Source organism: Echiichthys vipera (assembly GCF_963691815.1).
Source record: "Echiichthys vipera genome assembly, chromosome: 10".
Classification (NCBI taxonomy): Eukaryota; Metazoa; Chordata; class Actinopteri; order Perciformes; family Trachinidae; genus Echiichthys; species Echiichthys vipera.
In genome coordinates, this window is record NC_139835.1 from 27531424 (window position 1) to 27653319 (window position 121896).

Here is a 121896-nt window from a genome sequence, read left to right on the forward strand (position 1 = left end):
CGCATCACACCAACGTGAACCTTTCACCGCCATTGTTGTTGTTGTTAAATGTCCGCGCATGGTCCCTCCTATTTTCTATGAACAGGCGCACATAAATGACGTCAGAACCACCGTAGGCCTCGTGCTCGACACGTGCAAACACGCTCTACAAAAGTCCACCTCTGGCTAGCTGGCCGTAGTTATGCGCGGAGCGGTTGCACTCACACTGGTCAAACGCACTAGGCTTGACCCGAAAAACCTGTTTTGGCCCGGTGCGGAAGGACAATGTGAGTGCGCCCTAAAGGTACAAAATAGAAGATACGGCCACATTTTTAGTTTAAACATCATCAGCACAGTTTTGACGTCATGGTCCGTACATTGTGTTTTAGCGATACTTACGGAAGTGAGCACACCGACCATCTTGCCACGACCCTTCCTGTCCTGTAATACCACTTGTGCATTGAGAGGGCGGAGGTGAGTCACTAAGTGCGTTTACATGGACATGAACATCCCCTTAAAGATCAGGAGAGTTGACCGACACAACAGTGGTGGAGGAATTTGCATCGAGGCGCAAAGAAAGACCTCCTATTTGGCAGTATTCTAGATTTAAACCCAACGCTAATAGGGAACCTGATGACGTTAATGAGGCAACCCGTACACTGTCGCGGTCACTGGGGAACAGGAGGATGGTTTAGCGTTGCAACAGTCTCTTAAACGCAGAATCCAAGATTTTTGAGGACATTTCAAGGGTCATGCATGTCTAAGGCGCACTCACACTGTCCTTCCGCACCGCGCCCCGGGCTTTAGGGTACTTGTCCCCCCTCCCTCTCCCCCTGCTGGCCAGCCCGTTTGTACTCACACTACCTGGGCCTCGCGCAAATGCTTCTTGCCTGTCCTTCACGTCACACAGGTGCACATAAATGACGTCAGAACCGCCGTAGGCCTCGTGCTCGTACACGTGCGCACGCTCGTGCTCGTACATGTGCAAACGCGCTCTACAAAAGCCCACCTCTCTCAGACGGGCCGTGGACGGCCAGCTGGCGCAGTTATGCGCGGAGCGGTTGCACTCACACTGGTCAAACTAACTAGGCTTGACCCGAAAAACCTGTTTTGGCGCGGTGCGGAAGGACAGTGTGAGTGCGCCATAAATGTGCACAGACTTGAACAGAGTCATTGTTCAATTAGTAAATCATGCAATACTTCCACAAGGTGAAATGCTGCACCTTATTTTTTTTTTTAAAGCACGTGAGCAGGAAATTCACGTCGCCCATTTAAGGTCATAACACAAAAAAACCCCGTTTGTAAAAGCTTGGATTTTATTCAGACCTTACGTGTCGAGTGTTTCTTTATTTTCACTTCTGCACAACGAGCGACTTCAATTTCGAAGGCATTTGTTTCTTTGGACGTTGACGATGGAACTACAAACTTCCCGCATCTGCGTCCACCCTTTCACGAAACCACCTGCGTAGGAAACCACCTGCACGAGAAGAGCGAACACGCAAACAAACATCAGAGGGGGCGAAGTGTGAAAGGCCCGAGCCCACGACTGAGGGGGGTGGAAAAGAAAGCAGAGGGAACGCAGAGAAAGGAAACATTCATGGCCTGTGCGTGTGCAGCTATGCAGTTCACTTAGTGGCCAGTCAGCTCTGTTGGCCGCCTCTGCATGCACCGTCACCTCATCACTCACCCGCCTGCCTGGACGCCCAGCAGCCACCGCCCACCCCCTCCCAACCTGCTGCTGCTGCTGCTGCTGCTGCCACATTACAACTGCGTCTCATCAGAACGACCCGCCACCTCATATCTCAGCGCAGGTATGGGCTCATTCATGAGTGCTGGACACAGATTTAACACGAGGCCCGTCGGTGGGATGAGTGGTGGCCTGGCAGGCTGACGGACGGCCCGCCCGCCCGCCCGCCTGTCGGTGGAGTCTGCTGTCTGACTGGATGCCGTCTGGACTGTGCTGAGGTCATCGTACGCAGACGAGGCAGAATGTGCTGCTGGGAAGTGTTCCCGGACTTTGGAGGCTGCTCTGACGAGCCAGTTGGCCGGTTTTCGATCGAATGTATTTTAATGGTTAGAAGAAACCGTGTTGTTGCTGCCACAAAGGAAGATTTAATATTTGAGATGAAATGAAAATAGGAAGATTAAATCACATCACGAGGTTTTCACACAGTCACAAAATGCCAACTGACGTCTTAGGGACGCAGCGTTCTGTGTTTTTTAGATAATCGGGCTGGTTTTGATTCTTTGATGTGAGGCAGCATCAGCCTGACTTTAACATGGCTCCCCTAACTTTGTAAAATGAAACATAACAAATAAATACAGAGATATGAATGCACTTAATTGTCATGTAATATTAAAATAATATATGGTGCACAAGAGAGTCAGTGAGAAAACTTCACAATTCAAGTGTAAACCTTTTAAATGAAGCAGCTAATTTAGGCGTGTCAAACTCAGGCCCGTGGGCCAAATCTGGCCCGCATTGTAATTATATGTGGCCCGCAAGATCATACCAAGGTTCTCTGAGATCTGGCCCGCGAGTATAAAGCACATACCCCTGCTTTATACGTTCAGGAGGTCAGATAATATTTGCTGTTGATTGTTAAAAACTATTTTTCATCACTTGTTTTAAGTGCCAACGCCCAGAAAGCTGCAAAAACCTGCAACATTTTACGGCAGAATTTGTAATAATTGCTTTGTTGTGAATTTTCCACGACTCAAACTTCAGCTTTTTATTCAAACCTCAACATTAAATAGATAAGATGATACTCTAAATGTATATTTCTTTATTTCTACCAAACAAATATTCTTTAAACAACATTAGAGTTGAGTTTTCTTTTTTTAAAAACACCTCGGTAACCACTGTAGTTTTTAGCAAATATTAATAAAACAAAAGGAAATAGTGTTAATGCAGATTAACCCATATTTAGTGCTTTAATGAGCATTTAGATTCCACAGCAAACTCATTAATCTTACTTATTCTTCTGATTCTGTAAAAGCAAACATCAAACATGAGTTGCTGTGGTGCTGCAGCACATTTTTACTGTAATATGATGATTTCTTAACTCATTTACATTCAGTTTTGTAGCATTTCACACCCTAAAAACACACAATCTGATCCCTGTTTCACTGGACGTGTTCCATATTTAACAGTATGAATTAATAATGAACACGCATCAGCTCTCTTCTCTTAAGGTTATTAAATCCGTCCAGTTCAGACAGACGGGTGGAGGAATAGTGCTGCTGTAACAGGAGGCCCCGTCTCCTCCACGTCCTCCATCTCGAGTACACATGTACACACACATTTATAGCTCGTATCACGTTCACCGGCCACCAAATCAAATCAGCAGCCACGACTTGATTGTATCCCGCCGCGTATAATGTCCCGCAGACCGTACGATGACAGATTATGGCAGCGTGGACCTCAAAGTAACACTATCTCCTGTCCGTCAAACTGTGACGTAAACACGGGCTGTAAAATAATACACATTGTAGTGTTTAGTGAGGGGGAACTGCTGCACACAGGGAGGGAGCGAGCAGATCATATATATGTGAGGAGTAATGGCTGGACATGAAGACGAGAGCACCACCTGCAAATTACCCAGTGACAGAAAATCTACCGTGACCGGCACACATGGCGTTCGCAGGATGGACCCCGGGCCCTTCCAGCGTTATGGGCTGAGCGCCGCAGCAGGTGGCGGGAGGCGTGGAGCAGGATGTGAGCCCAGATATATGTGAGGGGACCATCTGGATCCGGGTTAACGTAAGGCAAGACTGCCATCTAGTGACTGAAACTCAGACTGCTCCATGCTCCTTTTATTTCCCTGTTTTTAACTGTTTTTATAACATTTGTTTGTATTTTATTCCCATTTTCACTTGTTTTTTTGTAATTATTTAATTGTAGTCGTTGTTCCTGTGTCGACCATGTCAAAACACTTTGTAACTTTATTTTGAAAAGTGCCGTATAAATAAGATTAATCCTTATTCTTTTTATTATTTCCTGACGTAGTTGTCCTCACTTGTGGGTTTTGACTGTTGGAATAAGAGCAAAGCGAGTGTGACTGAGCTGAAGTTCTTATCTGAACGGCAACACACTGAAAACAATGCAATTTAATACATTTAATACCTTAATTTACAGATTTTCAGGGAAGTTCAGGTCAGTGGATGGGTCACTAAGTGATTATTATGAGATATCTCATCTCATCTCATCTCATCTTCAGCCTCTTATCCGGGGTCGGGTCTCGGGGGCAGCAGCTTTAGCAGGGGGCCCCAAACTTCCCTTTCCCGGGCCACATTAACCAGCTCTAACTGGGGGATCCTGAGGCGTTCCCAGGCCAGTGTGGAGATCTAATCTCTCCACCTGGTCCTGGGTCTTCCCCGAGGCCTCCTCCCAGCTGGACGTGCCTGGAACACCTCCCTAGGGAGGCGCCCAGGGTTCATCCTTACCAGATGATCCTGAACCACCTCAACTGGCTCCTTTCAACGCAAAGGAGCAGCGGCTCTACTCAGAGTTCCTCACGGATGCTGAACTTCTCACCCCCTCCTGAGAAAACACATTTCATACTAAGTGATTATTTTAAATTACTTTACATTATTCAGGATGCCTCATTATGACAGGATCCTTTTTTATTCACAGTTTTCACTTTACTTTTTTTTCTTTAGCTGGCACAAATGGGCTTCCATTCAAATCAGTTATTAAGGACGTCTGTGATATTTTAAATTTGAAGTAATTAGTCATAACTCAAGATGCTGCATACCAGACTATAAGTTATGAGGTTTATTAACCACATGATGGAATAACTTTATTGTTTATAGTGTTTATTTTCTACATGGTGGATTATAATGGATGGAATAATGCGTTGAAAGGAGCCAGTTGAGGTGGTTCAGGATCATCTGGTAAGGATGAACCCTGGGCGCCTCCCTAGGGAGGTGTTCCAGGCACGTCCAGCTGAGAGGAGGCCTCGGGGAAGACCCAGGACCAGGTGGAGAGATTAGATCTCCACACTGGCCTGGGAACGCCTCAGGATCCCCCAGTTAGAGCTGGTTAATGTGGCCCGGGAAAGGGAAGTTTGGGGGTCCCCTGCTAAAGCTGCTGCCCCCGAGACCCGACCCCGGATAAGAGGCTGAAGATGAGATGAGATGATGGAATAGCTTATGTGTTTATTTACTACATGATGGGATAAAACCATGACTGGTTAAAAGCTTGAGCACGAGGCTGAAAATGATCAAAGTCAAGTCTATATGATGATCTTCCCGCACTAGTGACCGAGACAAAGTCAGGACGGGTCAGTGACGCTGCGTGAGAACACACCCAGACACTGTTGCTGTTGGGATTTCTAACACTGAACTCTATCTCGTGTTGTAACCTCACTTCAAGTTCAATGAAATGTCACAATTATTTACACGTCTGGCACACGAGGCCTCCTCTCTTCCCCCGCTGCATTTCTCCCCCCTTAAACCCCAGTTTGCCATGATTAATCTAAACTGCTGTTGGGTGCTAATGCGGTGCAACTGCTGTGCGACTGTGTCAGAATGCGGTCTGGGATTTTTCCTCAAGAATTTTTAATTTCGGTAGGTGTGACATTTACGGCCCCGAGACCGAATCCAGCCCCGTAAAGAGCTGCTGGCCTCTTTTTTTTTTTTTTTTAACAACCCTGTAAATACAGAGTTAATTTGTTTTTTGTCCGCCGTGAGATTAAAACACGAACAGTGAGCGAGAGGTGTTTTAAAGGGTTCGTTTCATTATTCCACAGCGCCCCACGGTCAGGAAATAAACACACTTGTGGAAAATGAAGTGTCTGATGTGGGTGTGAAACTTTCCCAAAGGTCACGGGATTCAGAAGGCTGGGCAAAAACGCACACTGTTCACATTTTCTCCCCCTCCTCGCTATGAAATACGTTCACCACGTCTACGCGGCCTTGAGACTGTAAATCCAGGCAAAGTTACAAGAGCTGTAAAGTCGAGCTGCATCTCCCTGATTTCAGTCGTGGACGGCTGCAGCAGGGGGGGGGGGGGGGGGATGGGGTAGCAGATAGAGACGCTTGGGACGGCGTGGTCACACCGAGGTGGTCTGGAGCTCAGGTCGTCTGACAGGTTTCAAAACCCCCCGTCATGTCCAAACCATCTTTGGCCTGTTTTGGCTCCAGGCCCTGAATCGCTCCCTTGAGGGCAGCGGGACAGAAAGCAGCTTAAATCATCCCTGTCCTCCGTGTGTGGTGCTCACGAGCGAGCACTCGTACTGCTTTTAACATGAAATGTATCCAGTTAAGGCTTAACCGTATATATATACGTGTGTATTTTATAGAGACTGCTGAGTAGACACATTACACTACAGGATTTATATCTTTTAACCCCCCCCCCCATAAAAACCTGAAGTGCAGTGAGAAAAAGTTTATTTGGGAAACGAAGCGTGCCACTGAATAACAGTTACATCTCATCAGGATTTCATAACACACGAAAACAGCGTCGACCCTCTGGTCCACCCCTGGAATACAGTCAAACATGTCCATTATGATTAGTGATGGACCCAAACATCGGCCATATTTGCGGCTTTTTTTTAGGTCTATTGTATCGGCCGATGCGGGCTGCTGTGTTCCCTGGCCTTATTCGCAGACAGGCGCCCTCAGGCAGCTCCGAGTTGCTAGAGACGCCCCTTTTAAGCTCAATAAATGTGCCCCTCTTAGTCTCTGAGACTCGTAACATTTGTTATCATCATTGTGTTTCAACTGAGGGAGCAAAACAGGAATCGTCTCCGAATATCGACTCTAAAAAATCGGCAGTCCGTATCGGTCATCGGCTAAGACTGATGGGAAAAAAACAAAAATCAGTATTGTTAGCTTACTGTGTACTGTTGTAAGTTATTCAGTTAGACAAATATCAACCTGTATGGAAAAGATAATGTTTATTGTGAAGGGACCTTTATTGTGAAGGGCCCGGATGTGGGGTTAAAGAATGTTGTTGTTGTTGGTGACGGGCCAAGAGGGCGAATAAAGTTGGTGTTGCAGTAAAAGTCGCCATCTGCCCTAAAAAAATCCACATCAGTCCATCCCCGATTATGATTCAAGCGATGGTGAGGACGGCTCGCTCCCTCTTCCTCCTCTTCTTCTTCTTCTCCGCCAGTTGGCCGGTGGCATCGGCGAAGAACATCACGTCCTCCTTGCTCTCGATCTCCCGCTGGAGGAACTGGAGCCCGGCGCTGTTGAAGCCCATCACGTCCTGAGACGCCAGAGGAAAGAAGAAGAAGAAGAAGAAGAAGGAGGAGGAGGAGGAGGAGGAGGAGGAGAGGTGGTGGTGAGGAAGGCAAGAACCTGGAGACGATACAGCAGCGTTTCTCTTGCACTTCTCCAGACGTGACTTACTCTGATCCGGCGCACTTTGGCGACGGTGTTGGTCCGTAGCTCGTCGATGACCGACAGCATCATCTGGTTACTGGAGATTTGACCGAAATGGATCCTAGAAAGAAACGGACAACAACGTCAGCTCAGTACTGCGATTAAGCATTTACTCAGAAAGATCTGTTCTCCGCTTGTCCCTGTCGGGGTCGCGGGGGGCTGGAGCCGATCCCCGCTGACATCAGGCGTGAGGCGGGGTCCACCCTGGACAGGACGCCAGTCTATCACAGGGCACATAGAGACGAACAGAGACAGACAACCATTCACACCTACGGGCGGATTTAGAGTCATCAATGAACCGAACACCTGCACGTCTTTGGACTGTGGGAGGAAACCGGAGAACCCGGAGAAAACCCACGCAGACACGGGGAGAACATGCAAACTTAACACAGAAGGGCCCCAGCTGGGATTTGAACCTGAAACCTTCTCGCTGTGAGGCGACAGTGCTAACCACCACAATAAAGTGTTCTGAAAATTGTACTTTGAGTCAAACGCAATTCTCTCTCTCTCACACACACACACATATTTAGCTCCAAGATGCTTCTTCTTTTATTAATTTATTTGTTTTTAATGAACCTATTTTGCACGTTGAACATTTTCTCAGCTAATCCTGTTTCCTGCTGATCTCTGAACACTTGATTTAGGTATTTTCTTATTCAACAACCAGGTAGAGGACGTACTTGAGGAGGAAGAAAAGGCAGCGGCAGACGAGCTCCACCTCCAGGCCCTGCTGGATGTAGCCGTTGAACAGCGTCAGCAGCTCGGGGACGTAAGGAAACGGTAACACCAGCAGAGAGACCTCCAGCTCACTGGGGAACACAAGAACACATTTATTATGTTTACACACGTGATGATTGTCTTTATGGGTAAAGTCTGAGTGAAACATCCCGTGTGTGTGTGTGTGTGTGTGTGTGTGTGTGGTCACTTCTTACCTGGATCTGACCTTCTTGATGACGTCCAAAACGTAGCGAGACGGCTGAAAGAGAGACAAACGCCATCTTTGTTTTGCTACAACTGAAAACAACCGAAAATACGCCGCATTCAGCTTTAGTACTGATGTCAGTGTTCTGCTTCTGGAGACAGTAGCAGAGAACTGACTCGTTCTTCATAGTTTGCCTAGGCTACGCAGGCTGATAATGAAATCTGGACTAATTACAGGATCCATCCATCCATCCATCCATCTTCAACCTCTTGTCCCTATCGGGGTCGTGGGGGGGCTGGAGCCGATCCCAGCTGACATTGGGCTTGAGGCGGGGTACACCCTGGACAGGACGCCACATTCACACCTAATTTTTTTTGGCCATCAATGAACCTAACACCTGCACGTCTTTGGACTGTGGGGGGAAACCGGAGAACCCGGAGAAAACCCACGCAGAACTCCACACAGAAGGGCCCCAGCCAGGATTCGAACCCTCTTGCTGTGAGGCGACAGTGCTAACCACCACACCACCTATGTGCTTGTGGTATGACAGGATATGAGCCCAAAATGCAAAGATCAGGGGATGTTTTTCTACTTACGGACACATTTCCAAAGGCCACGAGGATAGGATTGGGTTTCGGGGGAGGAATCTGCGAAACAACATCAAGCTGTTTGTTCAATTTATCCGATAAATGCACAAAAAAATGCCATAAAGAAGCTAAAAAGAACACTTTGCATCCAAAAACAACACAACAACAGAAGGTTTTATACCCCATTCAGCAGCAGAGGGTATTCAAAGTGGGATTTACTGACTCTACCTTGTTGCCGGCTATCTGACAAGCTAATGTATACTCTTCCATCTTCCTGTTTTCCTCTCTGTAAAGCTCCAGAGCCTCCATGATTCGCTCGGCCTGAAAAAGAAAAAATCACACAAGGACATAAAAGCTTTGCTCGATCTCGCAGTCTGTGAAGACACGGGTCAAACTACATCTTTCACATCCAACAAGTGCTAATAAATAAGCGTGAGAAGGATATTCGTGCCACAACTCACAGCTTTGACTGTCTCCACGGTCTTCTTGGCGGCTGGTGCTGCCTCTCCTGGAGTCTCTCCAGGTACCTGAAGATAAAACGAGTTAATGCATCACTTAGTTCAGACAAATGTGTCCAAATGAGATTATTTTGCTCAGATCTGGAGTTTTTGAACAGCACAAATCACATGGAAACTGATATTTTTTTAAATATGCGGTCCTAAATCAGATACAGGTCTGATTCTTTGCGGTTTGAACGTCACTTTGGTTCGACATTTGTCATATTTCTGCGCTGGCGGGGGAGGCACAATCCCACCTCTGAATCTGACAGAAGAAACAACCTCTCTCTCTTTCTCCCGATCCTCGTTCGCCGGCTCCCACTGACTTCAACTTATAAATGAAACTGTAAAACCAGGTTTCAGTGGCCTCCGTGTTTACCTCCGTACGACAGCGTGCTGCGTGAGTCTTTTTTGTTATTGCTTAGTTTAGGACCGTGAGCAGTTCATGGTCCTTTCAACAGTACAACTGATTTTTTTATCTGATTTAAACAGACAGCCCAGTTAAAGCTTCAGTGGTATAATCACTTTTAATTTGCTTCAGTTCAGCTATTTCAGTATCTCTTCCAAAAATTTTTGAGGGCTGATAATGAAATCTGGACTAATTACAGGATCCATCCATCTTCAACCTCTTGTCCCTATCGGGGTCGCGGGGGGGGGGGGGGGGGGGCTGGAGCCGATCCCAGCTGACATCGGCGTGAGGCGGGGTCCACCTTGGACAGGACGCCACATTCACACCTACGGCCATTTTTTTAGAGTCACCAATGAACCTAACACGTGCACGTCTTTGGACTGTGGGAGGAAACCGGAGAACCCGGAGGAAACCCACGCAGACACGGGGAGAACATGCAAACTCACACAGAAGGGCCCCAGCCGGGATTCAAACCCTCTCGCTGTGAGGCGACAGTGCTAACCACCACCACACCAACTATGTGCCTGTGGTATGACCGGATATGACCGGATATGACCCCAAAATGCAAAGTTCAGGGGATGTTTTTTTGTGAAATGTTCTTTATAAATGATGCTGAACAAAAAGTAAGTTTGGAGTGACGCAGCATTGGTTATTGGATGTAAGAACAGGCAGGTTGGGCTGTTTCTGCCCGTGTCTCTTTCAGCTATGGTTAATGTCTGGAGTACAAACTGAGTGCTCACCACGGGCGCATCTCCTTTGGCCATGCTCTCCTCAAACTCTGCTTCCCGCTCCTGCGAATAAAAAAAACAGGGTCAATCAGAAACGAGAAGAAGCAGCAGCTGTGTGTTCATGTGTCCGCCCTGTCCCTCCACCTCACCATCTCTCGCTCCTCCTCCAGGATGATGGGCTCCCTGGTCCTCTCCCACAGACGCAGGGACTTGTCATGAGATGCCGACACAATGTGGTCGCCGTTGGGGCTGATGGTCAGACACCAGACCTCCCGGTGATGGCCCTGAAGGGAAGAGAGAAAAGGTCTCAGTCCGGCGGGGTTTAGACCTCGTCACGGAGGCAAAGTGTGTGAAGTCACGACTGGGCGGGAGGAAACATATCAACTACCAGGTAAGTCAAGTGAAAGGATGACAATATTCTTCAAAGTACCAAAAGTAAAAGTCCTCAAATTCCAAAATGTCCCATTTCAGTGAATAACATATTATTGAGTTATTATTATAATTACTGATACATAAAGGAGGGGCTGATTTGAATCACTTCATCTATAATAATACAGATTTATTTACATTTTGTTAATAATCTGAATCAGTTAAGAGCATTGTGTAGGATTCAGGGGGACAGAGATGGGAATTTATATGATTTTAATCCCAGGTTCGATTCCTGATCCATTTTTCCGTGTGGAAAAGAAGGAGACAGGTTTCCAGCGTCTGGAGCTGTTTTATTATCTGAGTCTGAACAGACTCCATGAAACAAGAGACTGTTTTTGCAGCTTGCTCTTTTATTTAAGTTTTCAGGTTTTTAATTCCAATGTTATTTTTATCAGGTCTTGTTTTTATGTCTTTTAGAGCTTTGCACGTTTTACTGTGTCTGTCTAAGTGTGTGTTAAGCGCTGGATGCCAAGGCAAATTCCAGTTTGTCCATTGATGCATTTGGCAAATAACAGTGATTCTGATCCTGACAGAATCTGCTAAACCTGCCTGCACGGTGCTAATGTAATTATATATTGTTATTATAATATCACGCCTTGGATCAGTTCTTCCTCTCCGCCATGACTCCTTCTTGTTGCAAGTTTCCAGCAGCGCAGACGCAGGAGTTTATCAGAAAAACATTTCAGCATCAACAAAAGGAATCAGAGGATACGATTCGGGTTACGCTTCTTGATTCCCTGCAGGAGGATCTATTGGCAGACGTTTTATAGAACATCAATAACTATGTTTTCTTTAGTATAACCACCTGAAACTTAGCATCGTCATCTTTTCGTTACCGTAGAACAGGGATGCTACCGTTGCATTGTGGGTAATGTAGTTTTGATGCGTGAAAAACACCAGCAGGCGGCTGCGGCTGCAAGCTGCGGGCCGGTTCTAATACTAATCAATTATCATCCCGGGGGCCAAGATCATTCATTCAAGGTCAAGGCCTTGACTTTGACACCCATGCCTTAGAATGAGCCCTCTGCCACGGAGCCCGCCATGTTCCTACAGTAGCCCAGAACGGACAAACCAAGCAGTGGCTCTAGAGAGGGCCTTTCACCTGTTCATGTTACCTGAGATTAAGTTTCTCCTACACCAGGGGTGTCCAGTCCTGCTTTTGGAGGGCCACCGTCCTGCATGTTTTAGGTTCTCCCTGCTCAAACACCTGAGTCTAATGCTCTGCTCCTGATCAAGCAGCTGAAACTAGTCACAGGTTTAATAGATGTTAGATTTAGGTGTGTTAGAGCAGGGAGAAACCTCACACATGCAGGACAGCGGCCCTCCAGGACCAGGATTGGACACCCCTGTCCTACACGCTTGGAAAGTGATGTTCAGTTGGTTGCAATCTGAAGCCTCACCACTAGATGCCACTAAATCCTTCACACCGCTCCTTTATTTAACCAGTTATCAAATAATAAGTAATTAAGTCAAAAGTACAAGATTTACTCTCAAAATGTAGTGGAGTGGAAGTATAAGTGCCTCAACATGGTACAGTACTTGAGTAAATAGACTCTAGTCTCTCTGACAAATGTGGTTTACAGCAACAATGAGGTGTGGTCAGTGTTTCAGCATGTGAAGGCAGCCTGCCAGAGGACCCTTGATCTAAACCACCGGACCCCGAATATCAAGGGATCGGAGCGTCACCTCAAGCGTCTGGATGAGCTCAAACTTGTCGGCGTCCCACTGTTTGATCTTCTTGTCCTTCCCCGCTGTGAAGAACAGATGAGTCTTGGGGACAAACTGGAGGAACATGACGCTGCGGAGGAGAAACACAGTGAGGGAAGAGAGAGACAGCAGAGTTAATTGGTAGAAATCTGCAGGAAATAATCAGAAAACACAAAGGAAGAAAGTAAAAAAACAACAACTAAGTGAGCACAGGAAAGCTTGAAATAAAGCCCAAAGAAAATTAATGAAATGAGAAATGCCAAGGACAAAAAGAGCGAGATGGTCCATGAGAAACCAGATGAGCTGTGAGATGAAAGAGCAGCTGGTGTGAAGTCACAGGGCAGTCCGGTTTAACAGCACATGGATCACAGCCTCTGACCACAACACATGAAGTCACAGCTGGAAACTCGACAGCCTCCAAAATCATTTCAACGCCACAAAAAAGATGTTTTCCTTCCAAAGAACACGTGACAAACATTTGGTTTGGGTGTGTGTGTGTGCGTGTGTGTGTGTTGTTGGGCGTTACCTGTCGTCATGAGCAAACATGGAGCGGTGACAGTCCCCGAAGTCCAAACCCCAGATCTTGACGTTTCTGTCCGCGGAGCCGGTGGCGATGAGTGTATTATCCTGGTTAACAGAAACACGAGGTCAGAGTCGAGGCGACATCGGTCGATTCCGCAAAACTGCCGCGACGACGGCGGAAACGATCGACAGAGGGCTGCACGAATGTGAGAGTACTCACGTGTGAGATGTCCAGACAGAGTACAGGCAGCTTGTGTCCATACAGAGACAAGAAGAACTGAAGCAGCAAGAGAGAGAACAGTTAGAACAGAATCTGTGATGCGATTGATGAAGAAAACACACACTAAATACATGAATATTACTGTGCTGAATAACGTCGGATGGCGTGTACCTTCAGTGAGTCTGTGTAGAAGACCTTGACGGTGCAGTCTAACAGAGAGACGGCCAGCAGTCTGTGGTCGGGAGACAACTTCACGCACAAGACGTCCTCCTCCAGCTGCAGAGTGCGTGTGTGCTTTACGGTCAGCCTCCTTTAACACACACAATATTCAACACGAGTCATGTCTCTCAGTCTTGTTACTGAGCATTTTTGTGCTTTACGGAGCGGAGAGTGAGTAAAAAGCCAAATGCAGTCATAGATAATCTACAATAGAGACTTATGAGTAGTCTGACGTGACTTTAGACCAGCTACTTCTTGAACTAAACCTTTTTCCCCTTCTTAGTTGAGTTCTTCAGTCAAGGTATAAGAAAATATGAATTCATCCCAAATGAGCCATGAAGATAATTTGGACATTGAACAAAGGGGTGACTAACTTCTGTCCAGTGTCTTGGTCCTTTATCAGCTCAAACTCCCAGAACTTCACCGTCTTATCTGCACTTCCTGTGACAATCCCCCTCTGCAGGAATGACACACACACACACACACACACACACACACAGCGAATGAGAAAGCACAGCTATTTTTCTGATGAATGTAAAAGGAATAACAGATGAATGTTTGGGGAGAGACAGACAGGAGTGCTGCAGGTAGTCGGCCTTACCTGGTCTGGGGCCAGGCACAGGGACCACAGAGCTCCATTATGGGCATCCACAGTCTCCAGGAGGCTTCCTGAGGCCAACTCGAAGATCTGCAGCTTCCCGCTCTGACAGGAAAAAACAGCACAAAACATGAACTGCTTGTTTAAATTTAAACTTTTTCGATCATTGTTAAGCTTAAAAAACTAACAGACTTCTACCAGAGACCATTTTGCTGAATGTCTGCACGAGTCGGTGTGTGTGTCTAAATCAAGCAGCGACCGCCGGGGCTGAAAACTGAAATCAACATAGAAGTGCCAAAAACTGCAGTTCCTCAAATGACCACTTGAGGCTGGCTCCAAATGTGAGTCATTCCCCGTAGATCCCCCACGTTAAAATGGCCAACTTTACAGCAGAAAGCAGAAGTGCGCTCACACTGTCCATTTGTATCGTGCCCAAGCACACTTCACGGCTAAAGTCTAGTTCGTTTGACCAGTGTGAGTACAACTGTAAGCGTGTCCACAATGAGAGAGGTGGACTTTTGAAAAGCAGGGATGCACGTGTATGAGCACGAGCGAGAGCATTGACAGCGGCCCTGACATCTTTTTATATACGACTGTTGACTGTGACGGATATTTAAAGAGATGCAGCTGAACGGTTTGCGGTGGTTTGATGCGTAGTAGAGTGTTTACTGCAGTTATTGTCAGATGATAAGTTCAAAAACAGTTGGACAAAACTCAATCTCGGGAGAATGATGACGCATAAGCAAGACGCATTCGAGCCGAGGCGGATCATTTCAAGTAATATTAGAACAAGTGGGTCTGGGCCCTGAAGGAAGTGTGCCCTAAAAGCTAATTGTCCCGTACAGGGGGTGAAGTTTAAAATAACTCACCTGTTTAAATTATATTAAAGCTTAAAGTTCTGCATAATTAAGGGCATGGCCACTTTGAGTGACAGGTGGCGAGCATAGACTGCAGAGAATACCAACACATTTTAAACAGTCCGGTCCAAATACCTTAGTTCCCAGGATGATCTGTCGGTCTCCAGGCACAAAGAGGGAGCAGAGGGCGTAATCACAGGCCATGGTGCGAATCACCTGCAGGGTTGACCTGTAACGGCGGGGCGGGACATCCTGTTAGACCACCACTCACCCACACACACTGAATGTGACAAAACCTGCAAAGGCTCTCCACCTGTTCCAGACTTTGACTGTGTCCCCAGAGGCGGAGAGGACGGCGAGGTTGTCCGAGCTGAAGGCCAGCGTGCGGACGTCGGTGCGGTGGCCACCGAGCGTGAGGCGGGCCGTCTTGTTGGCTGCGGGGGTCTTATCCGATGTCTTCAGGCTGTAGGTCTCGACGGTGTTGTTCTGCAGCAGCAGCGCCACCTTCAGCTCGCCGCCTGCACACGACAGACAGTCCGCCCATCTGAGAGGGGGGGGGGGGGGGGGGGACACGTGTGAGGAATCTATCCGCCCGTAGGTCACAAGCTCACCTCTGAGCCGCTTCTATGTCTGGCTCCACACTCACCTGATCTTGGCGGAGGCCTTGATGTTGGTGAGTCTGAGGATCTCGTCCTTGAGCGTCCTCTCCACCACCGGCTCCGCTGCTTCCTCGCCTGCATCTTCCTGAGCTCTACAGCGGGGGACAGCCACACGACAAGCTTCAGCATGCAGGTGAGTAGCTACTGCACACACACACACACACTACAGTGCAGCAGCTTCACAGGTGGTAGATAAAATACTGAAAACACAAGAATAAGTCAAACAGAAATAACAGTGTTTACTTTGCTGCCTTCTTTTTGGCTTTCTTCAGCTTCTTTGTCAGTTTCTTCTGCACCTCCTCCTCTGACAGCACCGTGAAGAGCTCCAGCACTGAGTCATTGCCCTGATGAACAAAAGAGATATGTTTATCATTTAATGCCTACAAACTCTCAATATCCCTAATTCTAAAAAACATAAAACTACTAAACAATGTAAAAATGCAGATGTTTGTTCTGTCTCAGCGCACCAGAGAAAATAACTTCAGCAATTAAAAAATGAAGGAAACACAAACACAAAATGGGAATCAAACAAATGTCACGCCACTGTGAATCACGCCGTGCTCGTCGTGTGCACTAAGACAAGACTTCAGTGATGAATCAATGAGATAACTCATCCAATCAGCCACTGATGAGGGCCTATTTAAAACCAACAGTGCTGGGAAAAACACCCAAAACTATGAAAAAAACACTAATGTCAGAGAAAAGATTGAGTGTTTTTTATCTGTGCGTTATTTAAGGCTACGATTAGTTTCCTATCCGTTCAGCTATCGACTGTTTTACTGCTTAGTGGATTTATCTGAACAGTTCATTCAAATTGACCTTCTCCAGTTCAGGTTCCTGTTATTTCTCCTGTGTTCTGTGAGGTGAAATTACTGTTGGTGGCTCTGAAGAGAGCAAAAGCAACAGCTTCAGTTCCCCTCGTGTAAACTTAAACATGGCCGCCTGACACCGAGGTAAAGCTGCGAAAATATTCTAAATATAATGTACAATTAAAGTTCATTTCATTAAGGTGTCTAAAACACATCCACACAGCAGTGCACTTCTTAGTTTACATGTCTGTCCTCCTGCCTGCCTACATTATATAACTCAAATGCAAACAAAACAGAACTGTCCCTTTAAATAAATGAATAAAGGCAGAACAACAGAACCGAGTCGGACCGCTGCTGCAGCCGCCATTTTCTAACAGATGTCATGATGCAGCCATTACGGTACATCGTGATGTTCAAGAAAACATTAGTTAAAATGAATTAAAGCATTTATCAAATACATTTTTAAAAGGTGCTACATAAATAAAGTTTATTATTATTAAAGTTAATTAAAATATTGACACATTTTCAGTGATTATGCCGACTCATCGTGGCAGCCCTAGCTTTATCCTGGCTGTGATGAAACTTCCATATCCACCGTGAGACACTTTCAAACTAAAAACCTTCATTTTATCTCAGTATGTTGATGATGTTCTGTCTTTAATTCACATATCCTCATGGTTCCTGAATGACCTTCTCTGCGTCATGTACATCATGCATCCGTTTCACTCCATTAATCTTTCAGAGGGAACCTGAAGACGCGCAGACACTCACGTGGCAGGCGATGACTCGGGCCTTGGCGTCTGCCGCCAGCGACACGACTCGGTCTCGGGCCTCTCTCAGGATCGAGCCGGCTTTCTTACAACTCAGGATCCGCTGAGAGGAAAAAGAGAGAGAGAGGACAAAGGTAAAAAGCAGAAGAGGCTGAAAAGGTAAACTTACAAGTGTATTCACGTGTGTGACATATTTAAGTTTCAGGTTTTTGTGGCCTCAAATCATTTCAATTTTATTTACAGTGCCAAATCATAACAAAAGTCATGTCAGGGCACTTTACAGAGGAGGTATAGCCCAACAATTCCCCCACAGAGTACAGTGGCAACGAAAAACCCTCCCCACAACAGGCAGGTACGTGGGACTGACCCAGCTCCGCGGAGGACGGACATCTGTCCTGACACAAGCATCTTCAAAATAACAACATAGCTAAGGGCTCGTAAGCCCTCGCTGTAAGCCTTATCAAAGAGGTGAGCAATGCACTGCAGAGATATATTATTTAACCCTCTGTAGACATACATGTTACATGAACCTTTCATCATATTATTACAGTATTCTCTCAGAAGCGTGCATGAACTGTCATACCTCTGCAGCACTCTCATCCTCCCCTTCCTCATTGTCATCGTCGTCGTCATCTAGCAGAGTTTTCCCCTTCTTCACTTTGGGCTCACCCTCCGCTTTCTCCTGAGCACAGAGAGAGAGAGAGAGAGAGAGAAAGAGACGCGTGGTCAGTTTTTCTGTGTTCATCTCTGTTGGTAGAGATCGTATTGGTCCGTTAGAGGGAGCAGAGAAGTTGACATATGACGCTTCCTCACCTCCTGCAGGTAGTTTATGTCCCAGGCTCGGAGCTCACTGTCTGCTGAGCCTGTTAACAGCCTGTTCTCCTGGTTCAGCAGCGCCATGCCCCACACCTAACACACACACACACACACACACACACACACAGCAATAAATGACACATGGACTCATCTCATCGTTCCATCTTTGTATATCAACGTTCAAATTGGCTGTTTTTCACTCATCAGTGGCCGATGAAGCCTTTTAAAAGACCAGAGAAACGTCTGTTAAACATCATTTTTGTGTTGAGATGTTAAAGATGTAGTGGCACCATTCAAAATATAACATCTTCCCTTTCTCATAACAAACAAACAAACAATCAAACAAACAGTAGCCGTGTTTCCATTCACCTGTATTTTCAAGAGAACTTTCAAAGTTTCGCAAAAAAAAAATAAAGCGAATCACACGCTATCTATTCTACTGGTTTAGAGTGAATTAACTTGACAGACGTTGGCGCTGTAGGCTCCTCACGACTGTAATCCACCAGTAAACAGAGCAGAAGAAATAGAGGCAGCTAACTGTAAACAAAACGAGTCGCCTCGCTCGTCTACGACAGAGCATTTGGTTCCATTAGGCAAGTTTTAATTGTTTCAGAGCCGCGGTTTGTTTCTGCTGTCCGGAGATGAAGACGTGGTGTGGGAATATCCAGCCCAAGCACGTTTCACAAAGTAAAGTCTGGTTCGTTTGACCAGTGTGAGCGCAACCGTACCGCAACCCCGGCCCGTTTTGGAGAGGTGGGCTTTTGTGAAGCACGTTTGCACATGTACGAGCACGAGCGTGCGCATGTGTACGAGCACGAGGCCTACAGCGGTTCTGACGTCATTTTATGTGCGCCTGTTTGGACATAGAAATAAGAAGGATGGACCATGCGCGGACATTTAAAACAATAGCGGCGAAAGGTTCACGTTGGTGTGATGCAGAGGTGGAGTGTTTACTGCAGATTTGGTCGATGAAAAGATTCAAAAACAGTCGACAAGACGCACAAAAACTCTGAGGTCTATGGAAAGATTTGTAAACAAAGTGACGCATCGCCATGACGTCATCAATGCGTGTGACGTGTTACGGCGTGATGACGTATAGGCAACAAGAAGCATTTGCGCGAGGCCCAGGCAGTGTGAGTACAAACGGGCCTGGGCCGCGGGGGGAGAGGGAGGGGGAGGGACAAGTACCCTAAAGCCCGGGGCACGGTGCGGAAGGACAGTGTGAGTTGCGCCCTTAGTTTCAGCCCATGTGTACTGTTTGTTACCCTTCTTCAGTCCCTTCCTCTTTTGTTTACGTTAATGAATACAGAGTAGAAAGCCCCTCACCTCGCTGCGATGGCCCACCATGGTCTTGAAGCAGTGCTGTGTGTCCAGGTCCCACCACTTCACAAAAGTGTCCTTGGAGCTGTGCAGAAGCAGAACACACACACGCACACGCACACACACACACTGTGTTACACACTGCACTCTTTGATTTGAACAGTGTCAAACACGAGAGAGATGTTCTACTGTTACTAAAGGCTGCATTTTAGAGGACATTCACTCACACCGGACTGCCTGGTTGCATCAGAGGCCGTGTGAAGTCAGTGGTGCAGCTTAAACTCACAACCACCACCTCATTTGCTGCGACTGTTTGTTGAATTATGTTGACTTTTATTATCCCAAATTCACGTCAAATGAATTCCAAAGTCTGAGTGGAAATGTGCCCGTTTGCCAAAAGTGAATGAGGTCAAAAACACAGATGGTGTAAAAATCAAGCGCGCAGCTGCTCTGCCGGGAGAGCGCTCGTTGTCATCCGTGAAATCTGAAGCTCTTAATAAATACGCCAAGAAGGGGAAAACTTCCCGCGGCAGCTGCTGGAAGCGACAGAAGACAGGGATCGTGGTTGTTTACATTTCGACACGTGACGTTGTTTTCTTTTTTTCAAAGATGCATCGAGTAATTCTGAACCATGTCGCCGTCCAAGGAGCTGCACCATGAACGAGTGTGTGCATCGGGTAAAGTAATGTCCCCACTGACAATCACTAATCAAGAAGCTTCTATTAAACTCTGCAGATTCTTTGTAGACATCCTGAGCTACGGAGCATTGTTGTAAAATGAATTAATAATCCTCATCTTTGTGTACAGTTAGCTTATTAACAATCAATAACCTTGAGTGGACACAACTCTTCTGGGTCCTCATAGTGAATTAATAAAAAAAAATAGTTCCTATTGTGATGAAGGGGCGTTACCTGGTGACCAGCAGGTTCTTGTCTTTAAGGAACAAGGCCTGAGTGATGACGTCTTTATGGCCTCTCAGCCTGTAGAGTCCACACTCGTTGATGATGTCCCACACGATCACATCGGTGTCCTGAAGGGGAGGAAACGGTCACAGCGTTATGTGTTATACGTCACAACAAATAGGCAACAGACCAGTAGCAGTGTCACGTGATCACACGTCTGGATTGGTACGCATTTCTGAGAGCAAACTAAGTCCCTCAACGATGTGAAACTTTAATTTATCTTGTACTGATTTTAACACCTGGTTGTCGGGTGGAACTGAACGTGTGATTATCTTTGCGATTATCTTATGCTCCAGTGTATCCACAGCAGTGGCGTGCACAGACTTCCTGAAGAGCAGGGGCGAAAAAGGGAAAAAAGAGCACATATAGCACGTCCTCGCCACTGAAAAGGGCACTTTAGCACGCGTTTGGCTTCCAAGAGGGCCCTATAATGCGCGTTTTGGCTCCCAGGGGCCATTTTAGCATGCATTTGGCTTCCATGAGGGCACTTTAGCACACATTTGGCTTCCTAGAGGGCACTTTAACACGCGTTTGGCTTCCAAGAGGGCATTTTAGCACACATTTGGCCTCCAAGAGGGCGCTTTAGCACGCATTTGGCTTCCAAGAGGGCACTTTAGCACACGTTTGGCTTCAAAGAGGGCATTTTAGCACACATTTGGCCTCCAAGAGGGCGCTTTAGCACGCATTTGGCTTCCAAGAGGGCACTTTAGCACACATTTGGCTTCCAAGAGGGCACTTTAGCACGCATTTGGCTTCCAAGAGGGCACTTTAGCACGCGTTTGGCTTCCAAGAGGGCACTTTAGCACGCATTTGGCTTCCAAGAAGGCACTTTAGCACGCATTTGGCTTCCAAGAGGGCACTTTAGCATGCATTTGGCTTCCAAGGGGGCACTTTAGCACACGTTTGGCTTCCAAGAGGGCACTTTAGCACGCATTTGGCTTCCAAGAGGGCACTTTAGCACGCGTTTGGCTTCCAAGAGGGCACTTTAGCATGCATTTGGCTTCAAAGAGGGCACTTTAGCACGCATTTGGCTTCCAAGAGGGCACTTAAGCACACATTTGGCTTCCAAGAGGGCACTTTAGCATGCATTTGGCTTCCAAGAGGGCACTTTAGCACGCATTTGGCTTCCAAGAGGGCACTTTAGCATGCATTTGGCTTCCAAGAGGGCACTTTAGCACGCATTTGGCTTCCAAGAGGGCACTTTAGCATGCATTTGGTTTCCAAGAGGGCACTTTAGCACACATTTGGCTTCCAAGAGGGCACTTTAGCATGCATTTGGTTTCCAAGAGGGCACTTTAGCACACATTTGGCTTCCAAGAGGGCACTTTAGCACGTGTTTGGCTTCCAAGACGGCACTTTAGCACACGTTTGGCTTCCAAGACGGCACTTAAGCACGCGTTTTTCAACAACTGGGTCAAGCCACCTCTCGTCTGAACCAAACAGATTATTTCCAGTACGTGAGAACACGCCCTGACTCACCCTGGACCCGGTGACGAGCCGAGCTCCGAGCTTGTCGTAGTGCATGGCGCTGACAGCAGTCTTGTGGCCGTTGAAGGAGACGTTGCTCTCGCCGCTCAACAGGCTGAAGATTCGCACGGAGCCGTCCTCGTAACCCACGGCGATGTGGATGCCGTCGGGCGAAGCGCAGAGGAAGGTCACCTCGTGTTTCTGGCCCTGCAGGATCAGGACCTACACGGAAAGACAGGACGCTGTGAGAAACCTGGAAACAGTTTTTTGTTTTTGTCCTCCGCTGTCAAAAAAATAAAAAATAAAATCTCACCTTCTCTCCTTTCCGGACGTCCCAGATGAAGACGTGTTCACATGCAGCCACGGCAACGTAGCGCCCCCTCTCTCCACCCCGGAGGGTCACATATGCGATGTTGGCCTTTTGGCTACCGATGACTCCGAACACGGCACTGGCGACGTAGCGCAGGTACTGCTTGGTCAACCCCATGACCACCGTCCGCCTCACGTGACTCTAAATCCTGTTTCACAAAAGAGACTTTGATTGATCACGCTGTAAAAACAACACTGTAATGTTCCTAAACTACGCAAACAGGAATCTACGCCTTTCTTAACCTCATTCTTGTATATTTAGTGTTTCTTCTCCCCTTCATATGTCAACAGGACAGAACAATCTATAATAATTTAACAGTGTTTATAATCTTCAATCAGGCCGCTCAAGTTCTTCCACAACACAAGGAGGAAACCGAAACTGTTGACACGTATTTGAAGAACAAGTTTGTGAAAGTTATAGTGCAGTTATTGCCATTATTTATTATTATTATTGGTGTTTTGGTGTGTACTTACACACTGCAACTACACAAATACTTGAGTAACTGTACTCAGTAAGAGTTTGAATGCAGGATTAGTTTTTAACAGTCTTTATACACTTTGGTGTTACTACTTCTGCTTATGTAAAAGATCTGAATATGTAAAGTGTTTCGGGGCGGCAGCAGCTCAGCCCGTAGGTGACTTGGCTGGGAACCATAGGGTCGCTGGTTCAAGTCCCTGTGTGGACCATGTATGGAGCGTGGACTGGTGGCTGGAGAGGTGCCAGTTCATCTCCTGGGCACTGCAGAGGTGCTGTTGAGCAAGGCACTGAACCCCCAACTGGCCCCCTCGCTCTAACATCTCTCCTTAATTGCATGTATATAGATCCTGTCTGTGCATGTGTGTGTATTTCAGGCCTGTGTGTGTGTAACATGATTAATGCGTTGAGGGTTGATAAAGTACTTCTTCCTCTTCCCTTCAGCTGCTTTATATCACATATCTGCAGTGAGACTGAAGTGTTTCGTGTTGTTTTTGTCTCCTGTTGTGTCATTTTAACATTTTTACAGCTGTTCTGCAGCTTTTTAATAACTTATATTTGTATATTCTGCTTTTAAATGAGCTAAAACTAAGCTAAACACTTTAGTCTGGCTACAGGTCTAGCTCAGTGAAGCGTGCTAGTGTGTTTAGACAGAGGGGTGGTGGTTTTGGTGAGGGGGGCGGCCCGTGTGGGCGGGGTTTAGCGCCTCTGACGCATGCTTTCACGCAATAAGAGGCGAACTCCGCCCGCGCCGTCGACGCCACACAACGAATCGAGCACCCCGGGACACAGCGCTGGTTCCTGCGCACACGTGGTGACGTTTCGGCGTGAATGCAGGTCTTAAAACCGGAATATGATGCAGAGTTATGTCTGTTTATGTCTCATATTAAGTTAAAATGTCTTTCTTTAACGCAGAACACGTTAATGTTTGGTTATTTCCTCCTCTTACCTCTTAAACGCGGCTGTGCGCTGAGCCCGTGTTGTGTTCCTGCTGCTGTCAGACCCGACCAGTCGATCACACATCGATGCAAACTCGAACCCTCCCATCAGTACTGCAGGGGTGCACAACACATGTCTTTTTTTCTGTTTTTTTTGTTTTAAACAACCTTTATTAGCAATAATGCTACATTACAACTTGCACTCACCGGCCACTTTATTAGGCACCCCTGTCCAACTGCTCAATTCAGTTCATTCATTCATTCATCTTCAACCGCTTATCCCGGGGTCGGGGTCGCGGGTCAATTCAGTTCAATTCAATTTTATTTACAGTGTCAAATCATAACAAAAGTTATCTCAGGACACTTTACAGAGTAGGTAAAGACCACACTCTCTGACTTATTTATGATTAACATAGACCCAACAATTGCCCCGTAAAGTACAAAGGCAACTGTGGGGCGACTATGGATCAGTGGGTCGTCCTCCATTCGAGAGATCGGCGGTTAGATCCCCATCTCCTTGGGCCACTGCCATCAGTCCTTTCCCACCTTTGTATTGAAACTGTTGCACAATAATTTCCCTCGGGATAAATAAAGCTTCTTGAATCTTGAATCTTGAATCTTGAATGTTTGTGTGAATGTGAGAAACACTGTGAAGCGCCTTGAGTAGTCAGAATATATACAGCTTTATAAGTACAAGACCATTTACCATTAACAACAGCTCTCAAATAAATGTAGTAGTGTAAAACGCACTAATAATATTAATAATAATATTTGATATAAGTAAAGGGTGATAAGTATAATTAAATAAATAAAGAAATGTAGGAATGAAAGCTGGTTCACTACGTTAATTTGAAAATAAATATAAATGCACAAAAACAGAAAAAAAACAATATATTAAATGTATTAATTTTCAAATTAACCTGAACATTGATCTGAGGATTGAGGCATTTATTTATTCGTTTATTATTGCTATTTTATTTGTATTTATTTAATTTTATTATTATTAAATGTATTTATTTATTATGTTGTCAGCTTTAATCCTCCATACGAAATTACACAGTAACCAACTCAACTGTGAGATAATTAAGTCCATATACTGTATAATTAATTATATTTGTTATATTATTATTATTTTATTATTATTATTATTATTAATTATACAGTCAATGCTTAAGTTTGCTCGATCGTTTCCGTTTTCTGTTGCTTTGGTCTCGCTCAAAGCTTTTATTTCTAAATACATAAAAATATAAATAAATAAAAGCTCAGATTTCGTCTCATTTGAACGTTTTGTTTATTTTAACATGTTTGATTTAAAGTCAGTCTTAAAAAAGCAGCGACTTCTCTTTAAAACCAGACCGGAAGTGTTTCCGTTGTTCAGTCAGCTGATCAGAAACTGACGCGTCACTTTGAAGAAAAGAAACCGGAACACACCCGGAAGTTTGTTCGGGTCCTACAAAATAAAATGCCCTATCCTTCAATATGACCGTGTGGTTCGGAAACCTTTACATCCAAAAGAGGAACAAACTACAGAGGGCAGTAAACAAAAATGATAGGGAAGCTACAAAAGCATCTAAACAGTTAATATGAGGAATAAAGATGATAAAAATTATTCTAATCTGTAAAATTAATGGTTCTCACAGCATTTTCTTTAATTTAGGTGTTTAAAAGTCAAAAGATACAATCCCCTTATATCATTAGGACCTTTGCCCTCATGTCTGCATCATAATAAAAGTTTGGGCCCTAAACAAGGCAGCCAGGTGCTTCAGTTTGTCTATGCCGGGTCTTGAAAAAGTGACTTTTTTTTGCAATAAATTGTTATTTAAACGGTCAAAGTTATGAAGAATTATTTAAATTTGCTGTACATGAGTAGGACTGGAGTTAATACACAAAGAAAACACACATTTATTATTTTTATATATGATCCAGTGACCAAAAAAGGGCTTTTAAGTGCAGAACAGGATTTTTTTTGTATTTTTTTTGCAACAGCAAAAAAAGTAATGATCATTGACGCACAATCCCTGCACAAACACACACACACACACACACACACACACACACACACACACACACACACACACACACACACACACACACACACACACACACACACACACACACACACACACAAAACAATTGCATTCATTCAATATAACATATTTAATCTTTGTGTAAAACAAAAGTGACTTTTTTGTAATAAACTTGTATTTAAAGTCTCAAAAGTATGAAAAATAAATTTAAATATGCTGTATATGAGTAGGACTGGAGTTAATGAACAAAAGAACCATTTATTATTTTTATATATGATCCAGTGACCAAAAAGAGTTTCCAAGGGCAGAACAGGAGTCTTTTAAAGTTGCTGTGACACTAAGAAATAACACTAAACGCACAGGACACACTATTATACAGAGGGATGCAAGTTCTTCATGCTACAGGTTTATGGGACAACAAGCACATTTTCTTATTTATTTAGTTTTAGGAATTCATTCATGTCTTTCTATATAAAACATTGTGTCCAAACAGGTTGTTTTAAGTGTTTATATCGCCTGTTTCATGTCTATTGTTTTGTATTCTTGTGGTGGAAGGCAAATCTTCACTTTGTAGACAATGAAGTTTTTATATTTGTATTCCTTTTTCTATTCCTATAAAAGCGTGTGTTATTTTGATATCAGGGGACACAGCGTTGAAAAGGGAAGGTTTAAAAAAATCACATTAAATACAAACAATAACAACGCAATGGAAACAATTAAGGTTCTACGTCTATAGCTGCGTAAATTATGTAATTAACTGTAAATATGTGACTAGGGGTGTGTGATATGACAACCATAATAATTGTATTGAGTTATTGTAAATTATTTAATTATAAAGGGGTAGGATTAAATAAATGTATTCTTCTTCCATGTGCTATCCGCACATTTAAATTAAGGAATAAAGCTAATGAAATTAGTTATCTTTCTCTTTTTGTTCTGTTTTGTTGGATATGTTTTTACCAACTGCAGTTGTTTCTTTTTAGTTTGAATTTTACATGTTTGAGATAAATCAATCAATAACTAACTAACTAACTAACTAACTAACTAACTAACTAACTAACTAACTAACTAAATAAATAAATAAATAAATAAATAAATAAATAAATAAATAAATAAATAAATAAATACATACATACATACATACATACATACATACATACATAAATACATATATAAATAAATATAGTTTGAGTTTGTATACAAATTAAAATCCTTGGACTTTTATTCTGAAACTCCTAACCGGATGATGTCGCGTTCACTCGCGCGGACTTGCCGTTGCAGCAGTAAACAGCTACCGTTAGCATTCAGGCTAAACGGCTAAAGTGGTTAATTCCGCACCTTTAAACTTAATTTATGAACACTTTTTGAGATTTCTTTGCTCGCTGTTATGATTTCTTAGTGGGGCGACGGTTCCCCGGGAGTCTACACATTATTATACAAGATTTAATCATTAATTTAAAAAATTTTTGGCGTGGACATTACATTTGTGCAACTAGCGAGGTGAGTAACTGCTGATTTTATGACAGAAATACCGTTTTAATTGGTTTATAAAGCAAATATTCCTCTTGGGGACGGATGTTTATATGTTTAGGGAGACACAGGAGTTCAGTAAGTTTGCGTGAAATTCATTTATTACTTTCTAATTATCCTAAATGATATACAGCTGTTACCTCCAGTAACTTAGCAACAACAAAACGACGAATAAATCATAAATATCGTTGTTAATTAATTTATTTTCTTATTATTTGTATTTTTTGTTATTTATTTAATTTAAATTCTGAATTAATCATGTTTTGGATACTTAAATATATCTATATGGGTATTTTGAGTAGGTTTTTAATAAAAATAAATACCTAAAAAGTTATAATTGAATAGGAATATATGAGAAATAAATTGGTATAAGGTATTTAAGTAAATAAAAAATAAAAGGTACTTTCTAATTATCCTGCTGTTTTGTTTAATTTAATTAATGATATACAGCTGTTACTTCCAGTAACTTAGCAACAACAAAACGGTGACTTAATCATAAATATATATTATATCTAGTTTATTTACATATTATTTGTATTTGTTTTTATTTATTTATGTTAAATAATGGATACTTAATTATATCTATACGGGTATTTTTTTAGGTTTTTAATAAAAAATAAATACGCAAGAAATTATAATTTAATAGGAATATATAAGAAATAAATCGTATTTTGTAAGATATTGAAGTAAAGTTTTAAAAAAAAATGCTTGTATTTGGAAAAAATATTAATAATAAAGAAATAAATAGATAAATGTACGACAGGAAGCTGTTAACTAACTATAAAATGAATTGTGCAGAGCAGGTGGGTTTAAATAAGTGTATTCTTCTTTCCACTCCTTTTCAGACAAAAGTCAAGTATTATTCATGCATCTCTATGCTTTAATATTTAATAATATTAATATGTAAGATTATTATATTCTGTATGACCTTTGTTTTCATTTTTACGTTTGAAATAAAATTTAAATCAAATCAAACATCAATAAGTTTAAGAAAAAAGATACAAACTGTTTAGGAAAGCGTCACATTTTCTTCATTTTAAAGATAAAATACAGCTAAATTCATAAAGTTATTCTCTAATCCGTCGATGATTCCCTTTAAAAATGGATCATCGTTGAGCTGGAGATCGTTTTAAAGTGTGATTTAAAACAAAAGCAGCACACAATCATTTTCTGGGAGTCGTAAATGTTTGGCATTTTTTACTTAATTTAAAATTGAATCAGTTAAATCATCAGAATTGTTGGTGGTTCATGTTCAGATTGATTGAATTATCATTTAATCCAATATCAGCGAGTTGTCTTGTTCTTCGAGCTGAAAAGAAACGTTTCTTTCATGAATGACTCACCAAAAAAAATCAAATTAGTGTTGAATATTGTTCTGTAAGTCAAATAATTGTGCTAACAAAAAACAAAACTACCCAGAAAAGAACTAAATGTCACATGTTTATAAAAAAAAAAGACTGCTGTCATGTTTCTATTAAACGAAGCAGTTTATCTCCTGCTGATCTGCAGATCATTTGATTATAAGCATGGTTCACAGTCAGTTTGCTGCATTAAAGAAAGTTTACGCGCTGCGGTCGGACTGACGTGAACCCTGTGAGTAGTTTGACTGGTTATATTTTGTGCTGTTCTGTTGCGTCTTCACGTTTTACGCTTACGGTGTCAAATATTCAGTGTTGCCTTTATTCACGCAGCTGGTTTTCTTGTTGCCGTGGCTGATAAACATTTGAAAGAGTCTTTTAGGGCGCACTCACACTGTCCATCCGTACGTGCCCAAACAGGTTTCACGTGTAAAGTCTAGTTCGTTTGACCAGTGTGAGTGCAACCGTACCACGCCTAGGAGTGGTACGCTTGTCGGCCACGGCCCGTTTGGGAGAGGTGGGATTTTGTAAAGTGTGTTTGCACATGTACGAGCATGAGGCCTACGGCGGTTCTGAGGTCATTTCCTGTGCGCCTGTTGGGACATAGAAAAAAGAAGGAGGGACCATGCGCGGACATTTAAAACAATGGCGGCGAAAGGTTCACGTTGGTGTGATGCGGAGGTGGAGTGTTTACTGCAGATTTGGTCGATGAAAAGATTCAAAAACAGTCGACAAGACGCACAAAAACTCAGCGGCCTACGGCAAGATCTGGAAACAAAGCCACGCATCGCCATGACGTCATCAACGCGTGTGACGTGTTACGGCGTGATGACGTATAGGCATTAAGAAGCATTCTCCGAGGCCCAGGTAGTGTGAGTACAAACGGGCCTGGAGGGGGGGACAAGGACCCTAAAGCACGGGGCACGGGACGGACGCACAGTGTGAGTCCTCATGAAAACAGACCAAAGATCTGAACTTTAACCTGCAAAGAAATATAGAAAACCTACATTTACTGGCTCAAGCTTCTCAGTGTGAAGAGTGGCTGCTTTTCTCTGTTTTAGATCAATATAAGTTCAATATATTTAGATTTAGCATTGTTCTGAAGATGTCATGTGAACTCTGGAACATGAGTGCTACATATTAGTCGATGTGATGAGACACCTCCATCTTATCAGAGGTGAACAACACTATTAATGCCCTTTGAAGCAGATCTTTCAGTTTGATTTCAGTCTTTATAAAGAAAATCAACTCGACATGTTATCTTATGTTCTAATCCCCGTTTCTCTCCTGCTCCCCTCTTGCAGCGCGGCTGCTTGGAGGTCCAGAGGTAGCCCGTAGTGCCAGAGGGGATGGATCCTCTGGGTGCTCGCTCTCAGTTTGTGGACATCCAGACTCTCCCTACGTGGCAGCAGCAGCTGGGCGAGGATGGCACGGAGACGCCGTTGGACCAGAGCGACAGCCTGCTCAGTCAGCAGGCCTTCCCGTCGCCCTTCCCCTTCAGAGCGGACATCAACCGCAAGATCATCCTCTTGTGAGTCACACGTGTATTTCTTCACGTTGTTGCTGTTGGGGGGAAACGCCTTGATGAAGGAAGTAGGATTTTCTCATCATCATAATCCAGGGGTGGGCAATTCTCATCCTGGAGGGCCGCTGCCCTGCATGTTTTAGGTCTCTCCCTACTCGAACACACCTGAGTCTAACAATGATCAAAACTGTGACAAGCTTCAGCTCCTTGATAACGAGCACATCATTAGACTCAGGTGTGAATCAGGTGTGTTGGAGCAGGGAGAAACCTAAAACATGCAGGACAGCGGGCCTCCAGGACCGGAATTGCCCACCCCTGATATCATCTTTTCAATTAATGTACAACAGTGTTTTCACCTGGCTTCAACAGGTCAAAACATCTGTGTTTCTGCTTTGGCTCAGCATGCCATGTCTAAAAAGGTTGCAAGATTAATTCATTTGATTCAACTGGAGTGCAAAACCGGAAGTAGCCTGCTCGGCCTGCAGAAGTCTACAAGGAAGTAGAAGATCTGGGTATTTTTAGACGCAACAGTTAAACTTTTTTTTTGAGCACTGTATCCGGTTCTCTTTAAACAGAACGACCAAGAACAGATTGAGAGAGAGACGATTGAAGCATTAGTGAGGAAACTTTCAGAATTAACTCTTTTGTTCCCAGATGTAACCTGGTCCCAAATAGCGAGCTGTTAGCAAGTTACGCACACACTCTTAGCATTGTTAGGGCAGGCAGCTATGTCATGGCAGGAGCTCAGGACCAGAGCAGTGTTGAGTGTGAAGTCGTTTGGATGAGCAGTTCTTCAGAAAGATCCAAGCAGCAAAACCTGAAGCCAAGCAGGTGGTTTAGCGCTTCACTAGTGTTGTAAAATACCAAAACACAATGTTAAATATGGTTTGAACAACATATGGTGGGGCCACATATGATGATTCCTCAAACAGGTTTGGAAGCACGGTTCCTTTCATATTAATCACATTTATTTACTTTACATTATTGTTCTAACTCTAACATTAATATTTTATTCAGTTAGTTCTGTTGTTTTTTTGGTTTAAACCCTCCCCCCATCTCTACACACACACACACAGAAGTGTGAACTGACTGTAGCCCCTTTTCACTGTCATCATCAGAGTTAAACTTGTGAACTTCACCTTCTTCAGATGATTATACAGTCGTCCTTTTGTAATGTGAATTTAATGTGGGAAACAAACAAATCACATGCCCCAATAACTTAGAAATGTGATTTGCACCCATCACACTCTTCGTTTGAGCGGCTTTTCAGTGAGATTAGTGAGCAGCAGTGTTGTTTTTGGACACAAAGTGATCTTCTTATTAGTTTACCTGACGTCTAGTTCAGAGTCAGAAGAATTACAGATGCTGCAAAACGTCTCCTCTACATTACGTTATTGCATTACATTAATCCAGCAGACGCTTTGATCCAAAGGGACTTTCTGTTTGTGTACGCAACCATAAAGATGCCACCCGTGTACATAAAATTCAACAAATACGCAAAACTGCTTCAAGTGTTATATTGTAGAAACAAGACACAGGGAGTTTTTTTTTATTCATTATTGATTCATGGGCCAAGATAAAGTCTGACCGGTTTTTAGTCTGGGCCTGAAAGTGTGTTTGGTTTCTGCTGCACGCACACATTTGTCTGTTGAGCCCCAATCGTGTTGAGGGAGCAGCACGCTGGTGTGTATAGTTAAACTGTGTCCTCCTAGATGCAGCTCATTTTGCGATCTTTTAATATATAACCGTAATCAAAGGTTTTATTCTCATTTTTGAAACTTACTGTGGAGCACAGCGGCTTGTCGTGACTTAAGCAGGATTCAGTGAAGTGCGTATTTTTGCCTCTGATGAAGCACCAAATCTAAATTTCATTGACTAAACATAAAGATACTCAATTAGATTTTCAGTTACTGAAGAGCTCCGTGTGTCGTCAGTAGTCTGTTTGTTTACAATAGTTTTAGTCTTGGCTCTGAGTTACAAAATGACTCTCACGTTGGCGTCTTGGCTCTTTAGTAAATCTGTGCACCGTTCATTAGTTTTGAAACATATTTGAAAGTCCTGTTTCTGCCTGTGAGATACTGATTTACAGTTTCCTTTTTATTTAAAACAAAAATGAGTTTCTCTCATTTGAATCCTGTGACTCGTCTGAACTGAATCTACTGTTTGGACAAAACTTATTTACTCTGTTCTAATATTATCCAGACTGGACGGTTAATGTTTCATTAAACTAAATTAGTTTGCTGTTTTTGCCTTTTTAATTTTAGTTTATTATAATATAAATAAATTCAGAGCAGCCCCATGAGGAAACTGGTCAAATACCCCCTACATCCAGTCACATGCAGCACTTCATTATTTTAACATTTATAAAAAGTGCTCTGGACTCTGAATGGCAGTGAGCATTTGTTGTATTTGCTTGTGTAGTGAAGTTAAACAGGAGAAGCTGTGACTCCACACAGACGTCCTAGAACAAACAGGAGAAACAAACTCAGCAGGTCTTAGCAGCCGCTTTGAGTCTGTTGTGTGAGCACCGCCTGTGTCTCTGCACGTGCTCGCTGGGGCCCAGTTCAGAGTCCAGACCACCTCATAAATCCTCTTTGCGGAGGAGCACATGACCGTCCAAAGTGTGACCGGGTTTTCTCTGTTAGAGCCTTGTTGTTGTAGCGGCCTCCTGTGCTCAGTCATCAGGTGCACGCACATTCCTGCTGCGCTAATGTGACCGGAGCTCCTCGAGCAGTGGCACCTTTTTTAGCTTTTTTAGCTTGTGACCACTTTGCTGCTTCCATCTTCTTAAATCTTCTCCCCGCTGACATTTCACCATGATTTGTTTCACCGCAAGTAAAAGTTTTCACAACTAAACTGCCACAAAGAGCCGGCAGCAGCAATACTTTCACTTTCAGAGAAGCTGCTTTATGTCAAATACGTCAACGTGTCCAGATTTTTACCACATAAAAAATGTTGCCACTGTTATAACTGTTAATTATAACTGAAGTGGCATGCAACACATTTCTAAATGAATGGAAAATCAGACTGGAATGTTTTTGTTAACTCTGTGTGTTTAAAGCTGCTCGTCTGGCCAGTTACACACTCAACGCCCTTTTTTAAAAGTTTGTAACCTTTAGATTCAGACAGATGGAGAAAAGACTCGGGTAAAAGAGCATTTTAAAGGCTGTGACTGGCGTAAAGGTCTGTTTCTCTGTAAGACTCCTAGTCTCTTACTCACTGGCAGCATTGTGACTCACTTTTATTAACCTTAAAGATGATGTAGAAGAAAAATACCCTGCTGCTCCTGCAGGCCCAACTCGTCTTGTGACCAAATACTTTCAACACATGCTCGAGTAGTTCCTTAATGCTGCTTCCAAACAAACCCTGGAGGGATTCAGAATAAGAAATTACCTTACTGAAGCAATAAAAGGAGCTTTTTTTTTACTTTGGCTAAATGTCTAAATGTGCCAGGTTATTTGGATAAATGTGTGCAGACTAATGGGTATGTACTGTATGTGGTCACCCAACAGCTGAATAACCTCTGTGCTGACATGTGGGAACTGCAATAAAAACTGGAGTAGGTATAAAACATTAATAAGGATATAGCACAAGTAAGTTAAAAGTTACGAAACAAAATAGTGTATGCTGGCCGTATAATACATATGACATAATGAATAAAAGCTTTAAATCCACTCACACCAACAGACAGCGCCCTCTGGAGCTGCTGGTTGCAGCTTGTAGTCAGTTAACTTGTATTTATGTATTTGTATATGTTTATATCCTGACATTCATGCAAGTCTGCGCAAATGTTTTTCTTTCTACGACAGCTGTGGTGACATCGCCCTGCTGAACTGCACCGCCATCGTGAACACCAGCAACGAGTCGCTGAACGACAAGAACCCGGTGTCTGACAGCGTCCATCAGCTGGCCGGACCTGAGCTGCGAGACGAGCTGCTCAAACTCAAAGGTAGAGTTGTGGGTAAAAAACTGGAACTTAAAAGCTTGACTTTGAGCTCGGCTAATCAGTGATCCTGTGGAGTCTGGAGGCAGAGGACATTTATGTCAGTGGCAGACCACAAGATATGAACTTCACTGGAGACAGAACCAGGCACATGATGCTCAGCTGGATTTAATAAAAAAGGGTCGTAACTGTCGTCGTCGCTCTGATATACAGTATATGATCTTTTAGTAATGATCCACAGCTGTGACGCTCTGGGAAAAACTGAAATTAAATGTCACTAAAAGAAAATAGTATCTCATCCATCCAATATTATCTTTGGGAGTGAACTTCACACAGTAACCAAACACACTTCCTTTTTGTTTCCAAAGTTTGCACGTTGCTCATGTTCGGCTCAAACTGATGTGGGACTTTTTCTGACAACAAAACGATTTAAGAGGGAAAATTCACTGATTACCGATGTGTTAAAACTAATATGACTCTGCAAAGGCACTCAGGTGTAGTCAGATATATTTTTTCCACTTACTTCTAGTTGCATCAAGGCGTCCAGATCATTTAGATTTTACTTGCGTATGTTTTGGGTTTTTAATGTTTCTGATGTCAAAGAGGTGACTGTTGGTGTTTGTTGTGTTCAAGGCAAGGCAACTTTATTTGTAACGCACTTTTCATACACAAGGCAGACTCAAAGTGCTTCACAGCACAACATGTCATGAATTAAAATGCATTACAGAAAGACAAAGAGAATAAAAACACAGTAAATACAACCAGCAAATATCTATTTCCAGAAACAATGGTCACTGTAGATCAGCGGTTCCTATCCTTTTTCCTTAAGGCGCCATTTTTCTATCATAGAGTCAACCGACGACCCCTGAGTGACATCTTTTGGATATTTCAGATTATATTCAATGTATAACAATAAAAGTACAGAAAAACTGATGAACTGTACAAGTTACCCAAAAAGAGCATGTCTTAATAGAAGGATTTTTCTGTAAAAAGAACAATTTGGATGAAATTTAAGCAAATTATTTCTTGTATTTCATCAGAGATTACTTTTCCTGTCTAAACAATTTTGTACTGGGGTCGTTATTTTCAATTTTTAACAATTATAAATACCCAATGGGCTCATTTCCCCGCCTCTCCCTGATGCTTGACCATAGTTATATTAGCTCTTTGGTTGTTTTATCTCTTTAAAATCAGGATGAGGTTCGACGGAGAGAGAAGGCTGTGAATATAGTTTGTGTTCAGGTCTTTACTGTGCTATTAAAATCACTGTAAAGCTGTGGCGGCCGTACTGGGGGTCGGGAACCAGTGCTTTAGATCATCCACAGACCACACTGTGAACAACTGTCACTGGAATTACTTTGTACCGATTAAACACTCCTAATAAAACTGATTTTCACGACTCATCATTAACCAGGACATTGTTTATGGAAGAATCTGCAGCTGTTGTAAATTGTACTGATGTGAGAAACCAAAAACACGTCCTTCACTGATTTTATATTGTGGTGGCGACGTGCTGAAAGTTTTAGCGGCAAAAAGACTCAAAACTGAAAATATCTGCATGGTGAGATGGAAATGCAAATATGTTGTAATTTGAATAAATCTGAACATTTAAAGGGGAAGTATTATGTTCAATACGTGGTCAACAGTCTTCAGGCATAACTATTATTTTTAATGGGAAGAGTTTTTTCACCCAATCAGCTTCACGCTAAATCAGTTTTATTTGTGTGCATGTTTGTGTGCAGGATGTCGGACAGGGGAGGCGAAGCTGACCAAAGCCTTTAACCTGACAGCGAGGTACATCGTCCACACGGTGGGACCAAAGTACAAAGCCAAGTACAGGACGGCTGCAGAGAGCTCGCTGTACAGCTGCTATAGGAACACCATGCAGCTGGCCGCGTAAGAACCATCAAATACAGAAAAATCAGACGCTCAGTCTCTGTTAAAGCACTGTTCATGTAATCAAAGAGATGCATAAACACAGTTCATCTGGGAAAACAACATGTTGCATAAGTGATGTAGAGTTAAAGTGACATGACAAAATTCTTTCAGATATAATTTGGTTGATAAACTTTATTTGGGCCTGACGGGTGCAAATAAACAATAATTTGATAAAAGCCACTCGAGCTTCCAAGTTCTTCCTCTAAAACAAAAAGCATTTCAAAGACTGCAGGAATAAACATCTCGAACACAGTTGGAGAAAAGCTGCGTCTGTCTTTGGGGTCGATGGTGAAACCCAGCTAAATATATGGGCAAGGCAAGGCAGCTTTATTTGTAACGCACTTTTCATACACAAGGCAGACTCAAAGTGCTTCACAGCACAACACGTCATGAATTAAAATGCATTACAGAAAGACAAAGAGAGACAATAATCAAAACAGGGCGGACGTTAAAAGTGCAAAGATTAAGCAGAAAGCTAAGGTGAACATAAAAGTGTTCAGTCTAGTTGTAAAAGTGGTCAGAGTGGGTGAAAGTCTCACATCTTCAGGAAGTTGATTCCAGCTGTTTGTTGCATAATGACTGAAAGATGCTTTCCCTTGATTTGAGTTTAACAGATTGGCCTCAGAGCATCTCAGTGATCTAGAAGGCTTCTGTAGTGGGAGCATATCAGTGATATACCTCGGCCCTGGACCATGAAGTGATTTATATGTGAGCAGAAAGGATTTGAGATCAATTCTCTGACGTACAGGAAGCCAGTGTAATGATGTAGGAACTGGTGTAATGTGCTCATGTGTTTTGGTCTTTGTCAGAACTCATTAAAGTTGTAACAGTGCAAAAAGTGGTGATTCAGAAGTGAAACGTACAGGATTTACCTCAGACCACAACATAAAAGTTACTGAAGCCTTTCGCACCAGCTACAATTTGTTGTTTGATCGACAAGATGGACATTTTTACGACTTTCTGTTCCACGTGTTTCTCTGCATGTGGTTCACAAACTTGCCCCAGTGGGTTTTTAATAAACGTAGAAACATAAAAATATAAATTCCTCAAGTTAAATGTTATGTTTAATAACATATTTTTTATTAGGAGGGTAATAATGCACAGAAGTCACGGTTCGGTTCATACCCGCGTTAGAAGTTATGGTTCAGTTCAGCAGCAAAAAACTAACTAAAATGCATAAGCATATATTTATTGTAATTTATTTTGAACGTTAAATACAAAATACTCTTGTTCGGGGAACATTTTGTCATTTTCATAATGAAATATAAAACATTTCACACACTTCTGTATTACATCGTTCTAACTAAACACACTTTAACAAAAGACAGGAGGTCACAACAGGCTGTAAAACTGCAAAGCACCAAAATAAATGGAATAACAAATAATTAAACTTGTGCTTAAGAAATAGTGTTTCAATTAGTTCCACCTTGTCTATATTTAAACATTCAAAGCAACCACACAGTTATGTATTTAGTAACATCCCGTTTCTTCACTTAGATCCTAAATAAGTCATAAAGTGTGGTCTTTACCTACTCTGTAAAGTGTCCTGAGATAACTTGTGTTATGATTTGACACTGTAAATAAAGTTTAATTGAATTGAATTAAACGCAGCACGAAAGCAACAGGATAAGGAATCCAGTTTCCTCTGTCTTCGTCCCAGTGATTGGCACGTCATCCGCCACCCTCGGCTTATACACAAGTCTCTCTCCTTTGTTGTTGTTTTTGTAGTTGTTGTTGTTGTAGCTCCCTGGTAACCTGCAAGCTCTGCCGTTTGATTTGCGCTTTTCATAGTGTGACTGACTTGTGACTGCACACCAATCAGCTTGTTGTGCTAACCTCTGCACAAGTCGCTCACAGCGTACAGCTTTAAGTTTCTGGGCCTAACTCACACTTGCCAACTCTGGTTCCTTCATCAATCTTCAACCTTGACAGTTGGGCATGAATATATGAACCTATACAGCCCGAATTATTACATTTATAAAGTGTAAATAAAGAATAATGTTAAACACAGACACAAAAATAAACAAAGTTTTTTAAAATGAGAAGTACTTTAATCATTTGGTTTGCAATTGTAGGTGTAGTTGCCTTGGTTTGAAAGAGCGTCGGTGTGTGTGTGTGTGTGTGTGTGTGTGTGTGTGTGTGTGTGTGTGTGTGTGTGTGTGTGTGTGTGTGTGTGTGTGTGTGTGTGTGTGTGTGTGTGTGTGTGTGTGTGTGTGTGTGTGTGTGTGTGTGTGTGTGTGTGTGTGTGTGTGTGTGTGTGTGTGTGTGTGTGTGTGTGTGTGTGTGTGTGTGTGTGTGTGTGTGTGTGTGTGTGTGTGTGTGTGTGTGTGACCAGTCACAGGTGTGTTCTGTAAATGTGGTGTACCTTATTGTTTTTCTTCTCACCTCAGAGAGCAGTCGATGGCGTCTGTCGGTTTCTGTGTGGTGAGCACGACCAAAAGAGGTTACCCACTGGAGGACGCTACACACATCGCTTTCAGTAAGACACACACACGACGACACGGACACACTCTCACAGCTGTCATCAAGAAAGACACACACAACGACACGGACACACTCTCACAGCTGTCATCAAGACACACACACACACAACGACACAGACACACTCTCACAGCTGTCATCAAGAAAGACACACACAGCCTTTTATCAGTGAGGTACAGACTTTTTTATGACCTCATATTCTTCTTGGAAACCTTCACCTCACACAGACACACATATACAACTCTTCTTCCAAAATTAGGTCAACCAATTACACAGGCAGACACACACATTTTATTATAACACACTGTAATCCTGTTCCGCTGACATGAAACTTAAATGACATGTTCACTGAAGCACACATGATGGACTGATAAGATCATAATCTAATAATAGAAATGGCTTAAACATCCACAAACACATCTGACGACCTAAAACTGAATATTATAACTGTCGTGAAAGTAGGATTTATTGAAGGACTGTTGTCTTAGATGAGGAGGTTTAGCAAATGCATTCACACAAAAAGATACATACTGAATGTGTTATCGTTTCACAACAGTTCCCAAAGTATTTGTCCAGATAATGTCAAAGGCTGAGAAGATTGGTCGATAACTGAATCAACAGAAAAGCTAAAAAATTGATAATATGATTATGAATATTATATGATTAAAATCAGAAATGCCAAACTCTTTCGTTTTATTTAATGTGTGGCTTTAGGGTAAAGCATTTAGAATTTCCTTTTTAATTTACAATGTAGGTGGTCAGTCGAAGTTCTGATTTCTTTGTGTCTTAATATGAAATGTAACATTAGTGTGTGTGTGTGTGTGTGTGTGTGTGTGTGTGTGCTCGTGTTCATAGGAACAGTGCGCAGGTTCCTGGAGAATCATGGAAACTCCCTGGAGGCGGTGGTGTTCGCGGTGTCGAACACAGAGGAGGTTTGTGCGCCAATTCCTTTTAAATCCATCCCACAATAGTCCCAGTATGAGTAACTGAAAATATTATATTCAGACAAATTTAAAAGGAATTTATCGTTTGTGTGCAGAATAATCTTTCAGTGGGTTAAAAGTGGGTTCAGCTGAATCTGCTGCAGAAATGTTTCTTTCTCAATCCACATTAGGAATTAATTTATGCCATTTATGTGTCGTGATTTCTGGGTAATGATGTAACTCAAAAATTAAATAAAACAAACACATTCCCACTGTGTTTACCACTCATATTTACACTGTGTCAGCTGTTTTAGGGGCGGCAGTAGCTCAGTCCATAGGTGACTTGGCTGGGAACCGTAGGGTCACTGGTTCATCTCCTGGGCACTGCCGAGGTGCTGTTGAGCAAGGCACCGAACCCCCAAATGCTCGGGGCGCCGGTCACTGGCAGCCCCCTCGCTCTAACATCTCTCCTTAATTGCATGTATATAGGTCCTGTTTGTGTAACATGATTAATAATAAGAGTGAAAAAATTCAATTTCCCCGTTGCGGGATAAATAAAGTAATTCATCTTCTTCTTCTTCTTAAGGCATCTTCCTGAAGAGAAACATGGAAAATGTATAATTTGATGAGGATCACTTTCAGTATTTTGGTCAGCCTTGCTTGAAGAATGCAGACGTTAATTGGGACAGTGTTAAAAGACGCTTGTATGCTCAAACACTGGAAATGTAGAGACTGCTTTTTCCAGTCTTCGAAACTTGTGGAAATTGATCAAAATTACCAAATATCATGGGGAAAAAAATTATGTTCTCCTGGAAAACGTTAATTGTATTTGAGCCGGATGGAGTTAATGGATAAGTCGTTTGGACTGTAATTCCTTGAAGGCATTCACGCTCTTTTACTCATTTGTGCGGAGGAAAAGTGACGGGAACAGGGAGATTAAGAGAGAATTCAAGATGAGAGTTTCATTAAGTCAAGTGTGGCCTGAGGGGTTTCAGACACTCTTGACCTGCACTATAGTTGAGGCCATAAACGGCGTAACAGACCATGATGGTGGACGACCGTTTTAAAATGTAAAGTTTGACATTTTGGCCGTCGCCATCTTGCTTTATTGGAGCCACAAATGATCGTATTTAGAGGAGGGGGCTGGGAAGGAGTGAGGGGTGGATCTGACTGAGCCCTCTAAGGCATCCCCTGCTTTATGGTTTATTTTCCTCCTAATGGGAGGATAATCTACTAAATGAACATTATGCTGCACTGAAGAAGACTTGAAACTAGCGACTTAGACCATAAACTTATTCAGAAAATGTTTACTGAGGTTATAAATCAAGTGAGAAGTACGCTCATTTTCTCATTGACCTCTATAAAAAGAGTCAGTGGAGACGCCCCCTGCTCAAATTGACTTCACCTTTTCAGACCCAGAGGACGAAGCATACTGACATCTTTTATGTCATGTGCCATGAATAACAACGCAGGCTGCCTTGCTGTCACTATGTCTAATATGCCACTACTTTTTTGTGTGTGTGTGTCTCCTTCCAGCCGGTGTACAAGAAGTTACTGCCTCTGTACTTCCCTCGCTCTGAGGAAGAGGAGAAGGCCGGCCTTCCTCTCATCCCTGCTGACATCGGCAACTCTGAGGGTGAACCCGTCGTCCCAGAGAGACAGATCCGCATCACAGAGAAACCAGGCACCCTGGAAGGTACACGCATCTTTTTATACACTGTGACAAAGTGTTTCCTGGCATTAGAAAGGACACGTGATGTGCTTCACTTTCACGTCTGCAATCTATTTATAACAATAGGCGTAAATGTTTTTCAAGTGTTTGATATTTAATTTTGGATTCACTCTTTTCTTGTGTCAATAAAAAAACTGTCCAAGACCGATTGACGTGCCTTTTATGGCTGTTATTGCTCTCCATGTCTGTCCTCGCTCATCTCTCACTGAGGGAAAGGAACCGTTTGTTGTGTTTTTTCCTCCCTCCGGTTTAATTTGGACTTCACACAGACGACGGCTTTTATTTCTGTGTGCGGCACAAAATTAACTGTGCACAATAAAGACCGGTTATAAATAGGTTAATAATGTGAAGGTTTTCATGTTTACAGTGTTTATTAATCAAGTTAACACAAAATCACCCTTTAGTATTTTTGGTTTGTCAGGGTGGACAGTCTGTTTCTTTTATCAACAAAGGGCTTGGCCAAAATCTTTTATCCTGATAGTCGTTTCATGTCTCTTACGATATATATATCATGTTGTAGCATTTTGTGGTCAATGTAAATATGAAATTACCTCAAACAGCCTATTTTATTTTGACTAAGGGCGCACTCACACTGTCTGCCCGTCCCGTTCCCCGTGCTTTAGGGTCCTTGTCCCCCCCTCCAGGCCCGTTTGTACTCACACTACCTGGGCCTCGGAGAATGCTTCTTGCTGCCTATACGTCATCACGCCGTAACACGTCACACGTATTGATTGACATCATGGCGATGCGTGGGTTTGTTTCCAGATCTTTCCGTAGACCTCTGAGTTTTTGTGCGTCTTGTCGACTGTTTTTGAATCTTTTCATCGACCAAATCTGCAGTAAACACTCCACCTCCGCATCACACCAACGTGAACCTTTTGCCGCCATTGTTGTTGTTAAATGTCCGTGCATGGTCCGATTTTTTCTTTTTTTTTTTCTATGTCCGAACAGGTGCACATAATAATTGTTTTGACGACATATATCTTCCCTCTTCTATCGCCTTCTTCCATATCGGACTTTATCTTGATATATCTGCTCACGTATGTGAAATCCTGGGTCATGTAATCCAGTTGATGTTAATCACATTGATTTGTGTGTTAAATAATGTAACATTTGATCCAAAACTGCACTTTTCAGACATAGTTGAGTATCACAACATCTGGAAATAGTTTTTTTTTTTACAACATTGATTCCACTGTAAACAGATAAATGATCATATTGACTTATCGCCTGGTTCTACTCAAACATCTTGCTAACTACCCATAAAACCACCAGTCAGTCAGCTGGACAGTAAATCAGGCAACAAACCGCACAGTCAGTCGGCCATTTGGGCAACCAGTCAGTGGACCCTGGATGGGTGCAGATTCAGAGTCGATTATTCAACTACTCAGGAAGTCAAAACGTCAGATATAGCCCAAAGATGAAGGTCTGGATGAGGAAAAGACACAAACAGCAGATCAGCCCACACACACACACACACACACACACACACACACACACACACACACACACACACACACACACACACACACACACACACACACACACACACACACACACACACACACACACACACACACACACACACACACACACACACACACACACACACACACACACACACACACACACACACACACACACACACACACACACACACACACACACTCATTCATTCAGTGAAGACTTAATGTTTTCCACACAGGCCTGACTAACACAAACACAGATTAGGTGCTTTTATGGTTATTCTGAACTCACAGGGTTTAGGAGAAGATGTTTTCATTTGTCTCTAAGTTCAGTTTTTCATCAAATGTATAAATAAATGAACCTTCAACAGGTTAAAGTACAGAAACTATAAAAGCCTGTGGGATTTGTGAAGAGCTTTCAAAGGAGAACAGGTTTTCAGTGCTCTTTAAACGTACTCAGTGTGTTTCATCTATACATGTTAAAAGCCAGGAAGCAATAGTAAAACGTATAATATGTAACATCTAATGTCTAAAAACGACTTCACCTATGTTATATATTTTGTTTAATTGCATACTGACATTATCCAGAATGTTTCCAACAATAGACAAACTCAAAGAAAGCTGTAATTGTATTGTGTGCGGTTGGTTCTTTCGTTGTCTGTCAGTGGTGTCATATAACTTTTAACCCCTCTCGTTGCTCTAATATCTGACATAACTCCCCTTCAGGGCTTCTGTCAGAAAGCCAAACACTGCACAAAAGTATAAATATATACTTGGTTAATCCAAAAACAATTCTGTGAGGAAAAAAATGGTTTAATACTGTAACTAAGTGCTATTTTTCAACACGTTAATCGGGTAGAGAGCTCATTTATTGATGTGACATCTCATCCGGTTCTCTGCGATGATAAGCTACATGCTAATGCTTGGTAGCTAAACCGTATAGTAATGTTGCAACAGCAATCAACATACGCCTAAATATATTCTTAGGATGATTGTTTTGTCCATGAACAACAGCTCTTGGCTACCCCACGATTTAAATTAGCAACATACAGTATAGTTCACTCTAATGTCCGGCATTTGGCTCCATGAACGCTCCAATTAATCTGCTCTGTCACCAGAGTCACCCCGCTGTAATCATCCCAGGCCACATGATTTCCCCAGAACCTCCAGATAACCACCATTGTCTCCCGTGATGCTCTGAATGATCGACCTCTTTCCAGCCATTTTTCCCCCTTTAATGCTTCACAGTAGAGATCTGGCAGAAAAACAGGAGAGAGAGACAGACAGACGAGAGAGACACCATGCTGGTACCAAATGAGGAAAGCTCTACCTGGTCGAGCTCCAGAAATGTGTAGAAGCTTCATTAAGGCACATTAAAGCTGCTCTGGAATAAGACGTTTTATGTTTTTATTGAAGCCTCTTCCAGCTGCATGCAGCTAAATCTGGTGCCTCTCAGCCGTACGACAGCAAACACACACAGGAAAATAGATTGATTTGCAGCCTGTAATTATAAAAAACTTTTTTTAGTTGCTTTTTAACTTTTATTTGTCCTCTATTTTTTGGTCCACTGGATAGTTTTTGTTGTAGTTATGAAGGACCTGAGAAAGGGCCAACACTTATATGATGCATGCACAGTCTTTGGCTTTGTTGCAAAGAAAATAAAACAAAGAAGAACAAAAAGGGGGAATTAGACACATTGGCAGCTTCAGTTCCAACCTTAAACCCTCATATAAACTGGATTTCATATGACCCCTTCAGTTTACCAACCATAGCTTTTGTCTAAATGTTAGTTTTTGGTGAAGAGGATTGTGAAAGTAACGCCAGTCCATGTGTTTGTGGTTTCGGCGTTGAGCCTGTTGTCTTCACTGACCTCCAGTCCCAATGTCTGCTGGCGTGGTGCTTCAAAGGTGGCGAGATGTGGCTTTGGTGTGTTGATCCAAAGCAAGCAGGCCTCTTGTGAATAAAACCCAATAACAACAGGCTGATGTATACACACTGACAGACACACATGCCCATTTGGATGCGGATAAAATGCACGGACATGTGTATGACCGTGCATTTGGGTCTGTTAGAAAAACAAGCTGAGGAAGGCCGGATCCAGTCTTCTGAGTTTATGACCCCGCTGGCAACTTTTTCATAAATACACAATTAACGTCATGCGTGTAGATAAATTAGGATCAGTGAAATATAATAATAAATAAAGTCAAGCAAAAGAGTTCACCCTTACAATGTAGTAATCAGCTTTAGAACTCAAAAAATTAAAGCTTACAGTTCTTTTGGGGGAAAATTTAGATCGAAATGATGCCAATCCAGGATCATTTACTGTCTTATTCTGTAAGAAGTATACGTGTTTCATTGAATATGCTGCAATATCTGTACTAGGGATGAAACGTTTGCTAGTTTAATAGTAAACTGATGAAAACCGTTTTCATCTAAACATGTTAAAAGCCAGGAATCAATAGTAAAACTCTGCTCTCTTTGTTTTGTTTTGTATATATTATTATTGTTATAGTATATTTTGCATATTTTGTTGTATATATTATTATTGTTTATTGCTTATAGCACACTGTGCACTGTATATATACACTTTGTACATAACATAAATAGAATCAAATATATACAAAGTGTTTATTTGCTGACCCACTACTGCTGTTACAAAATAATTTCCCAGTCTAGGATCATTAAAGTCATTCTATTCTATTCTAAAACGTATTATATGTAACATCTAATGCCTAAAAACAACTACACCTATGTTATATATTGTGTTTAATTGCGTACTTACATTATCCAGAATGTTTTCAACAATAGACAAACCCAAAGAAATCTGAAATACGTGTTTCATTGAATATGCTGCAATATCTGTACTAAGGATGAAACGTTTACTAGTTTAATAGCAAACTGATGAAAACCGTGTTTAATTGATGTGGTCGCAGTAAGTAATGTTCAGCATCAACCCACATTACTAACAGTTTCTCCGACGCAGGCTCAGCACCGTGGGTTTGTCTTTGCAGAAGGCAGTGACGGTGCTGTGTGAGATTTGTCAGCCTTCTAAGTCACTCTTTGGTCTGAAGCGTGGTCGTATCTAATTTTTGTTGTTGAGTTCTTCCTGTAGAACAGAATGAAGATCGCTGCTAAAGACTTGTATGCAACCACAGCCATCATGAATCCATTGAAGCTAGTCGTGTAAATTAAATTCCAGTGGTCGTCTGTTTCTTTGTTTGTTTGTTTGTTTGTGCAGATGATTCTGAAGAGGAGAGTCTGGAGTCAGATCTCGGGCAGGTGGGGAATCACGCTTTCGCCCGCATGGAAGGTGACGTGGACAAACAGCGGAAACAGATCCTGCAGGGCCAGATGTCGGAGGCCGCCATCCAGAAACAACACCAGAGGAAGTAAGAGTCCAAAATCTAACATAACTAACATAACACAGAACACTACATCTCATATGATTAAATACGTCCCTTCACGGCTCAGTTGTGATTAGTTGAGTTGCATTCCTCGAACACTGGCATTAGCAATTAGCATTGGAAATGTAGGAAGACGTGCAACCAGGGAACCAAGCCAGGATTGAACTGTGTTGGACACTGTGTGTGCTAGTATTAGGGCCAGGCGAGATGACACTATATCATCAAAAACATATAAAAATGTCCATAGTTTATATATTTTTCTACATTATTTCTATCGCAATGTCAAAATACCAGCAGCTAAACTTCGTTACTGCAGTATTTACATCATTTATATGAGGCTTTACGCTCTGATCCCTTCATGTCATGTTCATATTTCACTAAAGTTCGTAATAAAATGACAAAATACTTCTTATTTGACACAAGAATATACAAAAAGAGGCTTCACCCTGTGGTTATATCAAAATAAAACATGCACTCCGGTAATTTAATAAATCAAAAGTCTATGAAATATGATTATTGAGATATAAAATTACCTTATCATCCAGCCCTAACAACAAAAACTGTTCTTGGCCATAAGGGCGCCTGCATTTAAGTTTGTCACTAATAAAATAAAAACTTTAAACAGTGGGAAACAAGAGAAACTGTAAAACAACACCCGAGTTCATAGAGCAGTTTGTCTTATCAGAAACTTTAGCTGGAACTTAAATTTCTAAAGGTAATAGTCTTGATTTATCTCATGATCATACTTTAAATTATCTTTTATAGGCATTTAACCAACAAAATGATTTTACTGCATCGCTACAAATCACAGCAGATATTATTTACAGCTCTCATGTATTAATCATTCCTAAACTTTACCAGATAAACAGTTGCAGTATTTCAGATGCGTGTCCAATCTACATGATATGCTGCGTGTTGCAGCCATGTAACCGTGAACCGTAAATTAAAGCCTCTTCTGTGTGTGTGTGTGTGTGTTTCTCTCCCGCAGTTACAACCGCTGGCTGTGTCGGGCGAGAGCAGAGGATCTGTCAGATGTTGCTGCGCTGAAAGCCTTATATCAAACAGGTACGTGTTAAAGTGCGTGTGACGGAGAAAAGTCGTAGATTGAAAAATGCATTTTCGTCACCTGTGTAAAGAAAGTTCAAAACAAAAAGGAAACAAAAGAAGGACATTAACAGAACTGCAGGGTTCCCACACGTCCTGGAAAACCTGTATTTTCCAGTCATGGGAAAAGATTTTGCGGGAAAAACGTCCTGGAAAATTATTTCAATTGTCCTTTTTTGGAAACCTGCAGTTTTGAGTGGTGAGGAAGGAATTGATTTCCGGGAAAACGGCTGTTTTATTCGAGTGAAACTACTTTAAAATGGATTTGTTTGTTCTTTTTTTGCGGCACAATTTCATTTATTGGATCACTGCATCTTGCATACGTGAGTTACTGCATTAAGGCAGTGTCATTGTCATTTTGGACATTGTTGCCAGCATCAAAACTGAGCCACAGTCGCCAGTACTGTTGGGCTATCATCTATTTCCACAGTCTCTGTTTGCAGGATTTTAAAAAGGCCAGTAAATGAAACCTCTTCATCTCCTTTCTCAGCTGTTTTAAGGGGCAACTGTATCTCATCACCAGTAGGAGGCAGTGTTGTTCTTTAGTTGAGCCCCAGTGTTTTCTCATTTGGTCATGGAGGTCATGTTTAGAAATGATATTTGAAAACTTCCATGACCTGCTTTCTCAAACCAGGGGAATGATTAAACCCACTTTATTCTGCTTTAAATGGTATTTGAAATCAAGCAGCATCAATAGATTAAAACTCATATAACTGATGTTGTGGTTAATTGTCTTTTGAGTGTTTTTAGGAGATTAGTTTTTTATTTTCTTATCAGGTGATGTGGGATGATTTCCGCTTCATTCTCAAAATAGGGTCATTTTTTTCAAAGCATCTGTGTTTGCAGAAATATTCAAGGTTAAGCTTATCTTTCATTTCATGTGTGAAGTACAGAAATTAATGTTTCTTTAGAAAAATATTGTAAAACTGACAAATATTAAACAAAACACAAAAGCATCAACACAAATCAAAACCATCTAAAGCTGCATAGTGGAAAGACAATAAATGATGACTCTGAATACACAAACATACTGCTGGATATTACATGTTTTACATTAATTATGTCTCCAAAGTGACTTACAGTACGTGCATTCAACCATGGAGATCAGAAATACTTTAATAATCCCAGGGGGAAATTGTTGTATTGCGGAAAGCAACAAATACAGAATTTTTAAAAAGCAGTAACTTGAGTACATTGGACACAGAGAGCATTATTTAAGGAGCGGCAGTAGCTCCGTTTGTGGGGACTTGGCTTGGGAACTGGGGGGTTGTCGTTCAGGTCCCTATATGTACTCTATGGAGCGTGGACTGGGAGCTGGAGAGGCAATTATTTTTCATTTAATCTTGAAAATATCAGAAAATTGGAGGAGCAAAGTCTGTCACAAGTTTCCAGAGCCCACAGTGACATCTTAAAGATAATCCTGTCAATCATGTGTCAGTGATTCTGTGACGTCTGTGTGAGGGTTTGACCTGTTCATAATGTGTGTCTCCAGGTGTGGACATCTGTGGCAGGACAGTGATGGTTTTGGTTGGACGAAACATCCCGGTGACCCTCATCGACATCGAAAAGGTAGCGAAACATCAACATTCATCATCATCGACTGGAAAAACAAACAAAACTAGAACTTAAGGGCGCACTCACACTGTCCTTCCACACCGCGCCCCGGGCTTTAGGGTACTTGTCCCCCCTCCCTCTCCCCCCGCGCCCCAGGCCCGTTTGTACTCAAACTGCCTGGGCCTCGCACAAATGCTTCTTGCTGTCCATACGTCATCACGTCGTAACATGTCACACGCATTGATTGACGTCATCGCGATGCGTGGCTTTGTTTACAAATCTTTCCACAGACATCTGAGTTTTTGTGCGTCTTGTCGACTGTTTTTGAATCTTTTCATCCGACCAAATCTGCAGTAAACACTCCACCTCCGCATCACACCAACGTGAACCTCGCCATTGTTGTTGTTAAATGTCCGCGCATGGTCCCTCCTTCTTTTTTCTATTTCTATCAACAGGCACACATAAATGACGTCAGAACCACCGTAGGCGTCGTGCTCGTGCTCGTACACGTGTGCACGCTCGTGCTCGTACGTGCTCGTACGTGCTCAACAAAAGCCCACCTCTCTCAGACGGGCCGTGGCAGCCAGCGGGCCGCAGTTATGCGCGGAGCGGGTGCACTCACACTGGTCAAACGCACTAGGCTTGACCCGAAAAAACGGTTTTGGCCCGGTGCGGAAGGACAGTGTGAGTGCGCCCTAAGTTGCGTATGAAACACACAAGAGTGACCAAAAAGTAAAAAAAAGCAGCTATTAAACCAAGTGATAGTGAATTTAAAAGCAAAATATAAAACTGTAAAATAATATACAGAACATTTTGGAGCATCCAGGGCCACAAAAGTGTGTTCACACTGATGCAGTCTGTGCTTGTGTGTGCAGGCCCTGCTCTACTTCATCCACGTGATGGACCACATCACGGTGAAGGAATATGTGATGGTTTACTTCCACACGCTGACCGGCGAGCACAACCACCTGGACTCCGACTTCCTCAAGAACCTCTACGACATCGTGGACGCCAAGTGAGTCTGAGGTTTTACACTCCTGGTTAAACTGAGCTAATAACAGCGGTTCTGAGTAACGTCCTCTGGGAGGGCTGCATGGACGGGACAAAAGGTCACATGGACATAATCTAAACCTTTCACCAACAGCATTAGATGTGCAACATTTTGTAATAATATTTTTATCATTTTGGATCAAAGCACCACATGTGTGTTCAATTAGGTCACTTTGAAGTCAAATAGAGAGCTAATGAAATTACATATTGGCTCATTTCCCATTGTTTTAGTCTTTCTCATCAGCTCTGTCAACGACCGTCTATAAAAGAAAACTCTTGTTGCCTTAACCTCCCGCTCACACAAGGGCACGACTTTAATGTTCTGTGCTGTATGTTCTGGGTGTGCAGTCATTTGGCTAACTAACTGGCCACGTCTCTTGTCTTTAATAGCCAGAACTGCGTCTAAGAAATTATACAAAAAGTCCCAGAAACGTCCTCCAGATGGAACAACAGGCTTTGACAGCTCCCTGGCACTTTCTCTTTGTTTATAGATTACGTCGAGCTAACTTACTGAAATGTAGAAATGCAAAATGAAAACTCTCTCGTGCCTCCTCAGTCAAATCTGTAGCTGGATATGATAAATGCAACATCTTCTGTGAGGCTGGGCTGTCTGTTGACCCTCGTTTGGCCTTCCTTTGGCTCAGACTCTGACTTCTGCAGCTGCATTGAACTTCAGATACATTGTTCATGCTTCAGTATGACACTGCCGAGGTTACAGTGTTCAGGCTTTTGGAAAAGCAAAACGAGCGTTGAAGCTCTTTTTGTTTCGCCGTGGGTTTTGGAAATCTGGCCGCCATATTTGGAACAGGAAACCCGAACTTGGAGCTTGTTTTTTGATGTGATGTATCAACTGTGACTCGGCCTTAATCAAAGGCTTCAGAGATTTGAAAGCAGATTCTTATTCTGAACGAGCGGTTGGCAGATGTTGTATTTGTTTAAGTTGAAGAATGGGCCTTCAGCGCTTCATTACACTGAAGAACTGCTGAAGAGAAAAGAGGAGATGGATTTTTCCTGAGGGAAATTATTGTGAAGCAGTTGGTGTTCAAAATGCAACAATAGAGCTCAAATAAAAAACAAAAATATAGACGGTAAAAATGATCAATGAGGTGCAAAAATACACAATGCACAACAGTAAAGTGCAAATTCAAAATGTAAAAAAGCAGAATGTAGAAACTAAGGAAGCAATAACCCACTCACTTTAGATTTCAGGTCCATTATTTTTATTTATTTAATTATTTTTAACTTTTTACATCATTCTGTAGCTTCCCAGTCGTAGGGGTAGGAATCGTGAACCGGTTTCAGTTCAGAACCAGTAACAAAAACACACTTTTCATTTTAAAACAATGACATTTAACTCACACTCTGTTGGAAACTTGCATTATGAAGGAGTCATGGCGCAGAGGAAGAAATTATCCAAAGCTTTTGGGCCGCACATGCCAGTTTAGCATATTTTTCTTCTTTAAAAAACCTGAAAACCTCAAAAAGTTGTACAATTATTCTCTCATTTCATCTTCACTGTGTTCAAACAGACGGGTTGATGCTGAAAATCTGCGGAAGGCGCCTTTTTTTCCACACAGAAAAATTTATCAGGAATTGATAAATAATCTGACAATAAGCAGAATCTAATCGCTTCTGGGCCTTGGATCACCCTGTCCTGGTTCCACTCGCAAAAATGACCGCTTATTGTACGGCTACGTACTAAAGAAATAACTCATTTGACATGATGGATGTGGTCATCCATCATCAGGGGAATTGTTGGGTCTATGTAAATCATAAATAAGTCATAGAGTGTGGTGTATACCTAGTATTTAAAGTGTCCTGAGATAACTTTTGTTATGATTTGACACTGTAAATAACATTGAATTGAGTTGAATCAGGACTGCACCCATAGCAACAGTCTGTTATACTTAGCAACAGACCGTAAAATGTCTTAAGTGAGCAATCAGAATCGAGGGCCGAGTAATAATTCTCTTTAAAAGCACGATAGAGCCATCGACGTATATTTGAAGACAAACTTGAAAAATGTTTCTGCAACATGTGTTTGGTAATCTGTCAGTGTTGCTGCATCACACGGCCAACAGATGCCGTCCAGCAGTCAGACCTGGAGCTTAACTTCAAAGATTGTTTTTATTTTTATTCCAGATTTCCAGATTTTTAAAATGCTGTGTCCACGCGTACACCGCATTATCACATCAAATACTCCACTCATACAGTGATAAACAGCCCAACATTGCACTTCTCTGTTTCACTGTGAGGTCTGACGGCTCTATTTCATTAAAGCTCAATGGGAGAGATATAAAAAACAGGTCTTTGTGCTCAGTTTAACACTGAAACGCAGTGATTTAAGTTGAACACCTTGAATTCTCAAAGATACTAGATTAGAAGACTGTTTAGAATAATAAGCTTGTTTGATGCAAAGGTGCAGTCGTGTAAAAAATGGCATTTTAGCCCAAAGAAAATAAAAAAAACACAAGCAGTCAGATGATCAGGCTGGTTAAAAACCCAGGTCAAGGTTATTTAGTTGGAGAAAAAAGGAGTTATTACCCAAACCAAACATCAGTCCCAGTTTACACACCGACTGATTATCGCCTGACTGACTATTCACAGCAACCATTTTCCTTTGCAATGAGGCATCGTTATCTTATGGTACAGATATTGTTTGTTATGTATACCATTTTAGGTTCCAACACGTTCTGTTTTACCTCCAAATAAAGTGATTTAAATAGAGAACAGGTGTTTACATTTAGTGTTTCACTCTAAACCAGTAACAAAGAACATTTACTCAAGTTTACTTAACTTGAGTATTTCAACTTTATTCTACTTTATACTTTACTTATACGCGACATCTCAGAGGGAAATATTGTACTTGTTACTGCACTTCATGTATTTGATCATTTAAGTACCATTGAAGATTCAAAATAATTAATACAAAGAATATAATCAACTGTTGTGCCCCAACATAGTTTTCATTCTCATGCCTGAGCTGTCTCTAAAATAGGACAAAACTCTTAAATAAAGCCATGAGTTTATTTGTCATCTTTCTAATAATTAGAAACATTTACGTAGAACTAAAAGTCTGTTTTGCGCTTTAATTAGTGAATAATGTCACAAAGCAGTGATCCGGTTTGTATCCAACGCAAGTAATTTCTAAGAACAGATCACAAATATAAAGTTTTTACAGGCAAACACACACACAACTGTGTCTGGAAACAACAAATGTTACTCAAACAGGAGGAATTAGTTCAATTGTCGGGTACTTGAGTGATATATTTTGTATTTTTCTAACTTGGAAGGTACTTAAGGAGAAACTCTTTCTAGTTTCTAGTAACCACAACCAAACAAGCTTCCTGTGTGAGTGGGAAACTCCACGCAGTCATTTTGCACCCTTTACACACCGTGTTTCTCTTCTATTCATTACGTTCTGAGAGTGGTCATTCAGTTGGTTTCGCCATTACCTCTCTCGACCTTTGTCTGTGTGGAAACTTCAGTCACTTAAGCCCTCAAGACTTTGAGATGTAGGAACCTATTCCTCATGTTTGCCCTTTTTATGTGTCATTAGACTTTTGGCGCCCAAAGGCTGTAAAAGTCACCCTCTGGTTATTTTAGTGACACAAGTGAGAATTAAGAGAGCTAACAAAAAAGAGTGCTACGCAAAATGGAAAAGTATGAATGAAAACACCTTCATTCAGCTTCCACTTTCATCAGAACAGGGAAACCCCGTTCAGCCATTCACAATAACCATGACTGAGTTGCAGCTCAGGGTGTGATTCCCTTTAAATGTCAAGGTTATTTAGAGTCTCTGCAAAGTCTCTGCAAATTTGAGCTTTGGCTCACGAAACCTTATTATGAGAAGGTGGACTGTTGAGTCCCAAATTAGAAACCGTTTAACAACCAAGAGCTTGTTTGGGTCCAGTCCAGTCAGACTTTTTTAGGCTCTTTAGGTTGCAGAAAGTCCTCTTTACAAATTGTCTGTACATGGAGAACAAAACGCCGTACAATGATTCAACCAGACTGACAATTGAATCCGCAAAAAGAGACAAAGATACCTCAGAGCAACAGTTCAGTAACAATATAAGAAATCAGCAGTCATTGGTAGAAGAAACTATAAACTTACCATCAAATGTGCACAGATTTGAATAGGATCAGGTTTTTGCTTTAGTGTCAAGTGCACAAAAATGCAGCCTACAATGCGCTTTAAGCGACCGTGGTTCATCTCTGCGGATAGTCCGGTTGATTTTGGGAAGTGTGAAAGCTCAGCTGAAATCTGGAGTGGACCAAACAAGCGAAAACATGGGTCTCGTTTCGCGTGCATGTGAATCCTGGTGCGGTTCGAGATGTGAAAGAAAATTGGACGAAATTTAGGTTTTGAACCAAAACACAGTGCGCCAATAACTACAACTTACTGTATTATGACCTTACCTGGCTTGTCTTCTGCGTAACAAGTAAAACACATCGTAGTCTCGCTCTCATCAGGGCCCGTCTTCTCCTTCTGTGCCGTCTTACTGGTCTGGTAAAGACTGAACAGCTCGACAACTCGCTGCTCCAAATGGTTGCGTTCCTCTGACATTTATTTGATAAGAACACCAAAGCAAAACCCAAAGACTACATAAATGTGGTGTTGCTCCATCGTTTCACTTTTTAAGCTAACAAGCACGTTGCTATCTACGTGGCCGTATCGACCGTGTTAACAGTGTTTAGCTTGACATGTTTGGTCTGCTTAAAAAAGCAAACAGTGCAGTTTAAGGGAAACCAAACTAAATGAAAAATGCAACAATGCAACTTCACCCAGAGTCCACTGAACTCTAGTCATCACTGAGTCCACTGAACTCTAGGTGAGAGAGCGACATAAGGCCGGAGGGATTAGCCGACTAAGAGGGAACAGCCCTATTTTCATCTGTTAAAATAATCATTATTGTGATTCCAAACTATAATGAATCTCACTGCACTGTGGGGCAAGGTAGTCCCAATCGAGTCAAACCCTTCCCTGCGATACCATAATTTTATTCTGCTGGCAGGAAACATGAATATCTTTGTTTCTCAGGTCATGTTTATGGATCACAATTCCCATAAACACAACTTTTCATCTCTTAGTCTTATTAATGCTTACAGTTTCTACTCATGCCCCAACTCCTAAGTCACTTCTCAAGCAGTTCCCTCTGTTTTGTTTTGGCGAGGCAGTGTTGGAACCACTAACCCTGGCCTGGCATGCCCGGTGTGTTCAACCCATCGAGCTATTGATTGGCCGCAGATGCATTGTGAGCTCCAGATAACTTAACCAGCAGACAAACGCCAAACATGAACACAAAGTTTCCAAAACTGTCTTGTTATAATGGGGATATGTTGATCCAGATGTCGATTCTGTAGGAGACAGATGATGTTGATCATTTATTGGTCCCCTTAGGGGTCCTGCGCTGGACTTGAGCAGAAGCCCCATGTTATGATGTAATACTTACTTCTGAGTTAGTTTGTCAAGTCAAAGATAGAGTTCCTCCCTTTCTCTCCCAACTGTTTTGTGTTATATTAACAGATGCAGCTTTCCCCAGCCAGACCAACACTGTGTGTGTGGCATGACAGCGACTCTTGACTGGCAAACTGTGGCTCCAATATTCAAAACAAGGAATCTGAGAGCGTTCTCCCAATAATGAGGGAGACACTGGCTTTTACTGGCTTTTACTCGTTTGGTGACCTCAGGATTGCATCTCTGCTTTTAGCCAAAGATGTGGTTTTCTTGCTCCATTGGATCGAGACCTTCAGCACGCACTGTGTCGGTTTGCAGCCGAGGGTGAAGTGGCTCGGATGTGGGGGTCAGCAGCACCTCCAGCTCTGTGTTCATGGTACTTTCCCAGATAGTAGCGAATTGTTCCCTGCTGGTTGGGACTGAGTCCTGAGTCATGGGGTCCATGAGGGTTTGTGAGATTGACAGGCTGGATTGGTACACCATCTGTGGTTTTGGCTGTGTTGAACCAGACTGTCATGGTAAAAAAGAGCTTTGTCTGAAGGTGAAGCTCATTTTACCAGTCTATTTCAATCCTCACCTCTGGACATGAGCTCAGGGAATGAGATCATGGAGTCAAGTGGCTAAAATGAGTTTCCTAAGCAGTTTCTTTGGCTTAACCTTAGGGACAAGTTAACTTAAGTAAATGGGATTCTGACATCGGATTAGTTCTGATTAGTGCAGTACCGTACACTGTACTGTGGCAGCTGTGGTAATTAACACTGTCCACTGACACGTCTGTCCAATCCAGAACATTTCAGAAATCAGAATCTGCAGTTGATGCTGGAGGAAATCCATGGAAATCCTGCTTTTACTTATTACTTACAAAAGCTTGTCAAGAACCAAAATGTTGGACTAATGTTGGCAAATTGTGATATCATGGCAGCACTGGAGGAAAAGTCGGGGTAACTTCATATAATTAGAATTTGAAGAACATGAAGGTCTTTTTCTTTACTGGGATGATGTTGTGGAAAGTCACAAGTTCGGAGAAAGGTACAAAAGTCTCAGTTTTATCAGAATCTGAGAGTTTTTCTTCATTAAAAGAGAGTAAAGAACACTCACTGAAGGCTTTTCTCAAAGGAAAGTAGGTTTTTCACTCTTCCCCAGACGGGCTTCAGTATGAGTTTAATACACAGATGCTTCATCTAATCATCTGCCAAGTATGTTTGAAACAGTCTTTCCTTTTCCAAACCGTTTCAAACGACAGCTTTTCAGATGGTTCTGTGTAACAAACCATCTTGCGGGTCAGGTAATATGGCATCACCGATGCAGGGCCTAGATCGGGCCGTCACTACAAATATAGGATATTCATCAGGGAAGCTACCGAGAGGCCAACAGCAACTTTTGAAGTACTTACAAGTCTTCATGGCTGGTCAATCTATGTATGTGACAACAAGCATTACACAAAGTGGCCTGTATGAATGACAGGGTGGTCAGAGAGAAGCATCTTCTGAAGAAGTGCCACAGTGAGTCTCATTTGTTCTTCGCAAACAAACAAAAACAACACTTTGGATTCGGATGCCCTGTAGCAAAATGTTTCAAGGTGAAATGAGACCAAGATTCAATTCAATTCAATTCAATTTTATTTATAGTGTCAAATCATAACCAAAGTTATCTCAGGACACTTTACAGAGTAGGTAAAGACCACACTCAATGACTTATTTATGATTTACATAGACCCAACAATTCCTCTGTAGAGTACAGTGGCAACGAAAACCTTCCCTATAACAGACAGGAACGTCAGACAGACCCAGCTCTGTGGAGGACGGACATCTGTCTGCACCGGTTGGGGAGGAAGAAAAGGAGAGAGAAAGAGAGAAAAGACGGACAGATGGACAGAGAGAGACAGACAGACACACTTCCAGAGATGCAAGCAAAGCCTAACAGTAACTATAATATTTATAGTAATGTGAATATAACGTATATGTTAAGACAGTTAATACAGCAGAATAGTAGAAACAAGCACAGCTAAGGTGACAGAATATGAAAATGATAATAATTATGGTGGCAAACATGATCAATGATGAGTAGTGGCAATAGCAGCTACGATACAGCTACAAATTTTATAGTTTATTAAACTAGTGATAGTATATATGAGTAACAGTGACAATAGCAGCAGGAAGCGTCATGTACTTCTTTGAACTTTATATGTTTGCCGGAAACAAAACAAGCACGCCACACCACCCAAAACACAACATATCTACCATGGTGGTGGCAGCATTGAATGGTGTTTAGCTTCAGCAGGGACTGAGAATTGGTCAGGATTAAAGGGATCTAAGTCTAAGTGAAGATGAGCAGGTTTACCTTCTAGCCTGAAACAAACGTGGCTTTAAAGTTGTACTATTTCCATCCACTCCGAGACTGAGTTAAAATAATGGTGATCAATCATATGACCCACTAATGAGAGCTCTTCTACTTGCCTTTTTTCCGAGTATTGACATACGCAGGCTAGATCGTCACCAATGGTTATGGAGTCTTGTAGTGTGTGTGTGTGTGTGTGTGTGTGTGTGTGTGTGTGTGTGTGTGTGTGTGTGTGTGTGTGTGTGTGTGTGTGTGTGTGTGTGTGTGTGTGTGTGTGTGTGTGTGTGTGTGTGTGTGTGTGTGTGTGTGTGTGTGTGTGTGTGTGTGTGTGTGTGTGTGTGTGTGTGTGTGTGTGTGTGTGTGTGTGTGTGTGTGTGTGCATATATATGTATGGATTTAAGAGGGTAACGTACAGTATAGGGGACGAACTGGAAGTAGAGAGGTGAATGTGTTTTAATAAAGTTTACAAAAGAGCAAAAAATTGTCAACACACGTAGTGACCATAAACGTGACAAGATGGAGGCTCTGAAAGAACGGGCTCACCTGCAGTTACATCTTACCGCCACAGGGGCCGCTAGAAACAACACATCTCAAATCTGATGGAGTACAACTTCAACATTTAGAGGTGAATGTCCTTGAGAGGCAGAAAGAAAGAAAGAAAAAGAAATTCAGAGCCCTGGCCTAAATCAGACAGAAAATCCGTGGACAGCATTTCATCTTCACTCGCCATTTAATTTTGACGATGCTGCGCGGAACGCTGGACAAATATCCCCCATCTACGTGCACAAAACTAAGAAAAATATGGATCTAAAAAGTGTTATATCAGAGGACTTATCACTTGTCAAGGCCTGTTGTTCTACTTTTTCACTTATTGAATTAGTTTTCAGAAACATTAGAAAAACCATAAATCTGGAAAACGAGATGTTTTAATAGGGTTTGATTTCAGGCTCTTGTGTGAAGCTATGAGGAAAATGTTCCCTTGCTGACGGACGGGCCAGAGCCGACCGTTTGTGATTTTTGGACACAACTACAGTGACTTCACACACACAGTCTGTCTTCCCCTGTCAGAGGACAAACCCTTTTCACTTCATCTTTGTCATAATCTACGTTATTTATGTAGCCCAATATCACAAATCACAAATGCCTGGTCTGTGTAGCATACAACACTCATCGCGTCAGATACGAAACCTCACCCCAAACAAACCTGTTTTACTTCTGTTGTATTTCTAGTGGATTAATACTTTATGTTTCTTACTCAAGGTTTATGTTTTGCAGGTTTAAGAAGAATTTAAAGGCCTTCTACTTTGTACATCCGACGTTTCGCTCGAAGGTAAGAGTTTGTCCCGTCAGGTATTGATATTTGCAGTGTCAGCCGTTTGCTGTTTATTCAGGCCCACAGAGTCAAATCATTGTAGATATTCCTGTTAAGTGCTCTACGTTCATATTTCAGCAGTAGCAATAAAAGCATAATGAGTCGTCAGAGGGTTGTATAAGTTGTTTTATTGTACGTTGGCAATGTTTGTCTAATTGTGTCCTACTTCACATAGCCTGCCATGACTTTTACTATTGCACAATGCATTTACCCACGATCCAGACCCGGATAAAGGCAGTTAAATGGATGGATGTAATTGCACCACATCAGCCCCGTAAAAGTAGTCCGCTACAGCCACATGATCATTTTTAAATGGCTGTGTTGAAACTGTGAATAATTCTGTCCAAACATTCCCAACATGAGGAATTATCCATAAAAATCTGTGTATTTAGACGCAAATCCTGATCAAGATGCAAAATCAAAATATTTTTCTGTTATTAAACTCACATCCGGAGAATTTTGCAACCTTGGCGGAGATGTATGCGCTCCGTCTGAGTGCTTTCTGGTTTCTGTTTCCTCGACGTTTACTGGAATTGCAGTGCTTTTTGCTCCATTTGCCAAACTTCTCCTTAGGGATCATTAAAGGTTCATTAGACTTGGTCTTAATCTGGTTCTGTTTGCTTGTGAAACTTGTGTTCAGTTCGGTCTTTGTGGGGTCATTCCAGGTCTCAACGTGGTTCTTCACCACGTTCAGCGTGTCGGGGATGAAAGACAAGGTTCGCTACCTGGACAACCTGCAGCAGCTCTTCACATGCATCAAACCGGAGCAGGTGGACATTCCTCCGTTTGTCCTGGAGTATGACGCACGGGTAAGCAGCAGAACAAACACTAATGCACAGAGATGTAGATTAATCCATAACGTACACACACAATAATGTCCTTGGCACATCATCTATGACCACCTCATTATTATATCACTGTATAAATCTATGAATGTCTATAAAATCATTGCGAAAGATTGAGTACTTCCCAAAATCCTTAAAGTTCTCATTTTAGACGTGCGGACAGCAGCTTACCTGACAACAACAATACACTGATATCACATTACATGGAAAGGTGTTGGTCTTCATTTATCTTAGAACACTGGTTCTCAAACAGTGGCACTTGAAGGAATCTCCAGAATATAAAAAAGGAAACATTAAATTCTAAATTAATATAATACTAAGAAGAAACTTAGACTTTTAAGATCCTTGAAATGTAATTGTTTCAATATCAGCCTGGTACATAGTCACAGTCATGAGTTACGAGCTAAACTGTGATGGTAGAGAGTCAGCAGAGGTAAAATGATTGGTTTGAAAACAATGACATGTCAGTACTGATGCTACCCCTCCCTACAGCGTGGCTGTGGCTGAAGCAACAATAACTAATCTTCTGATGAGGAATAAACCTTCCTGTCTGTAGCTGAATAGTGTCGGCCTACGCTGCTGTATTTTAACATCGGTCTTAGTGGTGGGACTTGAGAGAGCCTGATATTTACTGAGGTGGTGCATCATGCACAAAGTTTGAGTTGAATATGGAAAAATATGCACTTACTATCTGGCAAACATTTCCGTTTAAATAAAGGACCCTGGTTACACTGTGGTTTTACTTTAAAAGATGCATAGTGCAGCTTTAAAGAGCTCTGATGTCTTAAACTCATATTCAATGTCTGACTAAATTACCAGCCACGACAGACACGCTGGTATTGGGTGCGTGCGTGCAAGCGTGCATGCGTGGGCGTGCGTGGGTCCTGGCGACACCTACTGTAGTGAGAACTAACACAGGTGTCCTCAGTGATATCTGTCTATCTGTCTGTGCCGGTCTCTCACACACACACACACCCCGCTTTACACCCTTGGCCTGATTTAGCGTTAGCATCACAACCGTGCAAGTTGCAGTCATGAAACCGGTTTGTAGTTGAGGTCAAAATAAAGGCGGAGTTTGAAGATTGGAAATACAAAAAAACGCTGCAGACAAAAACTCTACTTCCAGGGCTCAGTCAGTCTATAGTATTCGCAGGTGGTAACGATGTAAGATTGCGTTTCACATACTGCATAGCCAGAGTATTGTGTTTTAATAGAAACCTTACCTCTCTCAGATTTCAGCGTGTCCTCACATGCCAGATCAAAACACTGAAACATGTTTACACCCATGTGCGTCTTGTTCCAAACACTATTCATCAGTTATTTTAGAAGAAAGCAAAGCAGAGAGGGAATGTGGCAGAAGAAAGAAACGTCTGAAGACTATTAATTTATCTCCATTTAACGTTGTTCCTCTTATTGACGTTAGCCAGAGACGGGGAAACGGGGTAACAATCAGCTAATGCTTTGTTTATCGTGCGTGTGTGTGTGTGTGCATTTCCTGAAATGACACCTATAAATCAGTAAGCCTACAAACTCAATTAAAGTGAGATTGTCCAGGATGCTATGAGTTGATTTCCCTTTGAAATGTGGGACCTGATGTGAAGATAATTGAATGAAGTCATTGGTATCACTACCTTTGATGTAACAAGGCTGTAACAGAACGGTAACTGTACTTTAGAAAACCTTTTTCTTGTAAACTCTTAATATTATTCGGACTTTAAGCCACCAGTTTAAATCTGTTTGATGATTGTGTTTGTTCCCCTATGAGCCGTGATGGGCCGGCATGTGATTTGTAGTTGGTGTTGGCTGATAAAAAGGTGCAAATGTGTCTCATTGTGTCTCTTGGATTCATGCATCTGCCAGGATTCACGCAGGTTTCCACGAAATGACTTTGACATTGTTTCAGCGGTGACACACTGAACGCCTGAAACAAGATGTCGGGGCACAACTGAACATCAGCAGAGACTTAGTTCAAAAGTTGTGGAACCACAAACACCATTAAAGGAACATGTTTCATCTGTTGGTGTTAGAAAAACTCGATCCGTTTTAGTCGATTCACTTGATGGAAACAAAATGTTTAGACTTCTTGGATCCATCGTGCTGCAGGTAGAGTTTGGAGGAAGGTAGACCTGCAGGTTTCATTTAGCTGGGTCATTTTTGCGCCGTCTTTTAATCCTTTACATGTTTTATTTCTTTTTGGCGGCAGAGTAAATCATTCCGTTAAGTCTATATTTTGATACACTATATACCGTACCATGTTGACGCGTGGGGAAAGAGCAATGTTTGATTTCATGGTACCCTCATTTTGAACGTAGTTTACATAAACCAAAGACCAGATTTGCTCCGTGTTTCAGCAACACAACTCTTCACTGCCGTTAGAGCAGCAAAGGTTGATAAATGATCAACTATTAAATTAACCGCCAATTATTTTGATAATCGATTGATAAGTTAAAGTCATTTCTAAATGTGAATATTTTCTGATTTCTGGTAAACGGTGATCAACATATTTCACCCTTTTCCGACATTTTATGGACCAAATAACTAATTACATTTATCAAGAGCATAATAAACGGATTAATTTATGATGAAAATAATTGTTGTAGCCATAATTGCTATATTTAGACACAAACTGACTGACTTTTCTTGAGCCGATACGACTTATTTTCCCTCAATTTACATCATAAAAATGACATAATGATGATAACAAATGTTACGAGTCTCAAATTTAAATAAAGGAACATTTATTAAACTTAAAAAAAAGGCGTCTCCAGCAACACGGAGCTGCCTGAGGACGCCTGTCTGTAAATAATGCTGAGAAAAGCTATCGGTGAACGCAGCAGCCTGCATCGGCCGATACACGTAAAAAAACGCACGTCGATGTATCGGTCTATCACTAGTTAATATCCATATTGGGTGAACAATGTAGGACTCGTAGCTCTCTTGGAGTTTTGTATAAAAAGTTCCTACAATGTTCATCTAATATGGATGCAAACAGCTGAGAATCGTTCCAAGACAAGACCGTTCTGATACTTACAGACCGCACAGATTATTTGTGCAATATGTTATTAGTTTGTCTGCGTGGTCCTGAGATGCTTCACTCTCGATGCCAGTGTTCAAGTGATCTCTCTGTCTTCGCTCACTCATCAGGAACTTATTTTTATGTCCTTCGTCTCTTACAGGGAATCTAACTGTCAGTATGTGAACACGAGGGCCTGGCCTCCTCTAAGGCTGCAGTAATGATGCATTTCCCCCGTTCAGCGTTGCAGCCAGCCGGTGAACCGGGCGATAACTTTCACATCATCACCTGTGTGTTGCTCTTACCCAGAAATAGTTTGCTCTGCTGGGCTGAATTACAGTTCAGGGAATGCTGATTCCCTTTGTTCACTAAATACGTCGCCTGTTCGGAGAAACACTTAATACACAGATACAAGCTGGGATCATAAAATATAGAGTATAGAGTAATATATGTTTTTATGATAGCAGCTTTAGAGAGCTTATATGGCAAATTTCAGATAATTTACTGTTTCGGTTCACAGTCGCTGCTCTGTGTCATTTTCAGCCGCAGCTGTTTTCAGCTAAGAAGCTTTAAGAATCATCTGTATATCAATCATATATGAATAAACCCCACTATCAAACCTTCAGATAGTTTAGAAACTGGAATGTTTGGTGTATCTAAGTGCTGCTGAAGTGGAGAGAGAACTCTGCAAACACAAATAGACAAATCATAGTATTATAAAACACCTAAATGTGTGTTTTGGTTGTTTTAATTCCACTAGTCTAAAAAAACACATGTTATAGAAGCAAAATCTCATGAAAAACAATGCTTTTACCTGCGGTGTCTGCCCTAAAAGCTTCTCAAAGGGACAGAATATACTTTAAGGACTTAGTTTAAGAGCTTAAACAAGCAAACACACACGCACACACACACACACACACACACACACACACACTTGGCCCCACAGTGATATTCTACACCACCAGTAACGCTGATAAGCAGCTTGAGAAAATGACAGGTGAGCTTGAGTTACCTAATCGCAGCTTTCCTGGAACGTTTCATTGTAAAGATAAAGAACAGAATCAGCCGCCTCCCATTCGAAAAAGGTACAAACCAGCCTCGTGCCCACCTCTGGCTTTGTTAGTCCAATAATTACTGTCTTTCGTCACAGTCCGGTTGTCACGGTGCCACGATTTTAACAAGTAGAGGAGAAGAAACGGAGGAAGGGGAAGTGAATATGCACTCAGGTCGATCACAGATGACCAGAGGAGACATTATGGCGTTACACTCTTGTACTTTCCCTGTTTTTATTTGTTGAGTTTTCTGTTCTCCTCCTTTGGTCACAGAGGGACTTTTAAACCTTTTACATTAGAGTCATCACTATCAACATAAACATAAGCATCGCTGTATACACTGTATGCATCATATCCACCTACTTTGTCTATAAAGCCGCCTGTTAAATTAACAACTACATCTTTATTATCTAACATTTAATTGTGTTGTTTTTTTGTCTTTTTGTATCTGTACAGCGTAGTCGCGTGTTTATGTTTACCTTTGTTGTCCTGGTTTTTAGCTCTGTGTCTATTTCTGTGTCTGTACTTTAACAGCAAAACAAGAAGCCAAAGTCAAACTCCTTGTATGTGTTCACACTGGTTCTGGTTTTAATCTTACCAGAATTTTAGACTTTGATGAAATCCTCATATTAAAATAAAAGATAGTGAATATCACAGCAAAAAGAAGAAAGTATAGGCACAAAATAGGAAAAATAAATACAAAATACATCCTGCAAACAGTTTCTTACTCACTTCATCTTTGCCGCCTTGGGTTTAAAATCTGATTCTAGATCTGCTTCTTAAATAGCTTTAATACTCTGATACTATCTTATGTTGATACGGTGTCGTTTTTAAAACATGTGGTATTGAAAAAGTATTACATACATTATCCTTAATTATGATATTTTTAGGAATGTACTTAAGAAATTCTTAATCCACTAACACTCATACGATTTTGTCGACTAGGGCGCGGTACGGTTGCACTCACACTGGTCAAAGGAACTAGACTTTAGCCGTGAAACCTGTTTGGGCACGGTACGGATGGACAGTGTGAGTGTGCCCTAACAGTTTCTCCACAAAGAATCAAGCAAAAGCACCGATTTAAATCAATTACATTTGTTAGCCAGAGATTTGCCCATAAGATTCTTGGGGAAAAGTCATTCAGCATTAAAAGAAACATAAATAGATAGACTGGCGTCCTGTCCAGGGTGGACCCCGCCTCACGCCCGATGTCAGCTGGGATCGGCCCCAGCCCCCCACGACCCCGACAGGGACAAGAGGCTGAAGATGAATGAATGAACGAGGGAGCAGCTGTAGATTTACTGCCGGCTTTCCTGTTGGAGTTTCTCAACACAATAAGACGTTTGTCGCAGAGCACCACTTGGTCTCTCAGTCACTGTTAAAACCTTCCAGACCAGAGAGAGATGACCGTGTCTCACTCGACCCACCTGACATGCAGTAAATATTCTGTGAATTAATTCTTCTTTTCAAACGTGTGTGGAAATATTTCCCAGAAAGATGCATTTACGGCCGGTTGTTAGTCGAGTGCCGCTGATTTACGGCGTGGAGCCTCTCACCTCCCTCAGGGTCGACCGATACAAATTAATTATCAACCTGTCGGAGACTAATTATGTCACTGCTCCGACATTTATGTTACTCAGAGGGCGACTGTGTCCTCTCTGAAGGGACAACGTGTTCACTACATTTCATTCAACAGGTGATGGAAGATGATCCTTTACCTCTCAAGCACTGGGAAAATAACAACACACGGAAAATACTAAACACACTGAAAACACTAATAACAACCTGGGAAAATACTAATAACACACTAAAAATACTAATTACACCCTGAGAAAACACTAATAACACACTAAAAATACTAAACACACTGAAAATATTAATAACACCTTGAGAAAATACAAATAACAGACTAAAAATACTCATAACACCCTGAGAAAACACTAATAACACCCTGTGAAAACACTAATAACACACTAAAAATACTAATAACACCCTAAGAAAATACTAATAACACACTAAAAATACTAATAAAACCCTGAGAAAATACTAATAACACACTAAAAATATTAATAACACACTAAAAATACTAATAGCACACTAAAAATATTAATAACACACTAAAAATACTAATAACACCCTGAGAAAATACTAATAACACACTTAAAATACTAATTACACCCTGAAAAAACACTAATAACACACTAAAAACACTAATAACAAGCTGAGAAAACACTAATAACACCCTAAAAATACTAATAAAACACTGTGGAAATACTAATAGATTAAAAATACTAATAACACCCTGAGAAAATACTAATAACACACTAAAAACACTAATAACAAGCTGAGAAAACACTAATAACACACTAAAAATACTAAAAACACCCTAAAAACACTAATAACACACTAAAAATACTAATAAAACACTGTGGAAATACTAATAGATTAAAAATACTAATAACAAGCTGAGAAAACGCTAATAGTCCTAAAGTGAAAGTGGCGTGGATTCATTTTTGAACGCTTCTGAATGCAGGATGAGTCATCAAAAATCTGAAACCGTGTTACGAAAGAAGATTTCATAAGCATGGAAAGGAAATACCTCAGATTTGTATTTAAGTACGAAACTTTCATATCAAGGTGCTTTTTCATACTTTCCAGCTGTGGAAAATTACACATTTAAGCACCGTACAAACAAAATATGCATTAAACGGATTATTGCACTTCCTCGTCACGTTAAATCAGATGTTATTGTTCTGTAAACGACCAACATGAGGTTTCAAAATGTCTCGTCTGTTCATCATTTACACTTTGGCCTTGATTCCAAAACAGTTTCATGCTCTTTATTAAAAAACAAACACTTTTCAAACCTTTAAAACACCAGATTTCAAACTTAAGTGTGTTTTTAAGAACTTGCGTCGCCCGTCAGAACCCCGATTGCATCACCAATGACACGAAACATGACGTATGAACTCTTTCTCTCCTCCGTCTCAGGTGAACGGACCGTACCATCACTCCCAGTCCTCCAGTCTGTGACAGGAGAGCAGTCAGACCTCCGTGCCGGGGCGACGTGGTGACGTGGTGATGTCAGCCTGTCACGTTGGGAGCCATTTCTGGACATCGTGGTCTGAACTCCCAGCGTCTCTCTTAAGGCTCCGAGGGTAAAAACTCTCCTTTTGTTCTGCCAAAGGGACGAAATTAACAGTCGCGGCCCACATTTAGCAGCGTGTGGCCTGGTGAGCGGTCGTTCTCTCTCACCACAGACTATTTGTGGACCTGGTTACGGTTTCTGTATTATGCCTTACTCAGCAGTTTTCTCAGACATCCCTAAATATGAAGTTTCATGTCAAGCGTGACCGTTCGCTCAAAGCGTTTTCCATCAAGACTTTTTTCAAACGCTGGAGGAGGACGAGGAGGAGGACGACGCCGACGTCTGTCTGGATTTCCACACCGTCTCATTCTGCGCCGTAACCACGCCGCACGGAAGTGAAGACTAAGTTTCATTCAGGCGGAAGCTGGAAACTCCCGCCCGCTACGTTGCAATAACAACATCTGCGTTCTCCTGCGGGCACAATCGGGAAACTTTGTCCTCCTCCGGCGTCTGCATCACTGCGACACATGCTCCGGGACACAGGTGACGTAGAACAACAAGCCTCAAACTCCACGTAAAGCAGGAGGTCGCGTCCAACACACACCGGACGTCACCCAGTTTGTATCCACCCCATGTGAATGTGAAGCTCAACTACATAACAGACGTACTTACCTGAACCCACACCGAAATAATCCACAGACCCGTTGTGATCAGTTTCATGTAGGAACTATTTTCTTGCCTCTGCGCGGTGATACGGTTTACAGGTGGAGTTCCGGGTTTTACCGCAGAGAAGATGTTTTTCCGCCCGGCGTCCAACGGGCTTTCTGGGGGCTAAATGTCGTTGATTTAATCAGTAAATGGCAACTAAAGACACGGAGACTTGGCTTGTGTTAGGGTTAATTCACGACACACACTGCACTGCTGCGTTCATGCTCTCCGTCAAACACACTCACGGAGCTGTGCGTTCCCTCCACTCAAAGCCGCTCCTGGCCGCTGCACGCAAATCGTTCACCGCTCGCTCCAAAAATCTCTCCCTTTACACAGTTATTTCTTAAAGACCACTTATTAAACACATTTTTTTATACCTCATACATTAAAAACAACCCTGACGCTTTGCCCCAGCGTGGAGTTCCCACATGAAACTGCTCACAACAACTCGAGGAACTGGGTCGCGTTTCATGGAACAAGACGTTGCTACGTTGAGTTTCTTTGCCCCTTTGAGCTCCGCTGTAGCCGGACACTTATCACCAAAACAACCTGGATGAACGTAGGAGGAAATGTACCAATGTTTTGATTTTGATGGTGAAACGTCCCTTTAAAGGAACACAAGCTAGAAATAATGAAACTCACTCATCTCTATGAACAGACTCTGCACGTGAATGTGGAGTCTGTGGCGGGCTGGTTTCTGTTCAGCGATCACGTTTGAGCCCGCTGCACGAAGGTAAACAAATCCGTGAGAAGAGAAAGCGAGGCGGCGCACATCGGCCGTCTGTTGTCCAACAATGACTTCTTTACCTTTTGTTTTCCTGGATCTGAGTTCATACGCAGATATCTGTGTGTCTCCTGCTCCGATCTCACATTTCAAGTTGCTAATTTCACCGTAAAACCACAAACAAAAGGACGCAAAAGGAAAGAAGTTGGTTTGTCTCCTGCTGTCGTCAGTGGAGTTCGATGTTTGCGTGTTATAAATAATGTTTCGTCCCTTTTTTTTGTCTTAATTTGCACAGTCATCTCCTTTTACGTGGGTGTTTTCACGACGCACACGTAGTTCGATTCACGCTGGACGACCAGACTGCAGGCTTTACCTCATCGGTGCGATCACAAATCAAATGTATTGAGCTAAACCAAACATTCCTGTGATGGTGCAAACCTTTAAAGCGCTCATTATGTATTTATGTGTTTGACTCACATCTGTCACTGTCTGGAGGGATTTCACACGCATGCACACGCACGCTTCCGTCTGCTGTTTCCGCACAACGTAAGGAATCCGCACATCTTTGATTCAGTTCAGTTCTGCTCTCTCAGCTTTTTACGGTTAATCTCTCGTCTCTTAGATTTGACACAGAAGCGCGTCCGAACAGTCGCTGGAGGACGTTGCGTTTGATTTCTGTACTCTTGTTTTAAATCAATAATCAATCAATCATCATGTAAAGAAGATTTAAGTCGATTTTAACAACTTGAATCCGCTGTTTAACGTCTTTAAATCTTGGAGTTTGATTGAATACAAGTGTCTTTCTTTAAAAACATGAAGATTTAAAGACTGAACAGTTGTTAAATGCCATAAAGTTCCTGTTCAGTCGTCTCCATCTTTATAAAAAAGTTGTCTCCAGATATTAAACCCCGTCAGAGCCGTGATTACGTCAGAATGTATATAAACCATGAGCCAAACGTCCTGGAAATGTACATTATCTTTCTTTTTTTTATGATTTCAAAGTGATGAATGGGGCTCAGTTGTCCGCAGCGTCAGAGATTTACAGTACACTTACTGTTTTTTTAATATATATAAATATAAATGAATATATAAACTGATTAAAATGATTTTCCTCTGTAAAACTGTGTCGGCTTGATAATTGAAGAAGAAGAATTCCTTTATTAGTCCTTAATTTGACTTTTTCACTCTATTATTAACACACACACACACACACACACACACACACACACACACACACACACACACACACACACACACACACACACACACACACACACACACACACACACACACACACACACACACACACACACACACACACACACTTAATGGAGAGATGTCAGAGCGAGGGGGCTGCCAGCGACCAGCACCCCGAGCAGTTGGGGGTTTGGTTTGCCTTGCTCAACAGCACCTCAGCAGTGCCCAGGAGATGAACTGGCACCTCTCCAGCCACCAGTCCACGCTCCATTCATGGTCCACACAGGGACTTGAACTGGCAACCCTCTGGTTCCCAGCCAAGTCACCTATGGCCTGAGCTACTGCCGCCCCAGGACGCTGCTATTCCATTTTGAAGACTCGGGGAACATCCATCACCTTATTTCGCACCTTCGTTTCCTCCGCGCCTTAACTCCGCCCTCGTGAGACGCGACGGTTGGGGAATGGGACGTCCTCGTGCAGTCGAGTGTCACCTGTCGGGCGCTTTCACACCTGTAGTTTGTTTGCTTTGGTCTGGTTCAGTTTGTGTTCGACATCCAGAGTTGTAAATAAATGCAAATGGTTCTGTTATTGCTCAGAAATCTTAGCGCAGGAATTCGCTTCAGGCCAGATTTCTCTCTTTTTTTCCCACTGGAAGAAAACAAAAGAGCTAAAGCCTGTGTACATGTGTAGCGATAACACTCCCACAGTCCTGCACTCGTGTATCATCGCTCCCGTCACCTCGGGAAACTTTTTGGAGATTTTATAGTTTGACTTTTTTTGACCTTTGCGACAAACTCCACGTTGACTTTTTCGGGGGAGGGGCTTTTTGTTTTCTAGGACTTTTTCTGACTTTTTTTAACAAACGATGCCGTAACTGCTTTAGACCGGCCATCATATGACGGATTTAAGCATTTTTGGGACATGATATTTGGATGTTTTTTGACTGTTTTCGTCAACCTTCAACACGCTGTCTGATGTGATTTAAGCATATTTTTCTCTGTACTTTTGGACGAGCAAAATACCATCAAAGAAATCATATTATAGTATGACTTATTATAATAGTGTGTCTAAAAAAATTATTAGTATGTGGAAAAAAGTCAAGACGACATATTATACAATTATTTTTGCGACACAGGACTTTTTCGATATACTATTTTTTAAAGACTTTTGCAACATATGATGCCATTTTAACTTTTTTCAATGTACTATTTTATGACTTTTTAACACTTTTATGAGATTAAACGCTTTTTTCCAGATTTAATTTTAATCATTTTAAATGTACGTCTCGTGTGTAAACTGTTGTGAGCAGCTCACCAGCCAACAAAACAGATTTGAAATACGTTTCCCGTTTAAAAGCACAGGAAAGACGGAGACGCATAAGTGGCTGAATAAGGAGGATAAACAACAGGTGCTGCACTCGGTGTTTTTCCGACCGCTCTCACCTTCCCTGCACAGAGAACTGCGTCATGTTCCAGGAAGTGAAGAAGTGGCCCTGTGCTGATTAAAAACCTCCACCCTGCACGTCTGCTCTCTCGCTGTCCTCAACACCTCCCGTCTCTTCACCTGCCCACATCCTGCTGACCGCTGTGACCCGCTTTCATCATGTCACCGTCTTCATCTCTTTAATCTCTCTGTTCGTTCTACCTGGATTAAAGTGCTGAGCGGAGGGGATGAGGGTGGAAGGATGCTGCTTTCTGTTCTCTAAATGAAAAAGCTGCGGCGAGCGGAGGAGCAAATCCATCTTTTATGGACCTCCCTCCGTGACAGGCGGGGATTAGCGGCTCAAAAGACGGACGCAGACGGAGCCTGGGAGCACAGGAAATGATCAGTCGCCTCCGGCCGCTGTTTGAATAACACTCTGAGGGGTAAAATGAGTTGCTGGCACATACATAGAACTGTGACTCTTACATACTATATTATCTACACTGCTAGCCGCCAGCTGCCGTACATGTCAGTGATGAACAAGTGTAACAGTTGTCTGCGTTGTGTTGTTTATTTGCAAGAAGGACCGACACTCTCTCAGCTTCAGGGCCGAACTTTTGTTTCCTGGACAATGATACAGAAATGACTGGTCGGCTCACGGTCGAGCACAGCACTCGTTCGGCACAGCACGGGCTCAATCCCTGCATACTGGCCTTATTGGTGTTCATTCATCTTCAGCCTCTTGTCTCTATCGGGGTTACAGGGGGGCTGGAGCCGATCCCAGCTGACATCGGGCGTGAGGCGGGGTCCACCCTGGACAGGACGCCAGTCTATCACAGGACACATAGAGACGAACAGAGACAGACAACCATTCACACCTACGGGTGATTTAGAGTCACCAATGAACCGAACACCTGCACGTCTTTGGACTGTGGGAGGAAACCGGAGAACCCGGAGAAAACCCACGCAGACACGGGGAGAACATGCAAACCCCACACAGAAGGGCCCCTGCCCGGATTCGAACCAGGAACCCTCTTGCTGTGAGGCGACGGTGCTAATAAAGCACAGCACATGTTCGGCACAGCTTCATGGAGGAAAATTAGCCTTCGAGCTAAGGTCGCTTAGCTTCCTGAACATGATATCATGATAACTGCATTATTACATTACAGTGTTTACACAGTTTCAGTTTTCTATAACGCTGTGCTCCGTTTAACAAACCTACCATGGGCTCAATCCTCGCATACTTGCACTGTGTTTCATCACAGCCCGTATTTATGTGCCGAGTAGAGCCCTGCTAACCAGTGAGCGTCCGTGATGCATGAATAAAGATAAATATGATTGGCTGTCACTTTGAAAGTGACAGCAAAACTGTGTTACACATGTTCAAGTTCACGCAATAATCAGAGGCACTGCTGCAGAGCTGAGGACTTGGACATGTGAAAGAAACTCTCTGGAGTCCTCAGTGTTTCTCAGATCATGTCTTTACTGAGCTGCGTGCAGACAGCAGAGACGCTACCACAACGGGGTCAGAATGGTCTCTCCCGTTCTCCAGATCGCTTCAGCACATATACAGTCACATCAAAGCACCTTACAAACACAAGAACATCACAGTAACAATAGCAACAAACACACCACCCGATGTTCACGACCCCAGTAGATGTTATCGATGCTTTACGACCAACAAATGTCACCATCTGCAACCCTCATGTGACCCCTCTCCACAATCCCCCCAGCACTCACCCACAGCTTGAATACCAGTCAATTAAAGGAGTTCTTCTTCTTCTTCTTCTTCTTCTTCTTCTTTTTCTTTTTCTTTTTCTTTTTCTTCTTCTTCACCTTCTTCTCCTCCTCCTCATACAGAAACCAAGGATTTGCCTTAAACTCAGAAAAACCCACTTTGTTAAATTGATTTCTCGCAGACAACACAAAAATTAAGAATTGAGACGCAAACATGTTCAAGTCTCACCGTTACGTTTGTGATCCAATAGTATTCTGTTGTGTGGCAGTATTATCGTAGTAGAACTTCAGGACCTGTTTTTACAAAACATTTTAACGCTAAAAGTAACTCCTAACTTATGGATTTAGGTCAGTCTTAATTTAAGGACTCTTAAATCCATGGTCAGAGAATATTTCAGCCTGTTTTTGGGCTGAGAGCAGCTCCTAAATGAAGTGAAAGGGTCCATTTTCATTCCAGCTCAAAACCAACTCATCCTTCTCCTCTAAAATCAGCATCGGTCTAAAAAATCCCATATTGGTCGGGTCCTAATTTACAAAGTGTGTGCAACATGTAAAGATTGATGTGTACATAAGTTGCTAATTAAAGAAGCTCATCAGAAACAAAGGCAGGGTTTCCATGAGCACACAGCTTAAATATTTGATCCTCATCTTCCTAAAGAGTTGAACTAGAGTTTAAAATGCATTAGCTGCTCTCACCTGCTCAAACAAACAAAACACACACACATAAAACAAACTCCTCCGTGCAATCTCGGTGTGGACACAACCTCGAGAGCCCTCATGACTCATCGCAGCTTCTCGGCCCGACTGTAACGTGTAGCGCTGTGCAGCTGTTTTACATGACAGTGCTTCCCATACTCTGCTCTGACTCCAGACCAGCGGGGGCACCTATAGGGAGTGTGACAGAGACGCATAAAGGCTGTGGATCAGAATGACTCATCCGCAGGTTTGCAACAGAAGGTTCGCACATTCGCGAAACTAATGACAAATTGGTTCAACCGCAAAACATCAAATGACTTCAACGCGTGCAATAAAAGTTAAAATCAATAAACTTTCACAGTCAGCACCCATGTGTGGAGGCAGTGAGAGGTTTCATGACTGACGTGAGCTCACGGGTCTCAGCGTTTCCTTTGAAGCTCAGGTTTAGACAGTATTGTGTGACCCCTTGATCAATCACACCAGAGCCGATCTCCAGATGATAAATAACCAGAAACTGTCCGTATTACTAATTAGTAGCAGTTCACAAAACAAGAGGGGAACGTTGCACGATGTGACTCACGTCTCTAGAGGTCAAGACCCTGATCGTACCCATAAAAAGTGTGTGGACGCACTAATGAGACCTCCGAGGGAACGTTAAGTGGTTGAGTCATTACCTCTTCTACTGCTGATATGCTTCCCTGCTTTCTACCAATATATAAAAAAACAATACTGCTGTTGCGGTTGTGCTTTTTTATTTACTGTCATACGTCCAATGTGGTGGTTTAGTCCCTTTTAATCACTAGTAACCAAACGTCTGGAGTGGTTTAAGACGTCTGCTCTAAATATAATAAAAGGGAAGAAGAATAAACAATGACTTGAACGTCTGAACCAGAGGAAAATCTGATGCACAGCCCCCTGAGGTGATGCAAAAATGCAAGAACAAACAAGACTAAAGCCTAGTTTTTACAAAGCAGATCAGATCTGATCATTACATGTCAGAACAGTTGGTTTAAAGTTGGGGGTGGTACCAACAGAACCGCTCAATGCCATCGGGTTTGTTCACCCCCGCTCTGTTGAGGTACACAGACCACGATAACACAAAAGTTTGAATCACTTGCAGAACCATACGTTACAGTAATCACTGTAAAACCTACCAAGTTACAACGAGCTATAAGCAGCAGAGTCAGGGAAGACATAGGCGTCATCGGCGTGCCTTTTACCAGGGAGCTGATTGAGCACACTAATCAGCAGCTAAAAGCCACCACCAGACCGGAGGTAGTCCCAGCAACAACCGACCAAAAAAAACGTTTGGTTATGGTGACATTGGCATGCAAACATGTTCACATGACATTGTTCACTCACTCATCTTCAGCCTCTTATCCAGGGTCGGGTCGCGGGGCAGCAGCTCTAGCAGGGGACCCCAAACTTCCCTTTCCTGGGCCACATTAACCAGCTCTAACTGGGGGATCCCGAGGCGTCCCCAGGCCAGTGTGGAGATCTAATCTCTCCACCTGGTCCTGGGTCTTCCCCGAGGCCTCCTCCCAGCTGGACGTGCCTGGAACACCTCCCTAGGGAGGCGCCCAGGGTTCATCCTTACTAGATGATCCTGAACCACGTCAACTGGCTCCTTTCAACGCAAAGGAGCAGCGGCTCTACTCCGAGTTCCTCACGGATGCTGACCTTCTCCCCCTCTCTCTGAGGGAGACTCCAGCCCCCCTCCTGAGAAAACACATTTCGGCCATTTGAACCCGCAACATGACATTGTTTAACCACTTTATGTTTAGCGTGCTAATATTGACTAATTAGCCCTAAACACAATCAAAGAACAGCTGAAGCTGATGGGAATGTTTTTAGTTTTACAAATGTTGGACAAACTGACACTCGGACCTGATGTTTACACTCATCATGGACTTTTGTCGGGGGATCAAAGTCCTTACAATTCATTGTGAGGGGACAATGAACCAATATCACTGTGTCCCATTCAGCCATTATTGACATTTTCCAATAAAAAACACTTTTACTAGTTTTTTTAGCCTAGCTCATGATGGCAAACTGCTATTTTTCAATAGCACAGTGGGAGCAAAAGTTGCCCAACGCTCATGTTTTAAATATCCTACACTAGCCCACACCGGCCCCACTGGATATCTGTAGCAAAAGGTGTGTTGATCTTTCTGAAAACTGCTAAGATTCACTCAACAAACGTTCACTCAAAACCACAAACGTCGACCTGCTGGTGACACTAGAGTAGAAGTCAGGGGATCGTTCCTCGAGACAACAACCCATCCAATACTTCAGTCTAGACCAGAAAGTGGTGGACCGATATACAAGCTGGCTGTGTTCTGGGGACAGGAGAAAGGTAACGTAGCACGTAATCACACAATCCGCCCGTACACCTCAACGCAGCCTTGAGGACTACTTTCCCCCTCAGCACTCAAACAAACACAGATTACACATGGAAAATAAAAACAGATGGTGTTCAAGCTGCGTCTGGAAGCAATATCTTATCACAGAAACCATTTTCATGGAACTCGTGAGCTGTGGAGTTCAACTGGCAACTGTGTGTGTGTGTGTGTGTGTGTGTGTGTGTGTGTGTGTGTGTGTGTGTGTGTGTGTGTGTGTGTGTGTGTGTGTGTGTGTGTGTGTGTGTGTGTGTGTGTGTGTGTGTGTGTGTGTGTGTGTGTGTGTGTGTGTGTGTGTGTGTGTGTGTGTGTGTCTGTGTGTGTGTGTGTACATATGCCTTGGTCAGCTGTCGGCTTTTAAATGTGTTTGTTTGATCAAAACTGAATGATGAGTAATGACGAAGGCGGCAGGACGAGGTCAGAGCGCAGTAAACCACCAAATGATTGTTTTTGCACAAAAAACCTAGAAATACGTTTTGTTTATAGAAGCACAGCTAAAACGATTGACATGAATTTAACTGGAGACTATTTTAATTATCATTAAAGTCTATTTTAATACCAAATGTGAAACACTTCATGGTTCCAGGTCCTAAAATTGGAAGATTTTCTGCTTTTTCTTTTTAACTCTTTAAATTTATTGTTTAAATAAAGTTGAGCTTTGGACAAAACATCAATATTTGAAGGCGTCACTTTGGGCTCTGGGCTTTGGGTGTCACCATTTTCAGAACTTTTACAAACCTGATCAATCAATCGATCGATTAATATTGAAAATAATCAGCAGATAATGAAAATAATCATTAGTTAAGAGTTTAAAATGAGCTCTACCTCAACAACTACAACCGTAAGATCCTGCTTTTACTTTAATGCTGATAGAATATATAAAAGTATAACATTGAGCACTTTAAGTACATTTTACTTAATTATACTTACATTTTTTTAGGCTTTTACAGCATTTTTATTGTAATATTACTACCTTTACTTACAGTAAGAGGTCTGAATACCTCCTGATGATCAAATAAAGCGATGTGTTGTGTTAATATTTGAATAAACTGTGTCCACGCGCTCACACGCGCTCCCTTAGGATACTCAGGCATGTTGTATCTGAACGCAGCACACATGCGGCGACAGTATCAGGAGTTTAGATAAGCTGTTGTACTGATTATAACAAACTCCAGCACATCTGTGGTTTGTTGATACGAGCTGAGACACCGAGGCATGTCAAGACAATAATAATAGTTAATGGATGTTGAGCTTTCGGTTATATTTGGAACATTTAAATGTCTTTTTCAGTAAATATCGTAGGCAGGGTCAACAGCTTTTCACTTGTATCACGACCTTAAAACACAAACTGAAACACGAGAGATGATTAAAGGGTTAAATAATAATTTTAAATAATGTAAATAAATAATTAAAAACAAAAGAAACCCTTCTACTTAATTCAGAGGGACTATTTACTTGACTTAGTTTATGTAACAGCTTTAGTTACTCTTCAGATTATGGTTTTACATAATATACATGTAATTTGTTTCTAAAATACATAGTTAAAGATTAAACCAGTAATCTATTTGGCTTGTGACCCCTTAAATAAAAAGTACAGTCAAGTTTCAGATGTCTCTAAACTTTAAACGTTCCAGATTTGTCAACTAAACTTCTCATATGGTTTCTTTTCAAAAGCGATTTGGGTCTCGAAGACGTGAAATGATCCGATATTTTTCAAAGAAAGCAAAAACAGACTTTGTTTTTCTTCTTTCCGTCCTCATTAATCATCTCACACCCCTCCGATTAATGCTGAGACCCTTCGGAGGAGGAAACTACCAGACTGTATAAACTTGGCTCAGAGGTTAGAGCAGGCGCCCGTGTACAGTGCAGAGTCCTCGCCGCCGCGGCCAGGGTCCAGCTCAGAGATAAGGGCATGAAAGGCCAAGAAATATCTTAGTCCCAGCAGATGAATGCACCAACAGTACGCATTGATGCATCCGGGTTAACCATCTAATATTGTCATATCAGTCACAGAGGACATTTTAGTCATTTCACCTCACAGAACAAAGGAGTTGCTGGCTCGATCGCTTAGTTTGTTTGTGTTAATGTGTAACTTTTGATGTTTTAAAGGGTTAGAAAGTAACAAAACTGACAAATAAACAAACAAAAAAGGCAGCAGTAGAGATAAAGTTAGACTGTGTTCTCCATCCATCGTCATCTGCAGCCGCTTGTCCCTGTCGGGGGTTGCGGTGGGCTGGAGCCGATCCCAGCTGATGTGCGTGAGGCGGAGGCCACCCGGCACAGGACGTACATAGAGACGAACAGAGACAGACATTCACACTCTCGTTCACACCTACGGACACTTTAGAGTCATCAATGAACCTGATACCTGCATGTCTTCGGACTGTGCGACGAAGCCGAAGAACCCACGTTCTGTGAGGTAAAATTACTGTTTTTGTTAATGGAGTCTGGTGGCGTTGACGAGATCATAAATAATCATTAGTTCACCTTTTTTAAGTTAAAACAAGGTGGTCTGGTTGCTTGGTTACCGTATTACCGTTTTTTTCCCTAAGGTGCTCATTTGGTGAGACTTCGCCTACCCCCCTATTTATGGCCCTGCGCTTTCCATCGGTACCAAGATGGAGTCTCTACGACGTTCCTATCAAAAGTTATGGCCTATTTAAAATAGGGTTAAGGTTTGAGATTAGGGTTAGGGTTGGGGTTAGGGTTTGAGATTAGGGTTAGGGTTAGGGTTAGGGTTTGAGATTAGGGTTAGGGTTAGGGTTAGGGTTAGGGTTAAGGTTTGAGATTAGGGTTAGGGTTAGGGTTAGGGTTTAAGATTAGGGTTAGGGTTTAGAGGTCAGGGTTCGTTTAGAGACTTGAAACTTGGGCTACCCCCCCTATTTCATGGGTGCTGAGCGCACTCATGCTAGTTTCGTCGCGATCGGACGTCGGGAACCCTTTGATCTTAAACAATTGTGTGCCTATTTTTTTTTCCTTAGGTGCTAATTTGTTGAGACTTCGCCTACCCCCCTATTTATGGACCTGCGCTTTCCATCGGTACCAAGATGGAGTCTCTACGACATTCCTATCAAAAGTTATGGCCTATTTAAAATGGGGTTAAGGTTTGAGATTAGGGTTAGGGTTAGGGTTTGAGATTAGGGTTAGGGTTAGGGCTAGGGTTAGGGTTAGGGTTTGGGTTTGAGATTAGGGTTAGGGTTAGGGTTAGGGTTAAGGTTTGAGATTAGGGTTAGGGTTAGGGTTTGAGATTAGGGTTAGAGTTAGGGTTTAAGATTAGGGTTAGGGTTTAGAGGTTAGGGTTCGTTTAGAGACTTGAAACTCGGGCTACCCCCCCTATTTCATGGGTGCTGAGCGCACTCGTGCTAGTTTTGTTGCGATCGGACGTCGGGAACCCTTTGATCTTAAACAATTGTGTGCCTATTTTTTTTCCTTAGGTGCTAATTTGTTGAGACTTCGCCTACCCCCCTATTTATGGACCTGCGCTTTCCATCGGTACCAAGATGGAGTCTCTACGACATTCCTATCAAAAGTTATGGCCTATTTAAAATAGGGTTAAGGTTTGAGATTAGGGTTAGGGTTAGGGTTAGGGTTTGAGATTAGGGTTAGGGTTAGGGTTAGGGTTTATGGTTAGAGTTTAGAGGTTAGGGTTAGTTTACAGACTTGAAACTTGGGCTACCCCCCCTATTTCATGGGTGCTGAGTTCACTCGTGCTAGTTTCGTTGCGATCGGACGTCGGGAACCCTTTGATCTTAAACAATTTATGTGCCTATTTTTTTTCCCTTAGGTGCTAATTTGTTGAGACTTCGCCTACCCCCCTATTTATGGCCCTGCGCTTTCCATCGGTACTAAGATGGAGTCTCTACGACGTTCCTATCAAAAGTTATGGCCTATTTAAAATGGGGTTAAGGTTTGAGATTAGGGTTAGGGTTAGGGTTAGGGTTTGGGTTTGAGATTAGGGTTAGGGTTAGGGTTAAGGTTTGAGATTAGGGTTAGGGTTAGGGTTAGGGTTAAGGTTTGAGATTAGGGTTAGGGTTAGGGTTAGGGTTTAAGATTAGGGTTAGGGTTTAGAGGTCAGGGTTCGTTTAGAGACTTGAAACTTGGGCTACCCCCCCTATTTCATGGGTGCTGAGCGCACTCATGCTAGTTTCGTCGCGATCGGACGTCGGGAACCCTTTGATCTTAAACAATTGTGTGCTAATTTTTTTTCCTTAGGTGCTAATTTGTTGAGACTTCGCCTACCCCCCTATTTATGGCCCTGCGCTTTCCATCGGTACCAAGATGGAGTCTCTACGACATTCCTATCAAAAGTTATGGCCTATTTAAAATGGGGTTAAGGTTTGAGATTAGGGTTAGGGTTAGGGTTAGGGTTTGAGATTAGGGTTAGGGTTAGGGCTAGGGTTAGGGTTAGGGTTTGGGTTTGAGATTAGGGTTAGGGTTAAGGTTTGAGATTAGGGTTAGGGTTAGGGTTAGGGTTAAGGTTTGAGATTAGGGTTAGGGTTAGGGTTTGAGATTAGGGTTAGGGTTAGGGTTAGGGTTTGGGTTTGAGGTTAGGGTTAGGGTTAAGGTTTGAGATTAGGGTTAGGGTTAGGGTTTAAGATTAGGGTTAGGGTTTAGAGGTTAGGGTTCGTTTAGAGACTTGAAACTTGGGCTACCCCCCCTATTTCATGGGTGCTGAGCGCACTCATGCTAGTTTCGTCGCGATCGGACGTCGGGAACCCTTTGATCTTAAACAATTGTGTGCCTATTTTTTTTTCCTTAGGTGCTAATTTGTTGAGACTTCGCCTACCCCCCTATTTATGGACCTGCGCTTTCCATCGGTACCAAGATGGAGTCTCTACGACATTCCTATCAAAAGTTATGGCCTATTTAAAATGGGGTTAAGGTTTGAGATTAGGGTTAGGGTTAGGGTTTGAGATTAGGGTTAGGGTTAGGGCTAGGGTTAGGGTTAGGGTTTGGGTTTGAGATTAGGGTTAGGGTTAGGGTTAGGGTTAGGGTTAAGGTTTGAGATTAGGGTTAGGGTTAGGGTTTGAGATTAGGGTTAGGGTTAGGGCTAGGGTTAGGGTTAGGGTTTGGGTTTGAGATTAGGGTTAGGGTTAGGGTTAAGGTTTGAGATTAGGGTTAGGGTTAGGGTTAGGGTTAAGGTTTGAGATTAGGGTTAGGGTTAGGGTTAGGGTTTGAGATTAGGGTTAGGGTTAGGGTTTGGGTTTGAGATTAGGGTTAGGGTTAGGGTTAAGGTTTGAGATTAGGGTTAGGGTTAGGGTTAGGGTTAAGGTTTGAGATTAGGGTTAGGGTTAGGGTTTGAGATTAGGGTTAGGGTTTAAGATTAGGGTTAGGGTTTAGAGGTTAGGGTTCGTTTAGAGACTTGAAACTTGGGCTACCCCCCCTATTTCATGGGTGCTGATCGCACTCATGCTAGTTTCTTTGCGATCGGACGTCGGGAACCCTTTGATCTTAAACAATTGTGTGCCTATTTTTTTTTCCTTAGGTGCTAATTTGTTGAGACTTCGCCTACCCCCCTATTTATGGACCTGCGCTTTCCATCGGTACCAAGATGGAGTCTCTACGACATTCCTATCAAAAGTTATGGCCTATTTAAAATAGGGTTAAGGTTTGAGATTAGGGTTAGGGTTAGGGTTAGGGTTTGAGATTAGGGTTAGGGTTAGGGTTAGGGTTTATGGTTAGAGTTTAGAGGTTAGGGTTAGTTTACAGACTTGAAACTTGGGGCTACCCCCCCCCCTATTTCATGGGTGCTGAGCGCACTCGTGCTAGTTTCGTTGCGATCGGACGTCTGGAACCCTTTGATCTTAAACAATTGTGTGCCTATTTCTTTTTTTCCTTAGGTGCTAATTTGTTGAGACTTCGCCTACCCCCCTATTTATGGCCCTGCGCTTTCCATCGGTACCAAGATGGAGTCTCTACGACGTTCCTATCAAAAGTTATGGCCTATTTAAAATGGGGTTAAGGTTTGAGATTAGGGTTAGGGTTAGGGTTAGGGTTTGAGATTAGGGTTAGGGTTAGGGCTAGGGTTAGGGTTAGGGTTTGGGTTTGAGATTAGGGTTAGGGTTAGGGTTAAGGTTTGAGATTAGGGTTAGGGTTAGGGTTAGGGTTAAGGTTTGAGATTAGGGTTAGGGTTAGGGTTAGGGTTTGAGATTAGGGTTAGGGTTAGGGTTAGGGTTTGGGTTTGAGATTAGGGTTAGGGTTAGGGTTAAGGTTTGCGATTAGGGTTAGGGTTAGGGTTAGGGTTAAGGTTTGAGATTAGGGTTAGGGTTAGGGTTAGGGTTTGAGATTAGGGTTAGGGTTTAAGATTAGGGTTAGGGTTTAGAGGTTAGGGTTCATTTAGAGACTTGAAACTTGGGCTACCCCCCCTATTTCATGGGTGCTGATCGCACTCATGCTAGTTTCTTTGCGATCGGACGTCGGGAACCCTTTGATCTTAAACAATTGTGTGCCTATTTTTTTTTCCTTAGGTGCTAATTTGTTGAGACTTCGCCTACCCCCCTATTTATGGCCCTGCGCTTTCCATCGGTACTAAGATGGAGTCTTTACGACATTCCTATCAAAAGTTATGGCCTATTTAAAATGGGGTTAAGGTTTGAGATTAGGGTTAGGGTTAGGGTTTGGGTTTGAGATTAGGGTTAGGGTTAGGGTTAAGGTTTGAGATTAGGGTTAGGGTTAGGGTTAGGGTTAAGGTTTGAGATTAGGGTTAGGGTTAGGGTTAGGGTTTAAGATTAGGGTTAGGGTTTAGAGGTCAGGGTTCGTTTAGAGACTTGAAACTTGGGCTACCCCCCCTATTTCATGGGTGCTGAGCGCACTCATGCTAGTTTCGTCGCGATCGGACGTCGGGAACCCTTTGATCTTAAACAATTGTGTGCTAATTTTTTTTCCTTAGGTGTTAATTTGTTGAGACTTCGCCTACCCCCCTATTTATGGCCCTGCGCTTTCCATCGGTACCAAGATGGAGTCTCTACGACATTCCTATCAAAAGTTATGGCCTATTTAAAATGGGGTTAAGGTTTGAGATTAGGGTTAGGGTTAGGGTTTGAGATTAGGGTTAGGGTTAGGGCTAGGGTTAGGGTTAGGGTTTGGGTTTGAGATTAGGGTTAGGGTTAGGGTTAGGGTTAAGGTTTGAGATTAGGGATAGGGTTAGGGTTTGAGATTAGGGTTAGAGTTAGGGTTTAAGATTAGGGTTAGGGTTTAGAGGTTAGGGTTCGTTTAGAGACTTGAAACTCGGGCTACCCCCCCTATTTCATGGGTGCTGAGCGCACTCGTGCTAGTTTTGTTGCGATCGGACGTCGGGAACCCTTTGATCTTAAACAATTGTGTGCCTATTTTTTTTCCTTAGGTGCTAATTTGTTGAGACTTCGCCTACCCCCCTATTTATGGCCCTGCGCTTTCCATCGGTACCAAGATGGAGTCTCTACGACATTCCTATCAAAAGTCATGGCCTATTTAAAATAGGGTTAAGGTTTGAGATTAGGGTTAGGGTTAGGGTTAGGGTTTGAGATTAGGGTTAGGGTTAGGGTTTATGGTTAGAGTTTAGAGGTTAGGGTTAGTTTACAGACTTGAAACTTGGGCTACCCCCCCTATATCATGGGTGCTGAGTTCACTCGTGCTAGTTTCGTTGCGATCGGACGTCGGGAACCCTTTGATCTTAAACAATTTATGTGCCTATTTTTTTTCCCTTAGGTGCTAATTTGTTGAGACTTCGCCTACCCCCCTATTTATGGACCTGCGCTTTCCATCGGTACTAAGATGGAGTCTCTACGACGTTCCTATCAAAAGTTATGGCCTATTTAAAATGGGGTTAAGGTTTGAGATTAGGGTTAGGGTTAGGGTTAGGGTTTGAGATTAGGGTTAGGGTTAGGGTTTATGGTTAGAGTTTAGAGGTTAGGGTTAGGGTTAAGGTTTGAGATTAGGGTTAGGGTTAGGGTTAGGGTTATGGTTTGAGATTAGGGTTAGGGTTAGGGTTAGGGTTTAAGATTAGGGTTAGGGTTTAGAGGTTAGGGTTCGTTTAGAGACTTGAAACTTGGGCTACCCCCCCTATTTCATGGGTGCTGAGCGCACTCATGCTAGTTTCGTCGCGATCGGACGTCGGGAACCCTTTGATCTTAAACAATTGTGTGCCTATTTTTTTTCCTTAGGTGCTAATTTGTTGAGACTTCGCCTACCCCCCTATTTATGGCCCTGCGCTTTCCATCGGTACCAAGATGGAGTCTCTACGACATTCCTATCAAAAGTTATGGCCTATTTAAAATGGGGTTAAGGTTTGAGATTAGGGTTAGGGTTAGGGTTAGGGTTTGAGATTAGGGTTAGGGTTAGGGCTAGGGTTAGGGTTAGGGTTTGGGTTTGAGATTAGGGTTAGGGTTAGGGTTAAGGTTTGAGATTAGGGTTAGGGTTAGGGTTAGGGTTAAGGTTTGAGATTAGGGTTAGGGTTAGGGTTAGGGTTTGAGATTAGGGTTAGGGTTAGGGTTTGGGTTTGAGATTAGGGTTAGGGTTAAGGTTTGAGATTAGGGTTAGGGTTATGGTTAGGGTTAAGGTTTGAGATTAGGGTTAGGGTTAGGGTTAGGGTTTGAGATTAGGGTTAGGGTTTAAGATTAGGGTTAGGGTTTAGAGGTTAGGGTTCGTTTAGAGACTTGAAACTTGGGCTACCCCCCTATTTCATGGGTGCTGAGCGCACTCGTGCTAGTTTCTTTGCGATCGGACGTCGGGAACCCTTTGATCTTAAACAATTGTGTGCCTATTTTTTTTCCCTTAGGTGCTAATTTGTTGAGACTTCGCCTACCCCCCTATTTATGGACCTGCGCTTTCCATCGGTACCAAGATGGAGTCTCTACGACATTCCTATCAAAAGTTATGGCCTATTTAAAATGGGGTTAAGGTTTGAGATTAGGGTTAGGGTTAGGGTTAGGGTTAGGGTTTGAGATTAGGGTTAGGGTTAGGGTTAGGGTTTATGGTTAGAGTTTAGAGGTTAGGGTTAGTTTACAGACTTGAAACTTGGGCTACCCCCCCTATTTCATGGGTGCTGAGCGCACTTGTGCTAGTTTCGTTGCGATCGGACGTCGGGAACCCTTTGATCTTAAACAATTGTGTGCCTATTTTTTTTCCCTTAGGTGCTAATTTGTTGAGACTTCGCCTACCCCCCTATTTATGGACCTGCGCTTTCCATCGGTACCAAGATGGAGTCTCTACGACATTCCTATCAAAAGTTATGGCCTATTTAAAATGGGGTTAAGGTTTGAGATTAGGGTTAGGGTTAGGGTTAGGGTTAGGGTTTGAGATTAGGGTTAGGGTTAGGGTTAGGGTTTGGGTTTGAGATTAGGGTTAGGGTTAGGGTTAAGGTTTGAGATTAGGGTTAGGGTTAGGGTTAGGGTTTGAGATTAGGGTTAGGGTTAGGGTTTGGGTTTGAGATTAGGGTTAGGGTTAAGGTTTGAGATTAGGGTTAGGGTTAGGGTTTGAGATTAGGGTTAGGGTTAGGGTTAGGGTTTGAGATTAGGGTTAGGGTTAGGGTTAGGGTTAGGGTTAAGGTTTGAGATTAGGGTTAGGGTTAGGGTTAGGGTTTAAGATTAGGGTTAGGGTTTAGAGGTCAGGGTTCGTTTAGAGACTTGAAACTTGGGCTACCCCCCCTATTTCATGGGTGCTGAGCGCACTCATGCTAGTTTCGTCGCGATCGGACGTCGGGAACCCTTTGATCTTAAACAATTGTGTGCCTATTTTTTTTTCCTTAGGTGCTAATTTGTTGAGACTTCGCCTACCCCCCTATTTATGGACCTGCGCTTTCCATCGGTACCAAGATGGAGTCTCTACGACATTCCTATCAAAAGTTATGGCCTATTTAAAATGGGGTTAAGGTTTGAGATTAGGGTTAGGGTTAGGGTTTGAGATTAGGGTTAGGGTTAGGGCTAGGGTTAGGGTTAGGGTTTGGGTTTGAGATTAGGGTTAGGGTTAGGGTTAGGGTTAAGGTTTGAGATTAGGGATAGGGTTAGGGTTTGAGATTAGGGTTAGAGTTAGGGTTTAAGATTAGGGTTAGGGTTTAGAGGTTAGGGTTCGTTTAGAGACTTGAAACTTGGGCTACCCCCCCTATTTCATGGGTGCTGAGCGCACTCATGCTAGTTTCGTCGCGATCGGACGTCGGGAACCCTTTGATCTTAAACAATTGTGTGCCTATTTTTTTTCCTTAGGTGCTAATTTGTTGAGACTTCGCCTACCCCCCTATTTATGGCCCTGCGCTTTCCATCGGTACCAAGATGGAGTCTCTACGACATTCCTATCAAAAGTTATGGCCTATTTAAAATGGGGTTAAGGTTTGAGATTAGGGTTAGGGTTAGGGTTAGGGTTTGAGATTAGGGTTAGGGTTAGGGCTAGGGTTAGGGTTAGGGTTTGGGTTTGAGATTAGGGTTAGGGTTAGGGTTAAGGTTTGAGATTAGGGTTAGGGTTAGGGTTAGGGTTAAGGTTTGAGATTAGGGTTAGGGTTAGGGTTAGGGTTTGAGATTAGGGTTAGGGTTAGGGTTTGGGTTTGAGATTAGGGTTAGGGTTAAGGTTTGAGATTAGGGTTAGGGTTAGGGTTAGGGTTAAGGTTTGAGATTAGGGTTAGGGTTAGGGTTAGGGTTTGAGATTAGGGTTAGGGTTTAAGATTAGGGTTAGGGTTTAGAGGTTAGGGTTCATTTAGAGACTTGAAACTTGGGCTACCCCCCCTATTTCATGGGTGCTGATCGCACTCATGCTAGTTTCTTTGCGATCGGACGTCGGGAACCCTTTGATCTTAAACAATTGTGTGCCTATTTTTTTTCCCTTAGGTGCTAATTTGTTGAGACTTCGCCTACCCCCCTATTTATGGACCTGCGCTTTCCATCGGTACCAAGATGGAGTCTCTACGACATTCCTATCAAAAGTTATGGCCTATTTAAAATGGGGTTAAGGTTTGAGATTAGGGTTAGGGTTAGGGTTAGGGTTTGAGATTAGGGTTAGGGTTAGGGTTAGGGTTTGGGTTTGAGATTAGGGTTAGGGTTAGGGTTAAGGTTTGAGATTAGGGTTAGGGTTAGGGTTAGGGTTTGAGATTAGGGTTAGGGTTAGGGTTTGGGTTTGAGATTAGGGTTAGGGTTAAGGTTTGAGATTAGGGTTAGGGTTAGGGTTTGAGATTAGGGTTAGGGTTAGGGTTAGGGTTTGAGATTAGGGTTAGGGTTAGGGTTAGGGTTAGGGTTAAGGTTTGAGATTAGGGTTAGGGTTAGGGTTAGGGTTTAAGATTAGGGTTAGGGTTTAGAGGTCAGGGTTCGTTTAGAGACTTGAAACTTGGGCTACCCCCCCTATTTCATGGGTGCTGAGCGCACTCATGCTAGTTTCGTCGCGATCGGACGTCGGGAACCCTTTGATCTTAAACAATTGTGTGCCTATTTTTTTTTCCTTAGGTGCTAATTTGTTGAGACTTCGCCTACCCCCCTATTTATGGACCTGCGCTTTCCATCGGTACCAAGATGGAGTCTCTACGACATTCCTATCAAAAGTTATGGCCTATTTAAAATGGGGTTAAGGTTTGAGATTAGGGTTAGGGTTAGGGTTTGAGATTAGGGTTAGGGTTAGGGCTAGGGTTAGGGTTAGGGTTTGGGTTTGAGATTAGGGTTAGGGTTAGGGTTAAGGTTTTAGATTAGGGTTAGGGTTAGAGTTTGAGATTAGGGTTAGAGTTAGGGTTTAAGATTAGGGTTAGGGTTTAGAGGTTAGGGTTCGTTTAGAGACTTGAAACTCGGGCTACCCCCCCTATTTCATGGGTGCTGAGCGCACTCGTGCTAGTTTTGTTGCGATCGGACGTCGGGAACCCTTTGATCTTAAACAATTGTGTGCCTATTTTTTTTCCTTAGGTGCTAATTTGTTGAGACTTCGCCTACCCCCCTATTTATGGACCTGCGCTTTCCATCGGTACCAAGATGGAGTCTCTACGACGTTCCTATCAAAAGTTATGGCCTATTTAAAATGGGGTTAAGGTTTGAGATTAGGGTTAGGGTTAGGGTTAGGGTTTGAGATTAGGGTTAGGGTTAGGGTTAGGGTTTATGGTTAGAGTTTAGAGGTTAGGGTTAGTTTACAGACTTGAAACTTGGGTTACCCCCCCTATTTCATGGGTGCTGAGTTCACTCGTGCTAGTTTCGTTGCGATCGGACGTCGGGAACCCTTTGATCTTAAACAATTGTGTGCCTATTTTTTTTCCCTTAGGTGCTAATTTGTTGAGACTTCGCCTACCCCCCTATTTATGGCCCTGCGCTTTCCATCGGTACTAAGATGGAGTCTCTACGACGTTCCTATCAAAAGTTATGGCCTATTTAAAATGGGGTTAAGGTTTGAGATTAGGGTTAGGGTTAGGGTTTGAGATTAGGGTTAGGGTTAGGGTTAAGGTTTGAGATTAGGGTTAGGGTTAGGGTTAGGGTTAGGGTTAAGGTTTGAGATTAGGGTTAGGGTTAGGGTTAGGGTTTAAGATTAGGGTTAGGGTTTAGAGGTCAGGGTTCGTTTAGAGACTTGAAACTTGGGCTACCCCCCCTATTTCATGGGTGCTGAGCGCACTCATGCTAGTTTCGTCGCGATCGGACGTCGGGAACCCTTTGATCTTAAACAATTGTGTGCTAATTTTTTTTCCTTAGGTGCTAATTTGTTGAGACTTCGCCTACCCCCCTATTTATGGCCCTGCGCTTTCCATCGGTACCAAGATGGAGTCTCTACGACATTCCTATCAAAAGTTATGGCCTATTTAAAATGGGGTTAAGGTTTGAGATTAGGGTTAGGGTTAGGGTTAGGGTTTGAGATTAGGGTTAGGGTTAGGGCTAGGGTTAGGGTTAGGGTTTGGGTTTGAGATTAGGGTTAGGGTTAAGGTTTGAGATTAGGGTTAGGGTTAGGGTTAGGGTTAAGGTTTGAGATTAGGGTTAGGGTTAGGGTTTGAGATTAGGGTTAGGGTTAGGGTTTGGGTTTGAGGTTAGGGTTAGGGTTAAGGTTTGAGATTAGGGTTAGGGTTAGGGTTAGGGTTTAAGATTAGGGTTAGGGTTTAGAGGTTAGGGTTCGTTTAGAGACTTGAAACTTGGGCTACCCCCCCCTATTTCATGGGTGCTGAGCGCACTCATGCTAGTTTCGTCGCGATCGGACGTCGGGAACCCTTTGATCTTAAACAATTGTGTGCTAATTTTTTTTCCTTAGGTGCTAATTTGTTGAGACTTCGCCTACCCCCCTATTTATGGACCTGCGCTTTCCATCGGTACCAAGATGGAGTCTCTACGACATTCCTATCAAAAGTTATGGCCTATTTAAAATGGGGTTAAGGTTTGAGATTAGGGTTAGGGTTAGGGTTTGAGATTAGGGTTAGGGTTAGGGCTAGGGTTAGGGTTAGGGTTTGGGTTTGAGATTAGGGTTAGGGTTAGGGTTAGGGTTAGGGTTAAGGTTTGAGATTAGGGTTAGGGTTAGGGTTTGAGATTAGGGTTAGGGTTAGGGCTAGGGTTAGGGTTAGGGTTTGGGTTTGAGATTAGGGTTAGGGTTAGGGTTAAGGTTTGAGATTAGGGTTAGGGTTAGGGTTAGGGTTAAGGTTTGAGATTAGGGTTAGGGTTAGGGTTAGGGTTTGAGATTAGGGTTAGGGTTAGGGTTAGGGTTTGGGTTTGAGATTAGGGTTAGGGTTAGGGTTAAGGTTTGAGATTAGGGTTAGGGTTAGGGTTAGGGTTAAGGTTTGAGATTAGGGTTAGGGTTAGGGTTTGAGATTAGGGTTAGGGTTTAAGATTAGGGTTAGGGTTTAGAGGTTAGGGTTCGTTTAGAGACTTGAAACTTGGGCTACCCCCCCTATTTCATGGGTGCTGATCGCACTCATGCTAGTTTCTTTGCGATCGGACGTCGGGAACCCTTTGATCTTAAACAATTGTGTGCCTATTTTTTTTTCCTTAGGTGCTAATTTGTTGAGACTTCGCCTCCCCCCCTATTTATGGACCTGCGCTTTCCATCGGTACCAAGATGGAGTCTCTACGACATTCTTATCAAAAGTTATGGCCTATTTAAAATAGGGTTAAGGTTTGAGATTAGGGTTAGGGTTAGGGTTAGGGTTTGAGATTAGGGTTAGGGTTAGGGTTAGGGTTTATGGTTAGAGTTTAGAGGTTAGGGTTAGTTTACAGACTTGAAACTTGGGCTACCCCCCCTATTTCATGGGTGCTGAGCGCACTCGTGCTAGTTTCGTTGCGATCGGACGTCTGGAACCCTTTGATCTTAAACAATTGTGTGCCTATTTCTTTTTTTCCTTAGGTGCTAATTTGTTGAGACTTCGCCTACCCCCCTATTTATGGCCCTGCGCTTTCCATCGGTACCAAGATGGAGTCTCTACGACGTTCCTATCAAAAGTTATGGCCTATTTAAAATGGGGTTAAGGTTTGAGATTAGGGTTAGGGTTAGGGTTAGGGTTTGAGATTAGGGTTAGGGTTAGGGTTTGGGTTTGAGATTAGGGTTAGGGTTAGGGTTAAGGTTTGAGATTAGGGTTAGGGTTAGGGTTAAGGTTTGAGATTAGGGTTAGGGTTAGGGTTTAAGATTAGGGTTAGGGTTTAGAGGTTAGGGTTTGTTTAGAGACTTGAAACTTGGGCTACCCCCCCTATTTCATGGGTGCTGAGCGCACTCATGCTAGTTTCGTCGCGATCGGACGTCGGGAACCCTTTGATCTTAAACAATTGTGTGCCTATTTTTTTTTCCTTAGGTGCTAATTTGTTGAGACTTCGCCTACCCCCCTATTTATGGACCTGCGCTTTCCATCGGTACCAAGATGGAGTCTCTACGACATTCCTATCAAAAGTTATGGCCTATTTAAAATGGGGTTAAGGTTTGAGATTAGGGTTAGGGTTAGGGTTAGGGTTTGAGATTAGGGTTAGGGTTAGGGTTAAGGTTTGAGATTAGGGTTAGGGTTAGGGTTAGGGTTAAGGTTTGAGATTAGGGTTAGGGTTAGGGTTAGGGTTTAAGATTAGGGTTAGGGTTTAGAGGTCAGGGTTCGTTTAGAGACTTGAAACTTGGGCTACCCCCCCTATTTCATGGGTGCTGAGCGCACTCATGCTAGTTTCGTCGCGATCGGACGTCGGGAACCCTTTGATCTTAAACAATTGTGTGCTAATTTTTTTTCCTTAGGTGCTAATTTGTTGAGACTTCGCCTACCCCCCTATTTATGGCCCTGCGCTTTCCATCGGTACCAAGATGGAGTCTCTACGACATTCCTATCAAAAGTTATGGCCTATTTAAAATGGGGTTAAGGTTTGAGATTAGGGTTAGGGTTAGGGTTAGGGTTTGAGATTAGGGTTAGGGTTAGGGCTAGGGTTAGGGTTAGGGTTTGGGTTTGAGATTAGGGTTAGGGTTAAGGTTTGAGATTAGGGTTAGGGTTAGGGTTAGGGTTAAGGTTTGAGATTAGGGTTAGGGTTAGGGTTAGGGTTTGAGATTAGGGTTAGGGTTAGGGTTTGGGTTTGAGATTAGGGTTAGGGTTAGGGTTAAGGTTTGAGATTAGGGTTAGGGTTAGGGTTAGGGTTAAGGTTTGAGATTAGGGTTAGGGTTAGGGTTTGAGATTAGGGTTAGGGTTTAAGATTAGGGTTAGGGTTTAGAGGTTAGGGTTCGTTTAGAGACTTGAAACTTGGGCTACCCCCCCTATTTCATGGGTGCTGATTGCACTCATGCTAGTTTCTTTGCGATCGGACGTCGGGAACCCTTTGATCTTAAACAATTGTGTGCCTATTCTTTTTTCCTTAGGTGCTAATTTGTTGAGACTTCGCCTACCCCCCTATTTATGGACCTGCGCTTTCCATCGGTACCAAGATGGAGTCTCTACGACATTCCTATCAAAAGTTATGGCCTATTTAAAATAGGGTTAAGGTTTGAGATTAGGGTTAGGGTTAGGGTTAGGGTTTGAGATTAGGGTTAGGGTTAGGGTTAGGGTTTATGGTTAGAGTTTAGAGGTTAGGGTTAGTTTACAGACTTGAAACTTGGGCTACCCCCCCTATTTCATGGGTGCTGAGCGCACTCGTGGTAGTTTCGTTGCGATCGGACGTCTGGAACCCTTTGATCTTAAACAATTGGGTGCCTATTTCTTTTTTTCCTTAGGTGCTAATTTGTTGAGACTTCGCCTACCCCCCTATTTATGGCCCTGCGCTTTCCATCGGTACCAAGATGGAGTCTCTACGACGTTCCTATCAAAAGTTATGGCCTATTTAAAATGGGGTTAAGGTTTGAGATTAGGGTTAGGGTTAGGGTTAGGGTTTGAGATTAGGGTTAGGGTTAGGGTTTGGGTTTGAGATTAGGGTTAGGGTTAGGGTTAAGGTTTGAGATTAGGGTTAGGGTTAGGGTTAAGGTTTGAGATTAGGGTTAGGGTTAGGGTTTAAGATTAGGGTTAGGGTTTAGAGGTTAGGGTTCGTTTAGAGACTTGAAACTTGGGCTACCCCCCCTATTTCATGGGTGCTGAGCGCACTCATGCTAGTTTCGTCGCGATCGGACGTCGGGAACCCTTTGATCTTAAACAATTGTGTGCCTATTTTTTTTTCCTTATGTGCTAATTTGTTGAGACTTCGCCTACCCCCCTATTTATGGCCCTGCGCTTTCCATCGGTACCAAGATGGAGTCTCTACGACATTCCTATCAAAAGTTATGGCCTATTTAAAATGGGGTTAAGGTTTGAGATTAGGGTTAGGGTTAGGGTTTGAGATTAGGGTTAGGGTTAGGGCTAGGGTTAGGGTTAGGGTTTGGGTTTGAGATTAGGGTTAGGGTTAAGGTTTGAGATTAGGGTTAGGGTTAGGGTTAGGGTTAAGGTTTGAGATTAGGGTTAGGGTTAGGGTTTGAGATTAGGGTTAGGGTTAGGGTTTGGGTTTGAGATTAGGGTTAGGGTTAGGGTTAAGGTTTGAGATTAGGGTTAGGGTTAGGGTTAGGGTTAAGGTTTGAGATTAGGGTTAGGGTTAGGGTTAGGGTTTGAGATTAGGGTTAGGGCTAGGGTTAGGGTTAGGGTTAGGGTTAGGGTTAGGGGTTAGGGTTAGGGTTAGGGTTAGGGTTAGGGGTTAGGGTTAGGGTTAAGGTTTGAGATTAGGGTTAGGGTTAGGGTTAGGGTTTGAGATTAGGGTTAGGGTTAGGGTTAGGGTTTGAGATTAGGGTTAGGGTTAGGGTTAGGGTTTGAGATTAGGGTTAGGGTTAGGGTTAGGGTTTATGGTTAGAGTTTAGAGGTTAGGGTTAGTTTAGAGACTTGAAACTTGGGCTACCCCCCTATTTCATGGGTGCTGAGCGCACTCGTGCTAGTTTCGTTGCGATCGGACGTCTGGAACCCTTTGATCTTAAACAATTGTGTGCCTATTTCTTTTTTTCCTTAGGTGCTAATTTGTTGAGACTTCGCCTACCCCCCTATTTATGGCCCTGCGCTTTCCATCGGTACCAAGATGGAGTCTCTACGACGTTCCTATCAAAAGTTATGGCCTATTTAAAATGGGGTTAAGGTTTGAGATTAGGGTTAGGGTTAGGGTTAGGGTTTGAGATTAGGGTTAGGGTTAAGGTTAGGGTTAGGGTTTGAGATTAGGGTTAGGGTTAGGGTTTGAGATTAGGGTTAGGGTTAGGGTTTGGGTTTGAGATTAGGGTTAGGGTTAAGGTTTGAGATCAGGGTTAGGGTTAGGGTTAGGGTTAGGGTTAGGGTTTGAGATTAGGGTTAGGGTTAGGGTTAGGGTTAGGGTTAGGGTTTGGGTTTGAGATTAGGGTTAGGGTTAGGGTTAGGGTTTGAGATTAGGGTTAGGGTTAGGGTTTGGGTTTGAGATTAGTGTTAGGGTTAAGGTTTGAGATCAGGGTTAGGGTTAGGGTTTAAGATTAGGGTTAGGGTTTAGAGGTTAGGGTTAGGGTTAAGGTTAGGGTTTATGGTTAGAGTTTAGAGGTTAGGGTTAGTTTACAGACTTGAAACTTGGGCTACCCCCCCTATTTCATGGGTGCTGAGCGCACTCGTGCTAGTTTCGTTGCGATCGGACGTCTGGAACCCTTTGATCTTAAACAATTGTGTGCCTATTTCTTTTTTTCCTTAGGTGCTAATTTGTTGAGACTTCGCCTACCCCCCTATTTATGGCCCTGCGCTTTCCATCGGTACCAAGATGGAGTCTCTACGACGTTCCTATCAAAAGTTATGGCCTATTTAAAATGGGGTTAAGGTTTGAGATTAGGGTTAGGGTTAGGGTTAGGGTTTGAGATTAGGGTTAGGGTTAAGGTTAGGGTTAGGGTTTGAGATTAGGGTTAGGGTTAGGGTTTGAGATTAGGGTTAGGGTTAGGGTTTGGGTTTGAGATTAGGGTTAGGGTTAAGGTTTGAGATCAGGGTTAGGGTTAGGGTTAGGGTTAGGGTTAGGGTTTGAGATTAGGGTTAGGGTTAGGGTTAGGGTTAGGGTTAGGGTTTGGGTTTGAGATTAGGGTTAGGGTTAGGGTTAGGGTTTGAGATTAGGGTTAGGGTTAGGGTTTGGGTTTGAGATTAGTGTTAGGGTTAAGGTTTGAGATCAGGGTTAGGGTTAGGGTTTAAGATTAGGGTTAGGGTTTAGAGGTTAGGGTTAGGGTTAAGGTTAGGGTTTATGGTTAGAGTTTAGAGGTTAGGGTTAGTTTACAGACTTGAAACTTGGGCTACCCCCCCTATTTCATGGGTGCTGAGCACACTCGTGCTAGTTTCGTTGCGATCGGACGTCGGGAACCCTTTGATCTTAAACAATTGTGTGCCTATTTTTTTTCCTTAGGTGCTAATTTGTTGAGACTTCGCCTACCCCCCTATTTATGGCCCTGCGCTTTCCATCGGTACCAAGATGGAGTCTCTACGACATTCCTATCAAAAGTTATGGCCTATTTAAAATAGGGTTAAGGTTTGAGATTAGGGTTAGGGTTAGGGTTAGGGTTTGAGATTAGGGTTAGGGTTAGGGTTAGGGTTTATGGTTAGAGTTTAGAGGTTAGGGTTAGTTTACAGACTTGAAACTTGGGCTACCCCCCCCTATTTCATGGGTGCTGAGCGCACTCGTGGTAGTTTCGTTGCGATCGGACGTCTGGAACCCTTTGATCTTAAACAATTGGGTGCCTATTTCTTTTTTTCCTTAGGTGCTAATTTGTTGAGACTTCGCCTACCCCCCTATTTATGGCCCTGCGCTTTCCATCGGTACCAAGATGGAGTCTCTACGACGTTCCTATCAAAAGTTATGGCCTATTTAAAATGGGGTTAAGGTTTGAGATTAGGGTTAGGGTTAGGGTTAGGGTTTGAGATTAGGGTTAGGGTTAGGGTTTGGGTTTGAGATTAGGGTTAGGGTTAGGGTTAAGGTTTGAGATTAGGGTTAGGGTTAGGGTTAAGGTTTGAGATTAGGGTTAGGGTTAGGGTTTAAGATTAGGGTTAGGGTTTAGAGGTTAGGGTTCGTTTAGAGACTTGAAACTTGGGCTACCCCCCCTATTTCATGGGTGCTGAGCGCACTCATGCTAGTTTCGTCGCGATCGGACGTCGGGAACCCTTTGATCTTAAACAATTGTGTGCCTATTTTTTTTTCCTTATGTGCTAATTTGTTGAGACTTCGCCTACCCCCCTATTTATGGCCCTGCGCTTTCCATCGGTACCAAGATGGAGTCTCTACGACATTCCTATCAAAAGTTATGGCCTATTTAAAATGGGGTTAAGGTTTGAGATTAGGGTTAGGGTTAGGGTTTGAGATTAGGGTTAGGGTTAGGGCTAGGGTTAGGGTTAGGGTTTGGGTTTGAGATTAGGGTTAGGGTTAAGGTTTGAGATTAGGGTTAGGGTTAGGGTTAGGGTTAAGGTTTGAGATTAGGGTTAGGGTTAGGGTTTGAGATTAGGGTTAGGGTTAGGGTTTGGGTTTGAGATTAGGGTTAGGGTTAGGGTTAAGGTTTGAGATTAGGGTTAGGGTTAGGGTTAGGGTTAAGGTTTGAGATTAGGGTTAGGGTTAGGGTTTGAGATTAGGGTTAGGGCTAGGGTTAGGGTTAGGGTTTGGGTTTGAGATTAGGGTTAGGGTTAGGGTTAGGGTTAAGGTTTGAGATTAGGGTTAGGGTTAGGGTTAAGGTTTGAGATTAGGGTTAGGGTTAGGGTTAGGGTTTGAGATTAGGGTTAGGGTTAGGGTTAGGGTTTGAGATTAGGGTTAGGGTTAGGGTTAGGGTTTGAGATTAGGGTTAGGGTTAGGGTTAGGGTTTATGGTTAGAGTTTAGAGGTTAGGGTTAGTTTAGAGACTTTAAACTTGGGCTACCCCCCCTATTTCATGGGTGCTGAGCGCACTCGTGCTAGTTTCGTTGCGATCGGACGTCTTGAACCCTTTGATCTTAAACAATTGTGTGCCTATTTCTTTTTTTCCTTAGGTGCTAATTTGTTGAGACTTCGCCTACCCCCCTATTTATGGCCCTGCGCTTTCCATCGGTACCAAGATGGAGTCTCTACGACGTTCCTATCAAAAGTTATGGCCTATTTAAAATGGGGTTAAGGTTTGAGATTAGGGTTAGGGTTAGGGTTAGGGTTTGAGATTAGGGTTAGGGTTAAGGTTAGGGTTAGGGTTTGAGATTAGGGTTAGGGTTAGGGTTTGAGATTAGGGTTAGGGTTAGGGTTTGGGTTTGAGATTAGGGTTAGGGTTAAGGTTTGAGATCAGGGTTAGGGTTAGGGTTAGGGTTAGGGTTTGAGATTAGGGTTAGGGTTAGGGTTAGGGTTAGGGTTAGGGTTTGGGTTTGAGATTAGGGTTAGGGTTAGGGTTAGGGTTTGAGATTAGGGTTAGGGTTAGGGTTTGGGTTTGAGATTAGTGTTAGGGTTAAGGTTTGAGATCAGGGTTAGGGTTAGGGTTTAAGATTAGGGTTAGGGTTTAGAGGTTAGGGTTAGGGTTAAGGTTAGGGTTTATGGTTAGAGTTTAGAGGTTAGGGTTAGTTTACAGACTTGAAACTTGGGCTACCCCCCCTATTTCATGGGTGCTGAGCACACTCGTGCTAGTTTCGTTGCGATCGGACATCGGGAACCCTTTGATCTTAAACAATTGTGTGCCTATTTTTTTTTCCTTAGGTGCTAATTTGTTGAGACTTCGCCTACCCCCCTATTTATGGCCCTGCGCTTTCCATCGGTACCAAGATGGAGTCTCTACGACATTCCTATCAAAAGTTATGGCCTATTTAAAATGGGGTTAAGGTTTGAGATTAGGGTTAGGGTTAGGGTTAGGGTTTGAGATTAGGGTTAGGGTTAGGGCTAGGGTTAGGGTTTGAGATTAGGGTTAGGGTTAGGGTTTGAGATTAGTGTTAGGGTTAGGGTTAGGGTTTGAGATTAGGGTTAGGGTTAGGGTTAGGGTTTGGGTTTGAGATTAGGGTTAGGGTTAGGGTTTGAGTTTGAGATTAGGGTTAGGGTTAGGGTTAAGGTTTGAGATTAGGGTTAGGGTTAGAGTTAGGGTTTGAGATTAGGGTTAGGGTTAGGGTTAAGGTTTGAGATTAGGGTTAGGGTTAGGGTTAGGGTTAAGGTTTGAGATTAGGGTTAGGGTTAGGGTTTGAGATTAGGGTTAGGGTTTAAGATTAGGGTTAGGGTTTAGAGGTTAGGGTTCGTTTAGAGACTTGAAACTTGGGCTACCCCCCCTATTTCATGAGTGCTGAGCGCACTCGTTCTAGTTTCGTTGCGATCAGACGTCGGGAACCCTTTGATCTTAAACAATTGTATGCCTATTTTTTTGTCCTTAGGTGCTAATTTGTTGAGACTTCGCCTACCCCCCTATTTATGGCCCTGCGCTTTCCATCGGTACCAAGATGGAGTCTCTACGACGTTCCTATCAAAAGTTATGGCCTATTTAAAATGGGGTTAAGGTTTGAGATTAGGGTTAGGGTTAGGGTTTGAGATTAGGGTTAGGGTTAGGGTTCAGGGTTAGGGTTTAGAGGTTAGGGTTAGTTTAGAGACTTTAAACTTGGGCTACCCCCCCTATTTCGTGGGTGCTGAGTTCACTCGTGCTAGTTTTGTTGCGATCGGACGTCGGGAACCCTTTGATCTTAAACAATTGTGTGCCTATTTTTTTTCCCTTAGGTGCTAATTTGTTGAGACTTCGCCTACCCCCCTATTTATGGCCCTGCGCTTTCCATCGGTACCAAGATGGAGTCTCTACGACGTTCCTATCAAAAGTTATGGCCTATTTAAAATGGGGTTAAGGTTTGAGATTAGGGTTAGGGTTAGGGTTAGGGTTTGAGTTTGAGATTAGGGTTAGGGTTAGGGTTAAGGTTTGAGATTAGGGTTAGGGTTAGGGTTTGGGATTAGGGTTAGGGTTAGGGTTAAGGTTTGAGATTAGGGTTAGGGTTAGGGTTAGGGTTAAGGTTTGAGATTAGGGTTAGGGTTAGGGTTAGGGTTTGAGATTAGGGTTAGGGTTTAAGATTAGGGTTAGGGTTTAGGGTTAGGGTTAGGGTTAGGGTTAAGGTTTGAGATTAGGGTTAGGGTTAGGGTTAGGGTTTGAGATTAGGGTTAGGGTTTAAGATTAGGGTTAGGGTTTAGAGGTTAGGGTTCGTTTAGAGACTTGAAACTTGGGCTACCCCCACTATTTCATGGGTGCTGAGCGCACTCGTGCTATTTTCGTTGCGATCGGACGTCGGGAACCCTTTGATCTTAAACAATTGTGTGCCTATTTTTTTTCCCTTAGGTGCTAATTTGTTGAGACTTCGCCTACCCCCCTATTTATGGCCCTGCGCTTTCCATCGGTACCAAGATGGAGTCTCTACGACCTTCCTATCAAAAGTTATGGCCTATTTAAAATGGGGTTAAGGTTTGAGATTAGGGTTAGGGTTAGGGTTAGGGTTTGAGATTAGGGTTAGGGTTAGGGTTAGGGTTTGAGATTAGGGTTAGGGTTAGGGTTAGGGTTTGAGTTTGAGATTAGGGTTAGGGTTAGGGTTAAGGTTTGAGATTAGGGTTAGGGTTAGGGTTAGGGTTTGGGTTTGAGATTAGGGTTAGGGTTAGGGTTAAGGTTTGAGATTAGGGTTAGGGTTAGGGTTAGGGTTAAGGTTTGAGATTAGGGTTAGGGTTAGGGTTAGGGTTTGAGATTAGGGTTAGGGTTTAGAGGCTAGGGTTAGGGTTTGAGATTAGGGTTAGGGTTAAGGTTTGAGATTAGGGTTAGGGTTAGGGTAAGAGTTTGAGATTAGGGTTAGGGTTTAGGGGTTAGGGTTAGTTTAGAGACTTGAAACTTGGGCTACCCCCCTATTTCATTTGTGCTGAGTGCACTTGTACTAGTTTCGTTGCGATCGGACGTCGGGAACCCTTTGATCTTAAACATTTGTGTGCCTATTTTTTTTCCTTAGGTGCTAATTTGTTGAGACTTCGCCTACCCCCCTAATTATGGCCCTGCGCTTTCCATCGGTACCAAGATGGAGTCTCTACGACATTCCTATCAAAAGTTATGGCCTATTTAAAATGGGGTTAAGGTTTGAGATTAGGGTTAGGGTTAGGGTTAGGGTTTGAGATTAGGGTTAGGGTTAGGGTTTAGGATTAGGGTTAGGGTTTAGAGGTTAGGGTTAGTTTAGAGACTTGAAACTTGGGCTACCCCCCCTATTTCATGGGTGCTGAGCGCACTCGTGCTAGTTTTGTTGCGATCGGACGTCGGGAACCCTTTGATCTTAAACAATTGTGTGCCTATTCTTTTTCCTTAGGTGCTAATTTGTTGAGACTTCGCCTACCCCCCTATTTATGGCCCTGCGCTTTCCATCGGTACCAAGATGGAGTCTTTACGACGTTCCTATCAAAAGTTATGGCCTATTTAAAATGGGGTTAAGGTTTGAGATTAGGGTTAGGGTTAGGGTTAGGGTTAGGGTTTGAGATTAGGGTTAGGGTTAGGGTTAGGGTTAGGGTTTGAGATTAGGGTTAGGGTTAGGGTTTAAGATTAGGGTTAGGGTTTAGAGGTTAGGGTTCGTTTAGAGACTTGAAACTTGGGCTACCCCCCCCCCTATTTCATGGGTGCTGAGCGCACTCGTGCTAGTTTCGATGTGATCGGACGTCGGGAACCCTTTGATCTTAAACATGTGTGTGCCTATTTTTTTTGCCTTAGGTGCTAATTTGTTGAGACTTCGCCTACCCCCCTATTTATGGCCCTGCGCTTTCCATCGGTGCCAAGATGGAGTCTCTACAACGTTCCTATCAAAAGTTATGGCCTATTTAAAATGGGGTTAAGGTTTGAGATTAGGTTTTAGGATTAGGGTTAGGGTTAGGGTTTGCGATTAGGGTTAGGGTTTAGAGGTTAGGGTTCGTTTAGAGACTTGAAACTTGGGCTACCCCCCTATTTCATGGGTGCTGAGTGCACTCGTGCTAGTCTGTTGCGATCGGACGTCGGGAACCCTTTGATCTTAAACAATTGTGTGCCTATTTTTTTTTCCTTAGGTGCTAATTTGTTGAGACTTCGCCTCCCCCCCTATTTATGGACCTGCGCTTTCCATCGGTACCAAGATGGAGTCTCTACGACATTCTTATCAAAAGTTATGGCCTATTTAAAATAGGGTTAAGGTTTGAGATTAGGGTTAGGGTTAGGGTTAGGGTTTGAGATTAGGGTTAGGGTTAGGGTTAGGGTTTATGGTTAGAGTTTAGAGGTTAGGGTTAGTTTACAGACTTGAAACTTGGGCTACCCCCCCCCTATTTCATGGGTGCTGAGCGCACTCGTGCTAGTTTCGTTGCGATCGGACGTCTGGAACCCTTTGATCTTAAACAATTGTGTGCCTATTTCTTTTTTTCCTTAGGTGCTAATTTGTTGAGACTTCGCCTACCCCCCTATTTATGGCCCTGCGCTTTCCATCGGTACCAAGATGGAGTCTCTACGACGTTCCTATCAAAAGTTATGGCCTATTTAAAATGGGGTTAAGGTTTGAGATTAGGGTTAGGGTTAGGGTTAGGGTTAGGGTTTGAGATTAGGGTTAGGGTTAGGGTTTGGGTTTGAGATTAGGGTTAGGGTTAGGGTTAAGGTTTGAGATTAGGGTTAGGGTTAGGGTTAAGGTTTGAGATTAGGGTTAGGGTTAGGGTTTAAGATTAGGGTTAGGGTTTAGAGGTTAGGGTTCGTTTAGAGACTTGAAACTTGGGCTACCCCCCCTATTTCATGGGTGCTGAGCGCACTCATGCTAGTTTCGTCGCGATCGGACGTCGGGAACCCTTTGATCTTAAACAATTGTGTGCCTATTTTTTTTTCCTTAGGTGCTAATTTGTTGAGACTTCGCCTACCCCCCTATTTATGGCCCTGCGCTTTCCATCGGTACCAAGATGGAGTCTCTACGACATTCCTATCAAAAGTTATGGCCTATTTAAAATGGGGTTAAGGTTTGAGATTAGGGTTAGGGTTAGGGTTAGGGTTTGAGATTAGGGTTAGGGTTAGGGCTAGGGTTAGGGTTAGGGTTTGGGTTTGAGATTAGGGTTAGGGTTAGGGTTAAGGTTTGAGATTAGGGTTAGGGTTAGGGTTAAGGTTTGAGATTAGGGTTAGGGTTAGGGTTAGGGTTTGAGATTAGGGTTAGGGTTAGGGTTAGGGTTTGGGTTTGAGATTAGGGTTAGGGTTAGGGTTAAGGTTTGCGATTAGGGTTAGGGTTAGGGTTAGGGTTAAGGTTTGAGATTAGGGTTAGGGTTAGGGTTAGGGTTTGAGATTAGGGTTAGGGTTTAAGATTAGGGTTAGGGTTTAGAGGTTAGGGTTCATTTAGAGACTTGAAACTTGGGCTACCCCCCCTATTTCATGGGTGCTGATCGCACTCATGCTAGTTTCTTTGCGATCGGACGTCGGGAACCCTTTGATCTTAAACAATTGTGTGCCTATTTTTTTTTCCTTAGGTGCTAATTTGTTGAGACTTCGCCTACCCCCCTATTTATGGCCCTGCGCTTTCCGTTGGTACCAAGATGGAGTCTCTACGACGTTCCTATCAAAAGTTATGGCCTATTTAAAATGGGGTTAAGGTTTGAGATTAGGGTTAGGGTTAGGGTTTGGGTTTGAGATTAGGGTTAGGGTTAGGGTTAAGGTTTGAGATTAGGGTTAGGGTTAGGGTTAGGGTTTAAGATTAGGGTTAGGGTTTAGAGGTCAGGGTTCGTTTAGAGACTTGAAACTTGGGCTACCCCCCCTATTTCATGGGTGCTGAGCGCACTCATGCTAGTTTCGTCGCGATCGGACGTCGGGAACCCTTTGATCTTAAACAATTGTGTGCTAATTTTTTTTCCTTAGGTGTTAATTTGTTGAGACTTCGCCTACCCCCCTATTTATGGCCCTGCGCTTTCCATCGGTACCAAGATGGAGTCTCTACGACATTCCTATCAAAAGTTATGGCCTATTTAAAATGGGGTTAAGGTTTGAGATTAGGGTTAGGGTTAGGGTTAGGGTTTGAGATTAGGGTTAGGGTTAGGGCTAGGGTTAGGGTTAGGGTTTGGGTTTGAGATTAGGGTTAGGGTTAAGGTTTGAGATTAGGGTTAGGGTTAGGGTTAGGGTTAAGGTTTGAGATTAGGGTTAGGGTTAGGGTTTGAGATTAGGGTTAGGGTTAGGGTTAGGGTTTGGGTTTGAGGTTAGGGTTAGGGTTAAGGTTTGAGATTAGGGTTAGGGTTAGGGTTAGGGTTTAAGATTAGGGTTAGGGTTTAGAGGTTAGGGTTCGTTTAGAGACTTGAAACTTGGGCTACCCCCCCTATTTCATGGGTGCTGAGCGCACTCATGCTAGTTTCGTCGCGATCGGACGTCGGGAACCCTTTGATCTTAAACAATTGTGTGCCTATTTTTTTTTCCTTAGGTGCTAATTTGTTGAGACTTCGCCTACCCCCCTATTTATGGACCTGCGCTTTCCATCGGTACCAAGATGGAGTCTCTACGACATTCCTATCAAAAGTTATGGCCTATTTAAAATGGGGTTAAGGTTTGAGATTAGGGTTAGGGTTAGGGTTTGAGATTAGGGTTAGGGTTAGGGCTAGGGTTAGGGTTAGGGTTTGGGTTTGAGATTAGGGTTAGGGTTAGGGTTAGGGTTAGGGTTAAGGTTTGAGATTAGGGATAGGGTTAGGGTTTGAGATTAGGGTTAGAGTTAGGGTTTAAGATTAGGGTTAGGGTTTAGAGGTTAGGGTTCGTTTAGAGACTTGAAACTCGGGCTACCCCCCCTATTTCATGGGTGCTGAGCGCACTCGTGCTAGTTTTGTTGCGATCGGACGTCGGGAACCCTTTGATCTTAAACAATTGTGTGCCTATTTTTTTTCCTTAGGTGCTAATTTGTTGAGACTTCGCCTACCCCCCTATTTATGGCCCTGCGCTTTCCATCGGTACCAAGATGGAGTCTCTACGACATTCCTATCAAAAGTCATGGCCTATTTAAAATAGGGTTAAGGTTTGAGATTAGGGTTAGGGTTAGGGTTAGGGTTTGAGATTAGGGTTAGGGTTAGGGTTTATGGTTAGAGTTTAGAGGTTAGGGTTAGTTTACAGACTTGAAACTTGGGCTACCCCCCCTATATCATGGGTGCTGAGTTCACTCGTGCTAGTTTCGTTGCGATCGGACGTCGGGAACCCTTTGATCTTAAACAATTTATGTGCCTATTTTTTTTCCCTTAGGTGCTAATTTGTTGAGACTTCGCCTACCCCCCTATTTATCGACCTGCGCTTTCCATCGGTACTAAGATGGAGTCTCTACGACGTTCCTATCAAAAGTTATGGCCTATTTAAAATGGGGTTAAGGTTTGAGATTAGGGTTAGGGTTAGGGTTTGGGTTTGAGATTAGGGTTAGGGTTAGGGTTAAGGTTTGAGATTAGGGTTAGGGTTAGGGTTAGGGTTATGGTTTGAGATTAGGGTTAGGGTTAGGGTTAGGGTTTAAGATTAGGGTTAGGGTTTAGAGGTTAGGGTTCGTTTAGAGACTTGAAACTTGGGCTACCCCCCCTATTTCATGGGTGCTGAGCGCACTCATGCTAGTTTCGTCGCGATCGGACGTCGGGAACCCTTTGATCTTAAACAATTGTGTGCCTATTTTTTTTCCTTAGGTGCTAATTTGTTGAGACTTCGCCTACCCCCCTATTTATGGCCCTGCGCTTTCCATCGGTACCAAGATGGAGTCTCTACGACATTCCTATCAAAAGTTATGGCCTATTTAAAATGGGGTTAAGGTTTGAGATTAGGGTTAGGGTTAGGGTTAGGGTTTGAGATTAGGGTTAGGGTTAGGGCTAGGGTTAGGGTTAGGGTTTGGGTTTGAGATTAGGGTTAGGGTTAGGGTTAAGGTTTGAGATTAGGGTTAGGGTTAGGGTTAGGGTTAAGGTTTGAGATTAGGGTTAGGGTTAGGGTTAGGGTTTGAGATTAGGGTTAGGGTTAGGGTTTGGGTTTGAGATTAGGGTTAGGGTTAAGGTTTGAGATTAGGGTTAGGGTTAGGGTTAGGGTTAAGGTTTGAGATTAGGGTTAGGGTTAGGGTTAGGGTTTGAGATTAGGGTTAGGGTTTAAGATTAGGGTTAGGGTTTAGAGGTTAGGGTTCATTTAGAGACTTGAAACTTGGGCTACCCCCCCTATTTCATGGGTGCTGATCGCACTCATGCTAGTTTCTTTGCGATCGGACGTCGGGAACCCTTTGATCTTAAACAATTGTGTGCCTATTTTTTTTCCCTTAGGTGCTAATTTGTTGAGACTTCGCCTACCCCCCTATTTATGGACCTGCGCTTTCCATCGGTACCAAGATGGAGTCTCTACGACATTCCTATCAAAAGTTATGGCCTATTTAAAATGGGGTTAAGGTTTGAGATTAGGGTTAGGGTTAGGGTTAGGGTTAGGGTTTGAGATTAGGGTTAGGGTTAGGGTTAGGGTTTATGGTTAGAGTTTAGAGGTTAGGGTTAGTTTACAGACTTGAAACTTGGGCTACCCCCCCTATTTCATGGGTGCTGAGCGCACTTGTGCTAGTTTCGTTGCGATCGGACGTCGGGAACCCTTTGATCTTAAACAATTGTGTGCCTATTTTTTTTCCCTTAGGTGCTAATTTGTTGAGACTTCGCCTACCCCCCTATTTATGGACCTGCGCTTTCCATCGGTACCAAGATGGAGTCTCTACGACATTCCTATCAAAAGTTATGGCCTATTTAAAATGGGGTTAAGGTTTGAGATTAGGGTTAGGGTTAGGGTTAGGGTTAGGGTTAGGGTTTGAGATTAGGGTTAGGGTTAGGGTTAGGGTTTGGGTTTGAGATTAGGGTTAGGGTTAGGGTTAAGGTTTGAGATTAGGGTTAGGGTTAGGGTTAGGGTTTGAGATTAGGGTTAGGGTTAGGGTTTGGGTTTGAGATTAGGGTTAGGGTTAAGGTTTGAGATTAGGGTTAGGGTTAGGGTTTGAGATTAGGGTTAGGGTTAGGGTTAGGGTTTGAGATTAGGGTTAGGGTTAGGGTTAGGGTTAGGGTTAAGGTTTGAGATTAGGGTTAGGGTTAGGGTTAGGGTTTAAGATTAGGGTTAGGGTTTAGAGGTCAGGGTTCGTTTAGAGACTTGAAACTTGGGCTACCCCCCCTATTTCATGGGTGCTGAGCGCACTCATGCTAGTTTCGTCGCGATCGGACGTCGGGAACCCTTTGATCTTAAACAATTGTGTGCCTATTTTTTTTTCCTTAGGTGCTAATTTGTTGAGACTTCGCCTACCCCCCTATTTATGGACCTGCGCTTTCCATCGGTACCAAGATGGAGTCTCTACGACATTCCTATCAAAAGTTATGGCCTATTTAAAATGGGGTTAAGGTTTGAGATTAGGGTTAGGGTTAGGGTTTGAGATTAGGGTTAGGGTTAGGGCTAGGGTTAGGGTTAGGGTTTGGGTTTGAGATTAGGGTTAGGGTTAGGGTTAAGGTTTGAGATTAGGGTTAGGGTTAGAGTTTGAGATTAGGGTTAGAGTTAGGGTTTAAGATTAGGGTTAGGGTTTAGAGGTTAGGGTTCGTTTAGAGACTTGAAACTCGGGCTACCCCCCCTATTTCATGGGTGCTGAGCGCACTCGTGCTAGTTTTGTTGCGATCGGACGTCGGGAACCCTTTGATCTTAAACAATTGTGTGCCTATTTTTTTTCCTTAGGTGCTAATTTGTTGAGACTTCGCCTACCCCCCTATTTATGGACCTGCGCTTTCCATCGGTACCAAGATGGAGTCTCTACGACGTTCCTATCAAAAGTTATGGCCTATTTAAAATGGGGTTAAGGTTTGAGATTAGGGTTAGGGTTAGGGTTAGGGTTTGAGATTAGGGTTAGGGTTAGGGTTAGGGTTTATGGTTAGAGTTTAGAGGTTAGGGTTAGTTTACAGACTTGAAACTTGGGCTACCCCCCCTATTTCATGGGTGCTGAGTTCACTCGTGCTAGTTTCGTTGCGATCGGACGTCGGGAACCCTTTGATCTTAAACAATTTATGTGCCTATTTTTTTTTCCTTAGGTGCTAATTTGTTGAGACTTCGCCTACCCCCCTATTTATGGCCCTGCGCTTTCCATCGGTACTAAGATGGAGTCTCTACGACGTTCTTATCAAAAGTTATGGCCTATTTAAAATGGGGTTAAGGTTTGAGATTAGGGTTAGGGTTAGGGTTTGAGATTAGGGTTAGGGTTAGGGTTAAGGTTTGAGATTAGGGTTAGGGTTAGGGTTAGGGTTAAGGTTTGAGATTAGGGTTAGGGTTAGGGTTAGGGTTTAAGATTAGGGTTAGGGTTTAGAGGTCAGGGTTCGTTTAGAGACTTGAAACTTGGGCTACCCCCCCTATTTCATGGGTGCTGAGCGCACTCATGCTAGTTTCGTCGCGATCGGACGTCGGGAACCCTTTGATCTTAAACAATTGTGTGCTAATTTTTTTTCCTTAGGTGCTAATTTGTTGAGACTTCGCCTACCCCCCTATTTATGGCCCTGCGCTTTCCATCGGTACCAAGATGGAGTCTCTACGACATTCCTATCAAAAGTTATGGCCTATTTAAAATGGGGTTAAGGTTTGAGATTAGGGTTAGGGTTAGGGTTAGGGTTTGAGATTAGGGTTAGGGTTAGGGTTAGGGTTTGAGATTAGGGTTAGGGTTAGGGTTAGGGTTTGAGTTTGAGATTAGGGTTAGGGTTAGGGTTAAGGTTTGAGATTAGGGTTAGGGTTAGGGTTAGGGTTTGGGTTTGAGATTAGGGTTAGGGTTAGGGTTAAGGTTTGAGATTAGGGTTAGGGTTAGGGTTAGGGTTAAGGTTTGAGATTAGGGTTAGGGTTAGGGTTAGGGTTTGAGATTAGGGTTAGGGTTTAGAGGCTAGGGTTAGGGTTTGAGATTAGGGTTAGGGTTAAGGTTTGAGATTAGGGTTAGGGTTAGGGTAAGAGTTTGAGATTAGGGTTAGGGTTTAGGGGTTAGGGTTAGTTTAGAGACTTGAAACTTGGGCTACCCCCCTATTTCATTTGTGCTGAGTGCACTTGTACTAGTTTCGTTGCGATCGGACGTCGGGAACCCTTTGATCTTAAACATTTGTGTGCCTATTTTTTTTCCTTAGGTGCTAATTTGTTGAGACTTCGCCTACCCCCCTAATTATGGCCCTGCGCTTTCCATCGGTACCAAGATGGAGTCTCTACGACATTCCTATCAAAAGTTATGGCCTATTTAAAATGGGGTTAAGGTTTGAGATTAGGGTTAGGGTTAGGGTTAGGGTTTGAGATTAGGGTTAGGGTTAGGGTTTAGGATTAGGGTTAGGGTTTAGAGGTTAGGGTTAGTTTAGAGACTTGAAACTTGGGCTACCCCCCCCTATTTCATGGGTGCTGAGCGCACTCGTGCTAGTTTTGTTGCGATCGGACGTCGGGAACCCTTTGATCTTAAACAATTGTGTGCCTATTCTTTTTCCTTAGGTGCTAATTTGTTGAGACTTCGCCTACCCCCCTATTTATGGCCCTGCGCTTTCCATCGGTACCAAGATGGAGTCTTTACGACGTTCCTATCAAAAGTTATGGCCTATTTAAAATGGGGTTAAGGTTTGAGATTAGGGTTAGGGTTAGGGTTAGGGTTAGGGTTTGAGATTAGGGTTAGGGTTAGGGTTAGGGTTAGGGTTTGAGATTAGGGTTAGGGTTAGGGTTTAAGATTAGGGTTAGGGTTTAGAGGTTAGGGTTCGTTTAGAGACTTGAAACTTGGGCTACCCCCCCCCCCCCCCCCCCTATTTCATGGGTGCTGAGCGCACTCGTGCTAGTTTCGATGTGATCGGACGTCGGGAACCCTTTGATCTTAAACATGTGTGTGCCTATTTTTTTTGCCTTAGGTGCTAATTTGTTGAGACTTCGCCTACCCCCCTATTTATGGCCCTGCGCTTTCCATCGGTGCCAAGATGGAGTCTCTACAACGTTCCTATCAAAAGTTATGGCCTATTTAAAATGGGGTTAAGGTTTGAGATTAGGTTTTAGGATTAGGGTTAGGGTTAGGGTTTGCGATTAGGGTTAGGGTTTAGAGGTTAGGGTTCGTTTAGAGACTTGAAACTTGGGCTACCCCCCTATTTCATGGGTGCTGAGTGCACTCGTGCTAGTCTGTTGCGATCGGACGTCGGGAACCCTTTGATCTTAAACAATTGTGTGCCTATTTTTTTTTTTTTTTTAGGGTTTAGGTGTTAGGGTTTTTTTAGAGACTTGAAACTTTTGTTATGATTTGGCATTATAAATAAAATTGAATTGAATGAATTGAATTGGTTGGTTATTGTGACCTTGTCTGACATGGGTTGTTGGGAGGGATGGCGGGATTCATGTTGGGGTTTTTTGTTTTTTGTGTATTTGAATTCAATTCAGTTTTATTTACAGTGCCAAATCATAACAAAAGTTATCTCAGGACACTTTACAGAGTAGGTAAAGACCACACTCTATGACTTATTTAAGCTTCACCTAGACCCCTTTTCACTTTAAAGCAGACACACTGCACAGCTGTAATGCTTTTTTTTGTGTACTTGTCTGCAAAGTTTAATAAAAAAGGTTGTCTGACAGCAAGGTAACATGGTGAAAATATTCTAAATGAATGCATGGCTTTTGATTGTTTGTAATTGTACATTATTTAGTTTTTTGTTCTATTATTCTCCGCCTATTGATTTATTACTGTAGTAGGTTTATTCACATATTAATTTCTTCTACTTTTCTACTGTAAATTGGTGAGATTAAGGAAAGTTTCCTCACTTCCTGTTTTTAACGAATGCTGTTCGTGTGTGAGGGTCGGGGATTTGTGAACGATGTGAAGCACTTTGTCAAATCTATGAAAAGTTCATCACAAATAAAGTGATCGATTAGTTTTCTTCTCTGCGATCAGTGAGTTAAGCTCAAGACAGATTTTGTCCTGTGCAGGTTGAATTTTACAAGAAAACTCAAAACGTAAAGGTAGAAAATAAATTAGACGTCTCTCTGTCCCGGTAATGTAGCAACATTATTTACCCTGATAGTTTAATGGCACCGCCTTATCTCACCTCTCTTCTTCACGTCGTCCGTCACGGTGTGAGTGACATGACGTTTAACAGTGCACTCAGAAAAAGGTCAGTTTTCTTATTCACCTGGAAGCGGATCAGACGAAAGAAAGAAAGAAAGAAAGACAGAGTGCTCCATCTGAGAGGAGTGTAATGGGAACAGCATGTGAAAGTACAGTAAAAGTGTACAGGAACAAACTCTGGGCCAACTAATGTTCCCAGAATTTAGGGGAGATGGACACAAACACAGCCAGGCAGCAGCTGAGCCAAACACATTCTCGCTCTGCTGGAAATATGCGAGATGCACACACACATAAAGTATGTTCTGGTGGTAAGATATACTGTACGCACGTCAAGGCGATACAGTCATACTTGGCGCAGGATTCGTGCGGCTGTGGGTGCACATTTTACATAGATTGATGGATAAAAGCTGGTGTGTGTGTGTGCGCTGAAGTCTTTCTGGGAAACGAGGCACCGGTGCGTAGAAAGACACACATGCTGAGTCCTCTCTCTCTCTTCTGTCTTTGTTTCTGTTTCAGCCACAGGTCGGTCCCCTCCTCCACCTGTTTCTCAGGACCTCGATGTCCTCCTATATGCGGCGCTCCTCCTCTGCTTTGCTCTGCGCGGCGGGGGGGGTGGCTCTGGATGTTTGCACAGCTTGCTCGATTCCTGAGAAGCTTTCGCCACTTTTCACGAGCCGCTCAACTTATCACACTTTCTTTTTTTGAATGTTCATTTGTTTCCTTCCAGGCCAAAGTCCAGGCAGTCCGCACATGGAGAGGAGGTCTCTCGTGGGCCTAATGGACCCTCAGGCTGTAACGGATGGTCCTTAGATTGGAGTAAATCCTTTCCATGAGGGGATCTTAAGTGTTTTCATGCAATGTAACACGTCCGTGAGGTGTTAAAGCCAAGACATCGTAGATTTTGTTTCTTAATCTTTCAACGAGGGTTCAAGGGCGCTGCAAACTTCTCATTCTTCATCATGTTTGTTTTACTTTTGGTCTGAGGCTGTTCCAATAAAGGCTAATCTTATATTACTGATATTTTTAACTATAACACGTTCTGTAAAATCATTTATATTTCCCGTTGCATAATATTGTCATTCTGCGTGAAAGTATATCTCAAAAACAACAGTTCACAAATAATAAAGACCCACAGTGTGTAAAGGCCTGTACTGTACATGCAAGCAGCTGCAGCAGATATTTTCTTTTGTAAAACCTCAACATTTAAAAATCCTTTAAGGTTATGTCAGTAAACTGCAGCCTCACCTCACACTAGTTTACTTTGTCCCCTTATGTTTTATTTGTCATGTCCTGTGGGAAGAGAACTTTACATATCTTTACACACAGACAGTGAATCTAGAGTTTCAGTTTGTCGGGATTCAAAGCTCTTCTTTTTGGCGATGTATTGGACTTATATGGATTTGTACTTATATAGGATCGAACCGCCGATCTATCGAATGGAGGATGACCCACTTTATCACCTAGCCAAAGCCGCCCACAACTTATTGTAATAAGTGCCACTTGTAGCATAAAATTGGGGCTTGAAATTATTATTTTTTGAACACTAGATAAGAATCTCCCCGAGCCAAAAACCCTTTTCTTAAAATAAATTGAATGACAGTCAGCATGTGTGGAGAAGCACGGTGATAAAGTTAACATTTGGCGTCTTGGCTGTGATCTCCCTGCAGCTGACACGCTCTCACAGGTGGATGCTGGTGTGGTGCAGGGGTGGAGGTGCGATCAAAGCTAAACAGGCAGCAGCTACGATGAAGCGGCGGCAGCATTTGCAGAGCAGAAGGAGAGCTGGGCATTTTGACAGCTGTCGGTACAGATCTCCACACTGTAAAGGTGTTTTGAATATGTGTTTCAGATGTTGGGGCATTTCATGCTTGACTGTAGCTGTGAAACTTGACCTGAATGTCTGAAATATCTCCCAGAATCACTGCATCCATCACATCTTCTACAGCACCTCCTTGGTCATTCTGTCGATATCCAAAATGCCCCCACACGGAAAATTTAAGGCACTTAAAAACAATGTCTATTCCCTCGAACCTTTACATATGTTTTTTTCTAAACGTTCCAGGTGAGTGGCATAACAACTTCACCAACGTATTGTCATCAACAGGTTTTGTAGGATATCGTATGAAAAGTTTTGGCGAACGGGAGTCGACTGCAAGACGGCGACGGTGGCTTTTGGTGTCGGTTACGTTTAGGCACCAAAACTACTGTTAAATGACAGATTTTAGCCTACAAAAGGTGACGGTTAGGGTAAGACATGAAAAGGACTTGGTTAGGATTCGATAAAAGTCCTGGCTTCGCTGAGTACGTCCAGGATGTGAACAGCAAAGGGACACGAACCTCGCTCGCTTGGGTGAAAGTCCTGCGTTTTGGGATGCATCCATCACCCCAACCTTCACTCTTATACTACGTCTCCTGCTTTGAATACGTAGAATACACACAAAATAATTACTGTATTTTCCGCACTATAAGTTGCACCTAAAAACCTTTCTCAATTTCTCAAAAGCCGACAGTGCTCCTTATAATCCGGTGCTCCTTATATATGGACCAATATTGAGCCACAACAGGTCTCCAACTACGGTGAGCAGCCGCCGACTCTATTTTCCCCGTAGAAGAAGTAACGCGCGGTGCATGTTGAGATATACGACTGCGTGAAGCGTGCCGTTTCATTTCCATGTGTGTGTTTGTGTAAAGAGCCCAAAATGGCTCCTGTTAAGAGACACGCTTACGACGCAGAGTTTCAACTCAAGGCCATTAGTCACGCAGTAGAACACGGGAATAGAGCAGCAGCCAGAGAGTTTAACATGAACCAATCAATGGTGCCGAAGTGGAGGAAGCAACAACACGACCTCCCCTGACTGTTTTGTTGACGTTCCCTTTAGAGCAGCTCCATCTAATGGATGCAGAACGTAACCCCAGCCTCGACTGTAGCGTCTGTTCTATGCGCCTTATAATGTGCTGCGCCTTATAGTGCGGAAAATACGGTAAGTGGAAAACGCACAAATTCTTATATGTTACCTTTCGTTGTTATATGTGCGAAAATTGCATGAGAACAACCTGCTCTCAAACACAAAACATACCAGCACACACTAAAAAATAACGTGACTTGCCAGATTTGTTTTCACAGCTTCTACAATTCTTACCGTTATGAAACTGTGACGTTATGTAACCGCAGTTATGGCATTTCTGGACGTCCCTAGTGGGGATACATAAATGTGCAGGAGCAGCGTTGGTTGGGACAAAGGGACGCCTGGTGTTACAGCGGTTCATTTTCTTCCAGGAGAACCGAACATAAGTTGTCAGATCTGTCAACATGCTTTCCCCCCCGTCTGCACTGAAATTCTATTTACTGACTCACATAAACAAATAAAACACACATAATCAGCAAAATCACCGTCCCAGAAAACAGATGCTATCAGTGTCACAGCTCATTACTCTTGGATCGTTCGCATGGATGCTGATGAGGTTTCTGGGGGATCTGCGTTACTGTACATCAGCTTTTAATCAAGCCAAGTGCTAATTAATCCGCCCTGACCCCGAGTGTCCCGCACAGTTTCACTAAAAACAGGAAGGAACAGAGAGGATATGAATTATTCAATATTCATTAGAGCACAAATTAATTTCATTTAAGTGGTGTCAACAAACTCTGAGGTGAAGGAGCAGCAAAACAGTCTGCTGAAGGACAAATCCACAAGAGTACACCAGCTTCCCGGTTGAGTCCTGGTTCTGGTAATGACTCATAATGCTAACTTTACCCCACGCAGTCTAACAGCAGTGTGCGTTGTGAAACAGAAAAATAACCCCCCCCCTCTGTAAATATTGCTGCTGCACAAACAGACAGCTAAGTCACACTGTGTCTCTTCCTCTCTTACACTCACTGTTTTGAGTGTGTTCACACTGACGAAGTACGGCAACATGCAGTGCACGACGAGGACCTGGGTGGTGAACTCATAGCGGTCAAAAAGGTCAAATGTGAAATGCTGAGCACGCCTCGCCCTCAATGTTCCCGCCGAGCAGAAGCTACTGGACCACCGACGTGTTTTCAAATTAGTGGAAATGGCAAACGAGGAAGATGCAGCGGTTTGAACTGAAACAGAAAACATTGAACTATACAACTGTGAGTTACACGTGTTTATATCGCGAAGTATCATTAAACTGCTGTCAGATAATGAGAAAAGACCAAGACCAAGAATAAGACCAAGAACAAGAAGAAGATCAAGACCAAGACCAAAAACATGACCAAGGCCAAGAACAAGCAGAAGAAGAAGACCAAGAACAAGACCAAGACCAAGACCAAGACCAAGAACAAGAACGAGAGGAAGATCAAGACCAAGAGCAAAACCAAGGCCAAGACCAGAACCAAGAAGAAGATCAAGAATAAGACAGAGAAGAAGAAGACCAATAAAGAGACCACAAGACCAAGAACACGAAGAAAAACATGAACAAGACCAAGAACATGAACAAGACCAAGACCAAGACAAAGAACACGAACAAGACCAAGAACATGAACAAGACCAAGACCAAGAACAAGAAGAAAATCAAGAATAAGACCAAGACCAAGACCAAGAACAAGAACAAGAGCAAGACCAAGATCAAGACCAAGACCAAGAACAAGAACAAGGCCAAGACCAAGAAGAAGCTCAAGAACAAGACCAAGAAGACCAAGAACAAGATCAAGAACAAGACCAAGAACAAGATCAAGAACAAGACCAAGAACGAGAAGAAGACCAAGACCAAGAACATGACCAAGACCAAGACCAAGACAAAGAACACGAACAAGACCAAGAACATGAACAAGACCAAGACCAGAACCAAGAAGAAGATCAAGAAGAAGAGGGAAGAAGAAGAAGAAGACCAATAAAGAGCGAGGAGAAGACAAAGACCAAGAACGAGAACAAAAACATGAACAAGAACAAGAACAAGACCAGAACCAAGAAGAAGAACAAGACCAATAACAAGACCAAGATCAAAAAACAAGACCAAGACCAAGACCAAGACCATTAACAAGACTAATACCAACACCAAGACCAAGACCAAGAACAAGAAAAAAATGAGGAAGGTGTTCTCATAAGTGCAAGTGCCCACAGTGCTGCACAACCTTTCTCTGTTGAACCGACACAAGCTGCAGAGCTGATCTCAATAAAGTCAAATCCAAACACAAACTCCAGATCCCCTCAGGAGCCGCGATGGCACTTTAGGTCCGGCCGCGTACGTACACTTAGGAAATGTCTGCCCTCATCTGCTCAGACGGACCTTTTGTACCAATATTTAATGTTAATATTTATTTTTACATTATTATAACAGTCGACCTGACCTCGCAGGAACACAGAAAATAACCACAACCTCTCAACACCACATGTCTTTGTGGCGGTGGAGCTGTAAACATCCTGCTCACGTACCTGACAGTCTCAAATACGCATTAATGTTCTCTACAAGGACTTTAAATTAAAAAAACTTTCTTAACCTTTCTTTACACAAAAACCAACTAATACTAAAAATACATGATTTTTTTTCATGAAGTTTTTGTTCTTAAATCTTTATAAATAAATATTCCATAGACTGCTATTTTATTTAATTTTATTTCATATTATTTAATTTTGTTTTCATTTTATGTTATTTATTTTATTATCTTTTTATTTAGAATTTTTATTTATTTATTATTATTTTTTTACCACAATCTGTTTGTCCCTTTGTGTTCACAATATGTCACTAAATACACCATACAGTATTGCATTACCTATTACCTATTACCTAAAACACAATAAACCAAGTTTAAAAAACGTGTCACTTCATGCAGAAACAAGATTAAATGTGCCAAATAATAAAAGTAACGTTTTCACACCACATTTTTCCCTTACTTTTTCCATTACGCATTCACCGTCCTTTGGCCAAATACATAAAAACACATGTTATTATTATTTGAGTGGACGATTCCTTTAAATGGAAACACATCAGCAGAAGCTTCGTGACAACATTTCAGAATCAGATCAGAGACACTTTAATAATCCCAGGGGGACTTATTTGTGTTACAAAACTCACTCAAACAAATATTACACAGACTAAACATATATTAGAACCAACTCAATGACTTTATAACCAGTTTAAAAATCAGTTACAGCCGAGAATAAAACATTAAAGAAGCGATAAACAATAGAAACTAGAGATTCAGCTGCTGTTAGAGACCAGTGGCAGGTGTGTGTGACCTGCTCTCTGCTCTGTGTTAACTGCCCATTGTCTCTCTCTGCCCTGCATACTTGTATCAGTATTTTTCCAGAAATCATGCATTGTTTGACCCGACCAAACACTGCTGGAGGGGTCTGTGTGCGTGAGAGTGTGTGTGTGTGTGCATGTACAGGGGGAGGGGAGGGGACGGGGTTTGTGTGGTTTGGTTGAGGCCCTGAAACTCCCTCATGGAGGCCAGTTGTCACTTCACTCTGTGTTTCCGCCCCTGAAACTCAGGAAACGAGACGCTGAACTGCGACTGAGAACAAGGTGACGACTCATTAAAGAGAAAAGGACAAATGTGAATGTGTTAAACACGCAGACTGCTGTGTGATGTTTGTTTGGTCTCTCTCGTTCAGCAGAAGATGTAAAGAAACTGTAAATTGTTAAAAAACAATAAAAAATATAAAGATTGGGTATGGCTGATGAGTGTTTGGCAGTTTTCATGCTCCTATTCCTGGGGAGAATATTATTCAAAAGCAAAATGACTCCTTAACTACACTGTGAACGCTGGTAGGTGATCAGGAAAGGTATGAAGTGAACGCTGTGTTGTCCAGATTCAAAACTCAACCTGCCAACGAGGATGAAAATAACCTGCACGTCACAAATGTTGTCCTGGATGTGAGAAATTGAACTGACAACCAGGAAAAAAATCAAACTACAGGACAGAAATTACACCAAAATAAAACTATTGAAAGTAATTTAGGAGTGATTCTCCTTATCAGAGCACAAGAAACACAAGAAATAAACAACTTAAAGGGTTATTCTTGTGTAAAATCATCCCAGGGGCCTTTTTACGCAAATTGGGTAATCAAATAAGACATTGAGATCATTTTATATGTGAAAGAACTATTAACGTAAATTTTCCGTAAAGACACTAACAGCCTGCTGTGGCTAACACGGATAAGCTCGGGGCGGCGAGTTGGACGCATTCAAAGGTCTTTTCTAACCACTAATGCTGCTGAAAATAACAGCAAACCTCTGCAGCAGCATGAGAAGAGTCCCTACACAGAAAACAAAGCACCAACAACGTAGTTAGTGAACACGGAGTTCATTAAAAGAGTGTTTTAAAGACTTACCTACTGGCCCCTATACCAGCTCCTCTCATAGTAAAGTCCATTCATCGAATCAATCACAAAGGAAGGAGCCCATTGGGGATTTATTCCAGCGAAACACGTAAACGTTGTGGTTCATGGCAGTTTGGTGGAATGTCCCACACAGCTTTCCCTGCAGCACAGAAACATTACGCAGATCTCAGGGGTCAGGGGTCAGATCTCAGGGGTCAGGGGTCAGATCTCAGGGGTCGGGAGGCGCGTGTTGCCGGAAGACACAAGGTAAAGCCGACTCGCCTGCAACTTGAAGTGAAGGAAGACGGAACGGTTCGTGTGTTTGTATCTTTCCCTTCTGCGAAACAAAAACGAAAGTTTACAACCCAGAAACTTTTCATAGGCGGCTGCGGCACGATGACCGTGCTCTGATAAACCAGTGGCTTATTGTTCTGAATCTGGACATTAAGACGCTGATCGAGACGCTTAAGCAGAGGGATTTAACTGTTCTGCAATATTGGGTAATCCACCTGAATGGACTTTACTATGAGAGGAGCTGGTACAGGGGCCAGTAGGTAAGTCTTTAAAACACTCTTTAATAAACTCTGGGTTCACTAACTACGCTGTTGGTGCTTTGTTTTCTGTTCAGGGACTCTTCTCATGCTGCTGCAGAGGTTTGCTGTTATTTTGAGCAGCATTAGTGGTTAAAAAAGACGTTTAAATGCGTTCAACTCGCTGCCCCCGAGCTTATCCGTGTTAGCTGCGACAGGCTGTTAGCAACTCTCCGGAAAATCTACGATGATTTTACACCAGAATTTGACTTCAAGTGAGTAAATATCCACAGCCGACAACACAAACATCATACAAAGTCCAATATAATTTACACTAGAATAATGGTTTAAGTCGCACTATGATAAAAGTTAACCTCACAGGTGCGGGCGAAATCATTGCACTACAATGAGAGTAAACGTAGAAGTATAAATAAATGTAAAAGCTCAGTTTTGGATTCACTTATTGCACCATAATAAGAATATGAAATATGAAGGAATGTGAACTTTTCAGAGAAGCAAACATTTCCCCCGGCGTGATGCATGAAATTTATGGCACCAATAAAACTGTAATTGTTTGAAAGACCCCATGATTCCAACAGACCGGCCGCCAATCTGTGATAGTAAAAACACTGAATGTGTTTGTGAGACGGCAAGAGAACGTGATTTAACGAGCGGGGTGGAAAGTGTTCTCAGATCCCCGTGAAATCAACAGTTTACTTAACGCAGGGATGTCAAAGTCAAACACATCAGAGGGCCAAAAAAACTAATTAGCTACAAGCCGAGGGCCGGACTGGTTCAATGTTTATTAAAACATATTAAAATGATGCATAGAACCTATTGAACCAAGACCTAACACAGGCAAACAGACAAAAACAAACGTGTCCTATACATTAAATGAATAAAGCAATATTTTCTTATGACTTAAGTTATTTCAAGGAAAACATTTTCAACAGGCAAACAGCAAAAAAGAAATTAAAACATGTTCCTTAATATCCAGATAAAGACACACAGCTTTTCCTGTTACCTCCGTGAACATGTGCTCCGCCTCCCACCGAGCTTGAAACACCCTGTTCTCATCGTCCACCTTCCCTTCAGCCATTATTGTGTGTGTGTGTGTGTGTGTGTGTGTGTGTGTGTGTGTGTGTGTGTGCGTGTGTGTGTGTGTGTGTGTGTGTGTGTGTGTGTGTGCGTGTGGGGGGGTGTTGAAAGTTGACATCTACCCTGAATGCTGATGAATAATGACCCACTTGCAGCGCTGCAGTGAGTTCACGGGCTACCGTTGCATTGTGGGTAATGCAGTTTTGGTGCGTGAAAAACACCAGCAGGTGGCTGTGGCGTGCGGGCCGGTTCTAATACTTATCCAATATCATCCCGGGGGGCCAAGATAACTCAAAGTCAAGGCCAAGGTCAAAGTCAAGGCCTTGACTTTGACACCTATGACTTAAGGGGTCAGTTGATCCAGATCAGGTCCAGATTCTGGTATTTATTTAAGCGATACGCCAACGAGAACGGCTGAGACCAGAGAGTTCACCTTTCCCCGTTTTCCACAGTGGCGTAAAACTGACGCAGAGCCGGGTTTGGCTGAATTTGGTGGTTGTTTTTAAATCAATAGCCATATCTCTCTGTGTACACCAGGTCTGAAAACAGCAAAGTGATAACGTAACTGGTTTAACAGCTTCTTACTCTTTCATTTCTCTCTCAGTCATGTCAGCATTTCTTTCTCTTTATATTCTTACGCTCTCTTGCGTCTATGTATGTGTCATTTGCACCGTATTGATATGTTTTTATATTCAGGGCTCCGCGGGAGAAGAGAAGAGAAGAAGTTATCCATCTTGCCTAAATAAAGGCTAAATGATAAAATGCTTATTGTATTTGGACTCTTCCCACGTTGCATCGCAATAATTTCCCTCGGGATAAATCAAGTTTTATCTCATCTCAGCCGTCCAGATTATAGTTTTGGTGAAAACGATCCAAGTTTTGACTTTTTTGTTCTTCCATGAAATGTTTTTCCAATTAACTCGGCTGACAGTGTGTTCTGTGAGTTATCCAGAGTAAATGAAACAACGCTGTCAGCGCCGCAAACAAAAAAAAATACCTTCTTTCCCTTTTGTTTTTTGTGTGAAGGCAGAAATATCAAGAGACGGGTATTTCAAGATCTGTGGCAATTAAAACCCAAGCTATCCGCATGACTATAAGGCTGAATAAGTGAGAAACGGGGTTTTGGGGGGGACAGAAGAAGAGACAGCGGGAACGACAGAAGACGTGACGTACGGAGACTGATAAGGAATAAGGGGGAACCCATAAGGGACAGGAAGAAGGAAGTGCTGGAGCCAAACCATCTGTTGCTCTTGTGATTTCACAGCATGCAAACTCTCAGTAAGACTATGGATTCCACGAACATGAACGAGAGATTTATAGTTCCTGCTGAATCGCATATAAATTTCATTGTTTTTATTATCAAATCAAAGTGTCAAAAGCAGTTTCTTCCCCGGTTAAACTCGGTCAATAGCGTCAAGAAAAGCCCTGTGCAACTACCCTGCAACCCCCGAGCCTCCATGTTACCAGCAAATTAGATAGTTCATAGTTTAAATGCTCACTGTTCTTTAACATGGTAATGTCATCAGCATAAATACGAGCACCGCCGTAAACACAGCGTAACTGTCGTATCCACCAGTGTATCCTCATCAACAGGTTTGTGTGGTACCGTACTAAAAGGTCCACAATTAACGGTCGCCAAGCGCCAAAAACAAGCAGTTTTTTTCAGTTGGTGAGTAAATCTTAGAGGAAGTTGGTGAGTAAATCTTAGAGGTATTCAAATCAATTCGATTCAATGTTATTTACAGTGCCAAATCATAACAAAAGTTGTCTCAGGACACTTTACAGAGTAGGTAAAGACCACACTCTATGACTTATTTATGATTTACACAGACCCAACAATTCCCCCGTAGAGTACGGTGGCATTGAAGACCTTCACTATAACAGACAGGAACGTCAGACAGACCCAGCTCTGTGGAGGACGCACATCTGTCTGCACCGGAGAGAGGAAGAGAAGGAGAGAGAGAGAGAGAAAAGACGGACAGATGGACAGAGAGAGACACACTTCCACTAACTATAATAATATCTATAGTAATGTGAATATGACTCATATGTTATGGCAGTTAATACAGCAGAATAGTAGAAACAAGCACAGCTAAGGTGGTAGAATGACAATGACAGTAATTATGGTGGCAAACATGATCAATGAATATGCGCAACATGGCAGGTAAATGTACCAAAAAGGTCATGCAATTGAAAGCAGCTTCTCTAACGTGAGCTGGCAGCTGAGTGGCTGATGCCCCGTACTGTTAACAGTGGCGTGCCCCGAGGTGGCTGCCGTTCGTGCATCAGTGTATATTTGTGTCAGTCAGCCCAGAATTCGTGGCCAATTAAAAATAAATATGACCTCATGATTGTGTGTCAATCACGTTTACGCAGCGACTCTGAAACTTTCATCCACCATTAAAGTTTCTTTTTGTGCGCTTTTCGGATTCGCCAAAGCAAACATCATCATCCAAACCATTTACTCAGATTAAAGCCTATTTCAGCAGGTCAGGTGGTGTTATTCAGGTGGATGATGATGATGATGAGGAGGAGGGGGGTGAAAGAGGATGAAGATGAGGAGCTCAGCCCCTTCAGGCCGCTGCGGTGCCAAACGCGAGACGTGGGCAGAAAGCTTCGTAGGTCCCGGAGAGAAGGAGCAATGTGAGACAAAGCAACAGCCTTTTGTCTCGTAGTGGAAATTTTTACAAAAAATCCTAAAAATAAATGCAAAAGGTTTCTGTCTGTCGCAATTTTTCCAGATGATGGATTAAAAAAACAAAAAATACTGATTTAAAGTGCAAATACCTTCAGGTTTATGCATCTAAAGGACTTTGCTAGCATCAGAAGTGTTTCCGTATGTAAATGTCATTAAACATACCTTTATCTCTGTACATAGTATTCAGATGTTCATCTACATGTTTGAGGAGTCAAACTCCGTGTTTGCGTATACACCTACATACATGACCCCGACCTTTGATCTTGCACCAAACAAAGAGCGCTGAGGGGAATCAGGATCGAGCTCGCGGTCTGATTGTGTGTGTGGCCTCGGGGGCCAAAGGTCCCTTTCACTTCAACTTAGTTGTGACAAAGAAAAAAGCTGCACGTCGTGACTCTGAAGGGCAGTTTCATAATATTAAAAAAACACTGAAACAGCAGCTTTAGCCGACAGACAGAAGCACTGAAGGACCAGGTGCTGCTTTGCAAGTTATAACTGAAACTGCTGCACGGGAAAAAGAGTGTTTTCAGGTGACTGGTCCGCCTACAGTGCTGTTAAAGGTCCCATACTGTAAACAGTGAGATTTCCTTGTCTTATTAAAATGTATTTTAAAGCAGGTGGTGTTGTATAAATACTATAGAAGCATTAAAACGCTCAATCCACAGAGAAATGCACACAGCCCGTATTCAGAAACTGTGTCTGTTAACGAGCCGGCAGGACTTCTGCACTGTTGTGATGTCACAACTTTACTATATATATATATATATATATATATATATATATATATAGCTATATATATATATATAGCTATATATATATATGTATGTAGAAAGTGCCGCTACACTGGCGTTACAGTCATTCCCCGACTGCAATGATGCACAGCCATGGATGTATGAAGAGAACAGGATACAGCGTTCAAGGCAGAGACCCGTTCATGCCTTTGAAAGTTGGTCAGAAGCCAAAAAGTTGAACTTTCAGTTATACGATCGGCACTGCTTCCACGTTACGCGGCCCGTAGAGCTTCCACGTTACGCGGCCCGTAGAGCTTCCACGTTACGCGGCCCGTAGAGCTTCCACGTTACGCGGCCCGTAGAGCTTCCACGTTAAGCGGCCCGTAGAGCTTCCGCATTAAACGGCCGGTAGAGCTTCCACGTTACGCGGCCCGTAGAGCTTCCACGTTAAGCGGCCCGTAGAGCTTCCACATTAAACGGCCGGTAGAGCTTCCACGTTACGCGCCT

At 42.8% G+C, this 121896-nt stretch overlaps 2 protein-coding genes across 3 annotated transcripts; one reads left to right on the forward strand and one right to left on the reverse strand.

Moving 5' to 3' along the window:
• Positions 1-6355: 6355 nt before the first annotated feature.
• wdr3 (WD repeat domain 3) lies at positions 6356-23717 on the reverse strand. The gene is made up of 27 exons (XM_083921707.1): positions 23663-23717; positions 22183-22387; positions 21882-22091; positions 20352-20470; positions 19447-19525; positions 18118-18213; positions 17888-17986; positions 17306-17407; positions 15969-16069; positions 15713-15817; positions 15380-15610; positions 15202-15295; positions 14213-14314; positions 13986-14068; positions 13564-13702; positions 13393-13449; positions 13177-13277; positions 12630-12741; positions 10664-10798; positions 10527-10577; positions 9342-9407; positions 9109-9201; positions 8890-8940; positions 8304-8347; positions 8052-8180; positions 7339-7432; positions 6356-7195 (listed from the first exon to the last, which is right to left on the reverse strand). The coding sequence occupies exons 2-27, from the start codon at positions 22354-22356 to the stop codon at positions 7040-7042; spliced, it is 2823 nt and encodes a 940-aa protein (XP_083777833.1). The 5' UTR covers positions 22357-22387; positions 23663-23717; the 3' UTR covers positions 6356-7039.
• Positions 23718-27024: 3307 nt separating this feature from the next.
• Positions 27025-109906, forward strand: gdap2 (ganglioside induced differentiation associated protein 2). Of its 2 annotated transcripts, none has more exons than XM_083922163.1 (14): positions 27025-27178; positions 29871-30097; positions 33901-34040; positions 35777-35930; positions 38363-38451; positions 39309-39385; positions 40913-41072; positions 45813-45963; positions 46967-47043; positions 48575-48651; positions 49512-49651; positions 58757-58811; positions 59519-59662; positions 109774-109906. In XM_083922163.1, the coding sequence occupies exons 2-14, from the start codon at positions 29916-29918 to the stop codon at positions 109822-109824; spliced, it is 1497 nt and encodes a 498-aa protein (XP_083778289.1). In that variant the 5' UTR covers positions 27025-27178; positions 29871-29915; the 3' UTR covers positions 109825-109906. The 2 variants fall into 2 exon arrangements, with proteins under 2 accessions (XP_083778289.1, XP_083778290.1); XM_083922164.1 differs by lacking the exon at positions 109774-109906 and adding an exon at positions 66755-69314.
• Positions 109907-121896: the final 11990 nt, after the last annotated feature.

Excerpts from the sequence above, each read along its gene's own strand:
- wdr3 (XM_083921707.1), bottom strand. The coding sequence starts at position 22,356 with ATGGGGTTGACCAAGCAGTACCTGCGCTACGTCGCCAGTGCCGTGTTC. Across the intron at positions 13,278-13,392 it reads TCTGTCTGGACATCTCACAC|GATAATACACTCATCGCCAC; the intron begins GTGAGTACTCTC and ends TCTGTTAACCAG. Across the intron at positions 10,578-10,663 it reads TGGAGGAGGAGCGAGAGATG|GAGCGGGAAGCAGAGTTTGA; the intron begins GTGAGGTGGAGG and ends TTTTATTCGCAG.
- gdap2 (XM_083922163.1), top strand. The coding sequence starts at position 29,916 with ATGGATCCTCTGGGTGCTCGCTCTCAGTTTGTGGACATCCAGACTCTC. Across the intron at positions 34,041-35,776 it reads CGAGCTGCTCAAACTCAAAG|GATGTCGGACAGGGGAGGCG; the intron begins GTAGAGTTGTGG and ends GTTTGTGTGCAG. Across the intron at positions 39,386-40,912 it reads CGGTGTCGAACACAGAGGAG|CCGGTGTACAAGAAGTTACT; the intron begins GTTTGTGCGCCA and ends GTCTCCTTCCAG.